Source organism: Dermacentor andersoni, chromosome 7 (genome assembly GCF_023375885.2).
Source record: "Dermacentor andersoni chromosome 7, qqDerAnde1_hic_scaffold, whole genome shotgun sequence".
Taxonomy (NCBI): Eukaryota; Metazoa; Arthropoda; class Arachnida; order Ixodida; family Ixodidae; genus Dermacentor; species Dermacentor andersoni.
The window spans coordinates 154,203,262-154,347,440 of NC_092820.1; the positions used below are offsets into that span (position 1 = coordinate 154,203,262).

General features: G+C 45.1%; 2 protein-coding genes and 1 long non-coding RNA gene across 3 annotated transcripts; 1 reads left to right on the forward strand and 2 right to left on the reverse strand.

Moving 5' to 3' along the window:
- Positions 1-38,869: 38,869 nt before the first annotated feature.
- Positions 38,870-40,489, reverse strand: LOC129385318 (uncharacterized). Its single transcript, XR_008612894.2, has 3 exons — positions 39,259-40,489; positions 39,082-39,179; positions 38,870-39,002 (listed from the first exon to the last, which is right to left on the reverse strand). It is a non-coding gene; the product is annotated as an uncharacterized lncRNA (long non-coding RNA).
- Positions 40,490-40,748: 259 nt separating this feature from the next.
- LOC126533507 (endothelin-converting enzyme homolog) lies at positions 40,749-44,031 on the forward strand. Its single transcript, XM_050180678.3, has one exon. The coding sequence runs from the start codon at positions 40,749-40,751 to the stop codon at positions 43,590-43,592; it is 2,844 nt and encodes a 947-aa protein (XP_050036635.3). The 3' UTR covers positions 43,593-44,031.
- An 18,988-nt stretch (positions 44,032-63,019) lies between these two features.
- On the reverse strand, positions 63,020-98,102 carry LOC126533534 (uncharacterized). The gene is made up of 13 exons (XM_072289540.1): positions 98,068-98,102; positions 95,701-95,804; positions 93,658-93,675; positions 92,402-92,455; positions 88,076-88,291; positions 80,243-80,395; positions 76,156-76,312; positions 74,470-74,632; positions 72,607-72,725; positions 69,994-70,141; positions 68,848-69,015; positions 65,834-65,992; positions 63,020-63,760 (listed from the first exon to the last, which is right to left on the reverse strand). The coding sequence occupies exons 1-13, from the start codon at positions 98,100-98,102 to the stop codon at positions 63,581-63,583; spliced, it is 1,674 nt and encodes a 557-aa protein (XP_072145641.1). The 3' UTR covers positions 63,020-63,580.
- Between the last annotated feature and the right edge of the window lie 46,077 nt (positions 98,103-144,179).

Below are 144,179 nucleotides of genomic sequence, written 5' to 3' on the forward strand. Positions count from 1 at the left end.
CAGTTGCACGTACGCAGTGGTGCAAGCTGTCTATTCAGTTACACGCCCAGTGCAACATGTCCTCAGGTCCAGACAGTTGCATAATCTGCAAGAAAGTACCACCCGGTCCTTTAAAAGTCTGTGCGTGCGTCGGAGGAAAGAGAGGGAAGGAGGTGCAGGTAAAGGAATTTTCGCAAATAGATTATTTCGCACTTTCGGAATGGGTGAGCCTATGTGTGAGTCTATGGGTGAGTCTATGTCTACGGGGGCGAGTCTACCCATAAACCACATCGAGAGCAGGTGCGTCCACAACGTATATCTAAGTGGCCAAGCTTTCATGCCGCTGAACGGAACTAGTTGACGGAACAGTGTATCGGAGGATGAAGCACTGCGGAGATTCTTCCGCAAGCCAACCCTCGTTCAGAACGCATGCATAAGGCAATATGTGCTGATCCTGCAGCAGGCGCTGCCGCTTCGCAGATTGGGCCATTTGTCAGGATTACAAGGGAACTGAGAGACGCGCCGAGGTAGGTGGCCGCCATCGTGTTGGCTCACCTTCTGTGTCACATTTGGTTTGCATATCGACAAGCAGAGCCCTCTGCCTTCCAAGGGGCCTGGCTCTTTCAAGGCTCGACTCTGGTGCTCGGACAGAGCACAAGAAATGGAACCAGACGGAACGAAAATAAAATAAAGGTGGTGTATGGCAGGGTAACGTCGCAAACGAAACCTGAATCCAACTGGCCACTGCGGGGGGCACCGTTGCGTAGTTCTTTCGGGAGAATACATAGGTCCTGAAAGTATATGGCGAAGGTGTCAGTGATGATGAGATGTAATCGCTACATTAGAACGCTTTGAAATGAAATTTGCTTAGCCTAACTTTCCGGGTTTCGCGTGGCTGCTGCGGTTGTCAGCTTCTGGGTCAGTCGGTATATATGTATGTATGTATGCCCATAAGTACCTGTAAAGCGCACATATCTTTAATGAAATGGCACAATATATTCGACACATTTATTGATTTACTCTAGCTTCTCTGATTTAGCTGTTCAGTAGTCGTCACCGGCTGCGTGCGCATGCTAGGTCCACAGTCCAGAATCGATACGCGCCACTACGACACAAGCGCTACAGAATTCCTAAAGGTTGTTTATAGACAGGCGGCGCACTTCTACGTTCATACGTATGTCACCCTCGACAAGCACCATACGTCACATTCGTCCTCGTGGCATCATTTGTACGCGTCTCGCATTGCGCATCCGCCTGGTTTCGTGTTTTCATTTCAGCATAGCTTGCAGTTGGTGTAGGGCATAAACATCAAAAGCGCGCGAGAACGACGATGAGATCTTTGTGGTGCATATACATAAACATTGCGTCAGGGTACGCGCTGCATAGTATGAAAGCGAACAGGCATCGCCGTTGGTCGTATAAGACTTATTGAACATCATTTCACCAATGTATCGCTTCACGTGCGATAGCATACGTTCATTGGCCCTTCGTAATTACTGGCTTAATATTTTAGCATAGCGTTCACGTTCTACCGGCACCGCCTATATCACTGATTGGGTGCGGAGCTGAACAACGCGGCACTTTGTCTAAATATAAATGTTCACAACCGATATATTTTAGTTGTGAGTGCGGCCATTTGTCGTCTTATATATTGCTCTCTTTTCTTTTCCCGGTGCTATTAAACTTAGTAAACTGGGACTAATAGCGATTAGACTGGGACTACCTATTAGTTTTCCAGGTATGACACCGGGAAAGGTTAAGAGAAAGGATCAACGGCAGCTATCTCAAGAAGCTTTGGCTTGCAGGTGACGTCGTCCCATTCAGCAACACTAGGGACAAATTTCAACAGATGATTGAAGAGTTTAACCAAGAAACTGTAAGAGTAGGGTGGAATATTAATGTGCAGAACACAAAGGTAATGTTCAATAGCCCGGCCAAGAAACGACAATTTGTTATCGTCAGTTAGCCCTTAGAGTCTGTGCAGGAGTACGTTTATTTAGGTGAACTACTCACAGGAGACCCTGAACAAGAGGAGGAAACCTACAGAGGAAAAAAATGGGTTGGAGAGCACAGGACAGGCAGTACGAAAGCATGACTGGAAGCTTAGCACTCTTGTAGGAAAGAAAAGTGTACAATCACTGCATTCTACCGTGCTAACTTTTGGGACAGAAACTTGGGTGTTAACACAGAAGCTATAGAACAAGATGAGGACCGCGCAAAGAGCGATGGAACAAAAAAGGTTAGGCGTAACGTTAAGAGACAGGAAGAGAGTGATGTGGATCAGAGAGCAAACGGGGATAACGGGTATTCTAGTTGATATGAAGGGAAGAAAATTGAGCTGTCCAGGATGCGTAATGTGTAGGGCAGATAACCGATGGACCATTAGAGTTACAGAATGGGTGCCAAATCAAGGCAAGCGCAGTCCAGGATGGCAGAAGATTAAGTTGGGCTGATGAAATTAGGAAGTTTTCAGGCGCAAGTTGGAATGAGCTAGCGCAAGACAGGGATAATCGGAGATCGCTGGGAGAAATCTTCGTCCTGCAGTAGACGGCGGCATGGGGTGAACTGGTGAACTAGATGAACTAGCAAAAAAAAAAAAAGACATTGCATGAACCAACGTTTCATTTTTTTTTTTTTTGCAGAAGCAGCAGCTGCAGCTGCTGCTGACGATGATGATTCAATCAAAACAAATATCCACAGCAACTAGCTTTGACACCGGCGCTGCTAGGTTTCGTGGTGCGCTCGCTGCTGAGGAGAGGACACCTAGCCAACAGTTTCTAACACAGGAGTCTAGTCAGCCATCGAACAGCAGACAAAGCTTCGCTTTATGGGCTAGATCCATTCTACTTGCAGATAAGCAGCCACCGAAGTAATTAATCTTAGCTGACTCAGAAACCCCCGACGTTGTCATTTGGAAATAAAGGCCTGCCTTCACTTGACCAGTCGATCAATAGACTGGCTCATTCTGTCGGTTACGTATTTACGGACTAAACTACAGATAAACCGAACTGATTAACGAATTGTAGAATGAACTAGCGAATCGAAAGCTAAACCGGCTAAGCCATCTCGAGCGGGAACAATATCATTCGTGATGCAAATCATTGGCCGGTGTCCCCTCTCTGCGTGAATGTTGAATTTTTTGATGGTGTCGCTGAATGAATACGTTTATATTTAATGATACAGTTCTGCGCGGCAGCGTTGGCTACGACGGGTCCGAGCGAAATTAATTTGGGCGTTCGGGGCACGCCCGCCGAAGTAATGTTCTTTAAGCTCAATAGTGGAAATCTGCTGCGTTAGAATAGAGCAGAACCCATAAGTTCCGTAGGGCAGAGGGCTCGGTATTTCGTTTAACCCGACGTATGTTTATTTTTTTTTTTTTCAATCTGCAAGAAATCGACGAGACAAAGTGGTCCACTGGATCTATTATCTATCCTCTCGTACACATAACTCTTCCCAAAGGAGAACGAATGGAAAAGAAATAAATGTAATTCATCTAAAAAGCCGCGTTCACTTAAAGGAAATGGTCAAGCTGAATTAGCGTAATGCTAATATACTAGTACGTTATGACACAACATTTAAAAAATACTTCTACATCCACAGCCATTTCAATACGAGTAAAAAATGACAATGACAGGAAAAATACAAAGTCAAATTAAAGTGACTATTATCAATATATTTGCGAAGACCTCCCTACTGAAAGAAAAAAGAACCGTATTACCCTTAGCTCCTGTATCTAATAGCGTCAATAACATATGAGAAAAACGGGTTTTTATACAGGATCCTTTATATGCTTCATATCGCAGTTTTAAATTTAGGAGTTTTGAGCATATAGGCTTCTTCTTTCAATAGGGCTGGTCGTCGTTTGCCTCGTTTTTGTGTGGGAGGGCTCGGATGAAGCCAATCTAATCTAAATAGGAAACCTAGGCCGGAACTTTGTAACGCTAGCTCTCTCATTGTATAGCAGCATTCTTATATCGTGATGATTGTGACGTGTCCACAGCTGCGTGCTGTTGCTTGGCGGGGTATGACCCATTCCATTCGTCTTACGTGACGGACGGAGAAATTTCTCTTTGGGCAGGCATAGAAGTGTTTACGCATTCAAAATTAAGCTTGCTCTTATAGAAGAAAAAAAAAACAAGACATAGTTGGAAGTGTAATGTCGGCGCTCATTTAAGCTGACTCCACACAAAACAACAAGGCAACAAGAAATAACACACTGTTGACGGTTGGTTTAGCCTGTCGAAGAAAGGAATCTACAGGACTCACCACCGAGAAAACTGTTGCCGACAGAGAGTCTGACGAAGCCGGAAATGCCGGAACGCCATCTCTTTATTATTTTTATTTCTCTGAGCGTTTCACGCCACTTCGCTTTCGCATCTTGCGACCGCACCTGTGCGGCCTCCCACTGCGTTATTTATTTATTTTTTTTTGTAAGAAGGCAATGGCTTCTCGGCGTTGTGCACAATAGACGCGTCGTACGGCTGAAGGAGGAAAATGTTCAAGAAGCCCGGAGGAAGAAAGACTGTAGCTTCACGTTTATGGAGTGTTCCTTTTGTTCGACGTTCTCCAATCTCTCTCTCTTTCTCCCCCTTTATCGCTCTCCCTATTATTTGGCCCTGGCGGGAGGCATGCGGACCACAAACATATCGACCGAGGTGAATTTTCTTTTATCGTTTACCTGCTCAAACAATTTTTTGTTTCGATTCGGCTGCCGCTATAATGCCTGCGCTGCCATTCGTTTTCAGCAACCATGCAGTGCAGCTTGTGTTGCTGCGTGACTAGTTCTCGGCGTTCTGCGTTTGTTCGTATCGTTCTATTCACGTCGCGGTGTGCCCTGACGTGTTTATGGCACCTCGCTGTGCTAAAAAAAAATTGATACAAAGCTGCGAGGACGTTAGAATCGACGTGAGATGGACTAGAAAGTTAACCGCGGCGTCCAAGTACACTTGCCAGTTACCTCTAACGCTGATAGATAGATATAGAGATTAGATAGATAGATAGATAGATAGATAGATAGATAGATAGATAGATAGATAGATAGATAGATAGATAGATAGATAGATAGATAGATAGAAAGAAGCATAGATAGTTAGATAGATAGAGGATAGATAGATAGCTAGATAGATAGATAGATAGAAGGATAGATAGTTAGATAGAAGAATAGATAGTTAGATAGATGAAGGATAGATAGATAGATAGAAGGATAGATAGATAGATAGAAGAATAGAAAGTTAGATAGATGAAGGATAGATAGATAGATAGATAGAAGACAGATAGATAGATAGACAGATTGATAGATAGATAGATAGATAGATAGATAGATAGATAGATAGATAGATAGATAGATAGATAGATAGATAGATAGATAGATAGATAGATAGATAGATAGATAGATAGATAGATAGATAGATAGCTTTAAGGAATTAGTCTTAACTCATCATTTGTAGAACATGAAAAACTCCCGATACAGCTTTCTGTTGCGCAATACGTGCTGCATAAAAGCGTTTTTTGAGCGTGAAAGCAGCCCGCAAATGTAGGCAAAGTTGCCGCGCGACTGGCAGTTCGAGGCGCTTTGCTTGTATTCGCGGGCTGCTTTCATGTTCGGAAAAACACTTCCATTTACCACGTAGTGACCAACAGAAAGCTGTATCGGGAGTTTTTGGTGTCGCTCTACAACTTAGTCTTCACGGTTTTCACCTAATTGTAATATTTGAGAAGTCGAATAATTAATTAGGACTAATTATCTAATTAGGCGAATGAGAAATACAGTTTGAGTATCTGCAAGCGACAGCAAGTAATATTACGTTTGTTCTGTCCAGCTACGTGTGCATTTGCATGTTTTTAAACTCTACCTGAAGTTAGCTGGGACACATCCTATGTAATTTCAGACAAAAGGAAACCAAGGTGCACGATTTTTATTAGTCATACCATAAGAAGCCAACAAACAATGACAGCAAGGACAGCACAGGGGAAATTATTTGTAGTTCTTAGTTGAATTAAAGAAAATTATAAATAAATGGTAATGAAAGTTGGTGTGAAAATCTGGCCGCAGGTGGGTTTAAGGCATGATTGTGAGAGCTATGTATGTATACGTAGTTCGGTCGTCAGAGGTCTCTGACGACCGAAGACCATAGGTGTTATAATTGTATCTTGCGCCATATTTTTTTTAATGTCTTTTCTAAGGCAAATGCCTTAAGTGGCTCACGAGTACAAAAATCCGTACTCCGGCGTCATCAAACTATTATTGACCGTTCGGTGTCTAGGGCACCGAAATTCAATGGCACCAAAATTGATGATTGAACTTACGGCCATTGGCAGGTGTCGAACCCACGACCTCTCGGTGCTAATTTAGGTAAACTTAACTAAACTGCTCAAACCCATGAACTTTGGTGGGGCCAAAATTCAATGTCACTAAAGTTGATGGTGCCACCGGTGGTCGTGGAACCCACGACCTTTGGTGTGGAGGAAGCAAGTAATGGGAAGCAACAAGGCATTCTAATGAGAATGTAAAGTAATGTAATGAATGTCTCGTGAGCGCGCAGGCATATATATATATATATATATATATATATATATATATATGTATATGTATTGCATTACCAATACAAGAAGCTAACCAATTAGAAGCTCTGCCGTTTAAGCGATATATGAACCAAATAGCTCAGCACCAAGTAGTGATACGGAGCTCACTCGTCTGAAAGATCAATTACCTACGTGGCCAGAAGTGTAGGTCTAGCTTAAAGGGCACGGGTCGACATACCCCAAGTTCATCAAGGAGGAGTGGGACTCGCTTCTGCGTAGCCCCGCTCTAGAAAAGCAAATCCTGGCTGTCCGGCGTGCCCGCGACCGGGCCGGTGGGCTAGACCTGCCGGTCCCGACGTGGGACTAGCCAGGTGCGCGACGAGTTTGCGTCCTCGCGGGACCTGCAATAAATGTTTCTTCACTCACTCACTCACTCACTCACTCACTCACTCACTCACTCACTCACTCACTCACTCACTCACTCACTCACTCACTCACTCACTCACTCACTCACTCACTCACTCACTCACTCACTCACTCACTCACTCACTCACTCACTCACTCACTCACTCACTCACTCACTCACTCACTCACTCACTCACTCACTCACTCACTCACTCACTCACTCACTCACTCACTCACTCACTCACTCACTCACTCACTCACTCACTCACTCACTCACTCACTCACTCACTCACTCACTCACTCACTCACTCACTCACTCACTCACTCACTCACGAGGGCATTTCAGCATTCTACAGCAAACTGGTGCTGGGATGAGTAAGGAATCGTACTGAACTTTGTTACACGCCTATAATCTTTAGGAACAGTTTGGTGATTAACTGTCGTCCCGTTTTCGTCGTATTCAGTCACGGATTCAATTAAACGAAATAAAAAAAAAGGAAAGATTACCCGCACTAAAGTTTGCCTGTCGCCGTTGGGAGGCGACTTGCGATGACGTGCTAGCGGTTCCGTGAGCGCGTTATTAATGGAGCGGGTTATAAATCACGGAGTAATGGAAGGCTCGGAAATGGGGCCGAGTGGTGGATTTCGAAAGCGTAAATAGAAGTAACAAGCAACCGTGACTGAAGGGAAGTGGTGTATATATATATATACACCAACCATTTTTTGAATGATACGTAAAGACAAAAACCATTGACTTTGCTGAGGCAATCAACTGGCGAGAATGTACGTATCAAGCCCTGAGCTTTTGACTCGATGCAGTTTGTGTATATATATATATATATATATATATATATATATATATATATATATATATATATACAGCGCACGTTTGTATAGAACAGGAGTACAAAGGAACCCCATGTGGGTTTCCTTTGTACCTTTATTCTGAAATCGGGTGGATGACAATTTTGCTTTTCTTTTCATGCACTTTCATTGACCTTGCGGACTTTCGCAGGACTGATTTCTTATGCCTGAATACGGTGAGCAGAAATAGGAGGCGACCGTTTAAAAAAGTCTGCTGGGTACCGAAGGTGTCTTTAGTAGATGCTCATGTCTGTATTGCATTGCTAACAATAATATTTAGCGCAGTTCTAATCAAAATTCATGGGGTCTCTAATGTTATCCCTAAAACGACTTGAAGGCGAAAGCCAAAGTGCCGATTCATTAAAGGCGGTCACATGACGTACACATAGCTCTTAAGTTGCTTTCTCATCCTCTTAACTCGCGTACTGATCCGCTTAATTCGCGTACTCATCCTCTTAGTTAGCTTAGTCAACCGCTTTAATCCGCCTAGTTTACTTCGCTTAGTCACCCCTCTTAATTTCACAGGTCGTGGCTTCGAGCACCTTAATTAACTCTATCCTCATTAAATTCGCCTTTATTAACACCAAAGGTCATGGGTTCGACTCCCACAAATGGTCGTGGTTCCACTTCCACCAAAGGTCGAGGGTTTGTAGCCCGTTCGTACCTTTCGTGTCCTCGACGCGTTTTCGCTGAACGTCGACTGAACGACGAGAGAAACGTATAAGGTTTACCACCTTAATAAACGAACGCTGTCAGGCGAAAGCGCTTTCCTCTGCCAACTCTACTCGGTGCGTTTACTTTGCTTGCACTGTTAATAAATTCTGCCAGTGTGACCCTCGTTCAATTACTGTTGTTTCACCGCTATGAACCCTCCAGAGTGCACGAAAAACAGCAATCGCTAGATCAATTTCACGTGGACTGTACGGGCTAATTTTGCGCACAGTTTCGGAAAGGAAGGCATTTCTCAGCAGTCGTGCTTAACTATATTCTTTTCTGCCTTTTTCGTTTGGTTATTCAATATTTCATTGCGTATTCCCTTACAGGTAATTCCAGCTGCCATCTGGTACTGACGCCATACGCTGGTATTCTGGTATACGTGTGCTATCCTTTACGTGAGGCACGTCTACCATGACGTGCAACAAAAAAGGCGCAGGCACCTTAAGGAAGCTAGCTCGCTAATGGTTTACGAGACACAAGGCGCGAAAGAACAATAGATTAGCGCACTTTCCAGGCGTTGGTCGGAGCTAACTACACTCGTTAGCTCACTTGCACGCTTGCCTAAACTAACCTAGCGGCACCAAGGGCAAGTTAAAGGGCCGAAGCTGGCTGCATGCGAATGAAAGAGACCGCTTAAATAAAGAAAAAAGCTTAACGCGCCGATTATTGATGTTTTGGAGGCTGATTAATTAGCGTCGCGTGCCTCGTAAAAGCATGGTGCCCAGTACTCGGGCCTCGGGAACAATTTACAAGACGGTTTCTCAAGACTCGCGCTTTTACATGTGGCTGGAAAAATAATTGCCGACACCGGCACGCAGGCAAAGGCGAAGAAACCTCGGCCACCCTCTTTCTTAATTAAAAAGTGCGTCGCAGACTCGTGATCTGCAAGCAACAGCGTATCGGCCGGCAACGGTTGCGATGGTTGGCTTTTTAAAGGGTCCATGCTCCGACACCTAATTAATTCCAATGTTGCCTGCTTCTTGGCGAGCATGTACCCTCGCGTGTTTATACAAGTGAAAAGATTGCAGGTACAGGTTGAGTTTGAAGCGAAAAAAGAATAAATATAGAAACGTGGATATTTGGAAATGGCGCTGTTTGGAAGCCCACTAGGAAGGTATAAAAAAGAAAATCTTCCGGATATCTGGAACAAGCACTCTGTCGAAACTGGCTTGTACAGCGAACGACTTGACGCAGAGATTGCGGTGACGTGCACGCTGAGGTGCGAGCCTGTTGAAGCAGCTCTCAGCGCCTAAGCGGGGACGGGATGTTATCAAAGCACTCCTTCTCCGGTTCTTGAATACGAAAAAAAAAAAAATTAACGGAGATGCTTCATTTTTTCAGGGGAAATTATTACAGTCCTCTTAAGAAAAGCCTGAAACCTTGCTAAGTGGCCTGGAGGAGCAGCTATCCAGTGTCAGTCCGTCCGTCCGTTCGTCTGCCCGTCCGGTATACAGATAGCATAAGTTGACAACGATTGCCGTGTCTCGTCGGCTTCTTAACAGCGTGATAGGTGAAATGACGATTTTCAGCTTTGTGGCAGTACGCAACGCCGGGCATGTCACTTGCTTTAAGCAAAAGGCACAAAAGGAAAGTAAATGTTCCCGCTCCTACGTATAGAGACTGTAGAAAAGCGTCGTCTAGTAGGGCAAGAGTGGGGGTAATACCACTAGGCCCTGTGCGGTCTTGAACAGTTGCTTGGTCCATGGAGCAACGCGCCACTACAGAAACTTAAAAGCGCGCATAATCATTATGTTTGATGAAACTGATAAGATATCTGTTGTGTCAACCGTTACCATGTTTTTTATGTTTTGTTATTTTGTATTACTTTCATTTAGTTCACTGATGTGTCTAACCGTGGAAACTGGTACGCGCTGTTGTTTCTTTTCTGTGCTCTTTTTCTTTTCTTTCTTTTTTTGTTTCACGGTTCCGCAAGTTACGAAAATGCGCTTTTTCGTCGAAATTTTCTGATATCACCTCACGCTAGCATCATCTAACCAGTGCCGAGAGCAAGTTATATTTCCTGGAGAAGCCGGTAACCAAGCAGTTACCATATATTAAGATTATTTATAATAAATCACTTGTGCAAGTGATCAATATTTGGTTAAGCGCTTACATAAACAAATATAGAGAAAAAAAAAAGGAGGTAGGCCCTACTCCCAGCTTTTTAAAACTTGTGCTCTGTACTGAAGAATGAATAATAAAGAAATGATCGACAAAAGAACACAAGATTGTGATGGTGGTTGACTTACTTACTAATTGAGCACTTGATTTTGGATGACTGATTGATTGAACGATTGACTGATTGGGTGTTACGTCGCCAAACAATGTGAATAAGTGCGATGTACAGATCTTCATCATATCCTCTTTAGTGCAGAACTGCTTGATGACAGAAGAGGGGCTTCAGTACCTACAGTAACAGTTCCATTGTGTCCACGTGACGTTGGTATGCGCAATACTAACACCATCATCACGTCCTCTCTGCTCAGCTCAAAAAATTATAATAGGATAATAAAGAAAGCGAAGAACATGCGCTCCATACACAGGGTGCAATATACCGATATTGCAATGCGAAATTCTGCATTAAAGACTCATGTATTATGATATTGCAAACAGTTATTACGGCATGCGCGTATTATGAGGTATATCGTTCTTAGACGCTGCTTTTAAGGTCTGTTTCTGTTACGGACTTGTATATAGAGAACGTCACATCCCATTTTTTTTTTAATATACATATACCATGGTTTGAAGTTCGAACCAGCAGCTTGATGTACGCAGACAAAGTAACCTTCTCGTTTCTTATGGTGAAAACAACTTTTTTTCAGAACGAATAAAATAAAGAGTAACGTAGCTTGGAGGATTGCCACGTTGACGCTGCATTCTGCATTTTCATGTCATCTACCGTTATTAGACACTCGAAACGAACATCACGGTTGGTTTTTATTGTCCGCGATGGCACAATCGTATAGATACAATAATAGTGTAAATTTCTCGAAAGACGATGGCGAGAATACGATTAAGCGACTTTCATTCATTTTTGCGTGCATTTGAATTCGCATCCGGAATGAACAGAAATTTTGTACCAGTTGTGCATACGTGTGCAACGGAAACGCGACAAACATATGCGTATGCATATATCTCGAATATCTACGATCATCAATAATATGAAAAGCAATTGCGAATCTTTTTTTTAAAGGACAGTAACTCCTTATGCACCCATGGGTTCAAATCTAGGAATATGGTACATAATAATAAGCTTTCCAGATCAACCTTTAGTATCATCGAACTCTTTCTTTGAGTGCATGTGTGTTTTACCCCTAGGGGCGTTTAAAAAAAAATAAAGGTTAGGCGTTCCCTTTCATATTGATGAGGAGGGTACATCGCATGTTCTAGTGGGATATACTATACGAAATGAGGCACGAATACGTGGCTCGTGGCTCTTAATAAGAACCGTTGCTTGTACCTGCCAAAACCAGTCAGTTAAAAAAACCCAAGCTTCAAGCGCCCGTCGGAAACTGACGCGAAATAATAGGATCATCGACGAAGAAAGCTATCTTCGCCGAGGAAGAAGAGCGCCTCGGAGAGCATAGGTAGAATTCCAGGAACGCAGCCGTTCTAGGACGGTAAAGAGAGCATGGCGACGAGGGCAGCGAGTAGCGGTTGCGCTAGATGCAGAAGACGCCGACAACGCCGACGAGAAACGCGAAGTGGCACCACGAACGAGAGCCGCGACGCGCAGTGGTTGTTTATGCAACATCACTTGTATATTATCGCTGGCAGTTGCAGTTTCCGTTTCTTGATTACATTTCCTTTTTTTTTTTGGCTTTCAAGATAACACTTAGGTTATGGGTTGTTACGTGCCGAAACCATTTTCTGATTATGAGGCACGCCGTAGTGGGGGACTCCGGAAACCTTGACTAACTGGGGTTCTTGAAAGTGCAGCTAAACCTGAGTGCAACCCGCCGTGGTTGCTCAGTGGCTATGGTGTTGGGCTGCTGAGCACGAGGTCGCGGGATCGAATCCCGGCCACGGCGGCCGCATTTCGATGGGGGCGAAATGCGAAAACACCCGTGTACTTAGATTTAGGTGCACGTTAAAGAACCCCAGGTGGTCGAAATTTCCGGAGTCCCACACTACGGCGTGCCTCATAATCAGAAAGTGGTTTTGGCACGTAAAACTCCATAATTTAAAAAAAAAAAAACCTGAGTGCACGCGTGTTTTCGCATTTCGCCCCCAGCGAAATGCGGCCGCCGTGGCCAAGATAACTCTGTTTCGCATACTGGCACTGTCACTTTGGCTCTCCACGTTCTGCTTGAATTGAATATGTTGCCTCTGTTTTAATTGTTTGTTTTATCTATTTGTGCGGTTGGTTCGGTTTTCTGTTGTGCATAAATTTCGATTTTTTTTTTTTTTTTGCTGCTCGTTTGTAGTTTGCTTTTATCGATTATGTATACAGGGTCCCGCGGTACGGTCGCCTGACCTTGGGACTCTCTCCTGTACATTATATTCCGGTAATTATGTTTTGATAAACTCAAACTTGAAATGATTTATTCCAAGGCAGCGAAATCGGGAATTCGAGGCCCTCCATCGAGCTCGAGCAATGACGTATTGGCTCAGATCATGCTAGTTTGTCTCGCGAAGGGGTCAGTTCGAACATGCTGCTGACTATACCGCTGCCCACCACTCCAGCCAGTTTAGAGGGAAGGGGGGGGGTAGGAGGGAGCACGTGACGGAGGCACGTGACCTCACGGATTTGGCCAGGCAGAGATGATGTCGTTAGCGCGCGACATGACGCGCGACTAGAGGCGAGCACGACGTGCGGGAGGAACTAACGGGAGCGGTAAGGTAGCCGTTGTGTCAACAATGCGACTGTTCCGAACTTTACACTCTTAGACATCACAGCTGTACAAGCCAGCAGAGTCTATCCGCGAAGGGGCCATCAAGGACGTGCAGAATGAGCACTAACTCCAAAACGTCCATGTACGTTTCAGAGGTCATTCTCCCTAGAAAACGACGTAATGGTCTCAAACCTGTGTGACTGACCGCGCCCCACGCGTGGAGAGTGGTGCGTTCACTTGGCAGAGTGCCCTAGACATCGCACTCATTGTGCCTGCAGGACATTTGTTATATACACATGCATTAAACTGACAGCTATTACGTAGAGTAATTTGACAAACGCAGGTTTTTGGTAAATCATGCATGGACAGTGTCGAAAAAAAAATAAGAAAGGGAAGTGGTTGAGGCTAAGCAAAACTTCTCCAAGTAAGGCCACTTCCGAGACTATGCAGTAAGAAAAAAAAGTGTTAGCTGCAACGTCAAAGTAAAATCTTATTATATTGCACGTCGTAACTGCTTACAAGGATGAGAGCTTACTCAAAAGACGTTTTCAAATAGAGGCAGTGCTGTTCCTTGGAGAAGTAGGGAACGACCACACAGCGTTACCTGTCAATGACAACGGGAGGAACATGTGACATACCGACAGTTGCGCGGATGCCACGCCCTGCTATGCTGGTCCCAGCGTGTGCAAAATGAAGCCTCATCTGTGAACACAGCCGCGCGCCAGTTGTTGGGCCACCAAGATTCCGCCACAGACGCAAATTCAAGAACGCTCATTGCGATTTCTTTCCTCCAGCAAAGTTTGTTTTGCGCCGATGTTCTGTTCTCTGTACCGGCTCCGTGAAGCTTTCTCATAGTCGTCAGACTGATATTTTTGATTCCATCTCCGTCCCTAATTTTACTACCGCTGAGCCAGGCAGGGATCGGCCACAGCCGCTGCCACGATTAAACGGTCCTCATCTTCTGATGTCGCCCGCTGTTGGCTGGCCCGGGGAGCTTCACTAACTCGTCCTTCATTAGAAGCGGCCTGAAGGACCCTGTTCACTGTGCGCATGGGGCATCGCGTAGCTGCGCATATCCCTCTTTGAGACCTTGTGCACCCCGTAATAACGATTGCGCGTCGATCTCCCGCTGTGGGCCGAGGAGCCACGGCGAAATATAATTCTGCAAAAAAACGTTTGATATTCATTCTTTTATTATCGACAGCATGTGCCCGACCTTGTCGTTTCATTGGCCGATAAGATCTGGAACGGGTGCAGATAATTTTTTTTTTTCTTGTCATACAACGTGCCGCGAAGAATCACACGCATTATCACTCACATCACATGCGTGATTCCGCCGCCACCGCGGGCGTAAAAAGACGGAGCCTTCGGGTAATGCGCACAGCCGTCAAAACAAAGGCGCTTACCAACATTAATTCTGGTTTAATGCAACGTGTGCAGAACTGCACGTCCATTAGGCCATCTGAGCATCTGGGCTGGGCACACTATCTCTGACCCAGCGGCCGCCGCGAGGTGTCGGCCCGCAGAGCGAAGCCGGTCGCTCGCGCGCTCTACACAGCAGTGGACGGCACTGTATACCACATGCGCGTGCAGTGAAAGATGTTAAGCGACCTCACCTCCGTAGGTCGGCCCGGCTAGTTTCCCGGTGGAGGAGTGATGAGACGTCGGCAGTCTGGTGATGGCGACTGGCGGGAATTTGGTGGCGTCATGCTCCGCACGGAGGCAGGTGGATCACTGCGGAAGTTCGTTTTGCAATGCCCCGAAGTTAAGGCGCAACCAAAGGCGAAAACAACAAAACTTCAGGACAAGTCAGTTTTTCATAATGTCACTTTTTGCAAGTCGTTGCCGTAGCAGATGTTCGGAGGCCAGTGATAATTCCCGCGTCGAGGGAAAGCCGGTGGTCGTCCATACTGCGGTAGTGAGACCCGACGGCTCTCGCATAGCTGAAGCGGGCTATTTGGCCACGGCTGCAACGCTGAACAGTACAGAGGCACTTCACGCACCGCACGAAACCTTCCACGTGTTTTAAGGTATTCGATGGGATGTTGTCATGCTGAGGCAACGATGGATTATTTCGTCAAGTCGTTTCCTGGCTCATAGCGATAGGGCAGTGCCGGTGCTCTTGAGTTGTCAAAGCCCGCAGCGTTAATGGATTGAGATGGCACGTGGTACGGCGGACCTGCGTCGCAAGCATGCGCAATTCGGCGGGGTAACAGCCTCACGTCGATCAAGTTCGTCACGTACTACTTGTCGTACAGTCGACGCAAGGTCTGTAGATAGGGGACTCGCGTCAATACTTGCAATGGTATATAGTGACGTTGGCGAGGCGACCGAACTTCGCTCCCATGCGGCGAGCATTATAGGAGCCTCAAAAATTCAGTTGAGTTGCGGGGTTTTACGGGACAAAACCCCGATTCGATTACGAGGCATGTAATAGTGGGGGAAACCCGGAATAATTGTGACCAACTGGGGATTTTTAACGTGCCCCCAATGCGCGAGCGTCAAACGTACGACAATGTTTTATAACGTCACTTGGAGACGTTAAGCTGCCCTCTGCTATGAAGTAGTAGTAAACGTCATGAACGATTTCTTTGAGGCGATGTCCGACTTTACCTTCTTCAGTAATATGCGGGTCCACAAAGAATAAAAATAAAAAAAATACAATTAAAAGTAATACGCACAAGAACACTAGCGCGCAAAAATGGCTTCTTCTACGGGCACATTCAGTCACACCTGTGAAGGAGTCCGCACAAGTTTCTTCAAATGTGCATGTAAGGACAGGACCACCGCGAGACCAGCTTTTTAAAAAAGAACCACAATGTAGAAGACAAAATGTTAATCAATGTCACTGATAGGCAGTCCATAAGCTTAGTCTCCACTAAATAAAAAAGCGAAGGGCGCTTACACCCCGCCTCGGCTTAACAGAGCGTGTACGCCTCATCTGGAACTTTAGCACCTAGCGCCAGCATACACTCCATGTGCTTTCTTTTTTTTCATAGCTGGGTCTCCGAAGCACTTCTCGATCTCATCGACGATATCGCGCCAGTCCACGACTTCGCTGAGCATTTCCTCCGCAATAACCTCTTCACATAACCTAACAGCTCCCCGTCATAAAACAGGACGAGTGTTTGTATAAGCAACGCTAAAGATATATAAGCCTTCACATTAGCAGCACTGTGCTCTGTTCAGTAACTGATGTCACATTGTGCGTACGTCAAATGATCCAAATTGACAGTTAGGGTTAGCGACAATGCGTCGGGTGAACAGACTTTAAATGTGTTCACGCCTTTATGAATTAGACTCGTAGGTAAGGTGGAGTTAGGTTAGGTTATGGGCTATCTTATTGCTTTCCCGTTTTTTTTATTTGTCTGGTAAGTGTCATACGGGCTTCTGTTGAGGCCACCGCGAAAGCGACTTCCGCAGAAAACACTCGCTCGTTCGTGATTAGAGCTTATAGATAATAAAAAAGTAAGAAGAAATGGCGTCGAGAATTACAGAGTTGTATATCAACGATTCAGTGCGGCACACGTACACCTGACAGCTTTGCTTCTAAATAGGTAAGTGAACCCGGCATGGGGTCACGAAAGGAGAAAATTATTTAAAAAAAAAATAAGCCAATGGGCGCGGTTGTTTGTGGCAGCCCCTGGTTAACGCGTGCTTCGATGAATAATAAGCGTCTCTCTCTGTAATAGAAGACGCCATCAATCTTGTGATTGCAATGTGCTTGGCCGAGAAACTTGCCTTTCGCAATATACGGCGGCAGTATATTCTACTGAAGGTTTTCGAATACTGCTGCGAACACTCAACAACATGCGCATGCTTTATCGATTCGGTACGCTAGCTGATTGAGGCGCCAAGCCAGCGCCGGTCCTTCATTTCGCAATAAACAGGCAAACTGGTTATTGCCTTCGATCCTGATATTCGCGGCTGATGAGGCGGTTGTCTGAGCCTTCTGCCGCGTTCATCATATCAGGCTGACACGAACGAACATGCATACGTAACGCAAAAAGAAACACGGACACGCACACGCACGCACGTATACGCGTAAAACAGCCCGTAGCACAAAACTGGAGTTGCCAGGTGTCTTCGCAGAATCACATTAAGGGGGAGTGGAGGAAGGTGTAGGCTATTTGACCTTTTCTGCTTCAAATATAGAGCCTGCATCGATTATTCTTAACGGCCATTCAATATGTAAAAATTCAAAGGAAAGCCCTCTTCGACTTTCATCTCTGCCAAGGAAATTTCCGGGTTAGCTAGAGATGGGTTACTGCGAAAAAAGAAAATGGAGGTAGAACGTAACTTCTCTTTTCCACTCCGCTATATTCCGAAGCAGTAAAATGATAAAAAAAGAGAAAAAGAAATAGATTTGATTTTTTTATTGTGTCGACACGATATACTGTTGCCCAAGCGCACAGCAAGAACTTACACTGCAAAAGACTTCAATTTGATGGTTTCGAGTAGCACAGACGCCTGCGATGTTATTCACAGTTGCGCTATACACTTCAACCCGATTCAGTATGACTAACCAACAAGCCGACATCGCTACCGTCTCCCATTTATGATTAGGTTAACTTCAGTCATGCTCATTTGATACGCACGATCTTTGGGGACTTATCTATGCGCAGTGCACTTGAAAAACGACGGACAAAGAGAAAAAGAAAAGCAAAAACAGTGCCGCCTATGCGTGTTTTTTTGCCTCTCTTTCTCTTTGTATATTTTTTGTTAATAATTTTTTCCATGTGCGCTGCTTATAATTAAGCCACAACCTCTAACTGTTATAAGTATAACCTGTTAGGCTTTGGAGAGGTACATAATGGCTGTGGAGAAATCCTTAAAAATTAAATAATGGGGTTTTACGTGCCAAAACCACTTTCTGATTATGAGGCACGCCGTAGTGGAGGGCTCCGGAAATTTCGACCACCTGGGGTTCTTTAACGTGCACCTAAATCTAAGTACACGAGTGTCTTCGCATTTCGCCTCCATCGAAAGGCGGCCGCCGTGGCCGGGATTCGATCCCGCAACCTCGTGCTCAGCAGCCCAACACCATAGCCACTGAGCAACCATGGCGGGTGTGGAGAAATCCTTGTGATTATTACAATGACTTTTTGTTTCCACCACAGCATCAAATAAACTCTCCAAATAATTATAGCCGAAGTGGAAACCTGATTATCGTTGCCACAAGTGGTCGCATAATGGAAAATTGCGCGAAACGCAAGCATCACGCGCTTGCGATGCCAGAGCAAAGTTTAATGCCTGTAGAAAGAAAAAAAAAAGAAACAACGATTTTCGGGCACTTTTTTTTTTTCTTCGCAAGAGATCTGCACAGAGAGCCCGAAAGATTTGCTCAACCTGCTTGTCCAGGCTTCTCCAGAGACCGCAAGTATGGTGGAAGGCTGACGTCATAACCCTGCGTTGACGCCACCTCTGGTAACATTATTTTCGCCCTGTCGTCCTTCGCAACATTTGGCGTTCTAAAAAGGCGGAGCTACGCAAAGCCACCTAGATTGCTTAGGGCTTGTACACTCTGCTTTATGACGTCATGCTGCTAGGGCCGGCAGCCATAGAATCTAATGGGAATGCTGCCGCATAAGCCGCGATGACTTTGACGTCACCGCTTTCATCACGCCGGGCTTGGCAATGAAAATTTCGGCCCTAGTAGTATGACGTCGTAAAGCAGTGTGCACAGGACTTGTGATATCAAGGTGGCGTTGAGCTACGACGGAAATGTGATCGGCGATTGCTGCAACAATTTCAGAAGTTCAATTGTACTTTTAAAGCTTCTCCAAGCACCACAAATATGCGGTATATGAAGCGATTTGAATTTGAAAACATATCTTCAAATTCATATCACTTCAGTTTTCCTTGGAAGCTACGGCGAATAAAATAGACTGGAGTAATTACTCTAGTAAAGTATATATAATCGTAACGTGTATTACATGAACGGAAGGAAAGCATAGTTTTATGGTAGTAAGATATCAACGAGGAATTTCATTTAAAATCAAGGTAAATGATTGACACCAGTATATAAAAGCAGGAAATGTTCCGAGCAACAAGAAGAAAGAAAGGCGAGATAAAAACCGAATGACAATCTAGTTTCAGTACTCATAATAAAACTTGGATGCTATGCAGTCAATATCAATTGATATTCTGGTGTTTTACGTGCCAAAATCACGCTCTAATTATGAGGCATGCCGTAGCACGCTGAACCACCTGGGTTTTTCTAACATGCACCCGAAGCACGGTACGCGGGTGATTTAGCATTTCGACCCCAGCCGAAATGCAGCCTCCGCGACCGGTGTTTCAATTAGCGTCCGCGGATTTAGCAACGCAGCGCCATGGAAAGCCACTACGCCACCGCAGCGGGTGCGATAATGATCGGCTTAAAATAAAGCAGGAAGATATTTCAACGTCTAACAGTTTGGAAAGTTCAAAAGACATTGAAGGTGGATTGCAATATTGAAACAGACACACAAACACAAAGAAAAACACCTGATACTTATTGTTAGACAATGTGCTCGATAAAGGTCTTTGTGAAAGTAATGTCGTATTGCTTAATTTCTTTGCCTAATTTTTCATTAAGATCAGTTCGTTTTCCTCATGGAAAGAGAGAGAGAGAAGAAAGGGGAAAGGCAAGGAGGTTAACCAGATGGGAAGATCAGGTTTGCTACCCTAGGCTAGGGAGAGAGGGGATGGGGAGGTAAAGTGATAGCAAAGTAGAGATAAAGAAAGAAAGGAGCTTAGGCATACAATCACAGTCGGTCACTGTCACCGCACACCGTCACCGCAGAGCACAGTAGCACTTGCAGCACTATAAACATCTGTTCTAACCTCTATCCCCCATCCCCAGTATAGGGTAGCAAACCGGATACTCATATCTGGTTAACCTCCCTGCCTTTCCTCTTCATTCTCTCTGCAAATCTACTGTTCAGGCTCCAGCAGCTGATCCAATTCTGTTGCCATTAAAAACTGCAACAGTGTCCTCGTCGTCCTCCGCTGCGATGGCTTGTGATGTCGGCATTCTAAAATAAGTTCCCGTTAACCCATGGACAAATGCATTAGCGCCGTTACATGATATCTTTTCATAGATTTCCATCTTTCTTTATAAACCTGGGAACAGCAAATTGAAATAGTACAACCTGTGTGGCTTCACCTAACTGCATTTTCAGATTCGCGCATTTCTTTAAACATTTTTCGACGATCTTGCTGCGAACGGCGCTATGTGCGCTTGCTAAGACCATGGAATAATAACCGAATGTAACAGTAGCTCAAGAACGAGCGAGTCACTTGCAATAAACTTCTGGTGTATGAACTCTTATAAGCGAAAAAAAAAATAGACGAATAAAATTCCAGCGTGTGGCAACCTAAAGCAGACTGCATTCCAGAAACGGAACTCAAAGGGAATTCGCAGAAGTGCAGAAACTCGAAACAATGTTCCCCTAGGATCCTCTTCTTTCTCATTTCTTATTTTTTTAACCACTCCTTGAACACAACGGCCTTCATCACAGTGCCTGCGTTTTCTCTTCACCGCCATTGCTCGCGTATAGAAAAAGAAGAGAACATTTCGAGTGTGGAAAACGCGCGTTGAAGAATCCAACAAGATAAACGTGGAAGAAAAAAGAAATGAAGAGGCCATTCATTCTCCGACTTGACGTGAAGGAGTTTTTTCTTGGAATCCGGTCATCTTCTGCCTCCTCGCTTTGTCTTCTTCAACAGATGTATTTGTCTTCGTTACGTTACTGCCGGAGCAATGCGCAATATGGAGGATGAGCTTATCGACCGCTGCTCTTTTATCATTTTATTTATTTGTTATCTCCCTTCCAGTCAAGACGCGATAACGCCGCATCGCGCTTCACGCTAACATTCCCGGCGTTATTTGCATGCCTCGCGGTTTTTCCCCCTCTGGTTTGCCTTCACCGCACGCTCGTTTGTTCGTGTCATCTCCGGCCAGCAGTTTCGCATCAGGGACGGCTTTTGACGTGTTTATTCTCAAAGGCGCGCGTTGCGTACGAAGACAGGGCCAAGGGAAGGAGGGGGGGGGGGGTGGAGGCGTGGAAAGCGGTTCGAAATGATGACGTCAGACCCGCCCGAGCAGAGATGGACGCGAGAGCCGGATCGAGCACGTCGAAAGACATTTAGCAGGGTCCGTCTCGTACGTGCCGCTGACGTCATCCGCATTGCCGCTTTTGCTGTTAAGATGGCGAGCGACAAGTGGAGTGGCGCAATTCCACTGTGGGGGAGTGCTCAAGATTTAGGCAGCGCATCGGAGCGCGCGAATGCAGAGCAGGAAAGTCGAGAAAAATTGAAAAATAAATATAAAATTCGAAATAAGAAACAGACACATTGAGGGTATGCGATAGAGAAATTGGGGAGTGTGTAAAGTATTTAAAGAGCTTTTCATAGAGATTTTTAAGAGATTCACTTCATATTGTGCACGGGTATTGCGTTCGTAGTGAATGCTATTGATAAGTGGACTCCTTTCATTTATTGATACTATAAAGAAGTGTCGAGAAGAAGTGGGAAAAGGTGCGAAAGACAATTGAGGAGTATAACTAGCGCCGCATGAATGCGAACCTGGCTAATACATATATTTTATGCATGTTTATAATACTCTTGTTGGAACTTGTAACGCATGCATACATTCAAAGGAACAGTGCCAACGAAATAGCATCACTACTTCAATTTAAAGAAAAGCACACAATGACACGGGAACTATAGAAAAAAACAAGACAGGTTCCCTCGAAGACGTAGGCTTCATGAGGAGCACATTGGTCAAAGAGAAGGTTAAATTGCAGTCAGCGCTCCGATATGGGGAATGTTAGCTTCGGAGCTCTTCTACGACCGCTGTTCCCGAGCAGGAATAAAGCCATTATTCATACGGGCTTCCCGAGAAAAGTGTTGCATGGCGCACGTATAGTCGTTAGAAATGTGACCGGGAACAAAAGTTTTCCTTTTCAAGTGAAGGCTACACACGCCATGCGTGTATTCCAACAAAACGCCGCATTACGTAGCAAGTAGCTTTCCTCTTGATCATTTCGTCTGATCAAACACTTTTGTGATGGTCATTTCTTGTACAGTGAATACGATCTCTTTAAGTTCAAGTTCATTTATTTACCACATAGTGGGGTTTTAGTGTTTTTAGTGTTTCCTTTCATATTTCACCGCCATTCACTAATGGCGCTGAATTACGCTACTGCTCTCGGTAAAAAGTTTGAAGCTATTAGCAATTCTCGCCGGCCCGATCGGCCAGAACTGTATCCATTTATTAGCATGCTCTGTCTTTTATTCAGAAACAACGCAGCACAATAGCTATAAACAAAATTTTTAAAAATAAAGAAAAAGGAACGGCTTAGCACGCAAGGGATTCTCGTTACAAAGCTATAGCAAGAAAGTGAATTTCTTAGTTTGAAAGTTTCAGGTATGCGTTGCTGACGCAGTAAACATTGGCACGATCAATCACGAAAATATCGCGTATTTCTCTAGCGCGTTTATCAGGGTGTCTACGTAAAACTTCACAACCAGAAAACGCAGGCGTACAGGCGCGGACAAAAGTAATTGGAACACGGCAGGTTTGGCTGAAGTGCATTCCAAAGCCTAAAGCTCTCTAGCGGCTGTACGGCTGTAGAAGGCATAGAGATTGAGCTTCTATGATTGCCGGCCACCGCGCATACATAATCCAATTTCTTGCTTCCCCTTGCGGCTTCTAGCCGAGGCATTCGGATGCAGTTAAGTCACAGCCGCCATGACCCATTTACTTTTTTTCGCACTCCTACCTGTGCGCTGGCGAAAGTGCAATGGGAGATTTCCGCAGATTTGTGCTTTTTACCGCGTTGTTCCCGTGTTCTAGCTCTTGGCCTGTTGTTCCCACCTCTGCCAGACTGAACGAGGTATCGTTTTCCAGACGCCAAATGCAAATAATGAACCACCTCCTGTGCATACTTCAAGAACCAGTTCTCGGGCTCAGTCATGCATACTCCTGTGTGTACGTCAGAATTTACCTTTGCGCATAGGACAATCAGCTTGCGCGGTGCAGAAAAACACGACCGCTATATAAGAACCCCACCTTCCCCAATATTTTTATGATTGTGTATCATCCTGCGCAAGTAAGGCAGCACAAAGACGCTCTTTTCCTTGATGCCGAAGAAAAGTTTTGACTCTGGCAGCAACCCTGTTCCACATCAAGGGGGATTAGAACAACTTGGTCACCCCCTTAATGTCTTTGCTGGCGCCGTTTCGATTCCTTAGTGTACTCTCTGCCAGTGATGATATTCTGCACACGCCAGTCAATTATCAGTTCAATCACCAGGACAATCAATCAATCAATCAATCAATCAATCAATCAATCAATCAATCAATCAATCAATCAATCAATCAATCAATCAATCAATCAATCAATCAATCAATCAATCAATCAATCAATCAATCAATCAATCACTAAACCTATTCATCAATCTATAATGAATGAATGAATGCATTGATTCATTCTTTCATTTGATAAATCAATTAATCAATCAATCACAGTCGCCTCTTCGCTTCAGTCACTGGCTTACACGAGTTTCCAGGAAGGCGAACGCTACTTCCGCGGCTGTTCGGAGAACTCGTACGATTACATTTTAATCCCACGACTGTTTCTATGAAAATTAGCTGCAAACACATTATATCGACATTCCAAGCGCCCTGTTCTAGGTATTGCTAAGCCTCATTTCCTTGATCGAAGCTTTGAGAAAATACAAAAGTCAATACCGCGTCAAACGCCTTGCCCGCCATGCTTCACGTCGTCGTTAATAGCCCGCAAGCAGCCGGTAATCGCTTTCGCCATCAAGGGTCCTCAGAACGACTGCGCGGTCGTTATGAACACTGCAACAATCGTGAAACGAAAAAAAAAAAAAAAATCGAACCACCGGTCGCAGATGTAGTCAGAAGTCGTATGATTGCTTCCGAAATTCGCGGTATTTATCAGCGAACGACGCCGAGGGCGAAAGAGAAAGCGTGGTCTTCGTCGCGCAATATTATTTGGAATGGATTTGTCAACTCAAGATAACCTCTCGTAGAAGCGTTTCGACTCTGACAACACTGTTCCACATCAAGGGAGATTAGAACAACTTGGTCACCCTTATTTCTGGCCGCGCAGATCTTGCATTTGATTTAAGGAAACAATGATATGTCATACTAGTGAAAACTTGATTAGTACAGTAACTATAACTAATTGTAATTGATTTTCTAAATCATCCCCCAGCTGGAAATTCACTGTATTGGCAGTATTGGCTATGCGTTAATCTACCCGCGCTTAAATCAGAAGATTTAGGTGAGTGAGTGAGTGAGTGAGTGAGTGAGTGAGTGAGTGAGTGAGTGAGTGAGTGAGTGAGTGAGTGAGTGAGTGAGTGAGTGAGTGAGTGAGTGTGAGTGAGTGAGTGAGTGAAGAAACTTTGTCATGAATGCCTGCAGAACGGTTAGCCTTCCCCGGTTACGGAGGCGTTACCGTGACGCGGCCATGACGTCTTCGCGGCGTGTGGCGCCTCTATTTCGGCCGCGGCCCCACTACTCCCTTTGGTCCACCGCCCCTGCCCCTCTTTTGGGGTGGCAGCCTCCCCCCGCTTTCGCTCGGTCGTTGCCTTTCGTGGGCCGCCGAGATCTGCTGGACAGCCTGGGCTTGGACATCCTGATCATAGCACCGCGTTGCGGCCTCGAGCCGCGGCGGGATCGTTGTTATCGTCGCAGCTTCGTGCGGATTCTTAGCACAGTCCCAAAGGATGTGAGCTGCAGTGGCTCTTTCCTTTCGGCACACACAACACAGGTCACTTTCATAAACACTTGGACACACGTGCCTCATCAGCACCGGGGTGAATAACGACCCCGTCTGAAGTTGTCGAAATAAAACCGCCCGGATGAGGTGGCGTCATAGTCCTTCGCTATAGTCTGTATCACTTCACAATTTCGTTGTAGGAAGTCATTTTGTGCTTGGTTTCCCACCTCCACGACCTGTCGACCGCAGTAGCAGCGGCACGGTTGGTAACATAAAACCTAGCGCGCACTAAAATTGTTTACGAGGTTACATGCTACCACAAGACAAAGACGGCTGGCCGTACGACGACGATGATATCGAGCAACAATGGCATACCAAAATGATTACAACGACGAACGACGGCGCAAGGGCGATGACGATATCGGCAAGACAATCATATTAGCGACCAACGGCGACTTCAGGTAGGTAGCCAGGTAGTTCAGGTAGCCAACCGGATTTAGTCCATGGTTAAGCTCGCTGCCTTTCATTGCATTTTGCTTGATCTTTAGGAAAGGGAAGAATATTATTCAAAATATTTTTTTGAACGCGTTTTGTCCTCTGTGGGTGGAGAGACGGGAAGGTTTTAATGAGAAAAAAAGAAGAACAAGATAATAACGGAGATATCCTTACGTTTTCTGTGCGAGCTGGCGATCGTTTTACTGTGACTAACAGTTTTCTGTGACTTTCGTCGTATTTTGCGACCCGACTTCTGTGTGTCGCCTGTCCGCATACTGTAGTGTTCCTGAATAACTTCAGTTTGGCCCACTTGGCGTTTACTGCATATCATAGAGACCGCTAATAATGTCGAGGACAGGGGAAGAGAACAGAAAACTACTGCAGGGGAAGTAACTTTCAACTGATTTTTTCACAGCAACGCGTACCAATATATACACAAATACAACGTGTGAAGAACGCAGCAACAAGAACACTCCTTGTGACTTCTCTTATTATTACTATTATCACTCCTGCAGCCTTTCGCTGCTCTGTGCTGCCGTCTGCTGGCGTTTTCTTTATTGGATGACAATTATTCTTGAAAAGCACTACACCGCGTCACTTACTTATAGGCACCACCTTCTCTTAAAGTGTGTAATAAATAAAGGTTAATGAACATGATGGGAATATCTGGCGCAGATGCGACAACATGTTGACTGAAGAACAATCAGGGGATATCGTATCACAAGAGATCGCACCACGCCTCCGAAGTTTGTGTCACAATGAAACTGTGTTGTTTGGATGAACGTGGCTGCAGGACGACCATGCGAGCCACGTAAATGAGGGTGGCAGACGAGGACCTTGGATGTGTGGACACTATTGCGGATGATGTTAAAGAGAGAGCGAGAGAAAAGCTTGAAGAAAGGAAACACAAAAAGCACGGGTGTAGCGCAACCGAAAGGCGATGTAACTCTGTTTCCCAGTCAGTTGTATGGCGGACAGCTTTTGCGTACTTTGGTTTCACAGCAAAGCGATAACTGAAAAACAGAGTTTGAAATATTCTTCGCTCTCATCTTGTCTGAAACTGTGCATCTCCGTAGGGCCTGAATTTTATGCGGGAAAGCCAACCCTTCCTCCCCTTTGCGCGATGCATGTGAGCATAATCTCGTTGACTTAGAAACCATCCTGTTACCGAGCTTTCATTTCAGATGAGATCATCTTCAAAACTTCAGTGCGTTCTATTTGCGCATGGCGAAAACTCAAAACTAATTAAAAGAAACGCTATAAAGGGCAGATAAACAGGACGACGTGCAAGAATTTTACTAAAGAAATAAATAAGTGGTGGCAACGGGACACGACCTATTGTTATTATAAAAGCGAACTAAATTTGATTCACTGTCTGAGAATGAACAGCATTTCGCTTAATGAAAACAGTAATATGTATAGATGAAAAAATAAACAAGAGAAGAGAAACGAGAAAGCGCTGTCGACAAGATTGGTAACCCAGGCGAGACCGGGAGCTAAATCGGCAGATTCGCGAATCCAGATACGTGACGTCTCAACGGCCTCGCTTCTCAATTGAACGATCGATTCTTCCGCAGAGAAATAAGTCGCCATATGTTTCGCAATTTATTACTATTATTGGATCCTTGGGAGCGAAGTGCCGATTCAGCGGCGGTTTTTCTCTGTACGTGCTTGTTGTACGGTTCTTTAGGAGCCGTGTGTCATCGGTATCGTTTTCATTAAACCTGCGTGGGAGTGAAGGTTCGTCGACATATCATGATCATTCGTGGGGCTTGTTTTCTAACGCTGATAGATTAGAAAATTATCTTCTGTAGCGGATAGCACTATTTCTACTCCTTGAACCAGACTCTACTCATTGACGTGCCACCGTAGTTGAATTGGCAAAACACACCGCGCCTAATTTTTTGCCTTAAGGACCTACATGGGCATTACGCAGGAGGCGCGCACATGACGACAAGCAAGATGTTGCGGTATACGGCTTCCACTGGTGTCAAGTAGTCGTTTCTTACATTTTCTTTTTTTTCTCCTAATATTTCTATACAATACAAAAAGTAAGCGTCTCCTTTGCCATCGTAGGCGTAATTATATTTTAGGTTCACATGAGCTTTCCGAGAAAAGAAATCGCTGATGCAGCTGACCCTTTAGAGATGATTGGCGACTTTAATGCTATTAGCAACTTGTCTGAGGATAAGTGCGTAATTTCAACGCGATGGCATTAAGGGCCCCGTTCCGCAGAAAACCCGGCGCCGGCGCTGGCGTCAGAAAAACGAAAATTGTCGTTCATATTATATACGGCACTAAAGTTCTTATTCCGTCAGCAAATTTGCTCATGCCTTTCCTCCCATTCGTTAGAAAGTCATTCCTCGGAATTTCGAGAATGACAGCCGACAAAACAAACGTCATAAAAGAAAACACGGACAGCGCATGCCTTCTATGTTGAGTTTTCTAAGACTCAAATATTGAAAGTGCGAAACAATAACAGAAGATCGGCACACGCAAGAGACCGGCGCACGCAAGCTCGCCTTCGTGCATAGCGTCCACCACCAGCGTTTTTAGGTAAACATTACAGTTACACTACCTGCAGTTGCCATGAAGCGTGACAAGCAGTGAGATATCTTTGAATGCTGTGGTATTCCACTCTTAAAGGCGAAGCTCAAGCGTCCTACAAACTTTTTTATGCGCTTTATATAATGTTTATTCTGCGAGGCACCACATACACAGTGACCCATACAGACTTGCCCAAAGTGGCGTCAAAGAGGTTTGTTGAAAAGCGGCAGATACCGATTCAGAAATAACCTGTCACTCAAGTTGGCATGAAATAGGTTCATTAAAGAGCGGCACATACCTTCTGACCCGGACACAGAGACGCTCCTATCACGGACAATGAAATTACTAAATTCTTTTACTTAGAGAGGAGGGTTTTCCCGCCGCCTCACTCCAAGCTAAGCAGGCCGAAGGCGGTCACACTCAGACTCATGCAAACGAACTCCTACCCAAATCCGGCGTCCTAACAGCATATATCCCGAGATTTATCCGAATTGTTCTTGCGTGGCTTGTGTTAAGGTTGCTAGTTTGCCACATATGCTCTGGGAGTGCGGGTCGTTGGGCCCGAAGTTCACCAAGGAAGAGTGGGACGCGCTCCTGCGAAGTCCCGTTTTTGAGGACCAAATCCTGGATGTCCAGCGCGCCCGCGATAGGGCCGGCAGGCTAGATCTGCCAGTCTCGTCGTGGGATAAGCCAGGTGCGCGTTTTATAGCGTTTTGCTGGACCCAGGAAAAGTTTACTCACTCACTCACTCACTCACTCACTCACTCACTCACTCACTCACTCACTCACTCACTCACTCACTCACTCACTCACTCACTCACTCACTCACTCACTCACTCACTCACTCACATAACTTCTCACCAACACGGGCGTGAAAGAAGTTCACTTAAAAGCAGCATATTCCCAGTGCCGTATACCTAGTATCCAAGTAGGTCCAACGATTGATTTTGAGCCCAGATCCCACAGCACAGCAGCCCGATGCTCTACCTAATTGAGCATTTGACCCTGTGACCGAAGTTGGCTGTAAAGAGGCTAGGCCTGAAGAAAGAAAGAAAGAAAGAAAGAAAGAAAGAAAGAGAAAAAGAAAGAAAGAAAGAAAGAGAGAAAGAGAGAAAGAAAGAAAGAAAGAAAGAAAGATAGATAGATAGATAGATAGATAGATAGATAGATAGATAGATAGATAGATAGATAGATAGATAGATAGATAGATAGATAGATAGATAGATAGATAGATAGATAGATAGATAGATAGATAGATAGATAGATAGATAGATAGATAGATAGATAGATAGGCAGGACCACAAAGTTTCGAACTTAAGAGGAAACTTAAGCTGGGACCTCCTATTAAGTATATGGGAACGGATAAATATCTTTTTTTTTCATCAAGCACTGCACCCCTTTTAAATAGGTTTGTTGCATCTAAAATTTAAAAAGAAAGCTAAACTCTAGTACCTCTAGGAAGCGGATATGCATTTAATGCCATGAATGTGTTGCGAGTCCAAAAAACATTGCATATTGCAAAAGAGCACTTCATCAACTCAACGCCAAAACTACATGTCAACATTCAGAAAACTATACGTATTATTATATCTAAAGTATAGAAAAGTTATGAATTACACGCTGCTCTTTGAAATCTATCAGTAACTTGTAGGTAAAGCTTTAGTACAGCCCTCGTAAACATCGTAATCATGTTTAGGTTCAAAGTCTAAGAGATTCAGTTTACAAAGCTGCGATGTTTGTTTTTTATTCAAAGTTACAAATTTGTAAGCTTGGTGATTAAATTATTCTCTCAACTCGGCAATTTCCGTAAATTTTTATAAGAGATTGAATGCCCCTAAATAAAATTTCCGACCACTAAATTCGCCATAGTTTAACCTTGTCTCTCAAATACAGCACACTTCATTCAAGTTAGCTCCGCGGTTGTCTCATAAAAACATTTCTGCGTTAAAAAAAATTAAATTATGGGGTTTTACGTGCCAAAACCACTTTCTGATTATGAGGCACGCCGTAGTGGAGGACTCCGGAAATTTCGACCACCTGGGGTTCTTTAACGTGCACCTAAAATCTAAGTACACGGGTGTTTTCGCATTTCGCCCCCATCGAAATGCGGCCGCCGTGGCCGGGATTCGATCCCGCGACCTCGTGCTCAGCAGCCTAACACCATAGCCACTGAGCAACCGCGGCGGGTATCATTTCTGCGTTTTACATCTACTTGAAGAGGCAAATCTGAGTTGGCCCTCAGCTCAAGCTTCCTTTTAATTCTCTAAAGTGCACTTTTCAAAAACCTTTTGGGTCCCTGCATTTCTTATTTGCCATTTATTCGACGATGCACTCTGAACGCGAGCATAAAATATGTAGTAGGACGGGAAGACTCACTCGTTTTGTGACGCTGCAATAGTGCAGTCAATGGGTACGGCGCATAAATGGTGCGCATGCGTAGGACGTAACCGCAACGTCACGCCTTGCACACGTACGCGCCCATCTAATGCCGCATGCCCGATTGCGAGCTCTTGCTGAGTGCTCTCGCGGGATCCAGTTCCCGGTGAGTGCGCCAGAACATCTTGCGAAACGGCGGATACAGGTTGCGTATGCGAATGGGGGTGATGACTCCGTAAGTTTGTCAACGTTCTACAGTGTCGCGTGAGATGGCGCTGAACAGCAAACGTTACAAAAATTTATTTAGAGCTGCCCGCATTGCCATGCACACGACAAGCGCAATGAAAAAAAAAAAAAGTTGCCTGATGAAATACCTGAGTACGGTAGCGGCCTCGCTTGTTGTGTGTGCAGCAGCGGTGGATGCTAAACTGAAGCTGTATAATACAAGTGTAATTAGTTTTTTGTGTGTGTGAAATGCAATTAAGGTCTAGTTTCTTTAAAACATTAAATGATTGGGTTGTATATGTCGTAACCACGATCTAATTATGAGGCACACCGTAGAGGGGTCTCCTGTAATTTTGAACACCTGGGTTTCTTTAACGTGCGCCTAAATCTAAGTACACGGGTGTTTTCGCATTTTGTCCCCATCGAAATGTGACCGCAGTGACCGGGATTCGATCCCGCGACCTCGTAACACCATAGCCACTAAGCAACCATAGCTGGTTAAGGTCTTGTTTCTTTCTCGGACATCAGCAGTGCTTGTGTTTGTTCGCGAATGCAAGAAAGTGCAGATAAATGGGGGACGCCTTTGTTTCTTGCCTATTCTTGCATCATGATATGTTTCTTACTTATTTACCCATAATTTCTTTACCTATCTAATGTAGTACTACAAAACCGTCTTTCCCTAACACGAACTCTTGTCCACCAGTGTGTCACTGCTTTATTATATACACACGCATGTTTTCTTTTTCCGTGAGCCTATAATGAACCCCAAGCCTTATTCTGTTACCAAGTACTTGCAGCCGTGATTATTTTGTGCCACATGTATACAAATGGCACAAAAAATCATGGATGCATAGTACGTCTTACCCTGCAATATTGATTCCTGCTGAATGTAGTGATGTAGATACAAACAAACAAACAAACAAACAAACAAACAAACAAACAAACAAACAAACAAACAAACAAACAAACAAACAAACCAGCTTGCTGTTTCCTAAAAAATCACAATGACCTTCATTGCGTGAGGAGCACAGCAGCGTGATAGCATCGTTCCCCGTGTTCATCCCTGCAGCAAAGCAGTTCTTTATCATGAGGCTTGGGGAAATAAAGAAATGCGAGGGAAAGGAAGGGATCAGAGGTGGGCGGGGTTAGGATTGTGGGGACATATACTGAGACTTGACATCCCGGCCACCACACCGGAAGCGTGGAAGAGGAAGCGGAAGCGAGTGCGAGCTAGCATCGGGATAAAGGGAGGAGCAAGACTGGAAATTTCTAGAGATGGCAGGCTTCCAGATTCCTTTCGCTGCCGTTTGGCCTCTTTGCCACGCCGATTCCTCACGAAAGCGGGCCATTCTGTGGTAACAGATCGATCTCTCGGTAGAAGGAGACATCTCCCATGTACTAGTATAGAACGGACAGCGGGGCCCACAATTCCTTCGTGTTTCTTTTTTCCTGCCTGTCTTCCTGCATACGCTTTATTTTTTCGTTTGTTTTTTGTAATGCTTTCTTCTACAGAACGGGCAGCGTTCAAGCATTTTGTCTCTGATCATCGGGTTTTTCTTTTCTTTATCTCTATCACCATATTGAGCGCAAGTTCCTTGTGATTTTGCTGATATACTTAGAGCTGCGCACGCAGATCTCCTCTGTTTACTCAATCTTCATCCGGCCCCCGATGTCCCTATCTGAACGTCGTGCATGCGCGGAGCTTGAACGCAATGTTTAAATTATTGCTAAAGAAAAATTTCTAGCTTCGTATGTAGTTGTAGCTTTCGAACTTGACGGAGTGTCCTTGGCATTTTTTTTCCTCTTTTCTTCACGCAAAGATGGGGTAGCTGCGAATGTTTCATTGAATAACGTTTGATGAAAAAAGAACAGACTGCGAAAGGATGATCATTTGAACATCGATTAAGAAAAGTAGAAAAGAACGTGTTTTTCCTTTTCCCTGTCACGATGTTGTTGAGGTTAGGCAGTACATTTCATACAGATTTGTTTAGAAAGCAGCATCGCTTAAGCTCTTCTTACAGGCACATATTAAATGAATGTCAATATCTATAAGCAAACAAATGGCCTGACGTGTTCCTTCTAACAAAACAGAAAAACAACTACATTTAGACCAATATTTAGCCTGGCAACCGAACGAGTTGAAACGGCTACACAACGCATACAGCGCAAAAAGAAGCATCAGAAAAGCACTGATGCTGGAGTTGGATGGGGGACGCAGACATAGACTTCTATTTCATTTTAAGACAATTAATATGATGATTTCCCTAGCCCGTGCTCTCACGTACCCTGTGCAATATGAAATTATCTGATTGTACCCTTGTTCGTTTTTATATCGTCTTTTTGCTTTCTTTCTTTTTTGCGTTGCTGATCATGGGTTCGTTGGATTCTTGGTGTTTTATGTGGCAGTGGCTTATTTATACAACGGTAATAATATTATTATCCTTAGTTGTGACTTGTCCCTACCAACTCGCCCAACTATCGATCCTGCCATGTTCATTCTACCTTTCCTTGTATGTACGTGTCCTTTGTGGGCCTACACATTAGGAAATAGAAATTTCTTAGATTTGCACTGCCTTTGGAACATTTTAAGTAATAAATGCTTGTTATTAGTCAACGACACACTGCCATATGAGGTAGGAGTAATGCTGGTGTCTCAAAGATTCGCAGATGACATTACCGAATTGAGTTGTCTGCCATAGAATATTTAATAATAAGCCCGTCTCCACTAAAAACGGGATCACCTGGCCATACACAGATTGAGGAATCCGAGTTGGGCTCCACGCTGAAGCTGACGCCATACAAGCCTACAAAAGAAAGAAAGCTGATTGTTCACCGCATTGTGTCCCACAAATGTGCGGCCGTCAGCGTCGTTTCAGCAACTGTTTACAGCGTAAACTTTTGCATGGCTCTAGCACCACACCGTATACGCGTGCTGATGCGTTCAGAAACCGGCGATGCAACGTCACCCTTTCGTAATTAAAAACGCCCCAAGCTCTACCTAGCTGACTAAGCTGACTGACGCTATTCGGTGTTGCTGAGATTTAATGACGCAGGACGTCAGGTAATTTGTTGGCCCAGAGCTCTCAATGTGTTCTCATATGCCCTGTGTTTCGGGCGACATGGAAGGATTGCTTTCAGCCAATATATGAAGATGCAGTTAATTGTTATTGTTTCGGTAACCGATAGGCGTGAGGGGATGGAGGACAAACGACTACAGACACCTACAATTTCGAAGAATTTTTGTTTCTTTCTGTTATTATATCTTCATAATTGATGGACTTGTATCGGTGCACTGTCTCGTTTCCTTGCCTTCCTTGTTATCTTTATTTTTTTCTTGCGGAAAGGTTTTCGTAATGGCTGGTCAAAAGTTATCATTCGCAGGTAATAAAGAAAACGAAGAAGAAGGCAATTTCGTAAGAGAAGAAGCAGGAAACACCCATTATTTTAATATGAAGATTCGCATCGGGGTCTGCTTACTAGATACATTAAAACGGAATAATCCTTTCTCTCAGCATCAACAAAGCGAATTTCAATGGCATTCGTTGCATTTAAATATGAACTTTACAGTGTACAAGGATTTTCCATTACTGCTTGGATATACACCGTCAATTATCAAAAAAATAAATATCGGAAACTTGAAAAGAAAACAAAACGAAATTTAACTCTTAATTTTATGACTTCATAACGCCGCAACGAAAGCCGATATCGCAACACTGCGAACAGCGTCAATTACAATTTCCCAAGCAGCTAATACGGCAGAACTATACATCGCTTCTGATCAAATGCTAACAATTTGTCAATGGGATTCCTGCAAATCTAAAAAAAAACGTCACTATTTTAGGTGAACTATAAAAAAGTATAGTGATTTTGTCCACTCTGGAAGGCACTTATTAATGCAGTTTCCGGAGTACCGACACCCATTTTCGGTGCGGGAATAAGAGGTTCTAAGCAGAGTGCTTCAAGTCTAGCTTTCTTTTGTTTTTGATACAATGGCTTGTTTCGAAACCGTTTTTGTTAAAAACAGGTTTTGAAGCATTATAACGAAATTCTTATTACCGCAGTCGGTACAGGTAAGCTCCAGTAAATTAAGCTCGTTTCCTTCAAATCGCTGTAGCGGTTGCGTGAGAGTCTTACTGGCTTTCGCACGTAGTATATGAACCCGAAAATTAAAATTGTTCCTGAGCGAAATGTTTTTCTTGAGAGGTTAACGGTATGGCGAGTCGGAAGCACTGAGTGTTCAGCCAATCACCCTCCACCTGCTTCCTTGAAGGTATCTAATGCAGAGTGTTTACGGCTGCGATTACTGGAGATAATCCTAGCGCTAGTTAATGCATTCTCTTCGATATGGCAGCTAAGCCAGAAATGAAAGTGTGAACAGTACATAAAGTGTTGCCTGAACTTTTGTCTATCTGGCCTCAAATAATATCGTTGAGAGAAAATGTGGTTGAGATCAGAAAACACTTTGTGATTGTCTTGAGCTTCCCTCGTATGTCGTTCATATTTTCTGGCGCCGTTTGCAAAGCATGAGCTAGGCCGGTCGCTCCAAGTTGGCTTTATATAACAATTGACCTCGTTTAACATTTAATTTATAACGTACGGGGGCCAGCTCAAGAACATAAATTATTGTTCAGAATAACAGTTAATATAACTGACCTTGAGCGTTATCGCAGATGTATCACTTAAGTTTGGCCGCCCAAACACTCGAAAATGCAGAAATTTATAACTGCAGACCTATTACCCCATAACAATGAATTAGTTCCCAACACAAAACACTTCACGGTGCTACAATAAACAATGCGAAGCTAGCATAAAACACAATCAGATAGCCACAAAGAATAATCCCTGAAACCACTCTGTTTCTTTTTAAAGGTAAAGCCGAGTCAAATGGCACAAGAAGTCATGAGAAATCGATTATTTTGTTGGCTGATGGTGGTTGTAGTACGAGATTGTATCGGAGTACGCTTCGTAAGAAACTTCACGCGTCGCACATGGCCTCCGTTTTTATGTTGTTCCGGCATCTGTGCTGCCAAACCTGAGAGGTCCTGCACTCCGTGCGTCAACCATCTGCACAGCAACAAAAGCTTCAAAACAGATATATATATATATATATATATATATATATATATATATATATATATATATATATATATATATATGGCTCAAATTTTTTCGTCACATTTTAACACCAGAACTACCAGATATTGTAATAAGCATATCTCAGGGCCTCCTTATACACAGGTTTTTTTACTTTTGTTTTCTGTGACGAATTTGAAAAAAAAAAAGAAGAAATGCCTGTGCCAGATAGCGCAATTCTAACCCTTGATTTAAAGTACTCTTTGAGGCGGCCTTCGAGAAGTAAAAATCTTAATGAATAATTGTAAGTCGTAATGCTTCGCATATTCACTAGCTACAATTTGCAGATTGAAATATGCGCCGTAAATTAATTAATCTGAAAGTTAATCAAGGTCATTATGTCAACTATTCAATTAAGTATTTCGATTTCTCCTAGAAGAAATGGCCACCTCATCGCGGACAATAAATCAAAGGTTAGAAATGTGCTGTCTGCCACAGGCAGTTCTTCATTACTTGGTGCAGCTAAAAAAAAAAGAATAATAATACGCGCTATATATCAAAATGAATGGATCATGAGCACAAGGTACGAGGATGCAAGGGTAAAACCGAAATATTTGACAGTTAATATCTTTCCCATAAACAATTCGCGTGCGGAATCGGCCGCCAGCCGCAGTTGCGGGTGTATCTGATGGCAGGTTCACTGCGGCGTTTTGAGAGTGTACGCATCTTAGTACACTATTACTACTACCTTGTTCCTACGTCGTACTCAAATTTATGCATACTGCTCTGCTTGCTTATTTTGTTTGTTTGCACATACCCCTTCCACCAACCCCCCGATTTTCTTTCCCGATTCGAATATGATGTCACCCAGCGGCTGGGGGTAACAGGAATAAATTAACACCACTGTAGAAGTAGCAGCAGTGCTCGTGAGACACGAAACTGGAGTTTATCAAGCGTGTGGAAAAGTTTATTCGCAAATAGCAGCATAACGCTGGTGCCGGCGCGGTAACACATCGCCCCTGCATTCCTAGCAGCTGGGCCATCTCAGCTTAGGTTGCCTCGATGTGCTCCTCGACGAGGAACCCTCGCTTAGCCTATACTTACTGCACATGGCTCCCTAAGGGAGCATAAGCAGTTTCTCTAGCTTAGCCGGAATAGTACTGCCATCTCTGTTTTCTTAGGGACACTATCCTAGGCGATGCATTGCCTCCAAGATTGCTTGTGGGGCGCGCGTATCTATGATGTATGTTTAGCTGCGAGAACCACTATAACACTGTGTTACGCTAGTTATTTACACTGCTTTAAGTAGTTAAATTAGCCTCAAACACTACCGATTAGGTGCGATTGGGCTGGACCAGCTTGAGCATTGCACTGCGCCCGCAGTATCGGAAGTGTACCTGTCCTCGCCCAGGCGTTGTGTCTTATGGCCGGAACGAGCGCTGCAACAGCATAAAGAAAAAATAAAGTAGAAATAAACGTCACGGCAGATATAACATTGTCTGTGGTACTTAGCGGTCCACAGAAACGTCAAAGACTGCGCCGCACAATAATTATGCATTGTAGGCAACCTCCGAGATGGTCGGCGTGGCACGTAGTGTACGTATGAGTCCAGAGATGGCGACATATTACCATTTAGTTTAGGGTGCTTTGATCTCCTCCTCGCCCGCCGCTCCACCCGGAGCGGGGGACGAGGATCCCATCGAGGGCTGCGGCGTTCGTCTGAGCGCGCCGGCCGTGTTCCCCTATTCGTCGAAACATGGTTGAAAGCGTACATCGTGCAGTAAAGCCAGGCTCACAGCTCGTTGCCGCCTATTGGTTGCCGCACCCCGCGCCACAGCCGTTGTATATTGTTGCTGCTCCCCACCTCGCACCGCAAGCGTCGGCAATCCCGTGTGTGTTGGGTTGAGTGTCACGTTGGTTGCTTACGTCTCGGAGGAAACTTTCCTTGTTTCTTTTTTTTCTATATGTTACAGTCCGCAGTGTAACGATAATTAGTTTCACTTGCAAGGTCGGTCAACGTTGTTGTGAAACGCCGCACTGGGTATAAAGCATGGAGCAATTCGCAGTAGTAATGTTGCGGTGCAGAGCACACTGCGTGCATAATGAACATGCAAAATTTGAATGTTTATTCAAATCACCCTTGAAGCCACATCGCATAATTTAGTAAAAACGGGGGCTTTGTATGGATGGATGGCCCGTGTCACACTGTGGTGACGGGGAAGAACAAGGCAATGCCAAAACGGCGAGTCACGAACCTGGCTCTATATCGAGTGAGTATGTACCCAGAAAAAGACACGTGACACGCAAAGCACTACGATAGTGGTGAGCACAGCTGTGTGTCATCAAAATGTGATCTGCAAGTGGAGTGCTTCGGCTAATTATACATGGCTCTTCGTACATTCCAGCATAACAATACGTACAGGAATGTACACCAGTATTTACGTCACGCATATGCTATCTGTTTGGACAAGATTGTCGTAATAGAAAATCGGCGACACCATTCAGGACAGTTCCAATACACGTAGGCGCGTCTTGCACCGAGAGACCAGTGGTCCAGTGGAAGACGCTGACCGAGAAGAAGATAAAAAGTGTGCGTTGTTCAATATATACAAATCGCACAACAAATCTGGCACAACCACCTATTATAGTAAGTCAAACTGTGTAGTAGAATAGCTCGCAACCATCTAAAGCGTCTATTGAGTATGTGATCAACCTCGATCTACGCAAAATTATCGTTGATTCGATTTTTTAATCGAGTACAAAGAACAGCGAAATTGTAGCAATTGTATAATAATGTATATAATAAAGCACAGTATTTAGCACCGGATTTATTATGATCCTGTGCTTCCAACTCCTGAGTGTTGCAATTAGCCAACTAGGGATTTTATTACCATTGAACCTTGTTACGGCTGCCACCGATTGTTACGAGCTGGTACCTCCAGTTGCTACGGGGACGGGGTTTCGGCGACCTTCAACAGCGTCTGCTTGGAGCCCGAACCAGAGTGACCATCGGAGAGGGTCCGGCAGAGAACTCGAGATGATGTAAAAAGAAATAACCGAAGTTTAATACATCGTTACGGGTGAACGGTGCGCTCCAAGACAAAAAAATAGTACAGAAACGTTCGGCGTGCGGGCACCTGCACGTATGGACAGAGAAGATCTGTCCGTCGCGACTCGATGCCTTCTTATGCTCTACACCATCCGGGCAACCGCATTCTCTCTTGCTGCGTAGCAACCGAGAAATAACGCCTTGTCAGCACACTGGTCAGTTCACACAGAGAAATACGGAGAAGACCCACTTACTAGTGTAGAGGTAGGGAGCGCAGACAGAGAAGATCTGTCCGTCGCGACTCGATGCCTTCTTATGCTCTACACCATCCGGGCAACCGCATTCTCTCTTGCTGCGTAGCAACCGAGAACTAACGCCTTGTCAGCACACTGGTCAGTTCACACAGAGAAATACGGAGAAGACCCACTTACTAGTGTAGAGGTAGGGAGCGCAGACAGAGAAGATCTGTCCGTCGCGACTCGATGCCTTCTTATGCTCTACACCATCCGGGCAACCGCATTCTCTCTTGCTGCGTAGCAACCGAGAACTAACGCCTTGTCAGCACACTGGTCAGTTCACACAGAGGAAAACGGAGAAGACCCACTTACTAGTGTAGAGGTAGGGAGCGCAGGTTACCTCGGGTCAATACACTGGTGAACCCACACAGAGGAATTCCGAGAGAAATCACTCCCTGGCGTAGAGGGGTTGAACGTAGGACAAAGGAGAGTAGGATTTGCATAATCGCGCCGCAAGCACCCGACGTAGAAGTATTTTCATGTTGACGAGCGGGACGACTAGGTACGTGGTGTCTGAGGTGCTTGGCAGCCGTTTCATTCATGGCCGCACACAGTGAACCGTAACACCCTCTTGGGGTCTAAAATGTAATTAATGGTATGCAGTTGCCACCAAGTCCCGGTGCTGATTTGATTAACGCAATATTTCTGAAAAATACTGTTGTTTATTCATCTGTTGTACTTTCAAGAATCTGAAACTAGTAACTCAGTAACTCTAATTTCGTTTAAAGCGGTTTTGTTCGGGAAATAGACACTGAGCATACAGGGGCAGCTAATAACATTTACAAAGGGTTACTGTAGTAGATCGTATTAATATTGATATTATAATTACAATAATAACGAAGAAGGAGTTACGCTTCTGTCGTACAAGGTGTCCATTTTAATTATCTCTCCCCCCCTTTTTTTTCTTTGTTCTGTGCCCTTTTATTTACCACCAGTGAGGCCAATGGCCCTCGCAGTACGAGCCACGTGTTGATACCACAAGAACAAGAACGCCAACACGAAGAAGAGTATCGTGGTTTCGGCACCAATTATTTTGGTTAAGTGACTTATTCCTTATTGTAGTCGATGGTGGTTCAGGAAGGCACGGCCGTTTCATGCATATACTGTCGTTAATCCATCCAGTTAAAGTTATACAAGTAAGCGCACTTCCGTTAGAGTGTTAAACTCTCGTTAGAGCGGCTGCTATACGATGCTTCCGCACCAGCTCCTCCGAGTCGTTCTGTCCTCCGTCCGCTCTCCCTGCGAATCCTGGTCGATCCGCATGGATGGACGCATGCTACGAGCGCCCCCTTTGAAACCGGACGGTGGGTTGCGCCACCAAGCTCCTGCTATCATTTTGCCTAAAGTCCTGTCTATGTTAAAAAAAAAGAAACATACACATAGAATTCCCAGCACCAAATTTCTGAACCACTAATTAGGAATATTGTTTTTGTTTGCCTCCGCTGTAGTACGCCAGCCTTCGCGGTGAGTATGAGGCACTAGTGAGGAAGAAAAAATAAGCAAACCAAATTTGGATGCGTGGTAATTGCGCTCGGCAGTAGAAGGGGAAGAAGAAGAAGATCTTCATACGATCTGTCGAGCAGCGTTGACGCTCCTCAACATTTGTTTTTCTCCAAGCAGACGCAATGGACGACTTCGCTGGAGAAAGGCTCTCATGGAATGAGCTGACCGAGCCACCACGAGGGAGGTCACTGCCAAGGAGCGCCGCACTCGATTCACCGGAAAGTGCCTCACTAGCAAGAGCAGTTCCCGGCCGATCGGTCACGTCGGTGCGAGGTGTCCTCACGGCGAAAAGACGCTACCGGATTTCGGCACCTCGAGAGCGCGTTGAAAGAACGACGTCGACGGCTCTGTTGCTCGAGCAACAACGGCTGTTTGGCCCTTCCGCTACGTCACCGTCTACATGGTCAGCGGCATCGCGGTCACCAACGCCGTCCGAGCTGTCGAAGGAATGGACTCCTCTGCTTCGGCCGAGTAAGGGACCACCACCACCTCTTCCAAAGCCGGGAGTGACGTTCGCCTTGGCTGCTTCGACGACGGTGGCGAGCGGCCGGCCTTATGATAAGACGTCCACAATGCCACCGGTGGGTGACAGTCTCTCTAAAAAGATTGTCGACGATGATATTGGCGCCGCCCTTGTCCCATCGAGGAAAACGCATCAAGCAAAACGGGCTCAGTTTCCGCACGCAGCGTCAATGCCTTCGCTACTCATGCCGAACGAGGATGCTGTTCGCATCGACTTCGAAGACCAGAGGAAGCTTCGGGTAGACAGCTACTTCTCCGACGAGAGTCACCGGACCAGATTGCCTGCGTTGCCTTGCAACACGCCCGTAGGGATGACGCCGATCGGCCGGCGACCAACTCTGGTCGAGCCCGTCTGGCAAGCTAGCGCGAGCCACTTGAAACTTATCGCAGCGTCGACAGCATTCTGCGCGCTAATCGTCGCCATCAGCGTTGTCGCAGACTCGAGCTTCCCGCACTGCGAGCACCCGATCACGTGCTTCAACCTCACGCACGAGCTGGAGGCCAGCATCGACGCCAGCGTGGACCCGTGCTCGGACATGTACGATCACGTTTGCGGACGCTGGTCCGAGCAATACCCCGGAAAGCGACACCAATTCGCGCTTCTAAACGAGAGACTACGTTTCGTTCTCTTCCGAGCGGTCGAGGAGTCGCGCGACCAGAAGAACGCCGCGGAGAAGGCTGGCCTAGCCTTGGCTTCGTGCATGAGAGTCTGGAGCAGCGGAGACGTCGACAACACCGGCTCCATCAGCGACGTACTCAACCGACGCGGCCTCATCTGGCCGGCGACAACGAACGTGGCTGTGCGAGACGTATTTCGCCAACTGGTCGCCTTCACCCTGAAGGACGACATCAGCGTCTTCTTCGCCCTCAAGGTGTTCACCCATCTGAAGGCGGGGGACAAGTACACGTTCGAGTTAAAGTACCCCCAGCTCATAATGGAGCCCATTCTCGACCCCGAAGAGCTGCAGACCTGCATCAGGACCTACAACAGCAGCGTCGATGTCACGGGACTCGCGATGCAAATAATAAACCTGGAGCTGGACTACGCCACGAGCACGGCGGTCAACTCGGCCTACGACTACTCACCCAAGTACCACAAGTTCGGCGACATCGAAGCAATGTACAACTCCTCAATCGTCAGTACCGACTGGTGGCTGGACGCTATCAACGAACACTTGCCGAGCGACGCCGCTGTTGGTTCGGACAGTGTCTTCCTGCTCTACGACAAGTTTGCCCTGTCTTCGGTCACTGACATTCTATCCGTATATTCGGACAGGACTATGAACCTGCAGAATTTCATTGGATGGAAGATAGTTAGGTACCTTTCCTACGGGGCCTCCAGCAAGCTGTCCACTTGCGACTTCCGCGACGAACGGGGCAACTGGACTTTCACGTTCCCCGTGGCCCTGAAATACTGTATAAGATACGTGAACGAGATCCTTCCTTACGGCCTCCTGACACTACAACTTTCTGGCATACTAGCGGGCAGCGAAATTCCTTACGCCCGAAATATGACAAACGATATACGGCGCGCCATAGAAATCTCCTACAACTTCTCCTGGCTGGACGAGCAGTCGGCGGCGGGGGCGGTTCGACGACTTCGGGACATCCACGCTATCATAGGCGGACCGAGCAGACTTCTTTCGCGGGGAGCAGTGGATGCTCACTACAGACACATTCCTGGCGTGTACAAAGAAAGTTTCGTTAACTGGCTCGTGGACTCCTACCGAGCAGTCGCCGAGAGCAAGATTAAGCTCGTTTATCCACCCAGTCACCCCGATTACCGCTCACCGAGCCGCGACGACTGGGAACTGACCGAAGACACCGTGAGCGCATTTTACCTGCCGCCATATCACCTAATCTACGTGCCGGGATCACTCCTAATGCCACCATTTCAGAGCGATTCGGCTCCCGACTCGTTCAACTACGGAGGCCTCGGCAAGGTCATCGCCCACGAACTGACGCACGCCTTCGACCCGAAGTACATCGATGTAAATTACGCTCGCGAGCCGGACGTTTTCTACACGCCGCAGATCAAAGAGAAGTTCTTGGCCAAAATCGACTGCTTGATTCTTCAGACGAACGCGATGTCCCAGGATCTGTTCGTTGGCGAGCGAACCATTACTGAGTCCTTCGCCGACAACTCTGGTACGGAGCTGGCCTACCTGACCTACGCGGCGCTTGCCGAAGCGAGACGTAAGGATGGCGTGGCTGGTTTTACGGCAGACCAAAGTTTCTTCGCTGCGACTTGTTTCTTTTTGTGTGGCGCGGACGGCGAGAAGCGGGTCGAGAACTCGGTCTACCTGTCTCTCAAGGCTCGCTGCAACCAGCCCTTGATGAACACGGAACAGTTCGCCGAAGCCTTTCCGTGCGCGGTGGGAGCTCCGATGCGCCCGCGGAACCGCTGTGACATTCACACGCCCAGAATGATGTCAAGACGGTGAGGGTTTCTTGCGCCCTACTTGAGCGCTGCAGTTTCATAGTCGTCTTGAATGTTTCTCTTAGCTTCACTTTAAGTCATGTGCTCGGCACTCTCTTTCAAAGAACGTGCTTCGATGTACTCGTATACGCGGATGTGGAGGTATTGCTCCAAATAGAAAACGTTGATAGACATTACATGACTGTTGCGTGGTCTTTTGCGCCTCTTCCACGTATGCTTAGCCTGCCTACTTGAAAACAGTCAACACATGCGCTTCATTTTTGTGCGCGTTCAATGACTCCCCGCGGGACTTGTATCCACAGGCGCACGTCTTGTGTGTAAGAACTCAGTGCTCCATTGCTTGTGCTCGTTCTGTTGTCTGTAACTTCCATCTTTCCGTGGAATGAAAATGTCTTATAGCGTACGGCGAGAAGCACGAGTGTGTGGCAATAAATCTCCGTTTTCTTCTCCGTTTGTATTCTCGAAAAAAAAATGCCGTAAGATTGTTTGCTTCACTTAACTGATACTGCGAATGTTTCGCTACTCGGTGAACTAATGGTGCTGGCAGACGCGTTTTTCTATATCTCTCGACAAACATTGTCTTTTATTTTCGCGACGAACAAATGAGAGCAAATATACAGTTTCTTCTCGTCAACGGGCATTCGCTGCGAGCATTTAATCAAATGCTACACCTGGCGGCAGTGACCTCCCACTCGCAGCAGGCAAGACAGCTGGTTTAACTCTGCTGATGCGAACTTTCTTGGAAAATAATTATAGACGCGACGTTTCTAAATGTTTATTTTCAAAGATTATTGGTCAAAGCGGCCGACAGCAATGAAGTGTCAACGTAGCCATCGACAATTGTTGCAGCTGTTGTGCCTGTCTCTTTATAAGCCAGAACAATCTTATAAGAAGAAGATATTTACTTGTATCGTGCAATATCGTATCAGTGCTCGAGCGCCACCATTCTCGTAGCGTTAATGAATAATGACAAATTTCCCGAAAAACACGCAGCCATGCCAGCGAACGAAGTGAACTAGGAAAAATGGCTGCTCCTCCTGGAGGCACCTAAACGATCTTTAGCTCCGCCATGTTCGTGACGCCATCTGCCATAGTTTATCGCAATGAAGACTGTAGGAATGTGGCCTGCGAGATTCAAAGCGCTCGGTGGCAATCTGAGGCCGTGGTCCACTTTGAGGAAAGCGAGAGTAAACTCTTTATTGGAAGGCAGGGATTTTCGCTTGCGGGCATGCGACCGCTGACATGCAAGCTGCATAGGGAGGGGAAAGGGGATTAAAAGATTTCGGGAGAGTGAAAAAAAAGGGAAATAAAGAATCATGAGCCATTCGACTCTGCCAAGGTGGCTAACCATGCGAAGCTGTGTAGCACACTGCACAGAGGCGACACAGAGTTTTGAAGAAAGGTAAGCAGACACATCAGTTTATACACTTGCGTGGACGACCCTATATATATATATATATATATATATATATATATATATATACATACATATATATATAAGCTCTGCATTACGAGAGGGTAGAGCCTGAGTGATTGCATTTTTTGCTTACTTAGGCGGGTACGAGTCATTGCTGATGATGACAGTTTTGTTGACGCTAAACAAAAATGCACGGAAGCCTAGACATAAACATCATCGCTATAAATAAAGATAAAATGAGCGAGCTAACCTCATAATATTATTTACAGGTCAGACGATGGCGAAATGTGTGACGAAGCATAAATTACTTGTGTGCACGCATGGTCGCGCTTGGAAGTTATCTTTTTCTTCTTTACTGTTCATTGCGTGACATGTTAGCGTACCTCCTCGCTTTATCTGCTATTTCTCTATTCCTTGCATTACTGTACTGACTGCTTTTCAAATATATTTTGCAAATGGTCGCCGTATTAGTCTTTGGCTACGCGATCATACATCTTATGTCCGTTACCATACTTATTATGTCCGTGATCATGCATGTTATGTCCGACTGGATCCGTGAAAACCTGTAACGGATCAGGCCGTATCAATCTTTTCCCTGTTTTTTCCCACCAATACTCGAAACATCTCTTGCTTATCTCGACTGCTGACCTGTCGATGCTTCCGCCCACAATAAATCCAAGCGTTTCTGGAAGGTGTAGGTTACCTACGGATCACGCAACAAATAAAACTGTCGCAACGCCATCTGGCCGGCACAAGGCACCACGGTAACTCCATTCGATGCGATTCCAATAGTCCTCAAAGGTCTTTAAAAATGACACCACTTCTTTCTTGCGTTCGAGAAAGAGAAAGTAATACGTTCTTAGGGAAAATAAATTCACAACTAACGGAGTTGAGCATTGATAGGCATAAATCATTAGGAAATTCGCGGGCGCTAGTTGAAATCGGTTCGCGCAGGGCAGGGGTAATTGGAGATCGCAGGGAGAGGCCTTCGTCCTGCAGTGAATATAAAACAGGATGATAATGATCCTGATGATGATGATGATGATGAATCATTCTGACTAGTAGAGGTTTATTTTTTGAATCTCTGTTGCATTAGGTGGTGCGTAAATATTCTCAATTCAGACATTTGGAAGACCAAGTTGCAAAATTCGATGGACTTGTCAGGGAGTTCTAGACAAGGTCCACTCGAACTTTGTGGAAGCTAGTCGCTCTGCGGATGTGTAACGGTGAGCGGGTGGCTCGAACATAGACTGAATTCACTTAACGTTTCAAAACACAAGACGCGCTCCGGCACAGTCACTGACATCACCTGAAACGGTGCCTCTTAAGGCGAACCAAGAAGGTTTATAATTTCTTGAGTCGTACGCCAGCAGATGCACGTATCGAAGACTATGCCCACACAACACGAATACTTGTTGCTTACGTCCGTTCGTTTTACATTAAAGATTCGCTTTCAATGGTAAAGAGAAATAATTACTGAATTTCTCTCCTGGAGCAACGCTAGACTGATGTCTAAGCATTAAGTACCTTTCCTGCCTGCCGCTGTCAGCTGTATGCTGCGACCACGAATATCTTCTTTCCTTTTATTTCGCCTGCGCTGAAACGTACTTTCGAAAGGGCTCTAGAATAGAGCGCCCGTTCCACTCTGTCTCTCAGTTTAAAATGACCATGCTTACGCTGGCAGCCCAAATTATTTGGGCTCCTCGATACCCTTAATCCGAGTATACCCTGAGGACTTTATGTCATCTTATGAAGCATGATCGATACATTCCCCATACGTTCCTCATTTTCACGAACGTGCTCGATAACATACTTCGCTTGCGTAGTTTGTTTCGGTGATCACAAAGGGAATTCGTTAATCTCAAGGGACATCTATTAGCAACCGTAGGTAAATTTTCTCAATCACGCTGCGAGTTTCGCTCTGGTCACAATTTGCAAATGCGTGACTCGGCGGTGACCCCATAAGGAACCCTTATTTATTCGGCTCACTAGAAACGCACCTCTAACTAACTCTTCAGACGCCTAAATGATTCGCAGGTCCAGCACGTCAACCCTCTGCCGAAGAAGGTGTCGAGTGAGAGACGACGGGTGTCCGCATACAAACGAACTGCATTACAAGTTAGCGTCCGAAGCAGCTCACTGACTTTTCCCCACAACGCAGATCTGTATACCCAACCCGGCACAAGTGTATTTACGAGTTCCTCATTACGTCCAACTGCAATAACATTAGCGGCAGTTTGCACCGAGGCCAACGGAGATCAAGAGCCAGCAGCAGCTAAGCTATAGAGCAACGTTTCACCTCTCCGAACGTGAACGACGCGTAGGCGCCCCATCCCAACCCGACTTTGAACTTTCACCCGGTCATTGCAACCCCCCTATGCCATAGTGTACACCTCGGCATCGTACAGTGCAGGCACGCACGAAATTCGGATCCTGCAGCGTGGTCTGCATCGTAGAGAACGCCGCGCTTAAAATGCGGTGGTCTGTCTGCGCTATAAATCCAATTAGAAGGAAGGGGCAAAGGCTGAGAGGGGGAAGCTTTTAGTGGCGACCCTGTTTCCGCCGGCACCATGCGTGCATCCGTCCTATCGTCCACTTCCCACTTCGTTCTCTAGAGTTCGCCGGACCCTCGATCCGGTCTGAGTCGACGAGCGACGCACGCTTCATGGGTCTCCAGAGAAGGATTTGCAAAGCCGAATCAGCGGAGCGAATTACGGGCAACCGCCAGGCTGGAGAGTTTTGGAAGACTGTATTATAAGGAAAACGACTGAAAGGGAGAGGCTGTGTTCGCGCGGAACTGCGGAACGGCGGTAAAAGGGGGTTACCTAGTCTAGCAACATGTTGGACACATGGTCGGTGTTTTAGTGGAGCCTTACTATACTGCCATCAATCGTGACGTGCTTCCACGCTCTACGACTCGGGCCTTTGAATGCGACAACTCTTTCACAACGCATGAAGAAGACGTGTTTGTTAGGCAGTATAACTGCTTAAGGTTCACAACAAATTTTATGAGGTACAATAGTGTGACTGCCGCAACCATTTTGTCACGTCTGCATTGCTCATGCTTAGTGAATCTGTGTTTCGTTCATGCGCGTTTGCAGTATAGATTAAGGTAAACCAAAGGTGGGTCAATGAACTTTTACGCTATACGTTGGTTGCAGGCTGTGCCTAACTCATATCGAGAAATTAAATGGAAGTTAAAGAGCAAGGCTGGCGTTTCGGAGGACACATTCGCATTTCTTTGTCAGCGACGGTTTTCATCCCTGGCATCATAATTCACGTGGCGGAAGCGGCTACCCTGAGCCTGAGCCTTGACCTATTTGCGGATACGCAAGAATTATTTACATTACGGTAATAAACAAAGTAGCAGTGTTGTCGAGGCGCCTGTGACACATCGCATAGGGTAAAGCATGGGCAATTGCCGCATCTTCTACTACAGGTACGGTTGTTCATTTGCTTATTCAAGTTTCATGTCATCGCGACTTCCAATTTATGGCACTTTTGTCAGTTTCATCTTTAATTTGTTTGATTTGTTTGCCGTTGTTATTGTCAAGCACCAAGTATTGAAGCTTTAGTCTGTCGCACACGCTGTCTCTTCCTGGGATTTTTTTTTTTTTTTCTGTGTGTTATCTTATCGTTGGACCTGCAGAGAGCTCAGATCGTTATTAAATTTTTGGATTGTACGAGTGTTACTGGACTTTATTGGAAAGCTCTTTACTTCTGCTGAACTGTAACAGCAGGATTTCTATGGCTTTTTAACGGGAGAGATAAAAAGCGCAGCCCTTCTCGTCTTCAGCCTTTGGTCGGCAAGGTTCTGTGAGCCGCAAATTAGTTTTTTTTTCTGTTTTTAATCCGTTGCTATCTTTCTAACAATGTCAACGTCACCACTATGAGCGTCCCTTTGGGCCACTGCGCACGTGCTGAAGGGGTCGCTCTCAATCCTAGCTAATTTGCATATGACCCCGCGCACCAGCAAGCGGGGCACTGAAGAAATGCTATAGGGGGAGAAGCACGTGGGGTGGATTAACACGGGAGATGTCCGTCCGAAACGGTTAATCCCTTCGTCGGGCAACGCGCGCACATTTTGTTTCTTGTTTCGGGCAGGTCGGGCTACATGACGAGCCCGGTTTATGAGTTTATATGTTTTAATAATCAAAAAATTTAATTTACCAGGTAATCAAAAAAGTTATAGACGGTGTGACTGCGCCAACGACGGTATATGGTGCGAAGGCACATCTTCTTGGACCAAATTAGGCAATTTCTTGCGCCAAATTGGCATTGCTAGGTCATTGTTTCCCAGATTGCTAATTAAATCATTTGCAGTTGTGACGATTTTGTTGTTGAGCTGTTGTTTTATTGCACACGTGAGGCGCATACTGATGCACACTGAGTTTCACAAAGCATACAGGGTTACTCGGTGGACACAGGAGGAGAAGGATTGCACACTTGAACAAAGACCGTTTTGTGGTTTCACGCCGCACTGGCCAGCGTTGTAGAGAAGCCTTCGCACTTGCATAAAGGGTATGCGAGGGGAAATCAATAAGCTCCGCTATACAGTTGAGCGGAGAGAGGTGGGCAGGCTTGGGTAGATATTTATGTCCATTGCTCACAGAGAACAAAAGCAATTTAGTTTGGACGAGCGAGGACTGACACGCTCTTCACACATTAAACCGAGAGAATTCTTCAACGTCGATAAAAGCCAAAGCCGTGGGTCGCGTACATGTGGTCCGTGATGCAGTCCAAGTCCTTCTCGTGCCACAGTCTGTCACACACAGAAACACGAAAAGCCAACACAACGGGATTTCGGTGAAGTCCCGCTTAAAGGTGGTCATCGCGGCCGTTGCGAAAGACAGACGTCCCTCGGCCTTGCGAGGCTGGTACGCAACGTACGCAGCCACTCGGTCTCGTCACTGTTCACCGATCTTGACCGCGCGCTTTGAACGCTTGCGCCATCTGTCGTTCTCCATTCGCTTCCGTCGCTCTTCAGCAGTTTCGCTGGCTCGTTTCAACGCAACAAATCCTCTTCTTCGTTGGTGGAGTCGCAATCACTTGGCTACGTTATCTTCGTCGGTCGACTCCCGCTGCCTCTGTTGCCGAGCTCGTTGTTGTTTGCCGCGCTTGGCGTGACGAATCTCTTCTTGAAACATTTCCGATGACGATTCCGATTCACATTCCATGTTTATTTCACGCATACGCACGCGGGCGTTTGTGTGAAAAGAAGTACAAGCTGTGGACGCGAAACACGCGTGAGGAATTGTGCGCATGAAGAGGCTTCACACAGACAGAGGCGAAATGCAGGTTGGTAGGCCAGTAGTACTTTCGCACTAAAAAGCAACTGGCACTCGGTGGGAGGAGAAAAACAACGCTTTGCAATTTCCGTCGCCTGGTGATGCGAATGGGGCCAGTCGGTATTGCCTGGTGTTCAAGGGGTGAGAGGTGCACGAGGACTGACGATGACGTGTGGTCCCGCTGGATACTTGGGGTCGGTCGTCCGGGGTAGCAAGGACGTTAAAAGAGCGCCCTCGATTCCACCTTCTCCATATATTGTGCGTTGGCAGAGACCCTCATGTTGCTTTCTTCTCATTTTTTATTTGTCTTTCTTTTTTTGCTTAACGGTCAAATCAGTTTTCCTGTGCCACACAACATGTTAATAGCGGTAGTTTATGGCACACGGAGGGAGTTTATATGACGTGAACAGAAAGAATTCCGAAATAGCGAAAGTCATATCGCATGGACTTGAAAGCAGAACATTGTGTTGTTGAATCTGTATATATTATTATCTTTTTGCATGCACTGCACCACCACTTTTTGTTTCATTGCAGTTACGAGAAGGTCATAAGTGAGGACACATTAATTGGATAGTACACACTGTGTACATGCTATGTAGAAAGTAAATTTCTAGGAGAAACGTCATACACCGAAAATTAGAACTAATTACGATATACTGCATGCGAACTATCAAATTTCTTTTTTGGTAAATGAATCACGGCGGGAAATTAGCTTTAATGAACACATCAATAAAAGATATCAGAAGGTTAGTGTTAGAATATGTTACTGTGCAAAATTGAGGTTTTCTTTTGTGTTTTCATGCAAAGTTTACTTCTATTCATTTTTGTGTGTTTTGAATACTTTATTGTATGCATGAATCCACTATATCTAAACAAAAACTATGTTTCAAATCATTGTCCGAGTTATCTCGTGCGAAAATTATTGTTCTCAGTATTTTTATGCATTCAAGTGCATTTACACCAACTGCGTGAATATGGCTTTATATTTGTAAATTTCCGCTAAAACAACTACTCTGTTTATTTACGTTCCTATAGTTAATAGTAAATTGTATAATTTGTGTCTATACATACAATGGAATTGCACCACACTTCATTTGTAGTAGGTGCGCTTTCTCCGCTTGAAATGCTGACTGGAGCAAGAGCCATCGTCAGGCGATATGCCTTTAGTTCTTGCTTCCCTTTCCCTTTTGTATTTTGAAAGAAAGAATAAACTTCTTCTTCTATATTTGCGGGTCACTGAACTGTTGGTGTCGTAGTTGAGAAAAACTATCGTGGTGCAATTAGCTAAATACAAATGGTTAACGTCATCTGCATGCCTCGTTCATTTAATCTATCACTGTACGACTTCTTTATTCATGTTCTTCCACACTCACTCGCTCGCTTACTCACTCTCGGCGATGCACTCATTTAATGGATTTCTTATTTTTTCACTCCTCTGACAGAAACGCACATTCATTAAGGCACGACCTGAGTCTGTATAGCCCTCACTAGCTCATTTAATCATCACTAACTCACTCTGAGTCAGTGATTCAGTCAGCGATTGTATTATTTGCTTTCTCGCTTAGTCTCATCAAGCCATTCAGTCCCACAATAAGTTCCTAATTCACTCTTTCTTTCACTCTAAGTATCGCTCACTCACTCACTCACTCACTCACTCACTCACTCACTCACTCACTCACTCACTCACTCACTAACTCACTCACTCACTCACTCACTCACTCACTCACTTACTCACTCACTCACTCACTCTTGTGATGTATTACCCGTTGCTACCACTCTAGCCACCACGGTATCTTAGAATCGGACTCAAACAATTTTAAAGCACGCAAAATATTTACAAATGGCGGTCAAGTAGGACAGCTTTGACCTGCCTAGATAGAAAGTTTTTTTTTTATGTGTGTGTGTCGTGGAAGGAGGGGGAGAGGGGGTTCTGCAGCCATTTACGGGTTGCAGAATCTCTAACACACACGCTGCAGCGCAACGACGATGCACGCAAACCGTATCGGAGTTGCCTATTGCTGTCCTTGGAGGCTTTGACTTAAGCAAGCTTGCAGATGAGCTGAAACCATTCAGCAGAAATGTGGGCTAAATGTAGGCCCATTGAACAGGGGCATCGAGACACAAGTTATCTGCTCCGTTCTAACAGCATGTGCTGTGCCGCTGGAAATTCTTTTTCTCCCGACTTGTGAAGTATACACGCGAAAAAAGGTAAGAAAATGCATCACCGGCAAAGAAGAACAGACTATTGTCTCGCACTCTCACTCATAGTGAATCCAAACTTGTTCCTAGCGCATCATAGGGTGCGATCCAACAAGATAAAGCAAGAACATAGACCGAAGCAATGCCTTATCTCTCAACGTCCTCCCTCTTTTCTACGATGCGCCATATCTGAACACTCGTCGAATCGTGGCAGGCTATATCAGTTTGGCACGCGCCATGAACCCGGAACAAAAGAATGAACGTGCGTTGCCACCGTGGGAGCACGAAATTTGTTCCCCCAATTCATGAGGCACTGATTTACGGCTCACCGTTTTGCGTCCGGCTCGAACAAGGCTTAACACCGCCACTTCTCGTCTTTATGTGCGTTTTTGTCCAGGCAAGTTAACAAATTCTTTTGAGCTACATGACTTTATTTTTTCTTTGCAGATTCCTCGATCAGAAACTGCACCAGCGTGCTATCGTACAGTCCAGTGGGTAAATAGCTCTGGGTTGTGGTGGGTGCGGCGGATTAGGAGAACGTGGACGCAGTTCTGGAAGCCGCCATGATCGTAAAATAAAGCACAGCGCCCTCTCTCGTCGGCCCTCGTAAAACCTTCAGCGCCCGCACGATGGTTTCGGCACGCGACCGCAGACCGGAATGGATAAAGAGATGTGGGAAGGGGAAAAAAATGTTGAGACAGCTCGCAATGGCCCCGGCTTTGCTTGTGGGCGATTCTGTTGCCCTTGTGCAATCCAGTCTTGATACTCTTTTCGGCCGTTGCGCGAATGCGTGTCCCTCCGCACGTTCCCTGAATGTGTGTTTCCCAAAGAAGCGATGCGCGTGGTCATTCGGGCATTGCGGTTGGCCGATTGAACGGCAGGGAGGAAAAAAAAAACTAAGCAGGACACCGGGATACGCGTCCTGTCGATCGTGTCTGTCAAAGCGGTCTGATTGCCGTGGTATCTCTCGGTTCGAATTGTGGGGGGGTCGTCTCATTTGACGTTTATTACGCTCTTTCTTTTTCTTTCTCGGGCAATCAATGTTTGCAAGGAGCAATGAAGTATACATGAGGTTTGTTTCGATGGAGTGAGCCAGCTGCAAGATTTGTCCCCATTCTGCCCCTTGCTACAGAAGTGGCCACTGAAATGAAGAAAGAGTGGGAAGTGTAGGAACTGTCTCTTTTCCTGGGTTAGCTGGAAGCACAATAGATATGCAAGTGTGCAGGAATAGAAAAGAACATTCGATACACGTGGAAGGCGGGGCCCATGCACGAATTCGACTCTGCAGATCCAGCGACATGCAAACATGCCTTAAGAGAAGATAAAAAAGAAGATGTGCAAGCTGGTGGACCGGGTGAACAGGACGGCTCGTTGCCAATTAAGGCTTCCTGAACTAAGGGACGCCTCCCCGCAGAGGACGACAACCACCATCTGCTTAATAACAATTTAGTCTTTTTCGTGCCACGGAATGTTAAAAAGCAATTAAATTAAATTGTGGAGTTCTACGCGCCAAAACCATGACCTGCTTATGTGGCGCGCCGTAGTGGGGAACTCCGGATTTATTTCGACCACCTCGGTTCCTTTAACGTGCACCCATGCACGGTACACGGGCGTTTTTGCATTTCGCCCGCACCGAAATACGTTAGCCGCGGCCGAGATTTCGTCCCGCGAGCCCGTGCTTAGTAGCGCAACGCCGTAGCCAGTAAGCAACTACGACAGGTTCAGAATGTTAACCTGACTGATCTTGAGCAAATGGACGCATAACAGAGCCTCTTGAGACCCACTTTTCTTTATTTGCTAACCTTACATTGGTTACATTAAAGAGCTGCGCAGTATTTTACTTAATTTTTTGTCCTAATTACGTGATGACTAAAATGTCTGAAATCATAGTTACATGTTCGATGGTACTTCAGAGTTACGCCGCACGGTGTTCGCCAAGGTATTTTCTTTTTTGAGGACGCATTGGGACAGCGGATAGGCTGTTATTTTTGCTCCAGTGTAAAAGACATTTGTCATAACACTCACTCACTCACTCACTCACTCACTCACTCACTCACTCACTCACTCACTCACTCACTCACTCACTCACTCACTCACTCACTCACTCACTCACTCGCTCGCTCGCTCACTCACTCACTCACTCACTCACTCACTCACTCACTCACTCACTCACTCACTCACTCACTCACTCACTCATTCATTCATTCATTCATTCATTCATTCATTCATTCATTCATTCATTCATTCATTCATTCATTCATTCAAATTTCGACGTGCAGAGGTGAGGTCAACAGCTCTATCTTATCAAGTGGGTGTACTACGTGAGAAAGCCACCATATAAACCAAATTGTTCATTGTTAATTTTAGAAGCAGCGCACTGAAGAGACCGAAAGAATGTGCAGCTGTGTATCTAGTTTCTTGCTCACTGAATCTCGATTGCGCTGATGCAATCGAAGACGAGGAGTCGTCGTGCGGGATATCAAATAAAAAAAATTTTTTTTTTGAGCAAGCCGACTTTGTGCTCGCGCTGTCTCGGGTGACATTTACAAAGACTTATTCGTTCCACATCGGAATGGGACCACGACACGCTCATTTGCAACTCTCGTGGAACAACAGAAACTGCTCAACGCATTTCGTGTATTTATCGCCGGTACGACGTCGGCCTGAACATCTTCGGACAGCATTGAACCAGCTGGACTCTGGACCAGTTTTGGAAATGAAGATCCTCGGACCATGGCCATGCGCGTCGATTGCACAGAAAGCCGCAAAAGCGTTATTGCAGAATCTCAAGTCGACAGGTCTTCGTAACCGTCTATTGACTCGGTGTGCACCTACAAATGTGCCTGAAACTTGTTTTCTCTCTTCCTTCATCCCTATATCCCATTTTACCAGTGCAGGGTAGCAAGCCGGACGTGCGTCTGGTTCTCCTCTCTATCATTCCTCTTTTTTGTTTCTCCTTCTCTCTCTTTATTTTGGAGCACGAGCTAATTTTGTGCAATCGTTTTCTCTCCAGGAGTCTGACAGTTTCCAACTTACAAAACAGGAAATGATGCCGTTCATTGTATCTCTCTTGTTTTTATCACAACCACTTAAATTGAGCGGATTCTGAACAATGGGCGTTCGTCGTTTTCTTTCGAACAAACCCGGCCGTTTTCTGTTTTGCGCTTGAACGCTCTCACTTGCGCCCTAAGCAATCCACTTCTCGCGCAGTGCTTTATTAACCGTGATCACGGTTCTGCACGCATCGTCCCTCTTCGACATGGACCAGAACTGTAAATGAGGGAACGACGGGATTACGAGAAAGTAATAAACTGGCTTGAAAAGGGTGGGGGAGGTCGGGTGCGCACGGGAGGTGCTTCTATTGTAATCTGGGCGTTCGGGACTCGCGCCCTGGAAATAACCGTCAGAACGTAGCCGCCTCGGCTTCGAAACCACTGTTTCACCGCCGTATGTGCCATGAGCGCGCGTTTGAAGCGAATGCCGATATATTCAAATTAGGCGGGGTGCACGCTCAGTTCGCTGCTCGCGCGCTTCGATCCGGACGAACAACTCGTGCCCGCCGTCTGCTTTCGCAACCCATCGTTGCCTTGCCTTGACTTGGAAGAAGAGTCCTTTTTGTACGAGTAGTACTTTATAGCCAGCCTACGCATACGGTTGTATGATGATTTACAGAAAGTATCAACCCAATGCGCCTCCCCAATGCGCCTCCCCAAGCAACCCGCGTAAAGTACGGTGGGGACCTATAGCGATAACCATCTTGGACGCGTCTCTGGGAGAAAGCGTTGACTGCTGCGATTGTTCCCGGTGCAAAGCAGAAGCAGACGACAGATGTTGGCGCTTTCACTCGAACACTGACGCTCCAGAACGGCCGCAACGACGCGGACAATTTTTTGTCCTGTTTAAAAATTTGCACATCTTATGCGCGCTTGTAGCTACTGTCTGACCTTATAACGAATGTTTTATTTAGGCTGTCAATTGTATTATAAGAATTGTTGAAAATCTCCAATTTCTAAAATAACGAAACTATCAAGTTTACAACTCTGCAACTCGCCAATAAAAACAATATCGGAATATTGTCAATTGCGTCTAATAGTACATCTAAAGCGATCAAATTTGTTGTACGAGACATGGCTGTCCGGCACAGTACTAAAATCTTAGTAGTACTTAGCGAAGCCTTCGTGAACATTGCGACAAATTCACATAGGATGTCAATTCATATATCAACTTTGTCTGCTTTGGATCTTCTGACGGATTTCATATCCAGAACTGCGATATCTGTTCCTGGTGCAGAGTTACGGATTTATAAACTTCGTCCTTCTGTTATTTCGAAGCTCACGAATTTTAACGCGAAAGCGTTAAGGGCCCATGTCGCAGAAAAACCTACGTCGGCGGCGTTGGCCGTTGGAGAAAAATAGTCCCGAACCACGCAAGCCCTCAGCGTGGCGCAAAGGAGTTACTGAACTAACTGAATTTCTCTAAGCAAAATACGTCAGAAAATGCATAAAGTGTGACTTACACACAACCTACAGAAATGGTAGCGTAGGATTGTAATTTGGATGTACGAGAAAGTGTAATTCTGTTACTCGGAAACTCAAAACACAAACCCCTTTTCCAGCTGCCCTTTGAGGTCTGTCTTAGTAGGAGCGGCGCGCCCCGCTCGGTTCCTTGCAACACCATCCAGATGGCGCTGGCCTCAGCGCATCCGCGGCAATGGCGTTGCCCGCCGTGCGGGGAAAAAGAAGAGAACCAGAAAGCTCGTCATGAATAGAATTGGCCTCCAGCATTTCCGGGAAAACGTTACGATTACTAGGGTGGTTGCTTGAGCTAGTTGGTAATTCATGATCAAAGATAACTTACAGCGCGAAGGACAAGGACTACGAAGACGACATACACAGCGCTGTTGGTAATTCATGATCAAAAATAACTTACAGCGCGAAGGACAAGGACTGCGAAGACGACATACACAGCGCTGTTGGTAATTCATGATCAAAAATAACTTACAGCGCTGTGTATGTCGTCTTCGCAGTCCTTGTCCTTCGCGCTGTAAGTTATTTTTATTTTTGGTTACGATTACGTAAGCTGCATTTGCCTGGGAGCGTGAGAAGCCATCAGGAATCTTCGAATGCTATCGCATTTCACTCTTTAAGGCGGAGCTTAAGCATCCTCCAAGGTTTTCGGCAATATTTGTAAAAACAATTTCAACCGTAAGTGAAACTTGCAGCAGTGTCTAGAGTAACTTATCTCTCAGATTCCACAAATTTAATGAAAATTATCCCAGCATTTACGTCAGAAAATCATTTCCCGCATTTTACATGTATTTGAATGGTTGGGGCCGAGCTTAAGCTTCCTCTTAACAACAGACACGCTTGGTCAACAAACGGCACCTAGTCAAAAGATGAAATGCAGTTTAGTTTTCAGTTCGTGTTTTTATATCGCAATAGTTCAGCTTTCTTGCACTGGAGGAATTCGAAAACATTTAGAGAATGCTAGGTCAGCTGCAAGTCCTCCTTCGTAAAAGCATACTGTAGCCAAGATATGTTTAGGAGTCATCGCGGCTTCTTCAGCCGCAAAGCTCTGCGATTGGACGCCGAAAAAAATATATATATATAAAAAACAAAAAAGTACAATCTGCCACGAAAAGGCACTAACGTGCGACGTCTCACGCAATCCTCCACGCATTTTGAGAAATGTTTCAGAAATTTGAACCTTATTTATAGCAGTAGCCCACTAAACAATATTCCCCGCAGCCGTAAAACAACGGGCAATTTCAACGCACAGCTTTGAGCAAGAGACACCTCTTGGACTGTTCACCTACCCCCTCTCCTCCCCACTTCTTTTTTGCCAACCGTTTCGGGGACGAGCAACGGAAAATGATCACTTCGGAAATTGTCTCACAGTGTCGCTCTCGTAATGTGCTTCCCTGCACCGCTTGAAAAACTACGCCGGTAAGAACCAATGACGACGCCCGAAGACCTATGGATATAAACACGCATATAATATAAAGAGACTGAAATACTGAAGAGAAGAAGAAAACAAACAAACGCTGCCGTTAAGTAGTTCTGCAAAGGGACCTGCGCTCCCTGCAAGTTTCCTTTAGCAAACAACCGTATAGCGTCGACTCTATTGTGGGATGGTATTGGGGATGCTAAAAAACGGATGAATACAAACAAAGCGTTTGCGGAAGCACAACGGAGCAGGGGATGATGCGCACATACAGAGGGCAATAGAGCAAAGACGGGAACGGGGGTGCGAATGGCGACGTGCGAATGGTGACGCAATAAAACACCCAGCGGGCCATTAAGTCCGCAGACCCCGTGGGCGTCTGGCGAAAGGGACGCTTCGCACGCCGAGTGTCACACGCTATGGTACCAGCGGCTCCGCGGGGGTGCGCTTCGGAAGCGAAGTGATTCGGCGTGAATGGCGGTCAATAAAATTTGCACGGCCCGATGATGTTTCCACGCAGTTTTGAATCTACCGAACTTTCCTGCGAGGAAAACCGCTGGCAAGACAGTACAGTGGAGTTACAACGCTAAGCGCTCCTGAAAAGGAAGGTGCATCTGGAACTTGAAGCTACAAAGGATGAACCTGAAAAGCCCGAAGCTGTAAAATGCACGGCGAACTGGATAAGACCTGAAAGCATCTGTGCATGTCGCCCCATTGTCCACCGTCGGTGACACCAGGAAGCATGAGGTATTTGCAGTCTCCCAGCAGTCGCACGCACCTAGAATCCCGACCATTGCTGCCGCCATTGATTTCGAGTAGTTTTTATAGCGATAACATTTTATCCGTACCTTTGACAGGCGCCTTCTTCAAATACTTGTTTCCTTTCATCTCAACTTTTTCTGCCCTTTCCCCTTCCCTGCAGTACAGATCAACCAACCACAGTAAACTTGATGAACATCTCTGATCTGTTTGATAAACGTGCCGAATTTTTGTTTTTAGTTTATTTCCACTTGCGCTGCTGGGATAGGGGTACTTCGCGCGAAATCACATGTAATCACTTTCACAAGATTTTGTTCCCTAGCCATTGCCCGCATTCCAGTGTATACACGCTGCTTTGTCGTCCGTCACTCTTGCTTTCTCCCGTGCTTTTGCACTGTTTCGACTCTGATACGTACAGCTAGCCCGCGTCAACGAACTCTGTCAACCTTGCTGCCTTCCTTCTTTTATTTTCTCCATCTCTCCCTCAGGGCATGAAAAGGAAATGACACAGGATTCTGAATACGACTGCAAGGCGCAAATGACCGACAGTTCGAATTCTCATCGCTGCGAACTGCATGCAAGCCACATCTGCGCCATTAGATTGAAAGCGACACTCCAAAACAACCCACAATTGGACATGCTCTCATTTCGGGGGACACGTCTGATCTCGTTAGCGAGCGCTACCAGGTGGCCTTCCCGTCACCGTTCTCCCCGAAAGTGGTGCGAATCACCCCTTTTTATCCTCGAGAGATCAGCCCTTCGCGATTTAGACCTCTCCCGGAATGGGATTACCGAAAGCATGTCCCTACTGCGTACAGAGAACGGCTTTACTCGGGAGGCGAGTCTGACTGGAGCCGAAGGCCCTCTTTAGGAACGCTAGATTCGCGATAGTTGTTAGGCGCAATAGCGTTGAGTGCACCCTCTTTGGATGTGCCTCCGTGGTGAAAGAAGAGATGTAACGCTTTGCAGCGTAAAACGCGGGACACGAACGTAGACAGACATACACAACATTGCAACACACCACCGACTCTCAACGGAAGGTTTTATATGGAATAAGCATTACAGTGTACCGCAATTTCACCACGAGAGTCAGTGAGTGAAAACTTTATTGAGCTCTAGTAATTGTGTTCTTCTGCGGCTGGCGCTTATTCTTCAGGGGATAAAGACAAATTCCGACTTTTGCAGCAGTGATGGCCAATGGGTTCTTAGGTTCGCATCGACTTTAATCACCATAAAGACGGAAATCCGTAGGTAATGACAAGCAGTGGCTTCAATGAAAGGCATTAAAGAGAGACATTAAATAGACTTTGAATATAATTTTTCTGAAGCGCCTGCTAAGTTCTTTTCTACAGACACTTGTTTAGCTCCGCTAACTTATGTAGGCAGAATAGTATAGCGCGTCTTATAGCCGCTGCTCGCTGAGGATTTGCACTTCTCGTGAAATATTTGAAATTGAGACGAATTTCTGCAACCATTGCGCAGCTAGAATTTGACTGGTTTTTTTCTCGTGTGCAACACATTCTAGCCAGATCTGTCCGGTGGCTGCCCAGCGTTAGAATTGCTTCAGCCCGTTGCGCCTGCATTTAGATGAAAGCTTTTGTGTGTGTACGTGTGTGTCGAAAAAGAAAAAGAATAGAAACTCGAGCTTTTTCGCTTTTGAGAACGAACGAGATGTAGTGGCGATAGCCGAACGGAATTCCTACGTTTCCTCCGATAAGCGCGCTTGCACGGACACTTCACAACAAATTTATGCAATGTACAGCAAGTTGACCCCACATAAGAATGTGCCGAAACTGCTGATTTCCGCAGGACACTGGTCTTGAACGGGCGACTTTACTTCTGCATGTTATGGGTTGTTGCGTGCCTTGTGTGGGTTGTGCGTATCTGTCGTGTTTCCTTTGCGTATACCATTTCCGATTTCTGGTGACACGTCGACACATACGTCACAGAGTGCTGACGTGTTGCTATTGCTCCGAGACATGGGGACTTAAATGTGAATAAGGGTGTAACTCGGTCTAACTGACACCCTTACACCTCCCCTCACCCAATATAAGGGTGGGAGGATTCTAGTTTAGAACACATTTACACCCTCATTCGCTACTCGGGTGTAAATTATGTTTACTGTACATGGTGGAACTTGTGGAGGAAGCGGGAGTTCTATTCAACATCAAGACTTGTTGAATTCAATGACACGGCGTGCTTGACCTTGTTGAAACGCGCCACCGTATGATGAATTTCGGGTGACGAATGCGTCTAGCAACTTCTAATGCCTTTGTGACACTTCCACTTTCGATCGCAATCAAGGCCGATCCGGATCGGATTCTTTAACCACGATCGATAATGATCACTGCTACATGGTCCAACGATCCCGATGGAGTTTGGTAGAGCTCAAGTGCACCAGTGGTCGTCAAGGGATTAAACAAATTATCAAATTTCTGTAACATGCGGCAAACATTCTAGTACAACGCTCTTTTTCGTTAAAAAAAATGTCTTTTGCTTGTAATCGGAGGTAAAACTATTATCGTCTGCTGATCGTCTGCAACTCCGGTCGGCAGCCTACGATCGCGATCACGAGGCCCGATTGCGATGCGTGGATCGAGATTGTCTGGATCTGGATCGATCACGATCGCGATCGAAAGTGACTGCGTAGGAGCACTTCATCCAGATCAAGCTCATTCGGGACTGGACACGATCGCAATCTATAAAGACCGTGTGACATCCGATACAAGTTCATCGTGAGCAAATCGCGAGCTAGAAGAGGCGTGCTCTCACGTTTTGCAATTGTGGCTCGGCGACGCGGCCAACGCGCAAAGCCTATCTTGTACGAGGGGAATTCGAAAGGTTGTTTTACCTCGTCTTTTTAGGCGCGAGTCCAGGGAATAGAGCATCGATATGTGCCGGAGGAACAGGGTTCAAAACAAACCATCGAAAATCTAGTTCCTTTGAATATGTAAGAAAAAAAGTAATACACCCGTGTGCCGTGCATTGGGTGCGCGTTAAAAAACCCTAAGATAATCAGAACTAACCGAAATTACCCTTACGGAGTGCTTCATGATCAGGTCGTCGTTTTGACAAGTAAATCCTCGGGTTTTACTTTGAATTTCAATGAGTTGCGGGGAATGCTGCGTTCTGAAGTCAGCATGCGCTTGCAGTAACTAGCCGGTCAGGTAAATTCAAAGTGCTTCCAAAGCGCCTGAACATGCTAATGAAAAGTCGCTTTAAAATTCTTCACGAATGTATGCCAATATGTCTAAGTGAGTTCTCTCACACCCTTAGGAAGCGGTAAGGCTCTTGTTTTCTCGGTCAAACCTTCGATGAAAGGCAGCAGCAGCTGCTGAAGGTGGAAGTCAGCCGGAGCCTCCATCGAATAGAGCAACAGTTATTAGAGTGCGTTCGTAACGGGCTGTTTTATAGCGACGTCTCCCACGCAGGTGGCGCTGCAGCACCACGCTGTTCAGCCTTCGCCGCTGCAGCTGTACAAGCTCCTAGCTCACATTTTCACATAAAGTAACGCATATAAAAATATAAAAATTTAGAACCACCAATGTTACAACATGAGGCATAACCGAATCGAGGAATTAACTGCTATATTGCAGTGTGTATTGTTAGCTTACCTGTGACGTTGGATCGCTATAAGGCCAACGAGATGAAGAAAAATTGCAAATTACTGGCTCAAAAAGAAAAAGCGCGCATGTAAATTGTTTTCTATTCATATGGAGCATACGCAAGGTAACATTATCTTATAATCGTAATCATTCATATTGAGGGCGTTATGCATCGCCGTCGACGCAATGCATTCGCCCTTTGCCATCCAGATCGCGAAGGCCCCCTGATAACATGTTAATCTTAATGGCGATTGCATTCATGCGGTATAAAACAAAAACAAAAATAAACACGTGCTCACGTCGGGGTTTACAGTTCAAGTGTGAGCGTTACGATAACGAAGCAACACTGTCGCGACACGCCTCTGGAAATCAAGTTTCTGCGTGCTGACCGGGCAAGGTTAGCTACTAAATCAAAACAAAGTGATGACGCGAAAGAGTATGTCAATGAAGATTGCGTTCATAGCGCCGAGGCAAAAAAAAAAAAAAAGAACATTAAGCACACACAAATATCCACGTCACGCCGACGGTTCAAGCATAAAAACTAAGTCACCACAAAGTAACAACGACGTGGCATTCCGCGCAAGCCGACTGCTTCGAGAAGCACAACCATTAACAGTCTTCTGTCTGTAAAATAAGGAGCGCCGCCTTCGGAACAACTCGCCAAGTGTCGTCACACCTCCTCGATGGTGACGTCACTGTCGCTGCTGTGCGCTTGAAAAATGGACGGCGCTGCAGGACTGACGACGGGAAGCGCAGAAAAGGGTCCACGCCGTCCCATTCGTCAGGGAAAGGGCTCCCCGTACTTCTTCACCATAGCAGCCTGCACGGCTTGGAGCATGTTTAACCTTCCGAATTGGACGGTCGTCCCCCTGGCGGTGAAAGCCGCAAATTCGTCGTCTTCGCCCAAGTCGTCGAAGACGACGCACTTGTCGTCCCCGTGCGCCTTGAGCATCTCGTCTATCTGCGAGCCAGCATTAATGGAAAATGCGCGTAGATCGTTCTGGCCGAGTGGCTTCACTGTACGCGACCGCTGGATGCATGCCCAGGAATTTTGAACATTGCCCCCGCGGCCGTCTGTGGAACTTCCCCCGCACTGCACCAGCATAACTCGATGGGCAGCATTTTGAAAAATAATATTGCAAAAGGGCGCCTGAATTTCAGCAACTTTAAGTTAGCAACATTGAAAGGGTGCGGCCTCGTAATAACATGCGTATGTAAGGCACTTATTCGTAACTTCTCCGCTGCACGTTAGTGTTGTAAGCCCAACCAAAATAATGCTATGACGCAGCAAAGACGGCACGACTAAGTGCGGTAAATACGCATGCTAATAAAAAAAGCACACTTCTCACCGTTGCTTACAGAAAGTTGTAGAAATTCGCGCGGGCTTCTGAAATATTCTTTTTTTTTTATATAAATGACTGCAGAGGCAATGTTCAAGATGTCTGGCTTTCACCATACACGCGCACGATCAAGCGTGGTTTTAGGGCGGTGTCATCTACGGAAGTACTGCTACTATTCTTAGTCATAACTCACTCAGAGTTTGTACAAAGAAGTATACCATACCTTATATTTCAGGCTCACTCAGGCTCAGAATCTCCAGGATCACACACAGTCTGGCTTACCTTCGCTAAAACTCACCAAGATCTGACCAAGCCTTACTCTGATCGGGCTCAACATCACCAGAAGTAAGTCGCGATTAAGACATTCATCGATTAACCGCAAATTAAAAGCCAACTGCAACGACATGTCCGACCCCCCAATAAAGTATTGTTTCAGATAATTTAGACGTACAGCAGCTTCCGTATAATATTTTACGTTTTAATTATCAGTGCACGTGTTAGAAGGCTGGCAAAAAAGATGTTTGCGATACCGAAACGAAAAAGAAAGAAACGCTATTGCACTTCGACATGACGCACGGCCCGGAATGCTGAGAACTACGCATCTCCATGTCATGGCTTCTGAGATTCGGCGGCGTTCTCGCCGCGCTGTAAATCTCGGAGGCGATGTGCAACTTATATTCCCTAACCTACAGCTACACGCGTCGTCTGCTAAGGTACTCTTTAATGAGTGTTTATTACAGCGACAGACAACTGGCCAGGATGTCTCCTGAGACGTTGATGGAAATGAAATGACCATGATTTAACGTGATAGAATGCAGCACGCTGTTCGCGATTAAAGTAGGAATTTCAATTTTAAATTGGCAAAGAAAGTCTCAAAAGTCAGTATGCGGCGAGGGCAGGCAGTGAAATCTTGGTACTTCGCATGCATTCTATGAGAATACTGTACGTAAGTCGACTGTTATTAGGTAAAGTAAAATTATTGCTTAAAATTTGCAGTGGGTATTTATTATACACTCGGGCATTATTCTATGCTTCGGAAATCAAAAGCGTACGCGTGGCTACAGCAACACGCTGTAAATTACGTGTAAAGGCGTTTTGTTTTCTATTCGATTGGTTTCGTTTTGCCTGGTTAAATACCAAAGCAGTTGGACAGGAAGCCACGAAAACACGTAGCTGTTAACGCAGAAATACTTTAAAAATTCGGAAAATATGAATCTAAGGAACGTGGACTTAATAAAATCATACTTGTCACAGCTACGGTCACACCTATTGTCTGCCTCTCACTAATATCGACGTATAATCGCCATCGCGCTCACCTATCACCATTTTTAACCTGCTCCCAGTGAACGACTATACGTCCTCACCACAGATAAAAAAATTCTGCTAAAAAAATCTTCCACAGCGTTTTCCGCGCTAGCACTTTTCGATTAGATGCTCTGACCCTTAACGTTTACTTTGCACTAAAAAATATGTACGACGAAAATTGGTTGTCAGTATCGTTAAGAAAATCGGAAATTGCCAGCCCTGCAGCTTAGGCAATGTTGCCAAAATTCTGCACACCACTCATTTACAACTAATTTAGCCAAGCTGAAATGTAGTGGTAGTGGGCTTTTAAAAGCCGATCAGTAGCCACTAGCCTCAATTTTTTTTCTTGACACTGATTCATTGGGTCATTCGTCTCGAAGGTTATTTACCTTGTATTCCAGCGTGTCGTACATGTCATACGCGAACAAGGTCAACAAGTCGCCGTTGCGAATGTGCTGCCAGAAGTGCGTATAAGTGGTGTTGTCGAAGTGATAGGTGGTGTTTTTCGCTTCAACCGGGTATCCGCTTCTGTTGTCCCTGGTGGTGAACTGCACATAGGGGGCGCCAAGCAAGGCGAAACATTCAGACAGAGTACGCACATAGCACAGCAGAGGCTTCGAGGCATTCGGAGAGCGTCATGATGGCGGCCGAATACCTCCCGTCAAAACCAGAATTACCAGCCCCCTATAGTGCCCTAATTCTCTTACACCGCTTTATTTTTAATGCGTTAGCATTAGGAGGGTCAAAGTGGAAAAAAAGGTGTGTGCGTGGAGTGCGGGAATTCGGTCACGTGGCAGAGGTAGAGAGAGAGAGAGAGAGAGAGAGAGAGAGCGGGAGAGCTTAGAAGGGCATTTATATGCACATATACGGTATAGGTGCAGTTCGCTCCTCCAAGATGCAGGACCTGTATCGAGTGAGCTCCCGGAAAACACTATGAAATGTGGTCAGCGTGGTTCAAATAATGGATCCGGGATGTCAAAGAAGTGTAGCCAAATGCTAACGCATTTCTCTTGCATTTACCGCTAAATCGCCACTGAATTTTTCTTAGAACAAGTGCGTTTAGGTTTTATTTTATTGCGATAGCAATTATATGGACACTCCAGGCGCATTTCTGCCATCGCCGTCGTCGTGATGTTTCGCATAAAGTCCAAGCACAATAACATCGTCGCCGCACGCCATATGCTGTATGTGCGAGTGAGAGCTTGCAAGAATCAGCCGACGATCGGGCCTCAATCTCGCGCGTGCAAGGGAAGAAAGGACGAAGGACGCGTGCCGTCTTTCGTCACGCGCGAGGTACCGGGGGGGGGGGGAGCGACGGGGGGGGGTGTTCTGCTATGGCGGCTGCTGCGTAGGCGCGGCCACGCGGGCCTCATCTTCAAAAACCTTGTCCTGTCTGTATTTCTTCTTGTGTGCCGTCACCATTGGCGCTTCACCTATTGAAAGCTATGAACCAAATAGCCCCACAACGTGTTTTACTGCGATTTGGACAAAGCGCGCTTAGTTTGCATTGAAGTGCAAGGCAGCACGAAAGTCAGTTCCCTCGCTGCTGCTGCCGCGCTTGCTGACTCAGCGTTTTGACAGCGAATTTCTGCGGTCATTGAGTGCGATGTGCTCATTTTGACCCGTGCGCGCATGACACCGTCCTTGTTAATTTAGTTAGTAAGCGAATGTTTGAAATTTGATCTGGCCCATAAAACTAATATCCTTACTTCGCATGACTGTCGACTAATTTGTTATCGCAATCGATGCTTCTGCTTTCGGACGAAACTGCGACTTTTCTTTTTCTTCCGACAACGATAGCGCATTGGAATCAACTGAATGAAGCATAGCCCCGTGACATGTAACAGCCTCGTGTTCTTTAACGAATTTCCTCATCGGACTACGTGGGCGGTATTCTTTATCAAAAATAAATATTTATCTAAAGGGGCTGGCCAGGTTAGCAGTACCGCGCCAACGCCTTGGCGAAGTTCAAGCCCTAATGCAGCGTTATGTGTTTATGAACCTACCGGACGCCTGACTGACCGACCGATGTACTGTAACTCTGACCGACCGACCAAGTGGCTGAACGACTGGCGGACTTATTGAGGAACCGACCGACTAACTGGTACACTGACTCATTATCATCATTTCTACATTGAGCGTGTACAGTGTGCTGTAAAGGCGTACTAACGACTTTCGAGGCAACTCGATTAAATTGACCAAACCGCAAGGTTTCTTTTTACTTAGGTTAGATTGTAATGTAAATAGCTTTCCTTGTTACCTATAGTTGGCTACAGTTTACAGCTTATAAGAGGACTATTATTCAATAATGGGAGTTGGTAATGCATTTCTGCAATCACGTCATCAATCTTTTCCAGGCACTTACGTCATGCACTCGTATTCTTTTTTTTTTGACATATTGCTCACCTACGTTTGAGGCCTTAGGCGGGTGTAGGTGCAAGACAAATAAAATACATTACAAGAAGCAAATAGCAAGCAACACAACACGCTATCATATTAACATAAATTAAACATATACCTGAATATCAGGGGCAGAATACTTGGAAAATAAGAAGCACAAGTGCACAGGTCTTAAACTAAGATGTACAAATAGTACAATTCACGAGAGCCTCAAACACCCTGAGCATCGAAGGTCGATGTTACATGTAAAGAAACATAGAATGATGGATATCACACGCATGCATGCTGCTGATATAAAAGTTAAAAATAAATGCAATATTAGCGTGACATGTTTTTGATAAGATGGTACAGCATTTGTCATCGCTTGCCAAAAGGACGCTAATGATGTGCATTCGAGCGAATTAGTAGGGTAGAAGTTCCAAATGGCGCTTGTGCGAGGTGTTTGTTCAGCATAAGTTTCATAAACTGTATTAGGCTGATAAGACCGCGTAGGCCGGTAGTTTTGTGTCCGAAAGTTGTCTCATCCTGTTCCAGAAGCTTCGTTCATGGTGAGCGTTGTTCAAGAAGCCTTTCTAGCTCGCCTCGCTCATTTTGTTCACGCTAAGCTTGGTTCAAGTAGCCATGTTATGGAAAAAAGTAATCGTTGAACTAATTGGTTTTGCATTGCTCACGAGGACACGTGTACGTTCTCTGACGTGCACGTGTTCATCCTGCGACGCTCTTGTATATTATTGTGCGCATGCGTGACAAGCTGACACATATAGTAAAAACTTTCTCTCTGCTAACCAGTTGGGAGTTACTCTGGTCTTTGCTTTCCATTCCTGTGTGCGCTGTCGTTTCTTGGCCTAATTTTCCTCATCAGACTTGTTATGAAAGCCTTGTTCGTTTTGCGTGTGCACCTGTCTACGGTGTTATCTGACTTATGTGTTCGTTGCTACAGCACTCCTCAGGGCACGGAACAAAGAATCGTCGTGTGTTTGACGAAAGCTGCGCCTTGACTCACCCTTATCCGATGGTATCGCTGCACATCTGCACTTAAACGAATGTCCGAGACAAAGTCGATCTTGTCGGCGCTGCTGCGCATGTAGTTGATGGACGTCGTGAGGGAGAAGCACAGCTGCTGGTGACCCAGCACCTGCTTCCAGTGCGGAAACTCCGCCAGTATGTCAAGCTGCGGACGAAAAAAGAAAAAAAGGAAAAATTCGGTAGCTATTTAGCGGTAGATGCGAGAGAGGTGGGTCAGCATTACGACGCACCTCTCTAAGGTACCGGATCCACGATTTAAAGCGTGTTCACTAAATTGTAATTGTTGTTCAGGAGCTCACCTGACATTCGCCCACCATGCTTCTGAGTGGCGCTGGCTAACACTCCCAGGGCTAGATCTACCAAACATAAGTGCCCAAGTTAGCGGACGGATCGATAGCCGTCGCCGTAGCACAATTGGTAGTGCAATGCACGCGTAATAATTATCTAGATTTCCATTTCAACCGCAGCTAATTTCCCCGGTGCATTTCTTGGCTTCATTGTCGCTTTGTTATATACAAATGCACGCCCTTCTAAGCACTCCTGTCCCTTCTCTACCTATACCACGTGACCGGCTTCCCAGATTGCACAACCATGCACTTTCCGCTGCTGTGACACTCACCATGCTAATGCATTAAAAAGCACAGCATTATTTGTTACAGCTATATATGAAGCGCGATGATCGTGCGAACAAACCCGGGAGACTTATCTCAGGTTCCACGCTCCACCGCAGGGGCGGCACAAAGCGACGAATACCACCGACATGCGCTTACACTATAAAGCACCGCCATTATCACATATTGCCGTCTTCCTTGCTCGCTATACAAGTTCATTATTACACCACACTCGTCGAATAATATCTTACAGCTCAGGCTCTCTACATTACATTACATTACATACATACATACATACATACATACATACATACATACATACATACATACATACATACATACATACATACATACATACATACATACACGCTCTCCCAGCCCCTCTCTGTCTCTACACGTGACCGGCTGCCCGAATTCCACATGCACTCGTTTCCACCCTGACATTCCTAATGGTAATGTATTAATAATTATAACAACCAACAAATATAATACAAACGTAAGCTCCCATTCACCATTCCCCGGACGCCTGAAGCCACTGGTCTGATGGGGTTTGGTGGGGAAGCAGCCTTGTACTCAACGTTGTTTCCTCCTCCTCGGCCCAAGATGATGTTGGACTCATCAGTGCTGTTGCTTGTGCTTATCCCGACCACGTCGGCAGGCCTGCACGTGGAACCGCGAGATCGCGGAGAGCTGCGAAGCGTGCGCTGAAAGGCCAACTGCAACGATATTTCCCTTCCGTTTATATACTGTATATATGTTTATATATATAACATCTTGCTCGTGATTCGTGGCGCCATATGAGTTCGCGATTGTGAGGTCCTCGTTTCGAGCTGGGTGCGCGTCCATAGTTTTTTTTTTCGCCCTTTTTATAGATCATTGCTGTTCTAGGTGGCTTAGGTTATGTTACGTAACGCAAGGGCAGAGACGATGGACATATATTTTCGCATTCATACATACATATGCATTGTACTTACCACTACTGAAAATTAGCACATATGTCATCGAATGAAAAGGGGCCCCTCACTTTTGAAACCTCACTACCAGGATAGGGGGGGGGGGAGGAGGCGCCTCTCTTTTGAAACTGCGCTATCACGACGGGCCTCTCCCCGTATTGATAGAGAACTAGAACGGGGGATTGGTTCCGGCGCATTCACTCCCCCATTATAGTACACTATATAAAGAGCTAACATTGCTAATAATAATAGTGTAAAACATGGCGAATGAAACTAAACGTAGAATAATGTAGGATTATGCGTGTCACCCGAAACACTAGCAGTCCTCCTATTTATCTTTTGAGCAACGTTCCAGTAGCATTCGTTACAGCTCATAAATACTTAGGTGTTTATACATCATGTAATCTAAATAAGGACAGTGCACATGGAAAATATTTTTAAAAATGCTACCCGTATGCTAGGACACTTACCATCGCAACTTTTCCACTGTTCTCTCTTCAGTTAACGAAACACTTTACAAACAATAATTCGACCAAATCTTGGATACGCTGCCTCTTTTTGCGATCCTATGCATGTAAAGTTAATCACCGCCCTAGAACTTGTTTAGAATAACTCGACTTGTTTCATTCTCTCTAGCTACAATGGCACTGCTAGCATAGCAACCATGAAAGCCAGCCTTTCCCTTCCGTCTCTACCCATGCTTCGAAAGCTTAGCCGCTTGAATTTATTGCCCAACATATACTACCATACCGTTCTTCACGACAAGTTTATTCTGTCACCGCCATATATGTCCCATCGCATTGATCATCGCCATAGGGTAGGTATCCCATGTTGTAAAACAAAAACTTTTTCCGAATCTTCTCTTCCGCGTACAGCAATCGAGTGGAACCACTTTCCTGCTGACACTGCATCAATCATTGATAACCAACGTTATCGCGAGGCGCTAACCACCATTGCTTAAGTTCATGCCTGTTTGAAATTGTTATTGTAACTCACTGTACCTTGTTGTTCTCTTTATGATTGTATTTTTTCCACTCCCCTCTGTAATGTCATTGGCCTTGAAGGTAAATAAATAAATGAATAAATAAATAAATAAATAATAGAGCTAATCTGGCAGTAAACAAGAGGGCTATACTTCGCTGCGGGTGTAAATTTTTAAAAGAGCCGTAATGGAGTTCACCCATTACACCGCTGCCAAAAATTTACACCAGCAGTGAACTATAGAACGCACTCGGTAACTGCAGTAATAGTTGTGTGTTTGTCTGGTTGAGCTCTGTGCCCCCAGGGGGCTGCACCGTGCAGGTAGTTCACTGCACTGCCTGCACGGCCTGCACCGTGCAGGTAGTGCAGGTTATTCACCCGGTATTCCGCCCGACCTTCCTGCATTTAACGGAATACCGTACACGTTAAAGCCCTAATAAATGAAAACGCTAGCACAGGTCGGAAGGAGGCTGGTGGTAGCAAGGAGGGGGTACGTAGTTGGCGGTGTATGAGAGCCCACATGTGCTATTGCCGCGGTGAATGATTCAGGGGGCAGAGTAGATGCTAAGTCTGGTATTTCGATTTTCACCCTTATGTTGAGAACCAAGAAAATGTTCCGTATTCGATATATATACAGAAATACCGATTAAGAAAAGGTAAGTGGTCAATCCCGTGCATATGAGTGAATCGGCGGTAACCGAAGCTTTATTTTATGTACACCGAAATGTCTTTATCTTCACTTCTGTGTACCTCAGTGCTGCTCTATTAGTCCTGTCCCCATTTTGTTTCCTTCAATTCTCTCCTTGCATGTCAGAGTATAGATGACTTCCTCAATATTATGCGGCCGTCTTCATTCATTTTTTGCCACTTACACTGCTTGCCTATTCGAGCGCCTCCCAACTGGCACATACCGATTGCGGGTGAATGGTTAAGAACGTTTGCCTGCTCAGTGGCTCGTGCCTAGTTGCACATAATCAGTTTCTCAAGTTGATTAACGAGGTACATACCCAATGGCCCAAGTTACCTTTGCGAGCGTACACCCAGAAGTACATACTCAGCGGCAACATACTCAGCAGCCCATATCTTTGCACAGTCGGCAAGACAGCAGGTGAAGGAAGGAGGGAGGCGAAGAGGCAAATAAACATCCGCTTCAAAGATTACTATTGTAGGAGCAACACATCAGCAACGCACTTGAGTACATCTCGCAGCATCGTCTCGTTGACATACATGCTTCCCCCAGGCCAAATGGCGGCAGTGTGAATGTAGGCCCAGTTGGGTTCCAGGATGGGATTGTTCCCCGACCGGAAAGCCTGCGACCAAAACGCCCGTGTGTAAGCACTGTCTGCAACCATTGGTCGGCCGCCTTTAATAATAAAATATCCATCGTCTTGCTAAAGCACGGCATCTGCTCCTGTGAATAGCTTTAGCGAGACGCTGTGAATACGAGAAAAAAAAATGCAGATGCTTTAGATTACGCAAAAGTAACGAACCACGCTGCGCACGCATACTCGGCGAAGGCAATGAACATAAAAACAAAAATAAAGTCCGCGCTGGAGGTGAAAAAGAAGACCATCGATAGGTTCCCCACACTAGGTGGATACCGGCAGAAATTAAGCCGTGCTAGACAACTCTGGGAAACTAAAATACAAATTTACACTCTTCATTATCAGTATCCTGTTTATATGTCCACTGCAGGACGAAGGCCTGTCCCAGGAATCAATTACTACTGTGTCGAGCCAGCTGAACCAGTCTTATGCCTGCGAAATTACTCGCTTCAGCGCATTACCTAATTATCTTCCGTCCTCTGCGGCACTTTCCTTCCAGTGGTACCCATTCTGTAACAGTAATAGACCAGTGGTAATCCATTCCGCCTACTGCATGGCCTACCATGTGCATTTTTTTTAAATGTCAACTAAAATATCGGCAACTAGTATGATCGACGCCACTGCATTTCTGTCTCTTAATGTAACGCCAAATATTTTTCATTGCATCGCTGGTTGTGGCGCTCCATAATTCCTCCTCAAGCTTCTCTGTTAACCTCCAAGTTTGTCCAATATGTTGTTACCGGTAGAATGGAATGATACGGTAAATTTTTATTTTCAAGGATAACGGTAAGCTGCCGCTGTCGGCACTGACTTGGTACTGCCATTCTGCATCTGCTCCAACTAACTTTTTGTCGTTTGTACATTTTCTTGTCATGATGAAGGGACCCCCGTAAATATTTTCCCCAGCAAAACGTACTCTTGCGCCGGTTCTAGAGATTGAATATGAATTAGGAGTTTTCCTTCTCTTGCCAAGCCAGTGAACATTGCCTTTGTCTTGTTCACATTAATCTTCAACCCTACTCGCATACTTTCTCGACTAATGTGCTCAATCATATCTCTAAAGTAATCAGCAGCGTTGATGAACAAGACAACCCTTGATTGACGACTGTTGCCAACAGGCAACATACCAGAAAAAAGTTTTTTTCCTTGCTGAATTTCGGTACTGAGTACAAATTGGCTGGCCAAGTGCCTTCGGCCGACATTGAATGAGGCAAGCGTCATTTGTTGGTTTTATAGCAGGAATATAGGACGAAGAAGAAGAAGAATTTGGGGCCCGTGACTCGCCTTTCCATTTTGGAAAGTACGGCGACAAGAGCCAGACCAAAGATACCCGGCTACAGTGGTTTCACGCTCTAAATTTAAAGCAAATGAAATTGCACATACGACGAGAGCGATTGGTACAAAGACCAAAACGAAGCCTTAGGTGTGACTTGGAAGTGAAACCCATTTCCACTTTTCTTCTTGGGGTTCGCCCTAGTGCTGAAAAAATTTTTGCAATTTTTCTTTTTTTGATTATACTTATTCTGATGTGCTTTGCACATGTACACATAAAATAAAATATTTTTTTTGTACTTATTTGTACCATCAGTAAAGGATTAACTGTAACGAGGGCATGCGAGCATTTCGCAGGTTCGCATTCGAATCGGGGTATCCGAGTTCGCCAGCGTAAAACAGACCCAGCTATTGCCCGAAATGGAAGTATACCGCCCGTATCTACATGTATACATACCGTGCCGAAAGCCTCCGAGCGCCCGTGGCCCCTGTCATTGGCGAAGATGGAGTTGATTACGGCGAACCCGTCGATGTCCGCGATCCTCAACCGTTTGCTGAACTTGCTCCGTAGTGTATCGCGAAGGGCAGCCCGGAAGGTGTCGCCATTCCACAGACCCTGCCTGCAGGATTCAGAAGAGCGGAAACGCACGCGTTAAGTCGTGATGAGATTAAATAAGGCGGCGTTGACACTAGAGCGGAAGAAAGCGCGCGAGAAGTTCAAATGCCTCTGGCGACAAATTTTACGAAAACAGGCAGGAACGCACGGCCGCAGTTCGATTGAATCGGTGACATACATTGGTGTTTGCAAAAAAAAAAAAAAAGAAAGGAGCACGGAATAAATCTGACTTACGTATTCACGTGACCCGCAACATGGCGGGCTTTGTTTACTGCTGTCCAGATGCCGAGAAACATTTAGGAGTAAAGAAAAAAAAATATAATTCTAAAGTTTTACAAGCCGAAAGCATGAGCTGATAAAAGGCAAGCCCTATAGTGGCGGACACCGGTTAATTTCTGACCACTAGGGGCTCTTTAACGTGAAAGTGTATTCTATTTCGCTACTAGTGAAAGTTTTCGGCAGTGGCAAATTGTGACATAATTACAATGCTGCTAATATTTAGACCAGCATCCAAAAAAGCGTACTTTCTTGATGCAATATTAGCTCTGTGTTTATGTTTATGGCTGAACAACTCCGGCCGCTAACGTTTATGCCTCCGCCCATCCAGCAAAACGCCCAGTCCGCCCAGCTTTACACAAATAGTGGACACCCTAAAACTCTTTAAGGCTATTTGTCTACGTACTAAATGCGCTCCCGTTTGGAGGGGACTTCGGATCGGCATCGGTCTCGGAGAGCCAGGACACCTTGAAGACGCGCCTGGCAAGCACTGTTCAGTCTCATAATGATTCATTGTCAACTAAAACAACACGTAAGAAGCTGTTTAGGTTTATTATTACACAGTAACGTGTTCTGCTTAATTATTAGAACTTTTTATTGGATGTACAATTATATGAAACGTAAGTATCAGCGGGCTGTTAAAGTTGGAGGATAGACAAGGCTCGCGCTCGCTTTGGAAGTGTGTCGTCTGTTCTTGCTTTTCATCGCGTTATGCCTTGTAGGGGAGTAAACTTCAGCGAAATATGTAATATGGGTGAATGAAGACCTTTTATGAAAATTTTACCTTTAGAACGCGTTACTTGTGTAGGCATATACACGTTTTAGACGAAGCCCTTTTGCAACACCAGCCAACACAAGCCTCACAGACACATATACCGTCATTCCAATGACAGCACAGCACCCCTTAGGAAACTCCCATCGACAGTGGCGCCAGATTTCCCTCTAGGTGTTATTTGTGAAACTCTGTGGGCGTCCCGATGCATACCACAGCGCAGCAGTGCCATATTTCACTCTAGGTAATATAGCGAAACTATGTCTGTCACAAGATACGCTTCCTCCATTCACTCGGCTAAGTGAACTGACGTCGCTGTCGGTACAAAAAAAGCTTGACCGCCCTGCGTCCCCGTTTTTGGAGCGTAGAGGGGGCAGTGCGATTTCGTGGCCGGAGCTTGTGCTGAGCTATCACGTTGGTCATACAGTGTAGCTGTGCCCTACAGGACAATTTTTGTATCGTCACGCCGCAACACTCACATGAGTCGGGTGAACGTGGTTCCCCACATGCCGAGCAACCAGCGCGAATAGGGAATTTGGAGCTTGCTGTTTCTCACGAAGTTGTCCAGTGTCTCGTAAGACCTGAACCGCCTCCAATAGACATCCGTTTCGTCGTAGTACAGCTTGACCGTGCCATCTGCGTCGCGCAAAGATCCACGGTATGCTCTTTGTAAAGAATACGGACAAAGAATTTCGCTATGTGTATTCAAAATGATAATGTGTTACGATTAATCGTTGACGTGGTACTGTGTTCTCGCTGTAGTGCAATGTACTGCTCTATTGTGTGTTGTGTAGTGTTACAGTATTGAAGCGATAATGCTTCGTTGGCCTCATAATAGTGTCCCAAGATGGCATAATATAAATGTAGTAATGTACTGCTTCGTTAGTTCCATTCACCACTTCTATCTTGTTTTAATGTGCGACAGATAACACCTTCAAATAAGTAAAATAATAAATAAACTGTACGGTAAACCTACTGCCCTTCGCAGAATACTTGGTAACCTGGAACGTGAACGTAATTAGACAGGTCGGTGGAGCCATTGATGGTGCAGCGTTTAAGCGAACATAAGGCCATCATTCCAGCAAACAAGTGTATTCTATTTAACCTCCGGTGTAAATTTTCAGCAGCTATACGTTTTCGTGAACGCGCAGCTTTCTTTTTCTTCTTCTTCTTCTTCTGTGGCGGCCAAGTAGCAAGAAAAACGTATCAACGCATTATGGTTGGACAAAGTTCCACAGGATGTTTCTACCAGCGTTTTCCGGTTATTCGTGAAGGTCAATAGTTTCGCGGACAAACTTAAACAAAAATTCCATTATAAAGTTTTGGGAGGCTTAGCTTGCTACTATACGGTACCTGATTCAAATAAAAATATGGGCTCCGGAACTTCCATCTTTATTCGATGAGACTTCTGAAAACTTCCCGAACGTGCTCTCAAGTGTGCCTTCTCCAAATAACTAGGAATTAAAGCCCCATTCGTCGCCGCGTTTCTGGGAAAGATTCCATGTTTAAACTGCGGTTACACAGTGCAGAGCAGACGCCCATGTAGAGAAGGTGCGACTTTTGCGGACACCTTAGCTCCGAAGCGAAGGCTACGGAACCGAAGCCCGCCTTCGGCACTGCTGGAAGCCGACCCACCGTTTCATTCACTTTTTTTTTTTTTTTACGCAGGAACTGTGGAACAGGACCATTTAATTTTTAGCAGAACGGGATTTGTAACGATGCGAAATATTCGCCAACTAGCTACTGATATTTTATCGCGTCTTTTAGTTCCCCATTTCCGAGTTTTCGTACATGCGAAAACGTTGCCCGTTGCACGCATTCCTCCTAGACAAAATGGCTGCTGTCTTACTCGCCCGCTCTCCTACACGTCAGATCTCCTGGGAGCCTGATTGCAAACTTAAGCAAACAGATTGCTGTTGGAGCACACAAACGCAAAGTGCTCGCAACGTGTGAGCGGAAAGCAGGCGAACCTGTTCGAAAATCACAGCCATCGGCGTAATACAAACGAGTCAGCGAGCTGGCCTTACGCTCGGTCGACTCTACGGACGCCGGCGTTGGTTGCGAGTTCTCGCCAACCTACACTATGTTTCAGACGTTAGATGGAACGCCGTGGAAGTAGCTACGAAAGAACTTTGGTCCCGAAAATTTTATCACTCCGCGCGTTCCGTCCATGCTTCGCTGCGTGCCAAAGGCATTTGTTCGCGCGGGCATTCACGTGAGGTTGATGCGACGGGTCATTATTAAGAAACTCCGAAAAGAAAAGCAGCGAAAATAAAAGCGGTCTACAACAACGCACTGGCACCCGCATACTACGTTGTGTTTATCTTCATTGATTAAAACTTAATTAAATACTGAGCTCATATTAAAAAAATTCAGTTTAGTACAAGTGAAGTCAGAAAACGTCGAACTATTTCTAAAAGCGGGCGCAGCCGCTGCAATAAAATCTCGCCAGCCTGCAAAGCATTACACCGGGTGTCTGAAACCGGGCATACAGACTAGATTGTACTGCCGGTGTTATAAGCACCATTGACTCTGACTGAGTTGGTCAGAACTTGATACACATGGGATATCTATTGGCTTCAAAATTTCACGCCCAGCTAGATTTCTGCTTTTACTAAAGGTAAAGGAGCTATGAAATGTCGGAGAACCCAATAAAGAAATCACAGCCAAACTTGCCCTGACTACAATGTAATACCATTTACGCCATGAACCTTAAAGTCTGCAAATCGGTCTACAACTCACACCTTTACATCTGTGCAAGGGTGTAGGTTATGGCCAGAGAACAGCCTAAGGGTTCACATTGGTTCCTTAAGGGTGTAAATCGGTTGACAGTGCGATTCGCGTAGAAATCTTGTGTAGAAGTTCCATCTCCGTTCACTTAATAGTCAAGAAATATTTCCCGCAAACGTAGGCGTCTCGCCACGCCTCACCTTCTGGGATTTGTGGCCATGCGTCTAACATATTAACGAAGCCGTGCGACGCTGTGGTATTCCGTGTACAATCGGGAGTGGTGTAAGAGGGAACAGATCGAATTGTATTTTCAGAAACGACTGCAACTGATCCGTGGCTGCTAGCATGACAAGTTAACAAGGAACAGGTAACTTTGCCATTAGACATTTACTTATTTATTTACAAATACTGCTATCTCAGATCTGAGACATGGCCGCAGTGGGTAAGTACATTAATACAACTTACAATACACATGTCACGTGTAAAGGAACTTCCTTTACAAAGCGCTCATGCGGCAATTCTAGGAGATAAGTATGCAGGCTATTCCACGATTCAATGGCAAATGGTAAGAAAGAAAATTTGAAGCTATCGGAGTAAGATCGGAAGGGAACAATATTCAAGGGAGTGGCTCTCCGTGTACTACGCGCACAAGAGCTAACAAACGTCCCACGTACATCGATGAAAACAGAAGCACGTACAATGTTGTGCATCACTATAATCCTTTGACACATGCGTCTATGTGCCAACAGCTCAAGCGATAGCAGGCCAGCATGCAGAGAAGGGAAGAAATTGCGATCATATCGGTTGCAAACAAATTTAACAGCCGTCTTTTGCGCAGCATCAAGCTTTGATACATTAGATGCGCAGTGAGATGACCAGAAAAGAGCTGCTTAGTCTAGAGTGGCCTCACAAGCGATTTATAAGCTCGTAGTTTGCATTTGTTGGTTGCTGATTTTAGGCTGCTTTTTAAATACCTAAGTCGCTTTAGCGCCCTGCAACAAATTAAACCAACGCGTCTGGGCCATCTTAAGTTGTAAGAAAGAGTTACACTAAGGTACTTGAACTTGCTGACGTAAGTCAAAATCTATCATTAGTGCAGGCGAAATTCAGGGTTCGTTTTTTGTTTGAAAAGATTAGAGATGCTGGTTCATTGAAGTTAATTTCCATTTGGACACCAGTTCATTATTCAGCATCTCCTTGTCATTGACACTGGTAATGTTAGAGTACAAGACAGAGTCATGTACATACAAACTTAGCTGAACAGCAGTGTTAGTAAGAGCATTCAAGACATCATTAATGTAAATAATGAGTAAAGGTGGTCCCAATACGGCGCCTTGCGGGGAACTGGAATAGCAATTAAGATGAGGGCTCTTGATTAGTCTTTAAAAAAATAGCCTTTCATGTTAGGAGCAGGTGTATTGCCTGTGTGGCTTTTTCAAATGGAATTAGCGTGTGCCCTTCATTATTGCTCTATGGATTATGCGGCAGTCGTGCTGTTTGGGCACCGCGAAATTCCACATTTTTAAGTTAGACACCTTGACAGTTGCTGTTAGCGTCACATTGTGGCTATGGCCACACTGATTGGCTGAAAACTCAAACATGACGGAAACTAAAAACATGCAGATCTTGCCCTTGCCCTGCTGAATTACCACAGCGGTGATCTGCGTGGTGAGTTACCTACTGAAGCGCCACATTTGCCTCTAGTGACTTTAGAATAAAACTGCAGGTGTGATAACGCGGCCTTTGAGATTCGGTGCTGTGTGTGTGTGTGCAACACGTGCCACCAGATCTCGGAGGCTATGGCGCCAAGCGGGCATCAGCAGCGCCATGGCTCACCGAATGGCTTCTTCTTTTCGAACACGAGTGGGCCCTTATCTTCCGTGGTCGAGTACACGAAGAACCGGATGTACACATAGTCCGTGCACTGGGGTGCACTGGTGTTGAGTACACGTGTCAGGTACTCGAACACGCAAATAAGCGTGAACGCACCTGCGAGTGCAATGATGAGGGTAAGGTCATTAAGAGTCATCAGAAGCCGGCAGCCCGAATGTGTCAATGGCGCCATACGAACAATACAGGAATGTACGAGCTCAGCGATATTTGCGGCAAAATTTACTATGTACCAAATACAGAGCCAAACCAGAAACGCAAGTTAGAAACTGGAGTGCAGTGGGAGCCAAACCAGTAGCCTTTTATCTCAGTAGGCAACGAGCTTGGTTCAGCAGTAAGTTCATCGGCGACTGAAACAGTTTTCGACAGAATGGGTACTTTACTTTTCTTTCAGGGCAAACAAAGGAAACCCAAACAGTTTTCTCAGAAACCAGGATTCTGACATAGTGCTTCTTTTGTAGCTTCGACTCTTGTTGGATGGAGGACAATTTTTCCACTGGCATTATTATTCCTCCGCCTAGTGGGCTTCAGCGGAACTGATCTGCCTTAATTTAGTTGTTTTTTCAGAATTTTTTGTAGCATTTGTCATTACTGTGCAAATTTCCTTTTTTTGTACTGCTTTCTGTATAGTGAAGTTTGTTGGTGCTTGGCACATTCGTTGAAAGCTGTATTGCTGGTGTGCTGAGAAGACGCAGGAAAGAACGACTAAAAGAGCACTGACTAACATTTAATCGCATTTTCGACAAACATTCGTTATATACACTCAAGCGTGTACTTTACGCCTACAGATACAACCATTCCTAGTATTCAGTTCGGCAGACCCGTCATCCATGCTTCGGAAGTGCCATTTCACTATCTGATAGTGTCCAGGATGCTTCGCTTCCAAATCTACCACCTTGATTATTCGTAGGATACGTTTCCATTATCTCTGTGTCCAAGCAATATCGTAAGCTGCCAGACACTGCAGTTAACGGTTTGCGCTGTTTTATGGAAACGTATCTATACCAACAAGTTCAACTCAACCTAACTCTAAGGAGAAGTAAGAAACAGACATGAAGTGCGCGAACTTAATAATCTTGGAGAACAGCTTCACATGGCCGCACAGCAAAAGAAGAAACGAAAGAAAAAAAAACTGCAGAGCACGCCAAAGCTCAAGAATACGTCTTAGCATACCGTACTGAAAGTATATACGTGGAGTTTTTTTTTTTTTGTTGACCATATAGGATTCTTAAAATCTATAATTATAGTCCGTGAGCTGGATTACTCGAAGGGGCGGACGTCAATCACACGAGAAAGAGAAATGCATATTCGACAAATTAGAGAAAGTTCAAGAACTAACGAAGTTAAAACGCCCGTTTCCCGTGCATTGGGGGCACGTTAAAGATCCCCTGGGGGTCAAAATTAATCGGGAGTCTCCCAATACCGCATACACCATAATCAAATCGCACTTCTGGCGAGTAAAACCCCAGAATTCAATTCTTCTGAAACCCCTTTTACTGCATTGTCTTCAATCCTGCATAAATTGTTTTTAAAAACGATTACTTGACCACATCCGACCCACTTGCAGGCAGGGACAAAACTGTCACGTGATATGCGAGCTCATACATTACTGCGGCGTCCAACGAATTGCAAGCACCTGGTGTCGATCCAGACATGGCATTACGTATGCGCGTGCTTTGTGCTGGTGTGCCTGTCAACACGCCAGCTTCTAACAAAGCCTGCTGTCGAAACCACGATGAGCTTAAAAAGATTACGCTAGGAGAGCGGCGCCTGCTTCGGCCATGGTCACGTGTGAGAATGCAACGCTCGCACTGCCGGCAGTAACAGACACCACTCTTCTAGCGTAATTTTTTCACCTCATCGCGATTACGATAGCAGGCTTGTTAGAAGCGGGCGTGTTGCCATGTACACCAGCACAAAGCACGCGCATACGTAATGCCATGTGTGGATCGACACCAGGTGCTTGCAATCACTCAGAGAGAAGAATAAAATAGCTTGCCGGTGCGCTGTTCTGTAATGACGATGCATTCTTTTTCTTGGTGCAAGGGCCAATGATGGCCGAAGAGCAAAGATTACGTGATACTTTGTCTCCATGTGTAACTGTCATATGTACGCGGAACTAGCCGTGAAAATGGTTTAATGATATTGTCGCCGACAGCTAGCTTTCGAGAAAACTGACTCTAATTTGATATAGGCCGCTGTGGCATGACAGACGACCGAAAGCACCTGTGAAGTGCGTTTTGGGCGCCACGAGATGACATAAAAACGGAGGAAGCATCGCCCACATGGCAATCCACCGTGCGATGTCGAAATCTTCTCTGTTTATGCAAACAATAGCAGTTCTTAGCGTTCGAAACATGAGACGCTTACTTTGTGCATGTAGCTGTACATACCGCTTGCCGCACGTAACAGTGACTATAAAGCAGTAAATTGGTTGTTCCCGTTCGTAACACGCTAGTCGTCAACTATACTAATAAGAAGCGACTCGAAAAGCGATTATGGCACTGAGCTGTCCTCGGGTCTTGAGAAGTTACAGAATATTTATATAACCTGCGCAGAAAGACGCGCATTAATTCTAAAAAGGTTGTTCAAACAAAAGTGTTGTGAGAGAACACCGCTTGCCAAACTCCCTACAATATTGGCTCTTACTGGAGCAACAAAAGGCACGCATTGTCTTTGTATACTTACGGGTTTCGTAACCTCGAGTAGCACCAGCTTTAAAGAAACAAAAGACAAAGAAAAGAACAAGATCACGAAGACGAATAGCGCACAGATGCCAAAAGAAAAAAAACAGATCATGCACTAAAAAGAAAAATAAAATAGTGAAATAAGGCACGTCCCATGCAATGTACGAGTCTATGCATCTGGATCAATGTTCTAAATATATATTACTTAGCTACCAAGACATATAGTACCTGCATAAGATATGGGAGGCAAGTTGTATTCAACACACTAAGTGACAGCAGTTGAAGTTCCGTACTTATGAGGTCAAGTCGCGGTGCCTCTTTCATTAACGCAGGGAACGATTTGCTTGATTGGTTCGAAAGGTTAATGCTAACGTCACGGATAAGATCACCAGCGTGTTTTTATCTCTGGTATCATACTAGTATATGGCCCCACCACTACGTTGAGGGCGTAATCGACTAAGTAAAGCGATATGAATTTCTCCAGATCTTTTCTCACGATTCAAGGGTTAATGTAGACTGATGCAAGCCCTCTGTCTGCTCCGGTTGTACAAATTAAATTTTATCAAGGCATGTGCCGCCTATATATTGACGTCCCCCTTCATTTATCGAAGCAATGAGAGTATGCTATTGTTCTCGCCTTACTTGTGCTGACGGTTCTCTTCGCGTTTTGCAGCGGTGTGACTACGTTTGTAACCATCATTATGCCGCTATTGGTGCTTACGCAAAGAAAATTTACATGCCACTACTTTGATTTTACCTGCCGGAGGCGCTGTCAGAAGCGAAAGTTCTGACGTGGGACGTTTCTCCTAGAGAAGGAAAAAAAAAAAAAGAAACGAAGTGCTGCTCCTGAGGGTGACTGGCACGTGTCGTATTTTCTCGCTGTCGTGGAATAAGCAAGAACAAAGGTGCGAAGCTCTGAGCTCCGTTCCCCCGTATTACACTTGCATTGCGACCGTATTTATTTCGCTCATTTCATTAGGAGGCCTGTGAGCTTCAGAAATAGCCATGCGACAACAACATAAGCATAACGGATTTATGCCGCGATTTGCTTCTTCATACATGAAACAGGTGTGCGCTTACTGGCACGAATTTGTAAATCAGGTACACCCTGATGTCCGGTGCACCGTACGAACAAGATTGCAGATTGATTGTCATAATACTCCGCAATAATACACGGCATGGTCTTTGCGACGTCGTCATTGGCCGTGAAGCCATAGCTGTTTGTGATGTTATTTTTCGTCGACTACCTGATTCATGCCGCATGCTTTATTCTGGATATGCGCCCCGCTTGAGGTTCAACGTCATAGTTGCTATACACAGTAGTGAACGAAAACATGGGCCCTATAACGTAAAACTATTCCAATATGTTTCTATTACAATCTCCTGACGTCAAATTTGCGTAACCACTAACGCAAGCACCGGGCGGTCACCCACAGGGTTGTCTGAACATACCTATCAAACGCTCTCCTCGTTCATAGGAGGTCACTTTTGTTTGCTTGAAAAACGATTAACATTGCCTACACTGAGCGGCTTGTCGTATCTAATTGGCTGACAAGAGGCGAGGAGAACGCTCAAGTGGAGAGGGATTCTATGGGGCCGAGCCACTGCACTGAAAGTCGATAACTGGATGAAGTGGGTGGTGCCCGCATCTACGATTGGTCGGCTTTCCCTTACTTAGCTTGCGGTGACTGGTCGAAAATCGCGGCGGCATGCAACGGAAGCTCAAGAATGACGCTAAAACGGACCCTGAGCAAAGAAGAGTTGGCAGAATGAGGGGGTAAACGTGCCTAAAGTGCTCGAAAACGTTAGACGGCCACGCAAGAAGTTTTATTATTCGCAAACACACCCATGCTCTCCGGCAGGGGCGAGTAGCCAGTGTCTGAGCGATCGGCGGCAGCCATCTTCTATTCCTTTCGTAACGGGGAAGCCTGCGGCTATTCCGAAGAAAATTCAGTTTTGTTCGGCATATTAATGCATCTTTATCGCGTACACGTCACTTTGACGCGGTGAGTTCTTGCGGTTTTGTGACGTCGCGTGAAAGGCAGGTGAAGTGGGTGCAGCCCGAAAACTTTTTACCAATAGCCGAGGGCTAATGGCGAAAAGGGGTCGAATTAGAAATAACTGTTTTTCTTTTTTTCTGTCAAATCATGCATAATCAGTGTGTACACATCATATCAGATGGGTAGGTATCGCGGTTTTCGTGACGTCGCGTGACAGACAGGTGAAGTGGGGTGGTCGAAAAAAGTTTTTGACCAATCGTGGAGGGCTGATAGCAGAATTGAAACAGAAATGTTTGGAATAGTTTTACGTTATAGCGCCCGATATTTCGCATTTTGGGTAATAAAAAAAATTATGGGGTTTTACGTGCCAAAACCCCTTTCTGATTATGAGGCACGCCGTAGTTGAGGACTCCGGAAATTTAGACCACCGGAGCTGTACGTCTCAGAAACTGGGTGCTGCGTTATTCGAGACCACTAGCTGAGGGGAATAGCCCCTTGAACACTCGCTGGCTCGTTATGTTATTCGCACCGCATAGCCTAACTATAGTGCACATAATTTGCGTGTTCCAAGAATCTATTACAAGGAAACGGTATACTACATAAGGCGGAACGTGAATGTGTGTGTGGACTGATGGGAGAAATTTTAGTGATAACTGGTGAGGTTATCCAAGTGAGAGTATTAGCAGGCTCCTGAAAGTCTAATATATCTCAAGGGATGAAAGGATGAGAAAAAAAGGAAAAAATGGCACACAAGTCCACCACCACGCAAATTCGAAAATGAAGGTAACAGTGAGCACCATGAAATGAACAAATTGGAAGTTGAGCCTTATGGCGCCAAGAATAAGCAAAACGGTATCTATCTCTGTCCTTCTGGCTGCAGCGTGCACCCCTTGTTTGGTTTTAGGGAGTTTTAGCGCGCCTGGTGTCCGGGTAAAAGCAAACGGACTGGACATTCTGCCGGATGGGCCGAGGCGCCTACGTAAACGGCCTGCATGGTGCAGTCACCTGCTGGCGCAGAGCTCAACCAGGGAACACAGAGCTAATATTTCAGCAACCAAGTGTATTCTACTTCACTGCTGGTGTAAATTGTCGGCAGCGGCGTAATCGTGTTGCAGTCGAACATCTACGCCAAGCAGCAAAGCAAAATGCGCTTGCTTAATGCAACGCTAGCTGTGTCTGTTTGGTCTAGCTCTGGGCCACCAGGTCGCTGCACCGTGCAGGCCGTTCACGTTTGCACCTTCGCTCATACAGTAAAACGCCCAGTCAGCATGCGTTTACACTAATAACAGAGAAGCTAAAGCTCTCCAGCATGACAAAAAACGTCTAATAGCTTCAAAATATAAATAATTTCTCACAAGAAACAACAACAAACAAGCCTCGTTTATGTCCTCCACGCTGTTTTCGCGACCATGACGACGCATAATTTGGCACGAATACATTCTCATTTTCTCTCACACAGCATTTATGTGGTAACGACGACGTCATCTTCGTGCACTAAGGCGTTGCATGTTATGGCTTCCGAAACAAATATGCACACACGCCACCTCTCTTGCCAAGCACGATTGTTGAGCAATAACGCGGTGCTTCACGCATCGGGCTTGGAAGTGAACGTTGTTGCATTAGTGTGAGTTCGAGTCCTAGCGGTTGTGGCGAGCAAATCTTCAATTTTGAAGCTTGTTTCGCTAACCTCCGCTCATTCTAACAACATTATCCTCATGCGTGGCAAACATTTTGGCGTGCCGCCTATATTGCAATGCTTTGGAATGTCATGATCTGTCATACTAGCAGTTCTTCGTACTTTACAGATAACTATGAGGCGGATATTTATTCTAAATGAGCTATATTCGCAGGCTATATATGGCGTTATTACTTGATTAAGCGTAGCCGACATGCGCTTGCTACCACAGCTGCCTGGTTCAAACACGTACCCTTTCATAGAAGCTAGTTTGGTAGGTTTGAGATCGCGTGTAGAGCTGTAGCATTGCTTTATTTAGTTAGTGTACTACGCCTTTAACGACGCCTTCTGGGGATTTCGATATTCGCATTAATCTTGTAAATGACTCCTCCTAGTCAAATTTCCTAGTTTCCCGATCTTCCTGGCGGGAGCTTCGTTCCTCGTGACCCGCGTGCCCGCCGGGCAGCCCGAAACGGCCTTTTTACTTTTTGTCATTTTCTGATGGTGCAAGCGGAAAATCGCCAAGAGATGAAACTGGATGACGAAAGCGAAGATAAACAGTACAGCTATGACGAAAGCCGCGGAAAAACACTCGAAAAACACGGGCCATTACGTAGTTAACAAAAGCGGAGAAGGAGGAAGCTATAAAAGTGCAGGACGCAGAACAGCACCCCGAAGAGAAACCATCGCAGCAGCAGACGACACCAACAAACACTATCTTAAGTATTCCAAGGAAAAGGCTGCAATTCTAACTAGCCAGAGAGGATGAGAAGATCGCCTGAAACTTTCTAAATGGTCGCAGCTCGCAACAGCGCAAGCAATAGGCCGAACAAATGGCCAACGACGAAGTTACAGTCCAAGCACGAAAACAAGGGGTCATTATAGTTAGCACGGCAGACACTGAACTTGCGCTGAATGGTGCGACCTTTGTTAATTTTTTTTTCAAGGCGGGATTGGGTCAGCTTTTCGGGAGATTTACGGCCGGGTCCTTAGAATGCGGAGGATTGCTCGAAATCAGGGAGACTCGGGAAAGTTGCAAAGTATGCAGACGCCTTTGTGCCAGCCGACAGGTGGAACCTAGCTTTTGCAATTCCAGTTACGTGCTCTTTAGTTGCCGTCAGCGTCAAGAGATGGCACCATCATCAGCAATGCTACACACGCCTGTCTCTCCTTCCGTAAGCATCAACAAGTGGTGGCCAAAACGTAACTACCGTTGCTTGCTTTCGGCTCCTGTAATCGCTTCCGGTGCCTTCAGACAACAAACACATGTCCTCCGAGATTCGCCTTCGCTACTCTGGCAATGCAGTCACTGTGGGTGCGATTTGGGCACCACCTATATCTATGCAGATCGGCGACATTCTTTACACCTTACAAACTGGCATATAAGGTTCTCGTAGGAGAAACATCGGCAACCCACTCGACATCGACGTAGCTGGCTCCGCTGTCTTCGCAGAAGAAAGGGAGTCTGGCGTAACATCCGTGTTCGAGCTGGCCTGCGACGACATCGCCACCGATATCGACGCGGCTGTCGCTGAGGTAGGCATTGGGAACGGAGTGGACGACGGTGTTGTAGTGTTGACGTCACCGCCCGTGCCATCTGTTGCACTGGTGTTGCTCGTGGTGATGGGCGTCGCTGGGGAAGGAAGGAATAAAAGAGAATGGACTCAATCTTCAGGAACAAAGAATAAAAAACAAAAAAAGAGTAGTAAATGACAAAAAAATAACAGCGGAATGATTAAACGAACACGCTAGGTAACAGCAAAGAAAGAGAGAATGATATGCGGAACAAAAGAAACAGAAAGGATATACTGAATGGGAAAGCAAGTAAAACAGAAGTAATAAACATGTGAATGAAGGTAAAAAGAGTGGATGCTTAGAAATGTTATGGATTTGCTGAAACTAGAAGCGCGAGAAGAAAGATTCGCGAGGTGAAGATCATCTCCACAGCTTCCCTGTAAGGTAAAACATGGCAGGCAGAAACATCGTTTTAACATGGAGGGATGACGAATGAATGAAAATATTAATACATGAACCCCACTGGCTATTTTCACTGCATGTAAGAGCGTCGGCATGCTGCCTATGCTGAAACATTTTAACAAGACAACGTTTTATGCTAGTTTTCGTGATTTTCTGGAGGAACTAGATTTCTAAGAATGTTTACATTTTTAATAATTGTGGGACGCATTACGGGACGATATGCTGACGCATATTGAAGTGTAATGGTTTACTAGTGGATAAGTGGAACTTGCTATATTCAAGGCATTGTATGAAACGATTACAAAGCCACTGCCATGGGAGCACCTAAAACGGCAGCCACTTCACATTGAGAGATAATGGGCACTGTGCTATGGGTGACGTGTGCCAAAAAGTTTAAGTTTGTGAGTTGTATGTGTTTTCTTTTTGGAAATAATTACTCAAGACTAGTCTTCTCCCGAATTTCATGCGTTAGACGAAGCGTGTAGCTGGTTTTCCAGCTCTCCTCGGTTAAATACGCAAAGTACGTTATTCATTTTTTGTCGAAGCCAAAGACTCTTTCGTGAGTTAAATACAACAAATGTTTGTTCTGTGCATGGTAATTGCAAACATTATTGAAAATTACTTATTCATGCATTCCACAGTGTTATACAGACGTTATCCGCAATATTTTGCAGAGCTCTAAAAGAACTGTACATGACACTGAGTTCAGGTTCGTCGGAAATGGGAGGCATGTTAAGTGTAAGATACGGCAAACATTTTACGTTTCCTGCTTGCTCATAAGCTTTGCAAATAATTACTGAGCCCTCCTCCTTTCCCTACTTTCATGTGTTATATGCGGCTGGGAACGGTTTTGCGAAAAAAAAAAAATTGCTCGAAAGTATTATAGGCGGAGAATGTTTCAAAGTCGCCAGTCCTATGCGGGCAATATTTTAAAGCATCTGGTTTAATTAAATGCAATAAAAATTGTCACTGAAACTGCTCTAAAGCAACAGCTTTGCTGGAAATGGGTTTGCTGTTGTGAAAGGTCACGCAGGTGTGCGATGTCTCTTGCGAGTCGGCACGTAAATGGGGAGCTTTCGCTTCTTTGTATGCCGCATTTTCGTCAACGAAATTATGCGGCAGCGCTGACTTGTTGATGCTGCCGCCTTGCTAGCTCTAGTTCCACTATAGGCACACAGAATTGCATTTACAGCGACTAACGTTCTATTTAGCCGTTCGCGTTAAACTGGGGGCAACAACAATCACTAATATACGCGTATCACGGCATTCTTTCTCCAGCGATAACTGTCGTGCAATGCGAAGAAATTTCTAACGCGCTATGGTCGAACAAAGTATGAACAGATGTTACCAGCGTGCCGGCTCCAGTTTATGTTCACGGTGTTTCAGCATTTAAGCTGTGATAGCATTGAAACTGACTAAACCTAATGAAGGAACTCGCATACCCAACAGCCGCGACATGATCACGCAAACTTATAGCGGAACAAACAAGTTTCCGCACACAATCTAACGTGGTGATATGCGATCATCGATATGGGTAACATCGTTTCTATGTTAAGGCTGCCGACCACAGCAAATTGCTGCAAACATTGTAATTTTAGAAGATTACTGCCACATTTTTTAGGCTATTCTTTCTGGTGTTAGTGAAGGTACCTGACCGCGAAAGTTTAGAAAAGTATACTGAAAAGCTTCATTGCACCCCAAATAATTTGCTATAATCACTTTTCTAGAGCAATTTCTTTTTTTGTGCAATACCGATACTGGATTGTAGAACTATTGTATATTTAGGGTGCTTTAAGACCTACTACTATGTTTTTCCGGCTTAGTAACGTTATTTTAAGCAAAAATATCAATACTAGAAACTGTCAAGCCAGTACTCGTTTATTTTATATCCCAACAATTTTTTTACCTCTGTAAACTGGCTTCCTTATTCATTTTTATTTGCTGCGCTCTTTCAAAAACTTGTAACGAACTCGACAGCAGGTCGCCATAGCTCAAGGAACTGCATGTAGGCTACAGACGGTGCCAAAAACATTGTCATACTGTGAACGAGGGGGTGCTAAGAGAAACCCGAAACTTGACGTTGCTAATTTTTACAGCATAAGGATTTACACTCAGTTTAACCCAGAAACGTGAAACTGAACACCCGAGGAGCACAAATGTCACCCCCTAGAATAGCCCACAAGTGACGTCACCGCTTGCGTCTCACCGGTGGAGGAGCATCATTCGAGCTTCCTTTATCAAGTCGCGATATCACTCGCTTCATGCCTTCTCTATGGTGGGGCGCAAGCCGTCCCGACACTCATGGGCATCTACAATTAGCATAAGAATTGCGCTTGCCGGCTGTTGTATCTTAATCTTAAGTTGACAGGAATTTATTGCGCTGTAAAAATTAGCAGACAGTCTTCAGTTTTACAGCATACAGGAATTCCTGTTGTTTGTGTTGATTTTCTAGCTCTACATTTGAGAAATCCGGCCACCCAGTTTTGATCTGATTCCTGCATCAGTTCGATTTGCATGGCTGCTAGAACTTTCATAGTTTCTTCACCACATCTCGGCGTGGCACAAACGCACAGCCCTTTTAGTCAACACTGTTTCACTCGAGCATCAGGAGAGATGACGTAATCCTAAGAAAAGAAGAAAATAGAAGAAAACATTTTTTTTTTGCTTCAGAACGATGCTTTAGGTACCGTTATTATTGTTTTAGTTGTCTTTCTTTATTCAGGAATATTATTGCTTTGTGCTGTTCTAATTGGCTTTTCTTTGCGATTGCGTTAAACGTTGGTTTGTTTTTCTACACGAATATTTCGTTTGCCTATGTGCTTATCGAACTGGATTTGTGTGTAGACCTATAGGAAGAAGAATAATGTCTATCGTATTAATGAACTTCGGTTGCAACTGCTTCATAATTCACAGTTTCACTTGCATTATATTAGGCAGTTTTAGAAATACGGGACCCAAGATTAGAGGTTGCTATCTTACGGATGTACAAAGAACGCAAAAAGGAACATAGGAATGGAAAACAAAAGAAAATAGTTCAATAATACACTCTGGGACCTTTCTCCGTATATTACGTTAGGATGCAAATATGTATAGAAGGCAAATGAAACGCTGCTGCAGCTTAAGATATACTGGTGGGCTAGTTCGCTAATCATGTTGGAATATGGCAGTGCACTTCGAAACAAGGGCTTCACTCTGTGTCAAGTCCTGGTTTCGAAGTGCGGTGCCATATTCCTGCCTCAGCTGTTGCTTCTGCTATTGCTGCTGCGACGGCTACTACTATTGTTGCTAACTACTACTAGGAACACACTAATACTACTAAAGGTAGAGAAACAAGCAGCTATGCTAAGAGGCTTAAAGACGCTATTTGTAAAGCTCCTTATTGTTTTAATGGCCGCGCACTTGCGAGCACACGGACGAAGACAAAATCTCAAAAACATGGCCGCTATTAATGAAAGCTCCTCGACAACCAAATCGAGTTAGGGTTCTTCTGTCACGTCAAGTCCCTTTTCGGTGCGATATTTCTAAAATACCAAAACACTTCCGTTTCTAATCTGCCGGATATAAGCGGCCCAACATCAGCGGCCTTGAGCAACGGCACGTCTTTCCGTATGTACACACGCGATGTATCGGCTCCGTCGGCGGCATAAAAAAAACTGGTGGGAAATAGGAGGTGACTACAAACTCGGTGTAAACTAATGTGCATTCTGTATTTTTCGTTCGTGCGAAGTGGTCTCTGCCTTTATGTAAAGTTATCGCGCACACTTACTCGGCCTAGATCCTCCTCCGCCAATGACATTATACGACGGACTCCGAGTGTCTTCTGTCGGGGGAAAAAAAGCAAGAGCGCAAGTATCATATCAGAGAAAGATACTCAGGAAGATGAAAGCTCAAAGTTTTGAGCAGAAGTTGAACACTGAGTTCTAAATTCAAGCCTCATTCCAACATTAAATGTACTGAGGTGGGAAAGCCACTATGCGAGCTTGACGATAGGGCCTCTAGCCAGTACGAATGACAAGGACACGCAAATAGTACAACACATTCAGAATATTGCTAAGGCAAGCAAGAGGCAAAAAAAGTCAGCTGTTGTACCGTCTTCAATTATGATGCGAAGTGCGCGGAGCTCAATGCTACAGTGCGCTTTTATTTCCCTTTCTTCCACTTTTTGTCCACTAAATGAGAGAAAAAACACATCGCAAAAAAATTTAAACGTTTATTTATACTACACGATGCGGTTAGTTGTGATAACGTGCGAACGGCTAGGGGTACTGAAGCTCGCTTGGCTAACCCTAAGTCTTGAAAGAACAAGCAGGTCATGCCACTGCCATTTACTTCACTATCACAACTAAACGTACCCCACCTCCTTTTTTTAGCAGTGCTGCTGCATCGCATCGAGCTATAAGTAGAGCATGGCACACGGCCGAACGGGTGAGGGCCGACTTAGGGCCGATTTACGCTCGAGCCGCCCATCACCGAAAGCCGCACCGCACGCGTGCGGTCGCGCGAAAGATTGCACGTATCAAACACTTGTGCACGAATTTCGGTTTACAATGTGTAAGGTATGCACTGTGCGCACAGTGTAAATGGCAATTTGTGCAAAAGTGCTGGATACGTGCAATTTTTCGCGCGACCGCAAGCGTGCGGTGCGGCTTGCGGCGATGGGCGGCTCGAGCGTAAATCGGCCCTTACGCTCAATTCACACAGCCTTCCGCACACCTTTCGCATGTCCGCACATAACTCCGCCTTAAGCGGTGCTGCCGAAACGTCGCCATATTGCGCTCCCACGTGACGACCCTCTGCGTCATGACGCAGAAACATACACTTCCTGCGAACAAATACCAAAAACGGGTTCATCGAAGATATATTTAATAAATAATTTTGGGTGAGCTGAAGCTTGCCAGTATTAGCTTTCTTTTTTTTTCTTTGTTTAGAAATCCAGGACCTACATTCGACGCAAAGATAATGAAAGTTGGGCGAGTACTCCTGCGATATTTGCGCCACATTAGGAAATAGGAATCGACTTACCCTCGTCCGAATCATCCGCTGTATGCAGAGAAGAGAAAACGCGAAAGCAATAGGCAGTTCTTAGAAAAGTGCGCATGTATGGCTTGAGATACTACACAGAAACATAGGTACGCATAGCACGTAATGTGGCGAGCAGTTGTTAGGTAATGAAGTCCGTGAGTGTTCTAGACGCGATTAGACCCGACATTTTATATTTTCCTTTTACGGCGGCCAGAAAGTTTTCCGAGCTTTAAAAGGAGTTTTTGTCGTCACTACCAGACCACACGGACATCACTGACTTCCATGCAAATGCTGAACAATTGGATTATTTATTCCAGCGCGAAAATCATATATTGCTGCTCAAGAAAAATATTCAACACAGAGAAAACCAAAACCCAACACAAATATAAGGAGTCAGAGTTCTAGTTCATACAGGTGTTTGTGGAAGAAGTGCCGAACTCCCCTTAACTGTCTCTCAAGTGTCACGATTTTACGTACGTTCCGTAAAACGCATTAAATAAACTTCAGGGTTTAACGTCTCTAGTAAACGCCAAGGTTTATGGGCGACTACGTATTTTCCAGGTTAATTATGTCCACCAATGGTTTCTTTAACGTGCATTTAAAGCACGGTACACGATCGCGTTTTGCATTCTTAGCCAATCGGCATTCGGCCCCCGCGTCCATGAATGGAACCCGTCCGCCGCCTCGTGGTCAGCCGCTGAACTTCATAGCCATTGAGAGGCGGCGACAAGCCAACATTAAAAGTATCAGCCCCACCACTGCAGCCCGCTGGTCTGATTGAGGGGTGTAATGAGCCTATAGCTGGCAGGCAAATAGACTTCCAAAGAAGTTGCGCCCCAGTTCACACACTTGTCCTGAAATCTTAACGTACTAGATGTAAATTCCTTTTCGCATGTACACCTACGGGATTCGGGACAGAAGACTTCGGTACGTCGCGGCAAACTGCTATGGTGCATTATATATATATATATATATATAATTAAGTTTTTGTTCCGGAAGGTTAAGATGCGGAGTAACAAAACATGTCACTAAAGGCAAATTTCGTGCCAAAAATGGTTAACAAAAGCAAAGGTGCATAAGAACTTCTCTAAGAATCTTCTGTATGCAGCTTATCTGGGAATCTCATTATTTCACTCCATGTGCTTTGTCACTACAATGTGTTTTTTCTTGCCCCTCACCATGTTTGTGATCTTGAAACTGGTTAAGTGTGGTGCTTGGATCCCGCACTCGGGCTCTTGTCTTCAGCGTATACAGATTTGTGCATAGAGGGAAAAGGTGAGAAATTTCGGACGAAAGCCTGCGCGCAGTTTTTTTTTTTCTCACTGGCTCCTCGCTTCTTGTAGAAGAATCAAGGTGATACGCCTAAACGCCTGTAATGTCACCGATTATGGCACATAACTTCAGTAGTAGTATGCAAATGAAGGCGGCGCGTGGAACCACCAGAAGTGCATCACGCTACCACAAAAGAGAGGAAAAAAAGCAGTTTCGTGACCCAAATGTGACGTGGTCCCTTGGTCACAGTATGGAAAAGGGAAGGACTGTTGCCTGCGGATGGCTAATCCAATGAGTAGCAGAAATAGTGTTAATTGGCAGCGGTAATGCCCGCCTTCTGGCAGCAGATTTCAATTTCTCATATCCCCTAAAATAGAGGACTTGCGGTGAAACGCTCCATGGGCGAGTAGCCCCGCGGACAAAGGGCCAAAATGAAATGTTTTTTCTTTCTTTCTTTCTTTCTCTGCAGACGGCTTCTTATAACTGCCAGGGTATAACCGATATACGTGTTGTCTAAAACATGACAGCCACGAACCCTGTCTGACTCTGCAATCACTTCTGGTGCCCGCAACCCGCGAAAGCATAGCCTTCGAGATCTGCTTCCGCTACTCACAGTAAACTGTCGGCGCAGGGTGGAATATTATAGACACATTTCGGACGCTACCTATTTCCAATGGGCTGTTGTGAGGGGTCCCTAATATTCCAGTTATTAGAAACTTCTTTTCGTTGTTGTCAGTGAATGTGTGAATATAAAACTTAAGCGATGCTCACATGAGAACCGCGTAAACACCAGGAGCAGCAGGATGATCATGATGATGAAGAGGATGCAGTTGCAGATGAGGATAAACGCCACCCGTCTATCCTCTTCCTTATCACTGCACCAGAAATACCAGTAAATCAGTAACTTGGCCTTCCCGTGACCGGATGGTTCACGTAACTTGAAGCGAAGTTGAAGAATACAGTGCTACACTCTAAATGAGACTGAAGCCGTGTATATCGTTCTAGGTCATCTGGAGTTTGAGCTTTATGGTAATTTTTGAAGTGCGATTATTGTTGGCTAATCAGTATTCTTTTTCGGGGGTACGTCACGTCGGAGAAGTAATAAAGCGGGCTCAAAAACGCCCAATAAAATTGTTTCCCCGACGTTATCTTTTCTGTGGCGCATTTTATTGCAGCCTCGAAAGAAAGCCAGTGAGATGCGTAAAAATTTCGTCACTCCACACTTTCGTGCATGGATTGCAGCTCCCTCCATAAGCGTCAGTTACGCGAGGCGGGATAAGGGGGAGGGGGGGGGGCATGGTTACTCTCCGAAATGTAGCATATCACTGTTATCTTATCAAAAAGAAATTTCGTGGTGGTTTCTGGCAATACTCCTGCTCTCGGCTGAGAGCAGCCGTATTCAACACAATCAACATAGCCTACATACAGCTCTCAGCAAATCTTATTTTCAGAGTCTAGTTTCAGTCTAGAGAATCTAGTTTCAAGTCCTTGCGAGTCCCTTTGAAAGAACCCGTTTAAAAATTTCAGCGATCTCTCACATTATTTATCTGTTAGCTCTGCATTTGATCGTTATGTGTGGTTATCGAATGTTACAAGATTCTTTTTGTACAGTGGAATGAAGAGTGCGCAAAGATGCTTCCAAGTTTTGATGAGAACACAATGACATTTATTTTCTGTGCTTTCGTCAATACACAGTTAGTCCAGCTTACAAGAGAACACCCCCACCTTTCTCCATGGGAAATGGGAACGTTTTGTGTCGCTCTCAAACGTGTCTCCAAAGCACCAAGGCCGTCATAAGAGCGCGACCAAGAGTGCCTTCGTTTACATGAAGGCTACACGAGCGAGTTGAGTTCGAAATCACGCTGACAAAGCCCGACTTGACCCTGTTTACGTAAATTCGCTTCTGGCGAGCCTAGACGACGGCAGCACGCAAGGTTGAGGCGGAATATCAACGCCCTTCCAACAGCGCTTGTTCTGTTCGGTTCCAGCAGCCGTAATCAACGCCCAGTTCTATTTCAAGGCTCTTGATGAGTTTCCACTGCACAGTACTTGTCTTTGCCTTAACCTGATACCATTCCTGCTGCCCGAGCATAGATATTCTGACGTCTCAGTAGTCCTTCGCACGTCTCAGGACTGGCTGATCCGTGCCGTACTCGTTAACATGGGCTCTGCAAATGTATCGGGCTAGACCAACCAACCGCGCAGTATGGCTTAAACATGACTCGACGCTCGCTCAACGTGAACGATAGTGTTAACATAAACTGGAAAAGCTGATTCCAGCGAGACAAGCCGACTCTACCTGCTTCTGGTGGGATCACGTAAACGGCTCGAGCGTTTGCATCCATTTTCAGCGTTGCTCTAGGTATGTTCTCACAATCGGCTCCTTCGTAACGTAAGCGTCGAGATGCGCTGAACTCCATAAAAGATCATTTTTTTCCCTTTGTTTCTTGTTATTTTTTTTAATTCCGGTTTGTTTCTTTGTTTGTTCATTGGCTTCCAATGGGCTGAACCATTTCACATGTGAACTCGCAGGCGATGCTCTATAGCATGTCCTTTGAGTCGAAGGTCTGCATACGAATAGTAGATACTTCCGCCTAAAGAAAGAAGAAAAAAAGGAAAGCTGACAGAGTACCACGCACATTCCTGTAGGGCTGGTGCCTGTTGACGCCAATTTATTGATATGTAACCACCAAATGCGTTTGTGTATATTAAATTTAATGAAACGCTTTTCCCCCTGTTGTGGACTGGTTGACTACAGTTTTCCCTCACCACCCCCTGGTGCCTCGCGCGCGACGGAAGACGGCGCGCTTATTCCTCGCGTTCCTCCCTTGCGTGCGCCAGCTTGAGCCACCATCGACGGCTCCTCACGTTCGCACGCTTTCACTCGCACGTGCAACATGCGGTGCGCGGCGCCGGTTTTATCGCCCCTGTGCTTTATACGGCGTCTCACGGCAACGCTGACGGCGACGGCGGTGGCAGAAATGCTCCTGGAGGGGCCATATAATTGTTATCGCAATAAACGTACGCTGAAAACTGACGCTGAACCCACTCCGCAACATTACTTTAGCCACTGAAATGAGTTTTTCAAGCTGGTTAGGCGAAAATGAAATGGTTAAATGAAGTAAAATATGCACTCACTTGTCTTGCTCTCGGTGCACAACGCTTATGCTCATTTCTGTTGTTCAGGAAAGATGAAAACATATCGCGTACATTAGAGACTGTGGAAGAAAAGCCAAACAGTCGTTATTTTCTTTAAAGCTTTTAAAAATATTGCGCTTACCTAGTCTCAGTGTGGTAACATTTCGCCTCGAGATGGAATTTAATATTAATGGTCTTTAGCATAGCACTTCGCACCGTTGAGTCAAAAAAGAAATGTGAATTCTCCTTTGTGTGCGCCTTTCGTGGTGTCCGAGTCGCTCCTACCGACAAGTCATTACACATGAATCTCGAAGGCCGTGTTTTGCAGTACTGCGCCCACCGGAAGTCACCACGTGATGTCATACTCGTCCTTTTTGGACATCACACGCTGCGAGGGACACTGACAAAGCCGCCTTCACTTTTCTTTTTTACAAACAGAGCAAGTAGCAGTGCCAGTTTTTATGCACTGGATGATCTGGATTATAAAATATAACATGTTTCTACGAATTTTGAACCAGCACACTGCAGCGTCAGGGGAAAAACACGTTTTTATGTCGGTACAGAGAAAACGTAGTTCGCTATGAACTAACACCACCTTACAGGCAAGTTATTCTATCTACAGTCAGCAAACCTTTTACAAGCAGATTTCACGGCTCAGGCAAATCTATCTGGCGATCAAACTAATCAGCTTTTATGCTGGTTCGCACACTTCGGTAACGCTGCGTTTACAAGGTTCAGGATCTAGAGTCACGGTCCTCAAATGACGGTAGCAATTTTTTAAAGCACCCCACATGCATTTAGGAAATCAGGTCCGTTCGTCATTGCAAAGCACTCGAATATGCGAAGCGAGATACACACGACGAATGCTGTCGGTCATGCGCGTGGCACAGCAACATATATTCGTAAATATTGATTGGCAAGTTTTATTATTCATTGTTTTTATTTTCTCGCGGACAACGCGCACACGCCTGCATCTCATCGTTTGGTTCAGTAATATCATTATCTTAGGCCGTCTATTACTGGTGGGTAAATCTCTGTAGCGGATTTTTAATAACTTATCGCGTGTACAATGCATGGCCTCGGATGGGTACACTCATTTAATATACTTATTGCAAAAGTCGCGTGACGTGTACATGCGCGCAATTGCACGATAACACAGGCGACGAAAGTTGACGTCCTTTTTTTTCTGAACAGAGGTGACGGCTGATAAGAACAACAACAATACTGCATGAAAGAGGAAGAGAAAAAGAAGAGCAAGAGAAAGTTCGAAACTTTTTCTAGAGGGTAGGGCTAAATCACTCTGACGTATTAGCAGGTCCCTATACTCTGTCCCGTTTTTCCTCGGTCCTGTTCTGTCAGTGATCTGTCCACGTAAAACGCGCTACCAAATAAAACGCCTCATGAGAACGCGGTTTTGATGATAAATAAACTTCTTTCGCAAATTGGAATGCTTTCTAGTACAAAAGCCATTGCTCGCACATTCTACAGTTCCTCCATTTTACGCGAACATTTTCGACTAAGCGTGACTCTTTTCTTTTCTTTTTCGAACTTGTCGGCGACAAACACGAAAAGACATTGTGAGATTACCGGAAGCGAAGGGTAGGGAGTGGAATAAATTGATTGGCACCTGACATCATTGTGGAGAGGATGGCCCGACCAGGGCTTGAACGTCGTCCGCAGGAGAGTCGTTGGGAATCACCGGGGTTTTAGCCCTGAAAGAGAACCACAGGCAGAAACGAGCAGCTCGCAGCTTCGCGCGTCTTCTTCTTCTGGCACGAGCTGGGGAACGTGGCACGGACATGCACGAGCTTGCTCTCTTCTTTTCTCGACCACTGCCGCCCTCACCACCACCGCATCTGTATCAGATAAATTTCAATCCACCCAAGTTCAATGTACCACTTTTTATTGAAATCGTATTCCTCAAAGTTAGTAATGTTTTTCACCGTTTCAGCGCCCGATTGATAGCCGATCCCCCAGCGTGGGTTGCGCCAGGTCATTGGTAAACAACAACCGCAGCAACAACAGCAGCAACAACAGCAACCACCACCACCACCACCACCACCCGATCTTACGCATAGGTAAGCAAATAGTGAGTAAAAGCCCACTTCCAGTGTTTCGCACATACTCTGAAACTGTATCAGAAGTTTCTTGCACGCAAAGAAAGTCTCACAATTTAGCAGGGCACTGCTGTGCTTTCCTGTATCTATATTAAGGTTTTGAGACTGTTAACTTTCGTCTTTTGTAAGAAATTGACAAGTCGAAAATGTCTTACACTACTACGCCTTTAGTTGGTGCACGTAATACATGCGAATTAATGCACATCTATAGGTAGAGCGGAAATTGAAATCGAAAATATATGGCGGTTCCAGTGCTTCTGCAGCTGAAATTTCTTCATGTTTGTGTGCACTTTGCTGTCAGGATACCGGGCCATCCACTTGCTTCAAGCAGTGGCCTGGAGGTACACAGCGTGCTCCCAGCGAACTATCAAAGCCCTTTTTTGACGTCATTAGAAAAAAAAAACAGCGCGAAAGAGACCGGGCGAGTAAGACTAGACAGGACGAGCGCTGAGCGTTTAACAGGAAGAGTTTGTCTGGTATTTCTTGCCCCGTTTTTCTCGTGCCTCAGTATGGACCCATGAATCTGAAAGCTGTAAAAAAAAAAAGGAAAAGTTAGCAGTGTTTTCTAAACTATATATCTGGCTGCTGCGTGATGGGAAAGCTCCGCGGATACCATTTTGAAGCTTCACGCAGCTTTATTACGATCAGTTTTAATATATTCATTGCCATTACTCCACGGAGTGTCACGCTCATGAAACAAGTCGCAGCCATTGATTGCAAGAACTCTTCAAGTTTGTCTCGGAATTCCTTAGTTGACGTCAATCACAGTGGTCATCGCAGAAGCACGAGAGCCTCCAGTTACTGTGTTGTGAGAGAGAGAAAGACATTACAGATCTTTTCCTCGTATATTTACTATAAGCTATCGGAAATGCTGCCGTTGAGAAATGGAAGTATTTTTACATCCACAACGGGTCGAGTACGAATCAATCATTACCGTTTTTCAACATCATGTTGAGCCACTGCCGTCTGGGATACATCCAGGACTACGAGCTTTCGCCAGCAATGGGTAAACGGAGAAGAAGTGGGAAGTTTAACCAATCGTTCCGATACAATTAGTGTTCTTTCAAACGTACAGCCAGCTTGCAGGCGCGAAACATGTGTACCCAATTGGCTCGAGCACCAAAGACACTTCAGCGCGTGCCGTAACGGGCCCTGAACCAACCTTCAGATTTCCTGAGAAAACACATTCCGCGGATAGCATACGCAGCTTAGAACATCTCAGCCAAATTTCGCTGTCGTGCGCCGCGCGTGGAGCTCCCAAGCATAGCGCGAAGTCAACTCTCTCTCAAACGCCTTCTTTTCAAACAGAAGTCCTGAAACACGCTCTTTTCGAAACTGCAGGCGATTGGCAGACGCCGCCATAAGCGAGATTCCCATGGACGGTTCCGATTAGCCGATGGCTGCTAGACTAAGGTTCATGTTACTCGCGCACCCCTGAAGGTATTCGCCTGGGAGGTGCTCTTCCCACGGAGAGGCGTTGTCTGGTCGACACCTTCTGTGTCGACAGAAAAGTTTGTTGGCGTTATACGGCTCTCAACGTAGCCGCTTCGCTGCTCTGCTCACGCAGCAGTAGATGCCAAATTCATCTGAAATCTACCAAACGCAGCTCTGTCTACCGGGTCAGTGGCAGGGACTCCACGCAATGTTAAGGGGAGTTATATCCGCTCACTACAACCTTGATATGGGGTTGCCGATGCAGCTCCAGCTTCTCCGGTATGAAATGCGCAACATGGTGACCGACGCGAAATTCATCGGCGAGCTGTTAAGCGCGGGCTGTCGATGTACGCACACGATTGAAAAGAGGCTTTGCGCAGACGACGTTACAAACTGCAGATTAGAGGACGAAAACGTTTGGGCTGGGCCCCACCACCGACCCAGCTACGTAGGAACGAAACCCGTGGAGGGGGAATGAGAAAGGTAAATATTGCGCTCAGTGTATCTTCTCTCCTACTGGGCCTTCTTAGAACATTATTTCGGCAATATATTTCTCGGAAGCCCGAAATACTGTAGTAGTAACTGTGAGGTTCCAACAAAAAGGTGGTTCAGTGTATAACGCATGTTTAGGCCCTGTCGTTTTTTTATTTTTTTTATTTCGTCATTCATAATTAGTACAGAAGGAGGTCCCGGAGTTACAAGAACTGTCAGGGGGACCTCTTATTAGTAATTTAACACTGCATGAATTAATACATTTTGGCAACATAGCAGCGACAGACATCAGAAAACGCGAAGTTAATGAAAAAATAAACAAACACAAAAAGTTGCTTACAATAATTGAAGTTCAAAACACAAGCAAATGAAACCGATACAGTGTATGAATAAATAAATATGTAGTAATTGACACGTTATGGAACATAGGAATGACACATGTCAAAGAACACGGGGTTAATGTAACTGATAATTAGAAATAAATATATGCTTACAATGCGCAAAGTACAAATGTTATATAGACTATGCGACAAAAAATTTGAAATGCCTAAGAAAGGAGAAAAAAGAAGACAAAGGAAGATATAGAATAACCAATAAATAAAGGCTGTCGATACAATAGGTAAGTACAGAACCATTGAAAACTGGGAAATAGATTTGTACACAATATATACATATAGTAATGAATCAGTAGCCAGTAGTGTCGTTAGTAAATATTTCTTCGTCTCTCTCCTGAATGTCAATGCTGTGCGGCAGGCTTTAATATGGGGTGGTAGTATGTTCCAGTATCTAATGGCCGTAAAAAGGGAAGTAAACATTCCATAATTAGTGTTTATTCGAGGAAGTAAAAAATTGTTGTTAGAGGAAAATCTCGTATTGTTAGTGTTGGTAAGAGCAGAGTTATTAAATGCATCTAAAATTATTTCATGATTTAGTGTGCAGTATATTAGTAAAACCAATTTGAGCTGGAGCATGTAACGTAATGGTAGTATTTTTAAGGAACTTAAAATTGGTACTGCATGTGACATGTGACTAGAGAAATTGATGATCCTCAGGCTTGATTTTGTAAATGTTGTAGATGTATTATGTGCGAGCAATATGTGTTTCCCCAAACTGAGATGCAGTATTGTAAGTGACAGTGAATAAATGCGTGATAAAGTGAAGTTCTAACGTTTTGTGGAAAATACGAGCGCGTTAGGATTAGTACTCTTATTCTAAAGGCAATTTTTTTTTTGAGACCATGTCAGCATGCAAGTTAAATTCAAGTTGGGGGTCAAGTTTGACGCCAAGGAAGACAACTTCATGTGCAGGTGAGAGAACATGAGTTTGTAAGACGAGCGGTGGCGCGGGCGCGATGACGCGTTTATGTGTATGAAAAAGCATAAACTGAGTTTTCGAAGGGTTGATGTGAAGTTTGTTACTTGTGCACCACGCAGATAAGTTGCTTAGGTCAGAATTTAGTCGTTTTATTACAGTATTTATGCATTTGCTATTAGTAAATATAGTCGTGTCGTCAGCATATAGAATAGATGAAGTACTGGTTAAACAGTGAGGAAGGTCATTAATGTACACCAGGAAAAGTAAACGGCCTAAAAGTGAGCCTTGTGGGACACCCTTAGTGACTGGTTTAGTACGTGAAAGTGAACCTCCGAAATTTACATCTTGAGTTCTGTTAGTCAAATAACTGCGGATGAGCGTAAGAGCTGGGCGACGGATGCCCAGAGCTTCTAACTTGTAAGAAAGGATGTTATGACAGATGGTGTCAAATGCTTTACTGAAGTCAATCAAAACTGAACCAACAATATGGGAGTTGTCAAGGGCATGTTTTATTTTGTCAGTGAATGATGTTATAGCTGTTTCAGTCGAATAACCTTTACGAAACCCGTGTTCAGGCGAGAGAAGATTAAATTTGTGAAAGTAGTTTGTTAAGCGGGTTACAAGTAGTTTCTCAATGACTTTGCTAAAAAAAGATAGCATGCAGATAGGACGGTAGTTTGAAATTGATTCTTTGTTACCTTTATTTATTATAGGAGTTATTTTAACGTGTTTTAATTCATCGGGGAAAACGCCTGTTATGAACATGCAGTTAACAATGTGCGCGAGTACATCGGCGATATGAGATGATACTAATTTGATTTTAGAAGGTTGTAAATTATCAAGGCCAGGACCTGTAGTTCGTAAACTAGCGATTGAATTGGATACTTCTTTGGGTGATGTAGGGAACAAGTAAAATGAATAAGGGGTTTGCCTGAGTACTGGCTGTGGTATACTGTCTAGTGAATGACCATGTGTAGGACAGAAAAAAGTATTGAATTCATTTGCGATATCAGTGGCTTCCGTTACTACCCTTGTTCCTGTATTAAGTTCGTTCAGTGCGTGGTTTGGTGAAGACAGATGAAGAAAGGACCTAATGGTATCCCAGGTTTTGCGGGTGTTATTTGTGTGTTTAACAATCGTTTTCTCAAAGTAGGAACGCTTGGCTTCTTTCAAGAGTCTGGTAAGTGTGTTAGAATAAGTTATGTACCGCGACTTTAAAGTTACATTAAAAGGTTGGCATTTTAATTTTTTATGGAGGTTATCACGTTTTTTAATACTTTTTAAGAGGGATCCTGTTATCCATGGGTTTCTAGGGGCGGGGAACAAGTGAGTATTTTGTGTTAGGCTAGTACATTGCGAGTACGCGCTTTTAACTTTGTTGTTAAATTGTTCGAATGCCAGGATTGGGTCTGTTATAGAAAGAATCGGGTTCCAGTCGATTTCAGCAATTTGACTAATGAACTTAGTGGTGTGAAAGTTTGCCGTTCTTATGTTTCGTAGGTACGGTGTGTTAATAGACTTTAATAGAACGAATATGGGATAGTGGTCTGTTATGGGAACAGTGACTACGCCAGCACATTGCTCTAGGTGTAAGTTTGATAATACATGATCTATTATGTGTGATCCGGATGGAGGACATCTTGTGGGTACGGTTATTGATGAATCTAGGCCATATCCCGCATAGCAGTTGGTATAATTAGAGCAGTAACTATCATTGGGGTTAGTAATATCTATGTTTATGTCAGCGAGGATGACAACATTTTTATTTTCGTTTGTAATGATGTTCAAGATAGCATCTAGTCGAGAACAAAAGTTTGCAGAGCAAGATGATGGGGAACGGTATACTGATCCAATTATTGTGTTTCTACTGTTAGTTGAAAGAAAAGTTTTATCAAATTCCAAAAATATAGATTCAACGTTAGGGCAAGAGAAAGATAGATCATGGCGACGGTGATATGGATGGCTATATTGGACAAGAATTGCTGAACCACCATACCGAACACCCTTACGGACACATACTTCCATTGTGTATCCGGGTATACCAAATAGCTTGCTATCAGAGTTTGTCAACCATACTTCTGAGAGGCAAATGATAGTGAAAGGGTTATTTAGATTAGAAAAGAAATCTATCATGTTATCATAGTTCTTTGAGAGGCTACGTATGTTGAAGTGTATCAGGGATTTATGGGTGAGCCTGCTGTTATTTAGTGAACGTTTTAGTTCTTCTGAAGAAAAATACATTGTTTAGAATATTTATTTGATTAGATGTAAAAACGGAAGGCTTGGACAGCTACGAGGCGATTAGTGAAAGGTCGCGTGTGCTAGAAATAACGTACACGCGGCCTACTCCTGTCTTTCATGCTTTGATGCGGCAGTTGTCCGTCCATAGAAATTTCCAGTTGTGGTGCTTTTTTAGTTCGAGGGCTGAGCAAACAGACGTTTGTTGTCTTGTGTTAAGTGGTCGTTAATAAAGACCTTCGCCTCTGCAGATGGAGGGAAGCCGAGAGTAGTAGTGTTTAGTGGTGCTTTTCGGGCCTTATTTATGAAATCAGTCTTCTTAGTGCGGGAACAGAAGAGTGCAATTACACGTTTATCCTTCTTCGCAGGGACGCGGTGAACAATGTCTATGTCAGATGGTGCCACAGGGCAGCCAATCTTGTCGCCAATTTTTTGGAGAACAGCGACACAATTCTCGCCCTGTGTGTACGGCACACCCCGGATCTCGACATTGTTTGTACGAGAATACTGCTCGAGGTCCGCTACCCTTCTAGCCAGCTTCTCATTTTCCTTTGCGAGTGTTTTGTTCTCTGCATTCACAGCGTCACATTTTCCCCTCGATGCTTCGTACAGGTGGTTCATCATGCGCAAACTTTCACGCATTTCTGCGATTTCTTTCCGAAGGGCGTCAACATCGCGAGCAAGTTCTGCATTACTGGGCATTGCTAAAAATCCGCGGGAGTAACCTTGGCAGCAGCAGGCGTGACAAAAGTTAAGAACAAAATGGTAAATGCCGTATAAAAGCGCAGACTAACCTGCGTAACCAAAAAAGTACTGCTTAGTGGTGTGTCCTTGTTGCCACGGCTGCTGCTGCCAAGTGAAGCGCAGGATCAAACGAATCCCTTTTTTGTAGTGCTGGCGGCGCCATGGAGCGGTCCAGTTCAGTGGTAGCGTTGCGAGATGTCACCAGGTGGCCACGGTGATATGGACTGGCGGGGATGGTGGGCGTGAAGTCCACGTGCCAAGATAGCCGTATGCTTGTCAGCACAGCGGTGGTGGAAATCAACGCTTGCCGATTACTGTGCTCCGATCTGCCTAACCAAAAAAGTACTGCTTAGTGGTTTGTCCTTGTTGCCGCGGCTGCTGCTGATGAAATCGAATGAAGGCAGAACTTTACCCGAGTTTCGAAGCGACGATGTTTACTGTGCCAAGCCAGCCTCCAGATGAATGGGTAGTTTGCGCTGGTTCACCGTTGTGCACGTCAGTTGCTTTGAAGGGCTCGGGCAAAAAAAAAAAAAAAAATAAATAAAATATTAACGCAGTAAACTAATTGAGGAAATGCCGATATGACACACGTTGTGGCAACTCGCTGTCACAAAATTTGATTTCAGTGGATTTCGAGTCATACCGGCATAATTTGAAATGAACGAGCGGTTTAATTGCCATACAATGCCCCGAACATGTATTCTTCATGTTCGTAGGCATTGTATGCCAATTAGCCCGCTCGTTCCACTGTTCAGCAACCAGGTTAGAGACATTGCGAAAACTCCCAGCAATGTCATTGGCTTTAACATGGTTTTACCAAACAAGTGTGCCATGGTTTGATCAAACAGAAAATTTCAAAAAAGTCCAAGGAGTTTAAAAGTGCAAAGGATGCATTTTTTATGCCTTAGACCCGGGGCTGAAATTTGGTGTATATGGAAAGACAACCCGAAATGTTGAAACATTGTTTCACCGTTCTTGTTTTGGTGTGGCATACACAAAGTACTTTTCTCGGAAAAGAGAAAAGGATACGTACAGCGGTACAATGTAGACACGCACAATTGAGAGGGTTTCTTTTTGTCACAGTTTTTTTAAGCAGCTCTCTGTAGTTTCGGAATTATCCAAGTAGCCGGAAGCAACATTAGCTTCATCACAACTTCCGTCTACACGCCTTTCTGATTACTGAACGAGATCTCTGGTTGACTATGAACACGCACGTACACACACAAAAAGAAAGAAGCGTGCAACAAGCGTAAAGGTGAAGAGACAATGACAAGCAAAAAAAAAAATAAAGGTTAGGAAACAGAGCAACGATCGCGACACTTGCACCAGAGTCGCTCCTTCTTTGCAACCCCCTATAGGCACGCTCGCGTAAAAAATCATGACGCACGCCAGCCGGACCCCGAGCCATCGGCGCGGCATGCGAACGTTCGGGGTCATAAAACCCATCGAGGATAGAAAGCGGCGGGCGCCGGCTGACACACGGGCCGGTGCATCTTGCCGTGCTCTCTCACACGGCTGGGTTGGCCTCGAGAACATCGCTTCTTCGTGCGGGGTCGATGCACAAGTGCGCCACCGTCGGGCGCACGCCGAGACCCACTTTAAGCGCACGACGCGCCACACTCTCGATTTCATCAGTTACGTGCAGTACAGAGGAATGAATGCTACTTTAGGACACGAAACGAAAAAAAAAATTATCCTAGACCTGACAGTAGCACGGAGTTATGAAAGTTGTGATTTGACATATACAAGAGGACTCTATATTGAGCAAGTCTGTGGTTGCTTTAGAACATATTGCCACACCGAAGACAGAGCCACGAAGAAAACACGTCCAATGGGCCCGGGACCCTTCATTGGGATGTGTGCATGTAGCTTCGTGGATGTTTGCGCTGCACTTAGTAAAAATTTATATATATGTATATACTAGCGTAAATTTCATGCTCGTATAGGGAATTTACACGATCTGACACGCTAACTGCACCATATTGAGAACAGAGCCTATAGTGTCACTCCTTGCGTACATGTAGATATGAGTCCGAGTCGCACGGGAATATCAATGGAAACACAGAATATTGAGACAGGAATAATAACCTAACAGTCTCTTATTCAGATCTTCGCCGAGTTAGTGGGGTACAAATATATTAGGGATAACTTGCACATGGTGCTTCGATAACCAAGGGGACTACGTGTAAACGCTATGGGTTGAACTCGCGCTGCACGCAATTTCACCGTGGCACGCATTAGGAGCCTTAGTGTGGCGCTGCCCGTTACTTGGGCGAATTATAATCCGGTCTCCCGACCAGCAGAGAGGGGACATCCTCCTTCTCTACGCTCCGCTGGCGCGAAAGGACCGCGGTAGTCTCGACGCTGGCTGAAACACCGTCGGCGCGTTAAGCGCCATTAAAGAACGTCCCGCGGCCTTCCGTTCTCCGCCATGCCGGCAACACGTCACACCATGGCCGCGTCCGCTGACCAGCACTTATCGCAGGGCGTACGGCCACTCCCCTCCCCAATGCTGGAGGACGGTCGTCAGGGAACGGCACGTTTATTGCTCGTGACCGCCCTTGGACATCCCGACAAAGAAAAAAGAAAAAGACTAAAATAAGAAGGGAAAGCTTTAATCCAGGAGACATTGCTGGCCCTGGTGCAAATCTTTTTCGCAAATAGATACGGTTTTACACACACACACACACACTATATATATACATATATATATATATATATATATATATATATATATATATAAAAGAGAGAGAGAGAGAAAGAAACAGAGTGGCTCTTTGCTCACATTGTTGCATGGTCCTTTAGATTTCTTCATTTGCGCCCAGCAAAAGGTTGAACTACAGCTTGATATGAGGACCACGAACCTGTAGTAGACTGCTTTTCAGCCGGGGCACTCGACTCTCGTGTGTAGTGTTCACAAGCTTCTTCGCGTGTTGCTTCGGTGACGTTATGTGGCCTGCCGTGCCTTCTTCCTCCTCTCTTCTTTTTACCTGCCTCTTGAAGGTGTTGGGCGGGGTGCCCTTTGAGCGCAATATTGACGGCCTGCTTTCATTTTCTCTCCGTCATACTCACATGGTTCAACAATAATATTCATAATCATAGCTTCTTGAGAACCTCCTTCACTCATGATCGGCTCCCTTTGATTTTGCTTTCAGTAGCCGTTATCAATAACTTTGTCCTGAGCAAGACAAAGCACTCTCCCTTCCCCCATTTTTCGCCTGGTGAGCTCTAATTACCCCTGTCGACACCATCACTTGCCTGCAGATTTGTGAAATTCAACCCAAACTCCTAGTTACCTACCGTCATCGGCTTCCTTTTTTTTTATTATCTTGGGACTCATTTAATAACTATAAGATACCACCTGTTGGCTATCCTACTCGATTAAATAAACTGCCAAACTCCATTTCTTACTCTAAATCTCTATAATACCGGCTACTCCCGTTTTCTGTTTATTGCAGACCACTGTATTCTTATCCTGTAACATTCTGCCTATTATTAGTTTTTTTTTCATTCACATAGCACTAATATATTGTGTTCAAAATAAAGAGCTCTAGGGTGTTGGACACAGTCTTTACTTTTCTGGCACTTTATGGGCTCTGTTAAATGCGGCGTTGCAAATGCGATAAATTGAAAAGTTTGTTCTCCTGTAAAGCGGGTTTCGTTATTAGCTTTGCTACGTTAGGCAAAGCTATTGCCAAATCTAGCGGACGTCAAAAAGCCCAGTGAAGCGAGGGGAATACGACACGTCGATGTCTATTGCCGTGAAGAGCTCGTACAATAAAACAACAAAACAGATGAAAACTGAAAAGAACGGAAGGGAACATAACATCTGCATAATTCTTACGACAGAACTGCCAGGTAGAGATGAAAAGAAGTGGAGGTTGCGGACGTGCTGGGAAGTTAAGCTGGACGTAGCCCTGTAAGCTCAGCAACGGGGGTCGGTACAGGGGATATAGTAAGAATGAGAGAAAATAAAGGAGCGGTGAATCTGCGTAAGTGGGCAGATGCCTCCACGCTGTCAAATGCGTTCACACAGTCCTCGAGCATTCTATATGGTACGTGTATTCCCTGCCTTCTAGTGACAATCATATGAAGTGACAGACAGTGAAGCCTGGGAAAGCATTGGGGAAGTTAACTGTTATGCGCTATTGGAATATAGAAGCAATAAAGTAAAGGGAAAGCGAAAGCGCTCGGACGAAAAGATAACTTGCCGCCGGCGGGGACCGAACCCAAATTTCTCCATTAAACGGATCAGTCCCTACCTGCGGCAAGTTATATTTTAGTCCACTTTCATTTTTCTCTTTACCGCACCAGTTCTACATTTTACTTAAATACAAGAATCACCTTCCTATTCCCTTCCTCTGGCATCACTGTCTGTCCCCTCGTATGATCATGACGAACATAAATTGAGCCAATCTGTTCCCTGTGCCTTTCTCGCTCATCGCGTTGTAGGCCAATTGAACGAAGGTGACCGTGTTCCAGCAGCACCGGCACGGGCAGTGGTTGATCGTGCAGTCGTCGCAGTGTCTTGGATATTGATTGTCATTACAACTCGTGACTGTGATAAAATAAATGCTCGACGTTCTTTTCGCGGCCACAGATGAGGTGGCAAAGGCAGGGACGTATAAACCAGACGAGCACCTGATTCGATACACTATACTGGAAAAAAATTAAAACGGGGTAATATAAAGAGTAAATAACAGAGTGAGTCGGCAACGCATGGACGCCTGATGATGTATAGGAATGTCGTAAATGATAATTCGGGAGGAGAAAGTACAGAGTTCAGGCACGCTTGTGACGCAGACTAACCGAACAGTACGGAAACAAGAGAGCAATGCAGTGCTCCTTTCACCGAGACAGCATTAGAAAACTCGAAACTTGGTTAGCTCTGTGCGTCCAACCTGTCCGTTAGGCTGCCGGTGTAGTCCCCCTACAGGCAAATCCTCCACCTACGAGTTTTCGTCATCATCTCACCTACCAAAGCAAAACTTTGCCCACAGCCGCCACTGCGAATGCAACTCATATCCCCGTGGAAAAGTGCAGTATATGGTGCCGGACGTACTAAGAACTCTGTTATAGCGCCATTTTCCCTCTCTTACACGGAAAACGCACGTAAAACTCAGCAAAGCTCGCGAACAAGCATCTAATACTCAGGCAGAGAAAGGCATGCGCCCGATAGAAACATCTGTTGTGGTGGCTGTTCTTGCGCCGCATAGACACAAAGCACGCACGCCACAGTTTCACGAGAAATAATAAAGATCTCAAAAACCTAGAAGCCTGTGCATGTTGTTCACATATTGGACTTTGACAAAGACTTCGTCCTGTAGTTCCAACACAATGAACATGTAATATGGAGGGCCTTAATGGTCAGTAAGCAGTAAAAAAGAAAGTATCGTGGGTTTTGTAATATCCGTGTCTTTTCTAAGTCAGCCAAAGCCATTGACCATTAAGTTATTGCGGGACATTCTCGTTGGAGGATCAGTGCTGGGTTTCGCGAGCAACGCAGGCTCCAATACTGGTGGCACCTTAGCACGCATTTCAGCGACTACAGCGGCCAGTACTGTACAGAAGGAAGATGGCGTGGGGAAACCATGATAACACTGTGCGCATCGTAAAACAGAAGCAGTGCTTGAGAAAGTGGCGATGTGGGTTGCTTGACATCCTGCTTATGTGACAGTAAATGAATTGAGAGCCGGAGCAATCGTTGTAGTCAGGCTACTTCTAAACCTGGAAGATACCAGTTTTCGAATATTTCGTTCTTGTCTTCATCACTATTAAGCAAAAAGCATTCTGCAGTTAATTACACCGAGCTGAGTGACTGACATACGTGCTTTAAGCTTCGTTCAGTGCAGAAAAATATAGTCTGAGCGCAAATTCTTGCTCCAGCGCTAGCTTTAAAAAAGAAGAAAATAAACTTTCGCTGGTCATCCACCTTCGCAAGGACGTGACACCAAATTTTGAACCAAGGTACGAACACATTTATTGTCTTAATCGGTGGTCATTGTGACGAAAGATACGCAAACACATTTATGTTTGCGTATTCGCGTTCATTCGTGATACACGCAACCGTTATATACATTTGTGTTTTCATTTCTCGATATATTCAGGCAAAACGTTTGAAACTGCGCTCACGGCACCGACTGGCAGTGGGCCAGTGCCATTAGCACGTTACACACTCACACACACACACACACACACATTTTATATATATATATATATATATATAATTTCATTTTTATTTCCTTAAAGACCCCCTGTACGGGATTTTACATAAGGGGTGGGGTTAACGTGAGAAAGTAAAACATTTTTTTTTTTATGACGACAGGTGGGATGTAACTTTATCTAGGAAGGTTGATGGACAGGCGATGGCTGCAATTTCACGGGGAAGGTCGTTCCAGTCGCTTGCTGTTCGGAGGAAAAATTACTGGCAAAATATAGTCGTACGGGCACATTGGCGTGAGACTTTCAGCGGATGACCAATGCGGCGAGACGTGCGTGATGGCGGTGCGCAGATGTATGGCTGCTGTTTGAGCTAGGAATAATAAAATTTGTGAAATAGGCACAGGCTAGAAATACGGCGACGGAGGGAAAGACTGCATAATTGAGACTGTAGCTCGAGAGATGAAACACTAATATAGGATGAGTATGAGCGGTGAATGAAACGGGCGGCTCTGTTTTGCACAGCGTCTAATGAGTCAATGAGGTAAGCTTGCTGTGGATTCCAGATGGCGGATGCATGCTCAAGGTTTGGCCTCATTAATGATTTATAAGTAAGTAGCTTTACATTTTGAGGGGCGTCGTGAAGATGACGTTTAAGGAAGCCTAGTTTATATATATATATATATATATATATATATATATGTGTGTGTGTGTGTGTGTGTGTGTATAGGGTAGGCATAGAAATGCTTATGTATTTAATAACAGAAGTGAAACGACAATGATTGTGCGTACACGTCTATTTGTTCTCCTGATCGGTGGTCATTGGGACCATAGGTACGCATACACTCTCGTATCACCTCTGTTATTAAATGCGTAAGCACTTCTATGCCTTCGCAACGAGAAATTTGTCCGTAACCTAAGACAATGAATGGCTCCTACCCCGTAAGGAAGCAAGCAAGTAAGCAAAAAAAAAAAAAAATCCACCTTACTGTTTACTGACCTTGAAAACGGTACCTATTGAAAGCTAATCTACTGAATATGCATATCTACGTGACGAGACGTATAAGCTTTTGTATTGATTAAAGCGATTTTGCATCGAATTCAGGAGCTGAGTTTTTTAAACACGCAAATTTGTTGACAGACACGAAAAATCCACGGAACCCTAGCCAAAAACAGCTTCGCATTAAAGATGGTGCACATTCCACGCACTGTGGAAATCAACGTTATATGCGAAGTATTTTGCAGTTGCCTGGCTATCCAGCATTGTTTGGGATTCCGCGAACTGTTACCAGGTGAATGAACGTGTTTGTGTAAATCGAGTAGTTGTACGTGTGGGTCGCGAGCCTTGCATTGTTAGTTTGTCTTCCGCTATTGCGAATTTCAGGGCTCAAACAACGTTGCATTTACTGGTGCATCCTTATGATATTGCTCTATATTTTTCCATTGTGACCCCCTGTATTTCAACCCCCCTACGATAATGCCGTGCAGGCGATGTAGGCGTACCGAATAAATAAATAAATTTATACGACGACAGCGGCACGAAAACCATGTCGAAGAGGTTCGCATGACATCAAGTACACGATATCTACGCCAGGCCGTTAGACGTGACATTGCGACATGACGAGTGCTTGAGTTTTACATGGGTAGTAGAGGAGCGTAGGCGGGTCAATCACGAACTGGGACGCCATAAGCGACTACGCGTTACACATTCGTACCTACCTATGGCTATGTGGTGTGATGTACGTTAAAACGACGATAGCATTTTCGGTCCCAGCCAAGAAATGTTCAAACATAATTAACTTTGGCGGTCATGCAGCTGGTAGAACGTCGTAGAGTTTCTACGCAGTGTAAACTGCTACGAGGAAAATGTTGTGGAAAGTGGGCTGCCTCCGGTGGTTGTGCATTCTAACGCTGCGCCTCATAGCGCGAGCTGTCAAGAAGAAGAGAACCTGGCGCGTGCTGGCTCGCACGGAGTATTTAAAACAGCTGGCAGCATTGTGTACTCTTGTGGTGGTGGCCTAGTGGCTAGAGCACCGGGATGCTGTGCTCCACCGCAGAGGTTGGATTCCATCATCGGTAACACAGTCTCTTTCGTTAAAGCGGGGTGAGACAGGAACGTACCTACCTGCCTACCTGCTCATACTTACCGCAAAGTGCCAAGAAAGAGGCAAGAATGATTCGCATTAAAATAGAGAGCTACCAGGGAAAAGACGCCATGTGGGTGGGACATGTCGTGTTCTTTACGTGGGCAAAGTTCTGTCAGCCATGCCTTCTTTCAGATCATCGGTAATGGCTTCAATACCTTCGTGTTTCATCTCATTTCGGCGCCGTTATGGTCAACGATGAGCCATTAAAAGCCAACCGGAGAAAGCTTTGCGTAGCGTGCACGAGGCAGTTCCCATTGGCCGTGCTTCTCATAGACTCTGTATCTGACAAATTGCGGCGGCCGCTTTTCTGTACTTTGTGGAACACCAGCGACGCGAGGAAATCAATACATGAAGGCGCGCGCGTGCCAGGCTGTCCGATGTTGGCTGACCGCCGTGTTGTCACTGAAGCTTCCAAGTGAAACATCATTAGTAAGTCATTCCGATGCGAGCGTCTGTCGCAAGGGAGGGGAGGGGAGAAGGGCTATTCGCTCTTCGAAGCGATCAGATGACATCGGCTAGTGGGAGAGAACCACGCGCCGTTTGTCGAGTTGTGACTACCACCGCGAAAGCACGTGTAACGCTGCTGAAAACGTGCATCTTCTTTCTCCCGCCCATTTCAGTTCTTTTTCCGTGTGAGCGTCATCGTACGCGAGGGCAAACAACGACGAACGACGCCGAAGAGTATTTAGTTACGCCGTAGGGATCGCGTGCGCTTGGTAATTTGAGCAGCCGCTCGAAACGGGCAACGCGGACAACGGTCGAATGATCCGTATAACATTTCTAGAGGCAAAATTTCGGACGTTTCGGATAGGTTTACACCGCTGCGTATTCCATACCTCCATTTTTTTGTTTAACAGGCTCATGTTTCTGGAGAGTGGCCTGCGCTACTTTGGTGATCATTAGAGTGCAGCAGAGCTGATATTGTTTGCAAACAGGCGCCTTTGTGTAGGAAGCACTAAGTAAAAAAAAACTCAATCTGTTTTCTGTTTTCTTTTCGATCGCGCATTTCGAGACTTAGCCCAATAAGGGAGGGACGCGCAGGGCCGTCGATAGCGGGATAGAAAGAAAACGGTGGTGTCATTGCCTGTCGATTGTCCGTGTAGTGGCTATCGCAAAATATTGTTTACTTGCAAAACGTACACATATATATATTGATGCAAGATGATTTCAAATTACGCACGCCAGCCGCTTCCTGCGTCCGTCCAGCTGTTTACTGCTACCTGCGAAAGATAGCGGCAGTGAAGCGGGCAACACGGGCTCTCAAGGCACGCGCAATCGGAGCAACGTGCCATCAGCGCGGGACTCGAGGAAAAAAGAAGAGGTGCGGGTCCCTTGCGAAAAGACTGTGGACGTTCTAGCGAGGCTCTCGTTTAGCTGTTTGTCGGGCACAAGTTCGCACAAGGTAAATTGATTAAAGCACCGTCACTCAACTGTGCGTTACAATATATAATATCAACTTCATCATCAGCCTATTTTATGTCCACTGCAGGACGAAGGCGTTCTCCAATCCCTCGATCTCCAATTACCCCTGTTCTGCGACAACCGATTCCAGCTTGCACCTGCGCATTTGCTAATTTCATCGCTCCACCTAGTTTTCTGCCGTCCTCGACTGCGTTTTCCTTCTCTTGGCACCCATTCTGTAAACCTAATGGTCCACTGGTTATCTAACCTACGCATTAATTGACCTGCCCAGCTGCATTTCTTTCCCTTAACGTCAATTAGAATATCGGCTATCCTTGTTTGCGCTCTGATCCACACCACTCTCTTCCTGTCTCTTAACGTTACGTCTGACATTCTTCGTTCCATCGCTCTTCGCGCATTCCTTTACTTGCTTTCGAGCTGCTTTGTCAGTCTCCAAGTTTCTGACCCATATGTCAGCACCAGTAGAATGCAGTGATTCTACACCTTTCACCTTTCTTTTTGATGATAATGGTAAGCTTCCAGTCAGGATCTGACAAGGTCTGCCGAATGCGCTCCAACCCATTTTTATTATTATGTAAATTTCCTTCTCATGATCAGGGTTGCCTGTGAGTATTTGACCTAGATAAACGTACTCCTTCACAGACTCTAGAGGCCGACTGGCGATGCTGAACTCTTGTTCCCTTGCCAGGTTATTGATAATTATCTTTGTATTCTGCATATTAATCTTCAACCCCACTCTTATACTCTCTCTGTTGAGGTCCTGAATAATTTGTTGTAACCCGTTCGCGGTGTTGCTGAACGTATTTAGTACAGTAATTTTTAAATTCCGATTTATTTTGACTTTTCAAATACACAAATAGCGGTACAGTTGCTAGGAACTAAATGTAGATTGAAATTTAGGCGAGCCTAACTGTGCGTAGATACGTAACTGTGCGTAGATAACTGTGCCAAGAATAAGGCTATTTGAAAAGGAGTACAACTTCTTTGCGATAAATATACTCCATATGTGCTAGTAGCGAAACGTTACCACGGAACCACCCCTATCTACCTGGTTATTCATGAGCTTTTTGCCGCATGAAAATGTTAATACAATGACACCACATTGTTGGGAAAAGAACTCGTGTAAAGATTAGCATGTTACGTCTGCCTTTTGTCTCAACAACTGAAAAGATAACAGAAAACAGAATGTATTTGCGAGCTTAGTCGTGAGAATGTTGCATGTTAAGTTGGGAATTTCTGAAGACGACGAGTTCTGGTCAATCTGACATAAAATTTGCATAGCGCTGCAGTTTTTTTACAGTCGTCAGCTTTGTGGAGTTGCAAATAGCAAATCAGGGCCGACTGAGGGCCGTACTCGACCCGAGCACGAAGCTTCTAGGCCCAAGCGCGGGCCCGGCTCGAGTCAACAATTCATTACCCGGCCCGAGCCCTGCACGGGGTGCAGGGCCGGGCCCACGCTTTAAGCCCAGCGCAGGCCCGTGCAGTGTTCTTATTCAGAGTTTATTGCTCAACAAGCTCCGTATGCGTTCGTGAAATATATTAGATATCCTCAATGAGCGATGCGGAGCAAATCCTTGCTTGGCCCTAAATGCAGGTGCCGACCCAGGAGTTTCGCATCGGAAAACAAAAAGCTAAGAACGAAAGAAATTGCGCGGATCCCACACATACGTGGGAATCAATATTAGACGACGCTTTATTTCATCTGTTTTCCAATGTTTAGGCAATGGTTATGCAAGCATAACCTTGTGAGTAGACGTCTATGCAACTTGACGGAAACGCACTAAAAAGCTTGTAAAAAGATTTCCAATGGACAAAGTTGCTCACTGACTAAGTGAGCATCCACAAAGAAAGCTTCGCTTGAAGAAAAAAAAAAAGCTAGTCAGAAAATTGTGCTCGGACACGATACAGCTCAAAGCGAAAGGGATTTCGCTCCCAAAGACGAGAGGGTCGCGTGACGTTTTTAAGTGAAGGAAGTAAGCAATAAGGCAACAGAAAAATTGGTAAAAAAAAAAAGAAAGCTTTCCTTTTCTCGGTACTGCCTCGTCGAACACATCGTAAGATTGAGCCTTGCTAGGAAACGGAACTCAGGTGGCTTCTTGGCGCTCCATTCTTTTCGCAATCAGCTATCATCATTACCATGGGAGTCGTCATGTCATGATCATCAACAGAGATCTCGTGTAGTGTTCCGATCGACATTGAAAGCCTACGCGTATACTTGCTGTCCATCTAGAAGGGTGATTTCGCGGAAGCCGCAAACATCTGCTCCCCATAAGTTGGGGTGGCGTCGTAATGCTCGACACAATGGGCACATTTGCAAACGGGGACATCAGTGCGTCGCGTGCTCACCATACCGCACTTGTAATCACGTTGCATATATATTTCAGAAATAAGGGGAACATTTTTGCAAATGTGGTTCAACTTCCTTAGCGGAACCTGCTTGGAAGGAGATTAAAGGCATACTGACATGATTCGGCTCGGTTTTCTTGTAATAAACGAAGAGCTGGGACCATTAAAACCACGAAACAAGCTCAAAGCACCCTAAATAAAGCATTTAAATATAATAGATTGTCCACAGCCAGTTTTGGTTTCGTCTCGCAGGTAGTTACTGTGATAGTTAAACAAAGACATCTGTTTGCTGGATGCAAGAACAGTAATTCCCCCATCTCAGTGTTCAGGCAAAAAAGAAAGAAAGAAAAAGACTGAGTAGTTATAACCACATGTGCGCTGTGTTCTGTGAGAAAGGTAATAATCGATCTTTGTGTTTAATTACGTATATTTTTTCATGAAACACATATTTCGTATAAAATATTTTACATGTGCCACTATATTGCATATACAGCCTCGACTTTATTTATGCTATATCCTGAACAAACAGTTTCAGTTTACTAATGCCATGGGCTAGGCCAAGGACTCTTTGAATTCAGTGTTTGTTCATAAATATTGATATGTTAAACCTCAAGATTGCTGGCACAATTTATGTTCCTGACTGCTACGAAGCTGTCACTTCACTAGGGGTGCAGTCTTGCTGGTCTTTTTTTCTTTTTTTGCTTCCTATCTCACAGAGCTAGTACATATGCACATGGCGAACCCCTTTCCTATTAAAATTGTTCGAAATGGCAATCACACTGAGAAAAAGAATTTGCATTTATATGAAAGCTAAACACTTCACCAAAAGCACCAGGAACTTCAAAAGTGATAAAGCAAGCAGATATCCAGGAAGGGGAGTTTCCCCATACCCTAAAAACAAAGGGCTCTGAGGTACCTTCATTGACGATTTTGTGTGTGTTTATTGTGTCCATGCTCAAAAGGATTTTCATTCTGCTACCATAGGTGAACCGAGGCTAAGACCGCTCTCTTCTATTTACGCAGAATCCCACACTTGTTCAGAGTATTCTAGGTTGGACTATTTGCATAACTGAGCCCTCTCGAGTGCTTTCATTCTGAACGAATATAAGGCGGCTGTCTGTAAAGAAAACTGGCCGTAAGAAAAAAAAAAGATACGGAAAGAATTCTCGCTGACAGTCCGTGTAAGCGCTCCTGTGGCTGTTTCGCTGTGGATGTGCGCTCCTGTGGATGTGCGCGATGAATAAAAGGGGTACGCCAGCTCACCAGACATGCAGCAGTATGATGCATGGCCCTCCCAGAAGCAGAACGAGGATAGCTGCAGTGAAGTTCAAAAGAAGCAAAATTTAAAGGAATGTAAAGACTGCTAACCTTATGTGAGTGTCTTATTGTGAAATCACGTGCGAAGCGTTGTGGCGGTGCTGGCGAATAGTAGCTACAAGCTGGTTATCACTGGTGAAAGAAGCCTGCAGTTAATCGCTACGTGTGCCTCAATAGCGTTGTCATTGAGGACAGCTGCGATGTCAACGGTCCCTACGTGGAACTAGCCGGGTGGCGCGTGGTCTCCCCTGCGTCTTCTCTGGACCGAAATAAAATTATTTCACTAAGTTTCTCACACTCCCTACAAATCAGTGTCTCTTAGGAACACAAGAAGGAGACGCTAAAATGCATCGCAGATTATAACTGACCGCTCTCACAATTTAAGGTATTGGCCCGCCCAATATGCTTTGTATTTATTCTGCAGGCTCTCAAGAAGAACTTCCCTTTCACATCACTGTAGCGTGTGTTCGACCACAGAAAGTATTCGATAATGCAAAGTGCGCTTTGGCACCAATGTGTGAAAAATTGGGAATTGCTTCATGCGAGTACAATTTTATCTCACAGTCCTGTCGGGCAGCCATCCTAGATGGCAGCAGTGGCGAGAAAATCTAACGTCATCAAGCCCCAAACCAAAGTAATGGCAATTACAGCAGCGTTCGATACTGTTGTCTACTAGCACGTCGTTTGCTTTTAAGTCATTAAAAAAACTGTGTATGAGTGAAAAACGCAAAAGGAAGAAAAAAGACAAAATAATTTCAGAACAAATAAATTCAACGGGGAAAAAAAAAGAAATTGGCACTATGACCTCGCATGTCGCGTGTTGAAGCTGTGATGAAGCGAGAGAGAGAAAGAGAAAGAAAGCAAGAGAAGACAGACAGGCAACCTAACCAGGTGAGAGTCCGCTTGGCTACCGTATACTAAAGGATGTTCTTTATACATATGAGATGTCTTTTTAACCACACCAAATAAAAAAAAAATATCTGTGTGAGATCGCACAATTAAAACCCTTGAGATAAATTGCCGAATGAGGCGACTATTAGATCTATAAGAAATCAAAATTCTTAATAGAATAATTCGTATAATTACGCAAGCTTTTTAATTATTTGCTTTACGACACATATTTCTACCTACGAATCGTAGCTAGTGAGTATGCAAGGCATATCGACATAGAAATAATTCTGAGGATGGCACCGATTTCGAGATATGCACGGTCAAACTTGCGATAAAGGTGCAGTGTTGTTCCACTTACTTTCACAGAGTAAGCTGTTGTGGGCTCATTCTAATTGCCGTTTCGGTTGGCAATGGCGTCCGCCGCCGTCAGATGACACGAAAGGTAACAGGACAGTAGTTCCAAGCATCGTGTTGCCTGTATCGAAAGACATTAGGAGACAAGCACTGAAGGTAACAATATTAGCAATAATATTCTTTAAGCATTATTTGTAACTGCCATCGGGGCCTTCTTCATCTAACAAATCGATTTATCTACAGTCTCTGCAATACTACAAAGCAACTAAAGGTACCGAGGTAACCGTTCAGGCTCAACAGAAAGTAGGCTTAGTTACGAAAACACCTACGCTGCGTACGGATTGTTGTTGAGTGCACTCCGCACACAGCATATTCACATCACTGCAGGGGTTTCAATGTGTCATCCGCAGACCGCGTTCACCAGGAGGCGATGTAGCTGTCCTTGTGTACGACTGAATAAATAACAAAACATTTTAGGCTAAGTGCGTTCATGCTTTCCAACAGCCGAATTCCAAATATACGGCATTTCTTGCCCATTCCGTCTGATCCTCCGCAGAATCTGTTGTTCAATGTAGCTTGACATGTCTCGGCGTACTAATGAGTTACGTGCATAACGAATGATTCAAAATGAACGGCAATGTGACTTGCTTTCCATGTTCTCCTTAGCACCTGTCTTCAGCCCGATTCAGCGTACAGAAGTTGAATTCTCGCGCTGCGCAGCACGCTACCAGCAGCAACAAGAGTGTGATGCCTCAGTGCATGCTTTAGTAATCACGTGTACGAGTCTTCATCTTTATTTCATTAAACAAAAGTAGAAATAGCTCTCACCTCACTCCATGCATGATAGTAATGCGACTGAACAGGGTCTGAACCGATGGGGGCACTCTACAATATAAAGGTGAGTTAAGCTCTATATTTCCTAATGCAGCGCCCTTAGCGACAAGACGCTACGGAAAGGGTTGTTCGCGCCACTAATAATCAGCAAATTACTGAGGAACGCTTTTGGGAACCACCGGAAAGTAAGGTAATTAATAGGGCGCTTCCGCGCGCTGAAGCTGCGTGCTGCCTTTCCTTCATGTGGAACGGGTGCCAACCATATTTCGAGGTAATGAGGTGAAAGCTTTACCGGCGACCGTTTTTGTTCTAGGCCACTTGGCTTCATCGCGTTTACGGGGACCAAATGCGTCTGGCGGGTAACGAGAAAGGCGCCTCCTTGTGGGACCCTCAAGTCCCACAAGGAGGAAAAGGACATGCAATCGTGGGAAAAGGGCGCACAATTGACGTCAACTTGCAGTCTTTCGCGGAAGAATATAAATTAGGCCGCAATCAAGGCAGGAAGAACGCTTTCCCCGAGTTCCTCACTATGATACAATTATGGACGACTCTCAAGTCGCTAAGTGAATGAAGAGGCAATAAAAGACCCTTTTGATACACTGAGTAGAACATGTTGCCGCTTGGCGAGACAGCGGTAATGGTAGAAATAAAGATAATGCACGACTATACGAGTGTTACGACAACTTGTATAGAATATACAAGAAAGAGCTTGCGAAAAATGTTACAAAAGTGAGGAAGTAGGGGTCGCTCAGCATTTGCTGACTCAGCGGAGCCCCTTAAAAAGGATTATTGAACTAGATTTTCTTACTTAGTTTATGGCTACCTCGAAGCTGTTTAGTAAGTCAATTTGACATTCCTATCGAACAATATCATCTCTAAGACAACATACTAAAATTATACCAACCATTAGTTTAATTATAATTTTTTGGCAGAGGCGCAGGGAGAACGATGTGTAATTTGGGAGGGACATTGCAGCTAATGGGGAGGTGGATCACGTTGTATTGACAGAAATAAGAGTTGTCGTTGAAGCCATTTCTTGATTCATTATAGAAAAATCAATTATAGGAAAAGAATCATCACTTTCTTTGTAGGCTTCAAATTTCAACATCTGAAACTGTTCTCAATTTTTTTTACAAGGCGAATCTGTTTGCGCGTTCCAAGCTACGCAAGACAATCTTTCATCAGGGGATTTAGCATATTCAGGATTTTCCGACAAAAGAATACGCGAGCAGAAACTTTCTTTATCCGTTACTGTGATGAAAATTTTTTAGGAATAAAAAAAAACATGAGGTCTCCAGTGGCTACATATACACTGTACAACAGGGATTGGTTCTTGCGTAGCAAAATCAATTTTCTCCTTCGTGTTTTGCCCTGAACGTTTATTTTTTATATAAAAAAGGGTGCCACCACACTTGGAATTGGCGCTAGAGTCGAGTGCCTATTCATAGCGTGAAGAGCAAGAAATAAGAGTTGATCTTGTGTTTGGGAACTTAGAATTTTCGCACTTCTCTGGCCTTATTTACCCGCCCGTTCCTCTCAAGTGCCGTCACGCCCACGCTTCATTTATCAGTGAACTGTAGCGTGAAGCCAACACTGCAAACACGGAACATACAGCCCCACGGTCCAATCTGACCACAAATCCCGTACAAGCAGTCTTGTCCTTTACCGTCCTTCCATTATGTATAGCCACATTGCCCGACTACGTTTCTCTTCGCTTTCACTTCTTATGTGGCTGTCCACACGGCCAGCTATATGCGCACATAGGGCAGAACGAAAATCAAACGAACAGATGCGAATGCTAGAACGACGGCAGTTGGAAAAAGGGAGGCTTAACTTAAACTGTTGCTCCCGGGATGAGCCTTACACGTAGGGCTTACAGCGTAAGTGACGGACCGTGGTCATAAAGATTTCCGAGATGATGCGGTCAGTGTGCGTTCTATGTCAGGTCTTTATCTCGACACGAAGCCACTGCCCTGGTGCTCCCACAAAACAAGTGCAGTTTCTTTCTCTTTTCTTTTGTCTGATAACAAAACCTAAAGAGGCCGACATAAACGCAAGCACTAACACATAAAGACAGAAGAAAAAGAAAAACGTAAGCCCAGCAAGCGGATTGGAGGAGAAAGTCGTTCACGGTATTACTCGAGGTCGACAAGAATTACCAAAGTAAATGCGAACACAAAGAAAGCGAGCAGCGAAAGAAAGAAGAAAGAAAGCAAAAGAAAATGTAAAAGGTAACCCGAACCCACGTCGCCCATTTCCTGCGGATTAAGGGATTAGGCCAGTTAATCCCGGCTGCCGGCAGGCTGCGCTATTCGAGTACAAAAGCCCGGCTGACTGCTTCTTCGAGGCTTGGCCGCTGCTGGTCAGCGCTAATGCACGTGGAGCCTTGTGTGTCGAGCGGTTTGGCAGTTAATCAGAATTATCTGGATGCCCACTCTTCACCTCTGAGCGCTCTTCGTTGACCGCCGCTGTACGGTCAGTCTCGAGTGATGCACGACGCTATAAACTGCGAGGTTGATTTGAGCGCGGTGGAGTGTCAATCACAAGAATTGACAGCGACTTCGAGACATGGACGTTCAAGGAAGCATTCTCGGTATGCATTTCTAGAACTTCCTAAGGACAACGTACTGACTGTAACAGCATTCAGCAGAGGCAGTATTAATAATTATTTCGTGGTATATCTTTTGTCACAAGGGTTTGGGCAGGAGCTTTTTAGCACTTCTTCACTGGCAGCTTTGCCAACACTCTCATATCTCAGCGAGGCCTCAGACACACTGCCTCAGAGAGACATGATGATGATGATGATGATGATGATGATTACGAAAAAAAGAACATATGCCAAGCCTCGCAGATTAGTCTCTTTCGCAAAACAATTAGATGTGACAAAAACGTAGAAGTTCCTGATACTAACATATTGTTATAACAACCAATATTTCCTCCTTTGTTTTAAGTGCGAGTGGTGAATAAAACAAGAGACACCGTTGTAAACACTTATCAAAGACCCGTCCTTCATTTGCCTCAATGATGTTTGTCTTATAAAGTATGCAACGCTTTAACCCGGACCGGTTTGTCCACTTTTGCGCTGTTCTTCCATCTTCATGCGCCATTACACCGGTTCGAGTTAACGTTGGTGCATTTACATTATTGGCCCCAGCCGACCCCTAATCATGTGGGAGGCTCCCCTCCTGTATGTACAATAAATAGGCTCCACGCTACAGCCTGTTCGTCGGGTCGTGTATATATGGTACACCCCGCGCACCAGTCTACCACCCTAAGTAATGTATCGGCTGGGTGTGTGCTCTGGTTCGTTCGATGTAAACGCAGCTGAAGTGAGCATCAGGAATGGTCCATGAATGAGCGTTTTCTACTATGGTGAGCAGATTCAATAAGCAAAAGAAGGTTGTTGAGAGACAGGAGCTTACAAATTTGCCTAGATTATAGGGGACCGGAAAAAGGCGATGATATAGCCACGACCGTGTGCGTTAGTAGTTGAAGGCAGGTGAACGAGCCATCTACGCAATGTGGGTTTACCGGCGACCGATTTTTTTAGTGTTAACGCTCATGGTGATTACATTCTTCTTTTGCCAACCCATTTTCAAATACTGGAACGCATATATTGCCCAATTATTGTGGCTCCTAAGCATGCACGGACAGAAATATACCGTCCTCGATTGCTCTACAGGAGTGTTCTGAATCTCTCACAGCAAGCAGCTGTTAATACTACACTCCTCGCCAAAACTGGCATATCCACAACGAGAAGTGGTCAACACAACGCGTGCCATGTGAACGATAAACTAAAATGCGTATGTTTGAAGAAAAAAACGCGCACCTTCCAGTCTCTTGGCGCAGGCAGATCAAAATGAGGAACGCCTTACTCCACTGCGCTACGCCACTTTTGTTGTACTTCATCTTTCTGTTGTGCTTTTCTTCCTCGAATGCTATAAACATCTATGATCATGTGCCCACACGCGGAATTTCTGCTATACTGAACAGCACGGGAACCATTACCGCACCTGGGGACCCCCTTCTGTACATTGAGGCTCAAGCGAAATGCAGTGAAATTAGAGCTCCAAATTGTACAATATTATACATGTACCAACGCACAAATTGTACGTCTACATTATTTTTTCTTGAATACGTATTCATTACAAGGGGGAAATGACATACCTACGTCAAGCGTACACACAGATGTCAAAACATGTATGATTCGCGAGTGCCTAAAGGAGAAACGACTCACACGGTGTAGCTAAGTTGATAGACGCCATAGTAAGCGACACATTGTCAAATCAAACAAACACGGCAAGTAAAGAAAAGGGTCTCTTTGTCGATGAGAAGGGTATCCGTGAGAACACTACACACTTTTACCACAGACTTCAACAGCCGAAATAACTTTAGTGAACTGAGGTTTTAGGTATAGTCACCGAACGTCTCATCACTTCATATTCATACTCGCATACACTGTATATGCAAACTTCAGTCACCACTATGCCATTAGAGCAACCTGAAGCATAAGAGCTCTTCGCTATGATGCGCAGCTGCTCGGAGCTGCTTACATCTGAGGAATTGTTTTGAATGCAATGGATATTATTCGGTTCTTACCATGACATGTTGCGATGGTATAGATTCCTGGATCGCTTCGTTAGGAGGCCTCTTCAAAAAAGAGAAGGTATGTGGGGTAAAGGGGATTCGAACTTGGGCGCCCCGGTGGAATAGGGAATGCTCTAACCAATGAGGTCACAGACGCACAAAATTCTTGTGCGCGAGTTCATATGTGCATTCCTCTGAACTTACTTTGTGTTTTCTTCTGTGCCCTGACCTTTAACTCAGTCACTGGATTTTGCGTCCTAATGATTTTCTTACGGAACGTTTTTGCGAGTTGTCTGTGCTATAATATGTGACTCGACTTTAGGACTGAGTGTGCTTACCTCATTTATGCGGCTTGACATTAATATTTTCGATTTATGTATATATTAGTGTTCATTAAGCTTAAGCGCGCTTGTCTTCTTTTTACAACTGTGGCCCTAACTTTTTTTAAAGGTTTCTATGTGGAAACGGTAACCAGTGGCAATAGAGGGCCAGATCTGCTGAGCATTATATATATATATATATATATATATATATATATAAGGCAACAGGCGCAGTCATGGAATGAATCGAATGAATAATGACCAACCCTACTACCCTGCTTCCATCGCGACAGTCACTGCTTTGAGGCGATCGACGAGTGCGTCATGTAAATCATCAATAATGAGCTCATAATTGAAAGAGCCACTGCGACCTTGCGTTTCCCTTACAGCTCCAAGGCGAGAACGTTCTGCCACTGTGAAGGAGTCGCAGAAGCAGCGATCCGAGCAAGCGAGGCGCAGATGTAGAGCGAAGCAGGGAGCGAAGTGAGAACGCCTCCTTGCGTTGAAACACGAGGCTGAACGCTTCTGGTGACCCACTTCCAAGAGGAGTTGAGTCTCAGCAGATTTTTTGAAAGTTAAGGTCTTCTTAGTTGACATAAACAGGTTTGGCAAATCCGGGATCTGGGAATCACAGCCGCTTCCAAAAAACACGATGCTTTCGGGCTTCCAAAGCGTTGAGTCGAGTGGAAAAGTGCATCAATATGTAGAACTGAATAATACAAGAAGCGAAAATTTGTCTAAGAGTAGGCAAAGTTAACGGTATGTGCGAAAAAGCGCAAATAACAATAAATAAAGTGCAGGAAAAAATTACCCTCATTACAATCTGCTCCTCTAAAGGATGCACCACCGTAGCTATAGACAAACTGAGGGAAAGCCGCCGCACAGCATGCTTTTCGAAGATGGAATTATTTTGTCCGGTTTAAGCAGAGCCTTCGCGAGGCAATATTGCTTGGAAGGAAGCTTGGGCGATGCGGACGAAAAGCGATAATTAGTCTTAAGTAGACGCAATTAACGCCACGGGCATAATTTGCGACAGTATAACCAGAATTAACCACATTGCACCATAGATCGCGCAACATCCGTGATCGGCCCACCTGGCTGCTTGGCCTAAAACAGAAAAAGTCAACCAAGTGTCGACGCTAAATAAGACAAGGTCGACGTAATTGCACGTGAATTACGGCACGAATAAAATACGGAACGAGTTAATCAGCAATAAAAAAAATCGGAAGTATGTTACGTTTGTGTAAGATGTGAAGGTGAAAGCCTGCGGCCCAGACTTCTGCGGCACATAACAAGCCGGACTGTGAAGTAAACGTATGACGCTGTACGTCACCTCCCCAACGACACATACAAATACCTAATGTACTACCCAAGTTTCTTTCCTTCTTGCTTTCTTGGTTTTTTTCTTTGTTCTTTCGTTAGTTCTTTTATTCCTCCTTTCTTTTCTTTCTTTTTTTGTTTCTCCATTAATATTCATCCATTGCATCATTGCTTGCTTACGTGGGTATTAGTCATTCCTGAAGATGATATTCTTTGCAACGTATTTTTTGTGTCACTGGACTAGACGCCGCTTTCTTTCGGGTATGAGCCATTGCTGCTGATAATATTTTTTGTTTCACTCATCTACTTTTTTTGTATCACTGGAGGAGACGCAATTTCTTTCGAGTATGAGCCATTGCACGGAGTTGCTTAAGGCTTTGGCGTTAAGATAAAGAGCATAAACGATATCATCAACATATTCATCGAATCATTCGAACCACCATGCACGAGGACCTTGTATTCTTTAGCGTAGACACTTGCTTGAACCTTTCTTTGACTCACATATTGAAATGGTAAACATCACCCCATGTACCAACGTTCTCCATGAGTTCAACTCATTTCACCGTGCCTTTGCAGTGCCGAAAGTCAAGTCCGAAAAAAAAGTATATTGATTTCGCTGAACCAATTAAGCAGTCTGTGTTCCTTCTCAGGTAATTTCATAGAACTGTTTTCTCTCTTAGGGATTTCTACATCTAGATATATAAGGTACACTCGTCTATAAATGTCTTTATCAAAACTGTTTGCTTCAAATTATTGCGTTACTTCTGAACGAATTGTTTGCGTACTGTATGGAAGAGGCCAATCGGCAGAGATGGCCGCAAGTTTCCAGATTTCCCAATAGACTTCACGAAAGAAAATCTAAAGACTTTCCCTACTCTATATAAATAAACTCTTTTGTAGGATCCTGCACGCGGCTACATCCCATTCAACCCCAATTCTCGCCCAAACATAGCTTTAAAAAACAAACGTACATCCGACATATTAATGACGGTCACCATTGTCTAAACAAGTGGCATACGCAAACCTTCCTTTCAAAAAAATAATTAAAATAACGTTTGCTCGCATTTCAGGCACTTTGCGAGGAGTGGGATGTCTATTGCTTCGATCAAACCTTACGCACGCAAGGCATTATCACATTATATTCACGAGATAACTTGAACCCATTTACGATACCCGATTTGCAATAAACCACGCGTCTCTACGTCAAAGCATCAGGACATTAAGGTAATGAAAGTTCACTTGGCCTATCACTGCCCATATTTTATTCCAATGCGAAAACTACCCCCCAAATGACCCGTCCCTCACCGCCCGTCTTCTGGTCACGCAAAGTCGTGAGGTCATCAAGATTCCAGCTGCGGGAGGCCCCAACTGGCCAGCTAGTTAGGCGCAGTGAAGCGGAATCTAGAGATTTCATTGAGCGTAGCCTAATAAAACGCATTCAACCACGTCGTAAAATACGAAGTTTCAAGAGGTTCACCAAGAATACCTCTAGGAAACATTAATTTTACTAGTCAAAAATAAATGTACAATAACAAGGCACTACTCCTGAACATATACACGCTTTAAGAAACAAATATGAGGTTACTGCAGTGGTATCATGTTATCCTAGCGATACATCGAACAAAGGCAATGCAGGTCCAATTTGCAATGACAAGTTACTGCTACATTGGAAATACATTGCTTTTTCTTCCAGTGCTACCAGTGCTTATACAATATCGGAATATGCAACCGTCGTGGCATAGTTGAATCACGGCTTTGAAGCATCGCGCCATTTATGCTTCTGGCTCTTGGCGTATAAGTCCTCAGTTCCCAATTGTCGACACTTTTATGCTGAAGGGAGTCTCTTGACCATTTGTGTAGTCCTCATTTGCACCTTCTATTTGGTTATATTATTTTCCGGACTTACCAAAAGCATGCAAAACGACAAATGTGTTATTTGTAAATTACTTTCCATTTACGGCAACTGTCTGGAGCAAGGCAGCGAATCGTTTAAGAAATTTCCACTGTCACTGAATCAGGAAACCGCTGCTCACACCCTTGTTTAATTCTCATTCGACAGTTAATCTCACCGCACAAAACGGATGGCACACGTTTACACTACCTCAGAACAAAAAGAAGCACTGCACCTTTTTTGTTATTAGTAAGTGATTGTCTCATGTTCACGCCTAGTTTTGACAGGGTATTTTAGAGTTCGCGCATTCCCTAGTAGACTGTTTTCATTTTGCTTAGGCTGAGCTCTCCTTACAGCGAACTCTGCTTGAATTGAAGATGACTCACTGTGGAACAGAAAAGCTGGGACAAATGGAGTTCAATATGAAACAAGCGATTCTTACTTCCAAAAACGGAGTTGTCATTACTTTCTCTCTCCCTAAGGTTTAGGTTCCCCATATCCCATTTTCATCCCATTTGAACAGTAGATGAGGGCGAAGTGCAGACATCCTAGAGCGGCCGCCACATTTTGTCCTCTAAATTTAAAACTGCACACAACTCCCGGAATGCAGAGCATGGCTGGGTAGTGGTCTATAGGTGAGCATAGAGTAAACAGCACTCGGTGTTACATGTCCGTTTCTCTTTTTTTTTTTTGTACGGTACAGCGAAAAACACCGCGCACGCGACAAACATGCTTTTGCACGGGAGCGCAGGTGAGCGTAAAGGGGGGTCGGGGTTGCTTGGGCTCCTGAATTTCAAGTGGGTGGAGCTAAGTTTCTCTCGATGCTCGTATTTAGCTTCGCACGACTGATCGCAGCCCGCGTCGAACTGCGCAGTCCCACTTGTATTTATAGAAGACAGGTTCACTTTATTTTCTTTCTTTAATTACACAAATAACGGCACCGTTTGACCACACATTAGCCCATGTTTAAAGGACGGGCAATATAGCTTTTCCACGTCGGCTTCCAGAGGCGATGACACCGTACAGGAGATTTTTGCAGTGCAGGAAATGGAGTAACAACTTTGCACGGCTCTTGTTATTCTTGGTACGGACAGGATATAAAAGACGTGCGTCTCTGATTCTGCTCACTGTTTGCACCACTTAATTTTTTTTCGCACTGAGCAAATTGAAGATGAAACATGTGCTGTTGGAGAGGAAAGAAAGGCTCTTCACTTTTTTTTCTTCTTTTTCTTTTCCAGCGGACGCGACGAGGTTGTGATAGCGAAAGATTGGCTCAGTCAGCACCCACCATTACGGTAGTGGCGGGGTGATCATGTCACAACTTCCGCTGCTGCACATGGGATCAAACTCTATGGGACCGCACGAGCATGTACCAGGTGTTCCAGGGCTTCATTTTAAAGAGAAAAAAAAATTGCATGGCAGGATGTTGCGTAATTTTGTCTATTAGGGTTGATCACTTGGAGATGAATATCACTTGCATGACACACTGCCGTATCTAGCTACTTAGCTAAATGAACTTGCTCCTTAACTTTTGATTCTACAATTTAGGGCACATGTTGCGATTTCACAATTAAATTGCAGGTGAAGAGAAGCGAAGTGTTTTTAGCTTAAATTTAAAATAAACACGACTTTCTGGATATTTGTTCCCGAATTCTCCTAAAGAAGTAATTGATGTTCCGGTTAAGACTGCCCCGAACTGCTACATGGAGTCTTTAGAGAAACCTTAATTGGAATACCAATATAGTAAGTAGCGTATTGTAAGTGCGGGTTTTGAGAAACCATCCTATGATACTGTTAGGATTTGGATATTAGGACGGTATAAAAACTTTACATGGCGGCTTGGACATTCCGTTTCTCATGTCGGCAAATTACGCCTCTTCAAGAAATAAACCTAAACAGACGCGGTGCCCACTATCTCTGACAGGAAGCTTCTACAACAAAAGCTTGTTCCACTAAGAAAAAATACCGTCTATATAATTCACTTATACCAATCCAACCAAGGTGAAATTTTGTTGCAGTACGCCTAAACACGCACGCACCTAAATTTAAGTAACCTGCTTTTGGCTGGAACTCTGGCGTCCACTCTACGCATGCTTCAGGCTGAGTCTTGTCCCAACCTCGCCTTTTTTCATACGATCACTCCAGAGGCTTTTAGCTCTATTTGCCCTTATAGCGGGGCTGTTAGCAATCTCGCACACATGCTCTGGCGATGCCCCTCGTTGCAGGGACCCAATCACACCATGCAGGAAGAATAGAGCTCTGCCCTTCAGAGCTCAGAACTTTCACGGCAAACTTGGGCTGCCTAGAGAGCCCGCGATGCGGCGGTGAGGTTCGGCCTACCAGTCCCCACGTAGGAGGGGTCCGCAGCTCTGCCCTAGGGCAGGGCTTCTCAGGACCTTGTCAATAATTTTTTTTTGTCTGTCTGCCTGATCTTGGGTTCCGACTGAAACGCAACGCTGGAACCACGAGCGAGCATTAAATCCACGAGTTTGGCAGCAGGGCCCCCTAACCACTCTGCCTACTACCGTCAAAACGAATTATTTATACAGGAAAGAAAACTACACGTGCAGGAGCTCGCTTCCTTGCGCTCAAACAACAGCCGAAACGTTGCTAGCATTTTCATGCGACAACTTGTCCTTTGTGGTTTGAAGTGGCACTTCGACCCCCTCTCCACACCCATGGTGTGGATAGTAGGGAAGTGAGAGTAGAGATTGATCAGTCGTTCAGTGAAAGGGAACAGATTCGGTATACACACTGGCGGTGTGGGAGTCACGTTAGGCATTTGTTGTTCTCTGTGGGGATCCTCCCGATGTGGTGGAGAAGGGCGTCCCTCGGCGGTGCCGTAATTCTCGACTCGTTCTCCCATATCCTTTTTCGAAAACCGGAAGACGCCCGTTTCCAGCCCGGAAGGACACCATCCTGCCTTGGCGGACGTTCCGTCGATACCCTCGACGAGGCATGCCACACGTCAAACACCGGCTCTGAGTTTCACTCGTGGCGGGAAAAACGAAGAAAAAAAAAAAGAAACGTCGTTAGCTGCTCTGAAAACCAGACAATAGCTTCGGGTGCTAGTCATTAATATGGGCTAATGATCAAATACCTATCAGCAGTGGAGGCGATTTAACCCTGGGCTTTGCCGCCGGTTTCCTACTTAGCGTGGTTGCCACACGGACCAATTGTTCTTTCTTGCAAGCGGTCACGAGGCTCATAATCGATGTCTAGAAATGCAAAACCTAAACCAAAGCCTATGCCGAACAGTCGGTTATAGGTGGAACCAACTACATCATGCCACCTGGACCAAGTTTCCTCAATGTTCTTTTCTGCGAAAGGTGTTCTGCGAGATTCTTCGGAATTCGGTTCGCCTTGTCCGTCCATTTCATCCGTCTGTCCATTCCGTCCATCCCTACATCCAGTCCAACCGTCCATATTGTTATGCGGACGACTACCATTGTCATGAACGACACCCAACGATATATTTTTCCTTCGTCGTCAAGCCACCTCGTCATATTACGCAGCTGTAGCTTTTCAAGGTGCCCATTGCAACGAACCTGTCTGGACCACTAAAAAGATAGTTTCTGGGCTGACGGCAAGATATCAATACGTTGACGGTCACAGATAGTGAAATGAAATTTAAGCATCCTTCTCAGAACTTCCACTGGGCGTAAAAAACGATTATATTTTAAAAAGAGATCAACTTAAACAGGCGCCCCAGGAACACGCGGGGTGCCTTTAGGCTGAAAAGGACTGGTGCAGTGATGAAGCGCTTTGTAACTCAAACCATAAAAAGCGCATTCCCATCACATTTAACGCGTCGAGAACTAAATGCCGCTTCCATGCATAGGAGACCACCGTCATCACGCAGCCTTCGCTTCTCTCCGCCCACACCCATTCTAGTCCACAGAACGCACTTTTGGAGAATGGAGCATCTCTCACGCTCTCGGGGTTAAAACGACGCGCCACGCGCAAGAACCCCGCGCTGCCACCACCACTGACAATGGAGGTCGTTCCGACTCCCGCCGCCACAAAAGAACCCCATTCGTCTCGCGCCACTTAAACACGCGTGCGATAGCCGACCCCCAACCCATTTAAAACGGCACCGGCCATAATTTGAAGTCAACCCAGGCGCCGTGTCAGTAACCAAATTCGTGGCGTTGTGACACGGCAAGGGCGCGCCGAGTGCCTTTCCAGCGAGAACTTCCGGTCGATCCATTATACTCTTTCAAACTGAAACCGCGCATTGCAGCACTTAAGAAAGGCTTTTCAAAAAGCGTTTATTTCTTGTGTGTAATTTGGGCGCAGCAATAAAAGGACGAACCGACCCGCCGTCCCGATCCCTGCAGAGTTTCGCTTCCTTCGCGTCACTCTTATTGTGTGGGTCACGTGTCCGTAGATTCAAAACCTGAGTCATCGAAATCACGCTGACGACTGATGATGACGTCAGCAAAGATATGGTTTAGAAAAGTTCAATATACAGGTGAGACTTAACTCTTATGCCGTGGGCTACACGTTGGTACGCCATCTTGACGAACAAGGTTGTGCAAGGATTCCCTTTTTACAAGAAAATGTCTGGATTGGAACGAGTTAGCTATCGCCACCATGCCGGACAATGCAACCTTCAAAGCAACCGTGCGCAACACACTATGTTAAACTTTTAAACTCATTTGCTGCACATGCTTGTTATTTGTTACTATGAACTACTCCTTTCTGTAAAAGGCTTTAAAGTATTGAAGTAAAAATAAATAAATAAATAAATAAATAAAAAATAAATAAATAAATAAATAAATAAATTAATAAATTAATTAATAATCGTCTTGGTTACGCGTGCCGATAAATAAGAATAGGAGCATGTTCCTATGGGTGGGCAGTGCAAACCGGACGAAAGACAAGAGGAAGTACACGATACGAGTGCAAACAACTGGTTTGTTTTTCCAAACAAGGGACAAAAAAATATACAGAAAATGTATACAGAAAATGGGTTGCGCTGTCCACCCATAGAAACATGTTGAATCACCAACTAGCACAGCTTGCCGGGTTAATTAACAATGTGAGGCAAGGAAAATGCTGTTCCCATTTTCCTCAATTTTAACTCGAATAAAAAAGATCACCGCAGTAGTACATTATTATTATTCGATATGAAAACAAACATACATCTTACAGAGGGTAAAATAGGGAGAGAGCAGGCTCTCAACTGCCACCGAGAGGGGCATAATGTCTGCCTACTCCTTAGGAAAAAGGGAATAGAAACATAAGTTAAATGCGGGAAGAGGGAAAATAAATACGAAAGTAAACATGAAATAAAGGCTTTCATTTTTGTTGCGCTAGGTACTGGAAGACACTAACAAAGACGAAACGAACGGTGGTTGTGAAGAGGACAGGAAAAAACATGGGAGAGCGCAGTCTTCGTTTCGTCCCTGTTAGTGTCTTTCAGTACATACCGCAACGTAAATGAATGCACGCCAACCATACCAATTAATTGATCTTCTAAAGCAAAGCAAGGAACAAGGTGACAAGTCACCAGGACCAAAGTACAGCAACGACAAAGGTGAGAGTGCGCAAACAGGAAAAGAACATAAACGCAGGTCACACTATTTACCACAGAATAAAAAACAAACACAAATACTAAATTATCAGAGAGATCTCGTCTCTCGAAAGGTCTCTGACAAATGAGCACAGGGCACATGGGCGGCGAACGCGCTCATGTGACGTTCAGCCTCACGGGGGGTGCACTGACTGCCGACCACAGCACTTAAACCAGCGTCAGCGAGAACGTAATAACTGGCTGGCACCTGAACTTCAAGTTATTCGCTCGTTTGTCGTTGTTTGCCGCAGTAATTGCGTACTTGCTTATTTCTGTTGCAAGCGTCTTCCACAAGCACAGCCGGAGTCAAACACATTTGACCAAAGTTTTAAGGGACACTAAGAGAAAATATATAGTTGAGTTATTTCGATAGCTCGTACTGTATGTCTAGAGGTCTACCGTCCTTTTCTGGGCATCCGTATACGACTTTTGTTGCGTACGTAGAAGGGTTCCACCGGGCCTCCTGCTGCCGCTACTCATTCTGAATCGCCCACGCCCGAACTGAGACCTCATGACGTAATTTCCATATCACTACCTCTGCCACTATCTGCAAATCAGCCACTCCTCTCTCAACTCGCGTCGGCGGCGTTCCTTCTTGGACCGCCCACCTCGCCTACGTCGTCGCCCGGCTAGCTGGTGGTGCCAGCCGCCCCACGCCTCGTCGTCAAACCACGCGTCAGACGAGAGACGGGCCATACTCCGAGACAGGTGGCGCGATTCTGATTTTCCGTTTTCGTCATTTGCTCGCTTACAAAAGCTCTTTATATTCGCTGCGTGTGACAAATTCTTTATTACAGAAGCCTGATCTTTCAATCTAGCCTGACCAAATATTGTCCCTTAGTGTCCCTTTATATTGCGTTTATTATCGAATGCAAGTTCTACAAACGAAGATTTGGTGGTCTCGGAAATTGGCGGCGCAAAACAGACAAGGACGAAGGAAAAGAAGAGCATGACACTGGCTCTGTTTTTTTTTTTTTTCGGGGAGTAGTTTGGATAGCAAGACAGAGCCCGATGTAGAAGAAATGAGCTGTACTACAACAAAAACTTAGGCGAGTTGGTGGTAATTCATGTTTCAGTATTTCTTCTTTTCTTCCGTCCTGGTCTGTTCCGCGCTGTTAATTTCCGAAACATGAATCACCACCAACTCGCCCAAGTTTCTCTTCTAGAACAGGTGGTGGTTTTGGTAGGACCGTCCATTGTAGTGCTTGTGCAACAGTCGTCGCCAGAAGAACTGAAATTTGTCTTTAAGTTTTAATACGAAAAGCTTTCCTTCCCTCTTTTATTCTTCTCTAGATGCCCACAAATTCGTGTGTGTACCAAAAAAATACTAAAAAAAAAGCCAGTGGCGTCATCTATGTCCGATAACGTGCATTTCCGCTGCTTCGATCGTTTTACGAAACAAACCGCCCGGCGTCTTCATGGTTTCGATACGCAAACGCCAGATATTTTTGCGAAAACACCAGATGTTCTAGATACGCGTCTGGCACCCTAACCTTTCGTAGGCCAGGTACTAAAAAAAAATGAAAAATTCGGTGCAGAAAATACTTCCTGGAGAATTGTCACATAGGCGCGCAGCATTGTTCGGAATTTGAATAAGATATACCGTATATGCATGTGCCATGTGTAGCGTCTTTAGTTTGCCAAATAAGAGATGAGTGGTAAAACGAGTTCACTGGGTCGATCGTCATAATGTGCATCGTATTGTTTGGAGTAGTATGTCTCAATAGGAGGAACCTAACTTCAATGAGCAGAGTATACGCCTATTAAGTAATTCCAAAGAGTGCTACTCACTACATGGCGATTCCCCCAGTAGTGAGCTTCTGCACCGATATTTTGTTTGTTTCTTTCTTTCTCTCTCTTTTTTTATTGGTCGGCTGCCAGACATTCTCCACCGATACAAAAGCACCGATGCAAAGGGCACGTGATCTCGTGCAAACGAGTAGCGGGGTGAATAAGTCACCAAACGCCATCTAGCCCACTGTACGCGCGTGCTATAGGGCAATAGGTTTGTTGCGTCTGAAGGCTTAGATGCTGGAATTCGGCGGTCGGTGCTCCGCCGCACGGGCTGATTGCTGAACGCGACGGCTGCCGATGTGCGCTGCGCTTCTCTTGTGAATATGCACAGGGTCGTCTTGCCCGCTCGCAACGCCTTCGCTCGGACAGACTACCTCTAGTGCGTGAGTTCTGCATGATTTTAGAGCGAATGCTTCCAGGGAGGAGTACCTGACCTCGGTGCAGCAAACAACTGGAAAAGAAAGCGCAGGTGCGCAGCCATTGTTATGCCACCGACGTCACGCTGTCGTCATTCCCGTTGTCCTCATGCCACTTTCGTCAAACCGTCGTCGTCACACTGCCGTGATGTCATCGTATTCATGCCGTTCTGGTCATGCTGACGTCGTCGTCATGCTGTTATGCCGTTCACCAAAACATGACGATAGTTTGTGCCACCGTCATAAAACACTGCAATCCACGCGAGCAGTATACTTTGGGAGTATTGCGTGTCAATTTGATTTCAAAAGGTCCGCGTAAGCAATTTGCTTAGTTTGGCGATGATTTTGTTGGATTCTGCCACAATGCTTAGCTTATTCAAGCTAATATTTGTGTTAAGACGGACGCCGGCTATGCTTACTGAGAAAATTAAGGTGTGTTGAATGGGGTATTACAAAGAAGCGAATGGGCGAATGCCTGTGGACAAATGAAAGATAAACTTTCTTAGAGCATGTAATCCTTGCAGTGGATGTAGGCCTGTTATGCATTATACCGCACTGCTGTCGGTAGGACTGTCAAGTCGAATTAATCAAAACAGTATTTCAGCAAAACAAACTACACATGCATGCATAAGGTGTTGTAAATATTTATGACTCATCATCATGACTTCGGAGCCTTATGAGCTTATAATTTATTTTTTGGCAAGTTCGAAAAGTGTTCTTCCCTGCGTTTCAATATAACATACAGTCACATACCCTCAAATCGGAGTCCTTCGGGTTTCATTTATTTGTTCCAAAATTTAGACAACATGTTCTCTAATACAAGAGCATAATGTCAACATTAAAAAAAAGAAACGCTTCATTGAGCAATGGTACCGGAATGATTGTCGCAGGTTACAATTTGTTCTCAAATATAGAAGCATATTTCCCAACGGTTGCGTCCGCAACTGTGGCTCGCTACTTCTCGTTCACGACACGGAACCTAGAGAACGCCCTTTCGACGTTCGCGCTGGATGCTGGGAAGGCGAGATGTAGTGAATAACGTGAAAGGAGAGTGCGTACGCCAGGACACCATCGGCTCAAGAACTTCTTTTACATCGTTAAGTCTGACACTGCAAAAAGAGACTTCGTGGTTATCGACTTGCAGTAAACTTGTTTCGATGATAGATTTGTATCTCCAGCCCCGTTTCTTGCTCTTTCGGCGTGTGTCTCTTATTATTAAGATGCCATGCACTGCGTTGTTCGCGGCGAAATGCATTGGCAAGTCCGAGGGACAAAAGCAATCGTCGAGTACTATAAGGCTATACGTGCTCTCGAAATCGGAGCTTTCCGGAGAAATACGAACTGTGATACATTTCACCGGCGAGTGCTTTATCAGATTTATCCGAAAAGGCAGAACCGTACTGAGGAGCTCTTGCTGACACTGCACAAAGCTGTTACAACGACGAAATTGCGAACGCATATACGATCCACTTCTATATCTTACATTAGCATATAACCATGCATCGTATTCCCTCCTCCTTTCCTTTGCATGACACTTTATTTCAGCAGAGCATGTGACAAACAATAATTTAGAAAGAGAAAAGGTTATAGTAGTAATGAAATAACCCAGTTGAAAATGACAACAGAGGTTGTGTTCCGTACTACAGAAATTTCTGTTGTACAACAGGATTTTTCTGTAGTAACTACAGATTTCGGATGGAGCGACAGACTTTTCTCATGTACAACAGACATTTCTTGTTGTGACTACAGAAGTACAGTCTGTCGTATGTCTGTCGTTACAACAGAAAGCTGAAGCTCTACAACAGATTTTTGTAGTACTACAGAAAAATTTGTCATCACTACAGGCACCCTGTTGTCCCAACAGAAATGTTCCTGAAGTAACCCGAAAAACTTCTGTAGTGCTACAGAGAGCTGTTGAAATACTACAGAAACCTATTGTAGCAACAGGCCCCCAATTGTCACAACAGAAGTGTTCCTGAAGTAATGCGACCAACTTCTGTTGTACAACAGAAAAATGTTGTACGACAGAAACCTATCATTGCAACAGGCCCCCAGTTGTCATAACAGAAGTGTTCCTGAAGTAATGGACAAACTTCTGTTGTACTACAGAGAACTGTTCCACAACGGAAACCTATCGTCGCAACATGTACCCAATGATGACAACAGAAGTGCACTGAAATTGTGCGATGCGACAAGCTTCTGTAGTGCCCAGTTGAAAATGACAAGAGGAATTCCTGTCGCAACTACAGAAATTCTGTTGTACGACAGAAGTTCTTGACATTTCTTAATTGAGTAACATTTCTGACGTTACGACAGAAATTCTGATGTCGCAACAGAAGCATTCTGTCGCGAAGGCCAATAATTATGAAGTCGCAACAGAAACGTTCTGTCGCGACAACAAGAGTTCTGAAGTCGGTACAACAGCTTTATATCCTGACAGCGACTCCGACGTTACGACACCACTTTTGACGTCGCAGCAGAAACATTCGGTCGCGACGGCCAAGAGTTCCGAAGTCGCAACAGAAGCGCTTTCCGTCGCGGCCCTTCAAAATTGTACGTTAGTTTCGCATCGATGGTGTACACTGTACTTTTCTCTTGCGCGGTATTCAATCGCGCCACTCTGAAGCCGGCAATGCTGATGGCACCAACACCGGTATTAAAGTCGACGTGGCGAATAGTTATAATTGTGCCGTGACGACGCGGCACCAGCAACGCCTTACCGGCCTCCTCAAGATCGGCCGCTGATCAAAATCATACCATCTGCGGGAATGGCTGCGTATCCGTTTCATTTTTTTTTTGTAAGATGTGGCACACAGGCCTGTGGACTTGCATGTGCTGTTACGCTGACACATTAGTTAATTTTGCAGGAATATTTCACAAGCTTATGCGAAGCGGAAAAGAAGATTTGGGTTGTTCCACAAAGTTGCGTGAAAAGCTGTCTCGCTCGGGTCTCATTAATCTGGTACAGTGCTGCCGTGAGAAGCCAGCATGCTGTCAGAAAGAACTCTCATCCACGAATGTTTATGTAGCTATTTTGCATTGAACACACGAATTATATGCGCGCTCAAAAGTGTAAAGAACGAGAGACAACTGTCGAAACTAGCAGTAATAACCCTAAAAGTCAACGTTGTCTATTTCTGAATTTCTTATTTAATATGGATATCGTACATCAAAATCGATGTTCTAGCAGTCCACGATGTACCTGTCGATGGTACGAACACTCTTGCTCTTCTAGAGATGCGGCACTTGACGCGGTGGATAGCGGATCTTGGCTCTTAAAATGCAAATGTAAACATCAGCGCATCAGCACGTCGTACTATTGACATGGCCAAAATGTACACTCGAAAAGCATTTCAGGAGTGGTGCAGTGGTAAGATGCCGGGCTCGGAATCGTGAGGTCGCAAGTTCGAATCCTAGGCGGAGAAGTTATTTTTCTTCATTTTTTTTACTTTTAATTTTCCTTTTTTTGTACTAACAAATTTACATAGCCTTAAGGAGGTCTCTGTCAATATTTAATTAAATATTGATCAAGAACTACAGAACTTTCTACTACAGGACGTCACACTACAGACAACAGAACTACAGGCAACAGAACTACAGAAACAACGTCCCAAAATACGACAGACTGTGAAAATTTCCTGTTGTGTTTTTCAACTGGGAAACTCGTTGTTCTTGACGAAATATTCCATTAAGGTCTGTACACATGTGTATGTTACACACCAACTGCGTTTCTTCGCGTTCGTGAGTCGTGTCTCAGTACACACATGGCGACAACCCTTCCGGTAACGGCACTTTCGTTCATCGCACCGCGACACCCTGCCTTGCGGACATAAACTTTTTCGCAACGCGGGATGCAGTCAGTTCTGCATCAATCTTCTCAACGTATTCAGAAGCAACGTTGTTCAGCCACGTGACGGAGCGTTGATGGGAAACGCTCCCAATCGACACCGAAAATACGCGCCCGAACAAACAGGGAGGGCACGCGAAAATCCACTCAGACATCGCCTTGTCACTCCGGGTGAGAATGGATGACGTGAGTGAAGCGTGCGTAGACCAGAAACGGAGAAAATGGGGGGCCACTCATGCAGGCCAAAAAGCCTAATCATCATTGCCAGCTTAACGGTCGCTACCGGGATCGTAACAGCGCGCCGTTGAGATCTCCGAGGCGACGGCTGAATATTCATTTGGCCTGTCTGTATAGTATGCCTGTATGATAAAACAATCGGGGCTTTTCTTTATTTTTTTTTTCGACAAACACTAAGAATGATATCAAAAATGTTAACATCGCCGATTCAAGTGAAGAAGCAAGTATTGAAACGTTGCATAAAATTATTTTGTCAAACGAATTCTCGTGTAATTTTCTTTGTACTGACACCGAACATTTTATAAAGGTCCGCCGAAAAAAAGACCACGCCTCTTTAGTGCCTATCGCGTCGTGGTGATGGAATGACTAAGCGATTCTGCTAATAGGATACAATAACGTATGTGGGTAGGCGTCAAGAGGAAGTGACGGCCTTTGAGAAACATAGAACGAATAGCGTTACTCCGGAATAATTTCCACCGGCTGGAGTTGTTCAAAGTACACCCGAATCAGGGAACACATTTTTTGCGTGGCGCCCTCATTAACCGGGTGTCCGACACGCGACATCGCACTCTGCCACCGGACGCCCGCATCCACTGAGCGGCTGCGGTGGGTCAGCTGCTCATCCGAAGTCGGGAGTTCGGATCCCACCGGATCATGTTCGCAGGCGGAGCCCTCGGTTACAGTGCTGTTCGTGCGTGTCAAAGAGAGTCCGAGTTAATAGAAATTACTTTATAATCCTTGCTACCGCGTCTCTTTTAGCTCCTGCGTTGCACTGTGCCTCCACAGCATCTTCTTTAATCAAATTAACATGTCCCAATCCCTCTGATAGCAAAAGCAGTATCGATAGTAACGAAAGAGCCTAGTTGCGGGAAGGCACACCTAAGCGATTTCTGAGAAACAAGAAACCAAGGGGGACCTTACTCACTGTTACTTGCCGATATAACATTAATTCATGCCAAAACGCATATTTATATGGAATACGAGTACATGCCAAAGGGCAGTTGAAGTGTTATCGATTGCTTGGCAGTAAGCAGTGTGCGAGTTTCCTGGTAATTATTCGTTAAAGCGCCGGATTCCAAGCTAAGACACAAGAGCTTATAAGAACCGGAAGGACTTCTACATTGTTGCTTTTTTTTTGACGTTTGTGTTGAATTCTTGTCACGGCATCAAATGTTAAAAGGTATCCAAATAGCAAATGAACTGAAAAATCTGTTACACGAAAACAAACGTGTTGTGGTGGTTGCAAAGTCCACGCAAGCGAAGAGGACACATGGTAGGTCATCCGGAAGGTCAAAACCACGCGTATGTATATGTTAATCTTGCTCCAAATAGGTTCAAGCTAGAAAGAAGCAACTGTGGTGTGAAAACCAGTATTATGTTCACCTGCGGTGCCCGGGGCGAAGTCTTAAGCCACGTTTTGATCAATGTGACCCTTACCGGGTGACATTGTTTTTTCCTTGAACGGGCGTACACCAATTATCATATACTGAGTGGCTAAATCAAAGACAATAAAGTTAATCAAAGAATATGCTCAATATATTTCACCATTCCATCAACAGACCAGCCGCTGTGATGACGTAGTGGGTTTGGCGCTGCGTTCCTAAGTTTGAGGACACGGGATCAAATGCCGGCCACGGAGGCGCCCTTTCGAGGTGGGCAAAATGCAAGAACGTCCCTGTATCGTCCATTGGTTGCACGTTAAAGAACAACAGGTGGTCCAATTACCCTGGCGTACCCCACTACAGCGTGCCTCATAATCATATCTTGCTTTTGGCACGTTAACCCCAACATTAGATATTAACCGATCGACTTCTTTAGAGATACCTGGGAGCCGACATTATATATGTTCAGGTTTTATGTAATAAGTTATTATTTATTTTTTGTTAAGCAGAGCAGCCATGTGCAAACGTGGCCTGCATAGAAGGTGGTTTGCAGGTACTTTCATACGGTGCCTAGTAGCACCTAGCGGCTCCCATTGTCACAACTTGGCAGTAATCGGTCAGAAACTGACAAACTGCAACGGGGGGGGGGGGGGGGGGGGGAGCTAAAGAAAAGGCAATCACTTTTTTATAAAAAGAAAACCTCGTGTTTAACGGAAAAGCAATGTACCGCATACAGGCTACAGCACATCAGCGCAATACGGAATGGTGCAAGAAGGCGACATGAAAAAAGGCAGCGAAAAAGACAACTAGGAGACACCGCCACATTCATATTACCCCTCTTCCATCTACACCACCCCTCCCCCCCTCTCCGGCCTTTATGAGTTATGTGGTGAGTGGCATACCGTGCGGATGACCCGCCCGCAAAGCGACA

Bases quoted from the DNA above. Each gene is read 5' to 3' on its own strand.
- LOC126533507 (XM_050180678.3), top strand. From the start codon at position 40,749: ATGGACGACTTCGCTGGAGAAAGGCTCTCATGGAATGAGCTGACCGAG.
- LOC126533534 (XM_072289540.1), bottom strand. From the start codon at position 98,102: ATGAGCATAAGCGTTGTGCACCGAGAGCAAGACAA. The intron at 74,633-76,155 runs GTGAGTGTTGCG...TGAATCCTGCAG, and splicing joins ACCACGTTCACCCGACTCAT to GCAGGGTCTGTGGAATGGCG. The intron at 69,016-69,993 runs GTGAATGGGAGC...TTTCGTCCGCAG, and splicing joins CTTCAGGCGTCCGGGGAATG to CTTGACATACTGGCGGAGTT.